Source organism: Meriones unguiculatus, chromosome 8 (genome assembly GCF_030254825.1).
Source record: "Meriones unguiculatus strain TT.TT164.6M chromosome 8, Bangor_MerUng_6.1, whole genome shotgun sequence".
Taxonomy (NCBI): domain Eukaryota; kingdom Metazoa; phylum Chordata; class Mammalia; order Rodentia; family Muridae; genus Meriones; species Meriones unguiculatus.
This window is the reverse complement of record NC_083356.1, coordinates 8832829-8977007: the sequence shown is the minus strand read 5'-3', so window position 1 is coordinate 8977007 and position 144179 is coordinate 8832829. Positions and strand designations below refer to the sequence as shown.

The window sequence follows — 144179 nt, the reverse complement described above, 5'->3', positions numbered from 1 at the left end:
CGGCTACAGCTCCTCGTGTTCCTTCTTCTGAGAGCGCTCTGGTTAGCTCCAGAGACCAGTTTTTAATTGGGTTTATTTTCTTGGTGTTTAGTTTTGGTCTTTTACTTCCCTGTTTATTCCAGACACCATCCTTCTGTCACGTATGTAGCTGGCAAAGATTTTCTTCACTCCGGGGGTTTCCTCTTAATTGATTAAGCTACAGAGCTTTTTTAAAAAAAACAAAAACAAAAAAAAAAACTGGAATTATGATAAATGTCTCCATTTATTCTGTCTTTTCATAAAATTTCCTTTGGACCGGTACTGATGTTTTTGTTTGTATGTATAATTTTCATCGTTATTGTGAATCTGATATTTTAAAACAAATTATTTTGGGGTCTTGGAAGAGAGTCAGTAAAGCAATTTGTTTTGTAGGCAGGAGGCCCCAAGTCTAATCTCTGGAGCTGATGTAAGTGTGAGGATGGTGATGATGCATGCTTAGAATCCCAAATCAGGGGAAGATAAGACAGGGAGGTCCCGGGGGCTTGCTGGTCAAACTGTCTAGCATAATTGGTGAGCACCAGGGCCACACGAGATTCTGTCTAGAAGGAGTAGGTGGCGTTTCAGAGGATGGCATTCAAGGCTGTCCTCTGGTCACCTCACACATGCATACATGTGCACCCATGCACACAAACACGTGTGTGCGCCCCAACACGGGCACATCTCTTCATTAAAAAAGAAACCGTTTTGAATTGTTCCTTCTGGTGAAAGCTGCTTTCACCAGACATTTGCGTGCGTGTTGCCTGCGTGCGTGTTTCGGGTGGGGCACGAGCACCTGTGCCCACCTGGAGGGCAGGGCATAGGTTGGTCATCCTGTTCAACCACTCTCTGCCATCTTTGCTTGACAGATGTTATCTCATGGAGTGTGGAGTTAGGCTGCTGACCAGCCAGTCTCCGTGTTCCAGCCTTTTCCCAGCACGGGAGTTGTAGATGTGCATGTGACCACGCACAGCTTTTGACATGAGCTCTGGGGACATGAACCCAGGTCCTTATATTTGTACAGAAAGTGTTCTTGCCTGCTGAGCCATCTCCCCAGCCCCACGAAAGGCCATTGATTTTTTTTTCTATGCTTTCTTTTTTTAATAAGTCAATCATTTTAGTTTCTAAATCCTATGAATCGTTTCTGGGTGATTCTCCTGGTACGCCTCAGTTTTTAAAGAATGCATTCACAAGTGATATAAGATAACCTGCAAAATGACCATCGTGTCCACATAGACCTCGCTGTTTAAATGCAATAGCTGCATTGGTGTGCATGTACATGGCAGGACTCTGTCCCCATTATTTCCCACTCTCCCCTCGGTACTCATTCATTTTCACCTGCAGCCTTTCATGAGGGTGCCTTCCTTCTTTGCCATAAGCTGGCTTCTGCTCTGCAATGGATATGTAGCCAATATAATCCTCCATTCCAATTGCACGCTTTTACCCTCCGTCAGTGTGAGGGTATCTTCAGATTTGCATACACATTATCCTTCTAGTGTCTGTCTTCCCTCCCCCCTCACCACAACCTGGGCTAGAGTACTGCAAACAAGCTGCCCCTCTCATCCTGTTTGCTGTATCCCCAAGTGTATCCCCAGAATTGCATATTGATAATAAACTTAACGTTCACTGAGCACTTGCTGAGTTCTGGGAGCATGGGCCTATCTAAGACATGTCCTCCATCCCCATCGAATTGCACTTTATGGGGGAATCTGATGGTGAAAAAACAAAATGCTCGTTTTCATGAAAGAGTAATAATATTCCGCTTAACAACTCTGCACTTCTGTACAACTTGTTCATCTTCATGCCCATGATTTATTTCTCCATAGAGTCACCATTTTCCATACTTGCTCGTGGAGATCTGTGTAAGCCATGCCTTCAGCCACACGCTGTTCGCTCTCCAGAGCTTAGCCGAGACTTGCTCAGCAGCACTCGTGTTTACCTCCCCTCTGTACGGGGGTGACTGAATACTATCTTTCAAACCCATCTAGCTGGCTCCCTGAGGCACTTCAAGCGACAACCTTCTACGCCTTCCTTCAGGTCTGCAGCTTCAAAGAAGCAATGGGGAAAGTGGGTGTGTTAATCGAAGATGGCAACAGTTTTGGTCTTGGGTGGCATATCTGCTAAATGAGAGAAGACACACTCATCTGTGGTTTGCTAATTATTAGTGTCTTTTTTCCCCCTTATAGAACAAAGAGGCAAGGAAGACATTTCTTTTAAAGAAAAGCCAAAGAATCATTACAGATCTTTTCCTTTGACATTCCTAAGCATGAACAGGCTAGATGGTGTCATTTTCAGTTCTTGCCCTGACTAGCATTGTTTGAGGGATTTTTCTTTTCTTCCACATTGTGCTGAATCTCTACACTTTTTTCTTTGTTTTCGTGAACACTGCCTCCACACATAAAAATGAACGTTTCTTATCTACTGAAATGTCTCTTACATACCAAATAGCACCTGTCCCCTGAGTTTGCTGCAAAACTAGCCTCCTGGATGCTGAGAGCTGCTCCCAGCGTCCCTCTCTCTGTGAGGATGGAAAAGCACCCTAGGTACCCAGAGACAAAGCATCCACAGACATCGAACTTAGATGTTATCTCTATGTGGCAAACTCCCATCTAGAAAGAAAACTGGGTGTTGCCTTCTGAGATTTGGAGATTTACACCTTTGTTATGGATTTCGTAGCTTTTGTTATAGAATTTCTTTCTATTCGTCTAGCTTAAGGGCCCTGTTATGTACTGAGGAAATGCACAGAAAAATCTCATAAGGAGCTCAAGGAAAGCTCCAAAAATCATTTTTGCAAGTTTTGGAGATTGCCACGGGGATTTATAAAACCCCGAGTGGAGACTTGCTCTCTCTCTGGTCGGGTTAAAACCGGAAGCAACCTGAAGTTTTAATAGCTTACTTAGGACTGAACTGAAAGCTTCTCAGAGCAGATTTCAGACGGAAACACAAATGAAATCTACATGTGTCACTCAGGATTCTAGTGTGTGTTGGTCATGTGTCAGAGGTGACAAAATGCTGGCCCTAGAGCAGAGAGCAGTTGGCCAGCAGCACACCCTGAACCCACTCTTTGGTTTTGTTTTTGCTTTTGGACTGGCTAACTATTTGAGGCCACTTTCTACAGTTGCCAAATATATTTAAAATCAGAATGTAAACATGTAGCCCAGTAAATAGGATGTTTTTTATTAAAAAAAGTTTGCATTTAGTATATGGCAAAGATTAGGAGTATGATGCTCTAAAGCCACCAATTACAGCCACATAGCTCTTTCAGGTTTTGGAATTGACAAGGCTCCAGTGGAATGTTCTATGTCTTGCATGAGGTATAACTAATTTTAAAGTTGTACCTGTGAATTTCTGCTCAGTTGTCTATGTCTTCTGCAAATGCTCTTGAGAGGAGGAAAAGGGAGACACTATGCTATGACTCTGAGCATTTTTAGAGGATGCAGCCGTGAAATGAATAAAGAATAGGATGAAAGTTAAAGGCTACGGTGGGACATATTGAATCCCCATGCACCTGATTTTAAGTGCGATCTTGGTCTTCTGTGCTTTCCAGAGAACCAAATAACTTCCTGATTTGGTGCTTATATTTTATGATTGCCAAATATGCTTTTTCTGTTTTGTTTCCTTAATTAGTTTTGTGCCCAAAGTCAAACACTGAGCTACAATGTTAAATACCTGCTTTGGCTCTGAGACAATTTTATTGATCCGGTGAAACTGTGGTCCCTTCTTGTCCCCACCTCCAGACTTTTTGATAGCTTTGTGTTTTTGAGGCTTTTGCTTTGTTTTGCTTTCGTGAAGTATGGGAAGGGGACTCAGTAATCCTTTAGCCATCAAGAGTAAAATTATGTTAAAAATGAGACAATGTTGCTCCGTGGGACACTGTATTTAATTTATATGCTCTATTTAATATATACACTCTAATTTATACATAGCCAGTCATAGGTTATGGTATTTTAGTTCTGAGGATGTACAAGCACAGAAGTGTAGACTCAGAAAGGCTAAGTAACTTGCCCAAAGTCTTTTAAATGGCAGAGTTGGAGTTTGAACATAGGCACATTGACCATGACGTCATGGTCTTAACTGCTGCATTAAGGAGCTTTCTAATTCTTACCTGTACGGCAGCTACTGTACTGGCAGCATCAAAAACAAGTTGAAGAACTTGAATCAGGTGGTGTGGTGTGCCTTGTCTATCCAGCAGTGATTCCCACCATACAATCTTTCTTCAGATATTGGACCTTTACTAATTTTTGCTTCTTGACTATGGATACAACATGATTATCTGTCTCCAGCTTTTGTCACCATGGCTGCTCTGCCATGATGGACAGTACTCTCAAGCCATGAGCCCAGATAAAGCCTTTATTCCTTACATTATTTTTTTTTGTCAGATATTTGATATGAAGGCAACAAAACAAGTAGCCAATACGGACAGTCAAGTATTTTCAGCATTCTCTGATTCTAGGATGCTAAGCATGATTGAGCTAAACCCAGGCTGGTAATGTTGCCATTTTGCTACTGATTGGTTTAGAAATGGCCTTCTGATATAATTCTTTCAATAAGATATCAAGATAATTTGTGATGGCAAGAGGCTCAGTGGGTAAATGTGCTTTCGATAGTTAAACCTGGGGGGCTGGGCTCAACCCCTGGAGCCCACTGTGGAAGGAAAGAACTTACTCCTGAAAATTATTCTCTGACTTCCACATGCATGCCTGACCCACACTGATAATAAATAAAATAAGGAAAGAGCTATAGAGAAATTTATCTAGTGCGTTTCAGAAAGGCATACTTGTGGAAAAAAAGGCTAAAGAAAATAATGTCTTCTGGCTTCCCCTCTGAGCACTGATGAAGAACCTGAAGGCTCTGCAGCCAGCATGCAGCCACAAAGACAAAGATGAGAGAAAAAGAGATGGCTCATGATGGAAGGCACAGCAAAAATGCTGAATACACTTGGGTGAGGATTGCTAAATTGATCCGTTCTGGAATCACAATACATCGAAACCTCTTATTTATGGAAAAAATAATAATGTGCCCAATTGATGAAGACACTTTGAATTGAGCGCCCCCCTAAAGCATGCCAGTTGGAACATCTGTGTTCCAGACCATGCCCCTACTTCATCCAGAATCTTCCATGTATCTCATTCTCTTGCAGATGCCATCACTCTTTGTGTATATGTGTGTATGTGTTTTATAGTTGGTGTTAGGCCAGAGACTGGCTCGGAGATGTTCTAAACAGATGTTAGAGTTTTCCAAAGAGAGACATTTTGAACAAAATTGGGTAGTTTTGACTTCAAGAACTAAATATTTACAGTTTCTCCAAGCCTCCGAGGCTCTCCAGGAAGGAAATTGTAAGCGAGTGTTCTATCACACAGAGTGGAATGAGGAATGCGTACGAGGACCCCCCGGGGACTATCACACTACACCAAAGCCTACACATCTTTCAACAAGCCCGTGGAGTCCAGTGCACAGTGAGCTGGGAAGGAGTTTGCATTCTTCCAGGGGACATTTCCTCCTCTTGGGATGGCCCACCGCTGATTAATGAGGCTCATCTGCCTCTGTGCTATTCTCATCATCAGGAGATACTTGAAAGAATTGGAGTAGAGTGGACTGCTTTCTCTGCTGAGGTTTCCTGGCCGAGTTCTCTGCTCATCCCGTGTGTAAAGAGACCACTGGTCTGGGAAGCATGCTAAAGCAAATGAGTGGGTGGGTTTTATTGACTGTCATTTGTCTAGTTTTGTAGTATTTGGGATGCTTGTGGCTACAGTCCCTTAGCTGTGACAGGTCATTCATCGGTGTCGGCAGCACCCATGAATGCATGTTGCAAACCAGACCCTTGCACTCATTGTCTACAGAGCTCAGTGACAGGCACTATTTCTTCTTTTGCTCATTTGCCTTTGTTGGGATGTTGCTCTCCGATTCAGTATACAAAACTATATTCACAAATGGGCTCAGACTTGTCTCCAAGACTATCTCAGTTTACTCTAATTGGATGTTAGGGTCTCCTCCTCCTCCTCCTCCTCCTCCTCCTTCCTCCTCCTCCTCCTTCCTCCTCCTCCTCCTCCTCCTCCTCCTCCTCCTCCTCCTCCTCTTCTTCTTCTTGATCTAAGAAACCATATACAGTGTGACAGGTGCCCTTCTCAAGGATCTCAGAGCTACTGCTGTTCCTTTAGGTAAGATACTCAATCATTTAGGGACCCTCTCCGCTAGTTTGTTCTGTCTCAGCACTTAAAGCAGGCCCATCTGCTTCTCGCTGTGTTTTAGAAAGGACAAAGGCTTTCGTACTTTTCATCCCGGGAACTCAGCCCAGGGCCTGGCCTGTAGGAGCAACTGTCTCATAAGCCTTCTTACTTTCTTCTTCTTATGCCTGCTTGAGCCACCGAGAAAGACTGAAAGACAAACAAAGCAAGCAGGTCCTAGCCTACTCTTTCACCTCAGCACTACAAAGAGCTAAGCAGAGTCCCACTGTGTTGGTGTTTTGCATGAATCCAAGGATTCGGAGAGGTGGATGTTCTCCAGGAACTGATTTGTCCTGCACAGGGGCAAGAAGCCAGAGGCATATTTGCAGGAAATTCATGGTGCTCTTGTTTCAGTTCTGGAAGCCAAAGCAAAAGAGTCCCCCTTGTTTCTGTGCCTGGGTTTTGAATTGGCACCTTAACAGGGCATATCCACAGTTGCTAAAAAAATTTTTGGGAAAGCTAGAAAAACACTAACTCTGGAGTTATAATTGTCCGGTTATGGACAAACTGTGTGGAAATTGAAAATTTAATAAGGGAGCTGGCATAGTAAGTGCGATGGAGACTTTCATATAATTGGTCAACACGGAACAGAAATACGTTCAATGTGTTATTTGCAGCTTGACAAGATCAGAATCTTCTTGCTACCGAGCATAACGACGCCATGGCCACATCCATGTGGCTGGCTCATCAGGCCTTCACCACTCATCAGGATTCAGAATGCCACTACACAAAGCAAGGAGGCTTCGTGGGTCGTTGTAAGTAGAATGTTTTTGTTGGAACGTATGATTTTATGTTCTTCGTGTCGTTTCCAGAATACTGTGGGAAGCATATAAAAATATGAAAACACACCACCCTGTGAAGGAAACCAACACAGAGGTGAAGAAAACTGGCTCAGAAGGGGAAAACTTAAGGCTTGCTGTTTGAAAGAGACCTGGAGAGCAATCCTTATTCCCTAAGCATTCACTTTAAAATCTCAATTCCAGTTCAGAGTGAAAATCTAGCTTTGGCATGGCTCCCATTGACACATGTTTAAGGATCCTCATGAAAATGGGATTTTACTGGTCACAGTAACTGCATATTTTAGTTGTCTTCTTTCCACCGCACCATTGCTGGAAAGCACTGCTCCCCTTCTTATGCCTGGGCAAATGGTGACTGATGAATTAAACAGGACTGTAAAGATAAGGTCACCCACAAAGTTTCAAAAGGGCTCTTTCTACTCTCCTCTCCCTTTTCCTTCCTACTTCTGCTTGTAAAACAGCAGTTTCCAGAACGCGCTAGTATGTGCTGTTTGGAGATGCAGGCAAAGGAAGAGATGAAGTGTGAATACAGCCAAAGGAGCAGCTTAGAAGTGTGATAGGCTGTTCCCTGGTGGTAGAGGGCTCACCAAGGGAACATCAGAATCAAAGGCTTGAAGAGCAATCAGGACGGCTACTTTGATTTGTATCCAAGAATGTTACATAATTTTATCTTCTCCTTTAAGTCGCTTCTAATTGAGTTCTCTGTCATCATACCTGTTTTCTATGAATTTGTTAGAGGTTGGGAGACAGTCACAGCTTAAGCAAAGTATACTCAGCTGTGAAGAGGTGGGGTTAGATGGAAACCAAGCAACAAGTAGAATAAGATGAGGTCCCAGAGGCCCTGGGTGTTTATGTCTTTGTTTCTTCCACCATTTTCAAGCTTGTAGAATGCCTTCCCAGATACTTTGACACTCTGTTGAGCTGATAAAAGTGAGAGCATCAATGCCTGGAACAGCGGGATGTGATCTATTGTGTGACCAAAAGATTCATTGCCTGGTTGCAGTCACAGAGAAAAATGGTCCTGACATACTTTGGTGCTCTTTGCACTGTGACCCCCCTCCCTCCCCAGACATATCAGTAGCATTCCCAGGTTATCTGCTGGGAAGTGGAAATATTTTTAGTGAAACAGTCTAGAACAGCTCCTTCAGTGCTAGTGTTCTGGATGCGCATGAGGAGTGGGGCTGGGTCGGGGGATGGGTGAGAGAGGAGGCAGATGGTAACTCGTGCCAGGGGTGCTGCGGAAGCCCATGCTGAATCTGATGAATGGCTGCTTTAGACAGTGAGAAATGGAGTGGATGTGAAGGAAGAGTTAGGCAAAACAAAAATGGTGGAAACTGAAGAATTCCTAAATGGCGGGGGGGGGGGGGAAGGGAGACGTAAATACTTCAGACAGGATTGTTTTCATTTAAAAACAAACATGTCTAGTGTCTAAGGGGTTAATCTTCTGAATTCTTTTTAGTTCAATTATTGATATGATTCATTCTCTTCTAGAAAAACATTTTTAGTTAAAAATTTTGTTTTCCCTCCATATTTCATTTAAAAAAACAGACATAAAACATTGTAATCTATACTCACTATGTATTTGCTGCAAAGCACATGATTAATTAAATCTTGAAGGGTCCGTCACTCCTGGTATTAACTGAGAACAGGACTGATGGACAGCTCAGACCCACAGAGGGAGCCCAGTGTGTGGGGTGAGCAGAGTGCTGTGGTTCTGGAGGTTGACACAGGGAATGTCCTGTTGGTTTGCGCAATCAATAAGCATTTATGTTGATTATATCCAAGTCTTAAATCTCTTTCCCCTCTCTTGGGCAACCAATCAGATTATAAAACTCTGGAAAAAAAATGTCAGTGACCACCAGATGAAAATGTTGCCATGTTCATTCACATGCATGAACTCTCAAAATTGCCTATCCTGTAAACCCAGGGCCATAAATCATTTTTAATTGGCTAAAGCTGGTCCCTAAAGGAGAGTGATCCAAATACAATACCGGCGAATGAATGCATTGTGAAAGACAATTGTGGCACTTCTGATGAATGCTGTTTTTAAAAACTGCCCCTAGATTGTTTCAATTAACTCCACTTGGATTTATGAATAAACATCCATTCCCATGTGGGCTTCCCACCCTGTCTTTGTCTTAGAAAAATCCACCTCAAATCCATCAATCTTCAATGATTTTTCAAATGATATGATTGGTATATGAATGCTTTTTAAATTTCAATTTTTTTTTTTCAAACTCCTACTTACTTATGGTCTTGAGCAAAAGACTTAGAGTCTATTGCCTAAAATATGTGGGGGTAGCTTAACAGTATGAGCTGTTGACACAGAGTGGTGTAATGAGCTAATGAGCTACTTCTGAGCCATTTTGGAACAGTGGTCATGTGGAGGGGCTTGTGTGCCCCCCCCCCCCCGCCCAGCCTCAGGGCTGTTATAGACATTGTAGTGAAGTATTTGTTTAAACCACAGGAGTGAGATGGTTCTAAAGCTTCTCCAAAAGCAAGGTTACTAATGAACCCTGTGATACAATTCCAATTTTACAGCACACTTGTCATTGCTGATAGCATTGCTGAGTGTAATGAAGTCGGATTGGGAGGGGATTCTAGTGGAGAAATTGCCCTCCTGGCTGAGAAAGTAGATACTATTTAAGTATTATTTACCCTGGGTTGGTGATGTGGGAGCAAGCGGTGTGGAGTTTACTGAATGAATGCATTTCAGGCATGTGCTCACACTGCTTAGAGCATCTGGTGATTTCCTGAATGGTATGAGGAAGCATCTACTTTGGGATAAGAGAAGGAAAGGGGGAAATAACGGCTCAAACATTTCAATCTCTCTCAATAGAGAGCTTAAGAGAAGCAGTACTACCCTTCCAAAAAATATAATGTGGTTTTTTCAAATAACAAGTTGCTTGCATTAACTCAGGGAACCATCTTACAAAGGAAATCACTGACTTTTAAAAGCAAATTTCCCCTGAGTACTTTACCCACTTTCTCTTTCCTCTGGGGCTTTGTAAAATGGAAAAAGCCAGCGTATATGTTCTTCCAGGGACCTTGATGTTAAAAACGTGAAATTCCCGTTAAAGACAGAGGGGTGGTGGTATGACATCATTGTGCCTTGGAAAGGAAAAAAAAAAAGAAAAAAGAAAAAAGAAACAAAACAAAACAAAAACCAGGAACTCTAACCTTGTAACTTCGAATTACCTACTCAAAGACTGTTCTCAGCTGTGAAGCATCCTGGGAGGATTATGGCTAGAGTCTCATCCTGTGGGCTGCAGGCAGATCTGGCATCTTTCAGGGAGTCTTTCGGCTTCTCTCTGGCACCCTACAAACCTGGGTGTGCCCCCTGCCACCAGAGTGCCCCTCCCTCTTTCCTCTCTCCTGGTACTTTTCATCAGCCTTGGGAGTCAAGAGCTGTAGGGGTATATCATCTGTCTGGTCCAAACATTAGCTGTCTGTCTTCATCCGACTCCTCTAATTTTTAAGTATTTTTGATGAATTGATTGAAACATTGCAGTCAAGGTTAACAGAAGTTCAAATGAGTTTCTGTCAGTGAAGGGGTTAAACAGACTTTTTTCCCTCCATTTAAACTTAAATTAGCATTCTGGAATGTGAGGAATGTTTTTAAACACACACAAATACAAACACACACACACACACACACAGGCTCTGCTGTATATTATAATACAGGGTAGCTCTTTAAAATGTTAGGTTTCATATCACAGAATACACACACTGGAAATTAAAGAAACCCATTGTTTGAAACTTCAGTGTTTAGATACTTACCTAAACACTCGTTATGGCTGATTGAAAGAGAGCTGGGACCACTAAGGGCCCTGCCTGGGGTGTGAATGTCCGCTCCTTTGTGTGAAAACTTGGATAAGCAAAATTCCCAAGTGTAGGTCTGAAGACTTAGGACCCACATTGCCATTTCTTGGAAGGAAGAAGGAGGAAGAGGAAGGAGGAAGAAGGAGGAAGGAGGAGGAGGAGGAGGAGGACGAGGAGGAAAGGGGGGGAGGAGGAGGAGGAGAGGGGAGGAGGAGGGGGAGGAAGAGGAGAAGGAGGAAGGGGAGGAGGAGGGGGAAGAGGAGGGGGAGGAGGAGGGGGAGGAAGAAGAGGAGGAGGAGGAGGGGGAGGAAGAGAAGGAGGAGGGGGAGGGGGAGGAGGAGAAGGAGAGAAAACAGAACAAAATGAGCTACAAGTTGTTTTTCAGCCTGTCCCTTGTTGAAAAAATGCTTGGTTTCCAGGAGCTGGAATTCCCACGGTGGAAAACTGAGTCTGAGTCCTTGAGAATATGAAGTATATCCCAGGGCTCTTCTAAGAACCTCTGTTGGTTGCTTAGCCTGGCTCTAGGGGAGTAGGTAGTGATTTTTGAACCGAGATGGAGAGAGGATTTTGAGGGAGGCTGTCCAGGGGGTGGGCAAGCTGATAAACAGTAACATAGAGGGTAACATAGAGAGCCCAAGAGGCCTTCCTCCCCCAGATGCCCCAACTCTCCTCACCTGGCTACTCCCCTTTCTCTCTGCTTGTGTGGTTATGCCTCTGTGAACTGTAAAGCTACTCTTTCACCCATACTTACTTCTGAGAAGCCTGCACAGAGGCCTTTGTCGCAGGCAGGTAGGTGGGATAATCAGTTCATCTTCTCTGCGCTCCTCTCCCCCTCCGTCCCTCTCCACCTTCTCTTTATTATTCTTTTCTAGTCTGCCTTGAATTAGAACACTCCACAGGGAAGAAACAGGAGGATTCCGGGATGGCAGCGATCATACACTGTGTCTGCTCAGCAGGACAGCGGTGACTGGACTGTGGGCCCCAAAACACCAGCTAGTGTTTCCCAGGTGAGCAGAGACCCCGCTTGATGGAAACAAGTGGTTTTGACCTCAGGCCACCACGCTAATCCCCAGAAAAGTTCCTGGGTCCATCCCTGCCACCCACCTAATGTCTGGCCACATGCCTATGCGCTGCTCTTACCATCCCAGACCGAACTGTGAGCCCCAAATGACCAGTATCTGGGTCTTCCAGCTGAGAGGAGACTCCATGGTGAGGAAAACAAGCCATCCGACCTCAGGTCACCCAGCTAATCCCCAGTGTCTAGGCACACACCTGCTCACTGCACTGACTGTCCCAGATCAAACTGTGGGCACCACAGTAACAGTTTCTGGGTCTCCCAGTCGAGTGGAGACCCCACAGGGAGGGAAATAAGCCATCCTACAACAAGTCACCTGTCATCAACTTTTCACCTGAAAAGTTCCCAGGTTCCCCAGGCACATGGTCTCCAGCATCTAGCCGTGTGCCCACTGACCCAGACTGAACTGTGGGCCCCTAAACACTAGTGTCTGGGTCTCCCAGTTGAGAGGAGACTCCACACTGAGGGAAATGAGCCAGTTCAACCTCAGACCCCCATGGCTAAACCTCATAAAAGTTCCTGGGTTCCCCCTGTCGCATCTTCTCAGCATATAGCAACATGACTGTGTGCTGTTCTCACTAGCCAGTGAATATCTTCTGAATACCAGTGCACACAGCTCCAGCCTCAGAGCAAGAAAGCCAGTGGTGGGGCAGCTGTCTCCACGACTTCCCTTGGTGAGAGGAGAGCTCCTGGGCTCCTAAGGAGTCCGGTTACTCCACACGATCACACATATGAGGAGGAGTGCCAAGGGTAGTTCCCTGAGAACCACCTGCCAGTCAGAAACCATACCCACCAATCTGAGGAGGGCTCCTACAGGAACACCCAGCTTCCTGCCAAGGCTTTTCCCACTTCCCTCCCTTCCCCCAGTTCCAGGGGACACCAGAAACTACCAGCCAATGCCAGAGACAACCAGATGGCTAAAGGCCAGCATAAAAACATAATCAACAAAAGCCAAAGCAATATGGCATCTCCAGAATCCAGTTGTCCCACAGTAAGCAGTCGTGGATACCCTAACAAGAACATGACCTTAAATCTATGCACAAACCAAGCCATAGAGAAGGTTCTAGAAACAAAACTCCCACACAAAGAGGTTAACTATACCTGAAAAACTATGAGGGTATAAATAACTTCACTATAGCAAAACTACAAATAGATCAGCACACAAACACACTACCAAAACCAATATCACAATAAAAGGAACTAACAGTTACTGGTCACTAATATCTCTCAACATCAATGGACTCAACTCTCCAGTAAAAAGACACAGACTTACAGGATGTGTAAACAAGACTCAACATTCTGCTATATAGAAGAAACATACCTCATCTGCAAAGATAGACATTACCTGAAAGTAAAAGCTTGAAAGAAGGTTTTCCAAGCAAATGGACCCAAGAAGCAAGCTGGAGTAGCCATTCTAATATCTAGTAAAATAGACTTTCAACCAAAATTAACCAAAAGAGATGAGGAAGGACACTTTATACTCATCAAAGAAAAATTTCACCAATATGACATCTCAATTCTGAACATCTATGCCTCAAATACAAGGGCACACACATTTGTAAAAGAAACATTAATAAAGCTTAAACCGCACATTGATCCCCACACATTAATAGTGGGAGACATCAACACCCCACTCTCACCAAAGGACAGTCAATGAGACAGAAACTAAACCGAGAAATAATGACACTAACAGATGTTATGAATCAAATGGACCTAATAGACATCTACAGAACTTTCTACCCAAACAGAAAAGAATTTACCTTCTTCTTAGCACCTCATGGAACCTTCTCCAAAAGTGACCATACAGTAGGTCACAAAGCAAGCCTCAACAGACACAAGAAGGTTGTAATAATACCCTGTATCCTATCAGACCACCACGGACTAAAGCTGGACCTCAACAACAACAGAAATAGCAAAAAAGCCTATACAGGCATGGAAACTGGATAACTCTCTACTTAAGGATAACTGGGTCAGAAAAGAAATAAAGAAAGAAATTAAGGACTTCTTAAAATTCAATGAAAATGAAGGTACAACATACCCAAACTTATGGGATACAATGAAAACAGTGCTAAGAGGAAAGTTCATAGTACTAAGTGCCTTCGTAAAGAGATTGGTGACATCTCACACAAGCAACTTAACAGGATACCTGAAGGCCTTAGGGGTAGGGAGTAGAATAAGCAGACACACCCAAGAGGAGCAGACAGCTGGAAATAATAAAATTCAGGGCTGAAATCAGAAAATTAGAAACAAAGAGAACAATTCAAAGAATCAACAAAACCAAGAGCTTGTTCTTTGAGAAAATCAACAAGATAAACAAACCCTTAGCCAAACTAACTAAAAGACAGAGACACTATCCAAATCAACAAAATCAGAAATGAAAAGGGGGACACTGAGGAAGTCCAAAGAATAATTAGGTCTTAAAAGCCTATATACAATAAAATTTGATAAATCTAAATGAAGTTGATAATTTTCATTATAGATTCTACTTACCAAAGTTTAATCAAGATCAAGTAAACAAAAAATAGTCCTATATCCCCTCAGGAAATAGAAACAGTCATCAAAAGTCTCCCAACCAAAAAAAGCCCAGGGTCAGATGGTTTCAGTGTAGAATTCTACTAGACCTTCAAAGGAGAGTTAAGACCACCACTCTTCAAACTATTCCACAAAATAGAAATGGAAGGAACACTACCAAGCTTATTCTATGAGCTTTGATACCTAAACCACACAAAGACTCAACAAAGAAAGAGAATTTCAGATCAATTTCTCTGACAAATGACAAAAGACAAATGGGTTGAGAAAAAAATTAAAGAAACAATACCCTTTACAAGAGCCACAAAAAACATAAAGTATCTTGGTGTAACTCTAACCAAGTAAGTGAAAGACTTGTATGAAAAAAACTTCAAGTCTTTCAAAAAAGAAATTGAATAGGATATCAGAAGATGGAGAGATCTCCCGTGCTCATAGGTTAGTAGGATCAACATAGTGAGAATGGCCATCTTCCCCAAAGCAACCTACAGAATCAATCAATCCCTATCAAAATACCAACATAATCCTTTACAGACCTTGAAAGAACAATTCTCAACTTCATATGGAAAAACAAAACAAAACAAAAAATCTAGAATAGCTAAAACAATTCTGTACAATAAAAGATCTTCCAGAGGTATCTCCATCCCTGATCTCAAGCTGTACTCTAGAGCAATAGTAATAAAAAACTGCATGGTACTGGCACAAAAATAGACTGGTGAATCATGGAAAGGAATCGAAGACCCAGAAATAAACCCACACACCTACAGACACTTGATTTTTGACAAAGGAGCCAAAACCATACAATGGAAGAAAGCATCTTCAACAAATGGTGCTGGTCTAACTGGATGTCTACATTTAGAAATATGCAAAAAGATCCATATTTATCACCCTGCACTAAACTCTGGTCCAAGTGGATCAAGGACCTCAACAAAAAATCAGAGACACTAAATCTACTAGAAGAACAACTGGGGAAGAGCCTTGAACTCATTGGCACAGGAGACAACATCCTGAACAGAACACCAACAGCACAGGATCTAAGATCAACAATTAACAAATGAGACCTCATGAAACTTAAAGGCTTCTGCAAAGCAAAGACCACTGTCAATAGAACAAAACAACAGCCTACAGACTGGAAAAAGATCTTTACCAACCCTACATCTCACAGAGGGCTAATATTTAAAATACATAAAAAATTCAAGAAATTAAACACCAAAGAATCCAATTAAAAAATGGGGTACAGAGCTAAACAGACAATTCTCAGCAGAGGAATATCGAATGGTGGAGAAATATTTAAGGAAATGCTCAACATCCTTAGTCATCAGGGAAATGCAAATCAAAACAACTGTGAGATTCAGAATGGCTCAGATCAAAAACGCAAGTGACAGCACATGCTGACAAGAATGTGGAGAAGGGAACACTCTTCCATTGCTGGTGGGAGTGCAAACTTGTAAACTACTTTGGAAATTAATCTGGTGCTTTCTCAGTAAATTGGGAATAGCACTACCTTAAGACCCATATACCTGAAAGATGCTCTACCATACAAGGCCATTTGCTCAGATATGTTTATAGAAACTTTATTCATTATAGACAGAATCTGGAAACAGGTTAGATGTTCCTCAACTGAAGAATGGATACAGAAATTGTGGTACATTGACACAATGGAATACTACTCAGCTATTAAAAACAAGGAAATCATGAAATTTACAGGCAAATGAATGGAACTAGAAAAGATCATCTTGAGTGAGGTAACCCAGATGTAGAAAGACACTCACGGTATATATTCATTTATAAGAAAATATTAGCTATATATTACAGGAAAACCATATTACAATCCACAGACCTAAAACAAGCTAAATAACAAGGAGGACTCTAGGGAGGATGATTAATTCTCACTCAAAACGGCAACTAGAATAGGTACTAGAAGCTGCTGAAGAGAGGGAACAGGATGGGAGCCTAAGATAGCTGTCCTTTGAAAGACTCTACCCAGAAGGGGATCAAAGCAGATGCTAAGACTCATAGCCAAACTCTGAGCGGAGGTCTGGGAGTTATATGGAAGAGTGGGGGGACAGAAGGACCAGGAGGGACAGGATCTCCAAGAAGACCAATAAAGCCAACAAATCTGGGCCCAGGGGGTCTGCAGAGACTGTGCTCCAACCAAGGACTATACACTGAGAGGACCTAGACTTCCTGCTCAGATGTAGCTGATAGGCAGCTCAGATTTCATATGGAGACCAGGGTCTGTCTCTGACCTGGATTCTGAAGCTTGCTCTTAGATCACTTCCCTATGGTAGGGCAGCCTAGCTAGGCCACAGAGGAAGAGGATGCAGGCAGTCCTAATGACCCCTAGGCTGGGGTCAGAAGGTAGGGGAGGAGGCCTACCCGTTTCTGAGGACTACAGGAAGGGTATAAGGGGGAAAGGTAGGGAGGAAGGAACCTGGAGGAGATGAGAGAAAAGGTTACAATCAGGATGTAAAGTGAATAAATTATTTTTTAAAAAAGAGAGAAATCAGTTACTTCTACAAACAAACAAAAAAAAAAAACAACAACAAAACAATAACAACAAAAAGAACACTTCACAGATTTCCAGTAATTGTATGTAGCTGCTATGGTAGTTTTCCAGGTTAGACAATACTAGAATGTATTTTTTATGTTTGGATTTTAAAATATCTTAAAAAATATATACTTTTTCTTCCCCTGAAAAATGTCAATAATGATTTTGACCATTGGTCTAAAGAAAATGCCCTTTGAGATAAACATCCTACAATGTGAGGCAATTGCTCAAGGACCTTTCAGAGACCAAGACTGAAAAAAAGTTGACTTTAGTGTAGGGGGTGCTGGGATTCTAGGGGCAAAGTCATACATACATTTGAAATACGGTCTTGTAATCTTCTAGGTAACAACTTTGCCAATGGCTATGATGATTAAGCTTGATTGCCAGAGTGGATAAATGTTTAGGAGATTAATAGATGATATCCCTGGGTATGACAGTGAAGGCAGCTTGAGATGGATTTAAGTAACAGGGAAAGAGCTTCCCTGAACATGGTCATCATCCCCCAGAGGGGTGGACCGGTTGAAGAAAAAGAGGAAGATGCCGGAGACTGCAGCTTGCTCACCCGCTGCTTCCTCACCTCCCTGTTGTGACCTACTGTTCTCCAGTGAGTTCTCCCTGCCTGCATGGACTGAACCCCAGAACCCTGGAGTTGGAGGAATTTCCTCCCTTAAGGTGGTTTGCATAGACTCACCTCACAGAAATGAGAGACTAACACAATAGCTGGCATCATAGTCATCCTAATAGAAGAAGTGCAAGGTCAGACGCCCTCATACCCTTCTTCCTGTTTACCGGTGTGTGAGGAGCTGCCCTCAGAGACACATGTTTATGGGTTTGGAGACTTCTCTTCCTGGACAAGCCTTATATTGAGATGGGGAAGCGTATTGAAGAATGGTGATCTATCTTTCATTCCTGTCCTTATTAAAGAGACTGAGGCGGAGTGTGCAGGGATGAATGTGGAACATCACACAGATAGAGATAACAAAAACTCAGCTCTGCAGTCCTGGCTCCAGGGGAAATGTCACTGTAACCATGGTACATAATAACGATAATAATAGGCCTCTGAATCATTTAACAGTGTAGCCTCACTCCTTTGTTCTTGATATTAGTTCTTTTCTTCCAGTTAAAAATTTAACTGTTTACCAGGCCTTATGGCTTCCACTCGAAACTATAACCTCTGACCAAATCAATTATTGCAGTAAATGTGCAAAGGAAGACTTGATAAGGATTTTGATGCTTATTAGCAAATTGCAGCCCAGCAGGGTTGTTCCCATTCTATATGATCACCCAGTCCTTTCTCCTCTCATATACTTGCCAATAACAGTAGTTTTAACTCACTTTGACAGTTCCAAATGTAAGGAATAGAAGATTAGGTACCCAATCTAATACTTGTTTAGCTTTTGTGTCAACTATTTTTATTCATTCTTTCTTGCTAACAGAGTACTCAGGCCTCCAAGTTTCCCTTTCCTTTGTGCATACATTTGTATTAGTTAGTGCTGTGGTTTCTTACTGCTGTGGTCTTTGGTAAGCTCCTGCATTTTGAATCCTTGGTCCCAACTGGTGAAGCTGTTTGGAAAGTTGCAGAACCGTTAGGAAGGGGAGGCTTGCTGGAGGAAGTGGGTCCTGGGCGTGGCCTTGTGGTTCTAGTTCCCTCTCTAGCTTCCAGTTCACCTTATGCTTCTTGATTGTGGATGCAATGAGTGACCATTTAGCCTCCCACTCCTGCATTCTCCACTTGCTGTCATGTTTTCTATGCCGTGATGGAAAGTATCCTCTTAAAACCTAAGTCAAAATGACTTAAGTAACTCCTTTAAGTTGCTTTGGGGCCGGATTTTTGTTATAACAAGGAGAAAAATAACTACAGAAAAGGAGAGCCTTAGAAATGGTGTCACTGATGTGATAAATCTGGCCATGGGTTCTCAGAACTTTGGAAGTGTTCAGGTGTGGATTGAGAAGCCCTAAAACAAACTTTATGGTTTATGCTCCAAGCTCTGTCCGCTGATCAAATCCATCATTACAATAAATTACAGGAAAACAGAGTTTATCAGGCCATTCTGATGGGAGTGTGGAAGATCATGTGAGCAGTAGAGGCTTGGCCCCTAAGATTCCAGAGAGGAAGGAAGCCTCTCTTAAGGCCTGATCTCGAGGCAACTTGGGTTATATTCTGGAAGAGGCTCTAGCTGCATTCTGCTCCTGTCCTGAGAATGAGAGTGAGGCTGAACTTAAAATTAAGGAGCCAGTTTGTTTGGCAGAGCAAATTACAAGCCAGGACAGCATTCAGCTCCTGTGACAGTTACTGTACACCCAGGTCTACAGGGGGCGAGATCACAAACTGGGGGAAGACCAAGTGAAAATGTGCAGTTTGGTGAGAGAAAACAATGTTATCTTAAAGTAACCAACAAAGTAGGCCCCAAAGCAGCTGTGTTTGTTAGAGATCCACAATGTTCATGAGGAAGCTGGTGCTCTGCTCCAGAAAGGTGTCCGGAGAGCAAGACACACCCACTGAAAATTCCATCTTGTGAAAACACAACTTTGTTTTAATGGAGGAGGCTGAAGCTGAGGACCCCACTGAAGGGACTCGCTGCTCTTTACAGGGTCAACACACAAGCTGAGTCAACTGTGCTCTAAGGGGAGGACCAGCCTATGTTGACAGCACAACACAGCAGCTATGTCCAACGTGGTACTGGCTTGCAGGTGTGAAAAATATAAGAGGTGCGTGCGCGCATGTGTGTGTGAGTGCATGTGTGTGTGGGTACATGCGTGTGTCGCTCCACAGTTCAGCAATCCAGACAAAGTTGGATCTCTTAAAGGAAGCCCTAAGGGACCACTGCATGAGGCTGCGAAGATGAAACCTATGTTTCAGTGGAGACTGCATGATGTTTCAGATGCCAGGACCATGGGTCATCCACCAAGAGAGGCTACAGCGTGGACCGGCGCCAGACCAAACAAGAAGCTATTGGTGTTGCAGAAGCAGAGATGGAGAGTTGAGGCTACAAGTTCTTTTGGAGCTAGATAATTCCATGAGGAGTTCCAGATGCTTGGCATAGAGTTACAGGATGCAGTGTTTTCTCTGAGAAAGATTCAGCCTTGATTTGGTCTGATCTTTTCCATGTCCACATTTCTCCCTTTTAGTATTGAAGTACTGGAATTTTCACTCTGTACCTTGTAAGTAACTTATTTATTTTTTTGCATTATTTTAGGTGGTTTCAGTTAAGAGCCTCGATTCTCAGAAGAGACTTTGGACTTTGAATTAGTGTTGGGGCTTTTAGAGCCTTTTAGAGGCTTCTTAAATTGGAATGAATGTGTTTTGCATTATGAGATGGCCAGGATTGTGTTGCAGTTTGAATGTAAAATCCAAAGTGTGTAGAACCTTTAGAACATAGAGCCATACTACAAGAAGTGGGCCACTGGGAGTAGTGGCCTTCAGATTTTGTACCTTGGCCCCTCTTCCAGTTCACTCTCTGCTTCCTGTTTATCAGATGCATTATAACCAGTTGCTGCTGTATTCTCTACCAGAGGCCATGTCTTCCCTTGCATGTGGACTGTTTTCCTGTGAACTGTAGGTCAAAGTGAGCCCTTCCTCCTTCAGCTGCTTCTCCTTACAGACAATAGACAGAATGGCATATCCATCACGGGGCCAAAGACCCTGACAGAAGCAGCCTACAGTAAGAAGGATATAATATTTTACCTTATCATTTTTATGGCTACAAGATATGGCATTGATTATGGTGGTAACAAAAAAAAAATGCCTATCCGTGGTGACGAAAGAAGGGTGAAATGGCTTGCCCTTTCCCAATCAGGAGTCAGAGACCGGAAGTTAGCATTGGGCTGTTGCCCATAAAGCCCAGCCATAAAGCTGTACAGTGCCAGGGAGGCCTCATGTCCAAAAGGTTTCAACTTCTCAAAACAGTGCCACCAGATAGTGGTCGATTGTTCAAATACTGTCCAAAATGTTGTCTGCAGGCGACACTTCCCATCTGGATTCTTAACATGTTTTGGTCAATAATTCCATTGCTCTTCCTAGCCTACAGTAATGCTTTCAATATTTTAGCTCATTATTTACATGTCTGTTTAAATGGCCAAATGGTAGTAAGTTACAATTAAAAAGCTTAAAACATTCTTTTACAAAAATATCACATGATGAGGCCAATTTTCTGTCACTTATTGGGATTCTTGAAGCTTCCTTTGTATCATTTCATGTAAGTGCTTTGAAAAGTATTCCAACATTTGAGGAGAAAGAATTTCATTTTGCGGAGTATCCAAGTATTTAACCCAGACTTTTTACGTTACCTAAACATCTATATTTTATATTATTTGTTCTTATTGAATTGTCAGAAATAAACCCACTTATAATTACATTCTGATATGTGATTTGCTCTGTATTTAAATATCTGTCACATCAGTATTTAGTTCTATCTCATCTTTGTTCTAAATTACACCTTCCATTGACATAAAATAAATGTCTTCTATTCATTTAATACTTCTGACTTGAACTCTATTCAGTGTAATGTCAATACCAGCAATTCTTTTATTTGAAGATTTTTATGCTATTTTAAACTTGCGTGTTTTTTATGAACAGCAAGCAATTGTGGTTTGTTTTTCTTCTTGTCGGAGGAAGAGGTAAGAAGAGAGGCAAGGAAGAGGGGGAAAGGGAAGAGAGGGGGAAGAAAGGAGGGAAGAGAGAAAAGGTATATTTGTCTTTCTAGAGAATAACTCATTTCCTCTCCTCATGATAAACTGACAGTTGTGGCCTTACTTCTGCCTCTTTGTTTTTTCTTCTTGTTTTTTAGACAGGGTTCCTCTGTGTAGCCTTGGCTGTCCTGGACTAACTTTGTAGACCAGACTGGTCTTGAACTCACAGAGTTCTGCTGGCCTCTGCCTTCTGAAAGCTGGGATTACAGGTGCAGTCCTGGCTCTGCCCCTTCATTCTATCAGCACATGTCACAGTCTCTCCCTTCTCTACTGTGTTGCTGTACTGATTATCTTGTTTCCTTTACTGCTTTAGAAGTTATAAATTCTATTCTTACAAACTAATAGTTACTATTAAGTAAATATCATATTAAGTAAACATCCTATTATCATGTTAAACTATTTTTACATTCCTTCTTTTCTTTCTTTCTTTTTCTTTTCTTTTTTTTTTTTTTTAAGACAAGGTTTCTCTGTGTAGCCTTCGCTGTCCTGGAACTTTCTCTGTTGACCAGGCTGGCCTTGAATTTATAGAGATAACCCTGTCTCTGCTTCCCAAGTTCTGGGAGTAAAAGTGTGTGCTATCACCGCCCAGCTACTTTTACATCAATTATGAAACAGCACTTAAACACCCCTAGTAGCAAAATCAGAAAACATTATGTGTATTTAAAAAAATACTGTCTTGTTAGCTTTTCTTAATATTTGTGGACTTGCTAGATTTTAAAGTACTACTTATCAGGACACAGAAAAGGGAGGTGATAAGGAGATGTGATAGGAGAGTTACGATTGTTTGAAAACATTATAAGGATGAGCACGAAAAATTCCAGGAAGTGGCTAGAACAGAGAGACTGACCTGGATCAATCTAGGCGAGTAAAACTAAAGGACTCAGATCAGATTTCACACTGGCAGGGCTGTACGTATTTTCCTCGAATCTGGATTTGTTTGGGTCGTTTCCTTTCTGTAGTGCTGGGGGACATGCTCGTGGAGCTCTCTTCTCAGCGAGAGGGGCTGGAGACCACGCGGTGGTGTCACTAAAACTCATTTGTGCAGCACTCCAACAAGTTAAGCTGGGGCTCGAGCTGCCTTACACCTGAGCGTCGTGGTATAAGCATCCCTCAGAGGAGAAACCAGATCCACGATCTGGAACCAGGATTCTTATATCATGGTCCCTGAAAGCAGTAGGAGCAACTCAGCTCGTTACCTGTTGGAGAGAAAGAGTTGGAACCACTACAGGCATTAAGCGAAGGGACCCACAGGCTAGGGTTAAGAGTTCAGATTTCATCTGACTGATTGAGAAAGCATGCCCTCTGTCAGGACCAAGCAGCATTCTACAGTTTTGGAAGATCCTAAGATGAATCAATCATACACTTTTCACCTATGTGGTAAAGTTTGGAATGTCCCCTCTTCGGAGGCTTTTGGTATAACTTGGAAGCATTACACTCATGAAGAGTTTCCGTTAAATTCTGTGCATCAGGATTTTAGTTCCACATGGGTTAGTTCTGAGGAACCTACCTTCTAATCAGAGAGTCAGGGTCCTGGGCCATCTGTGGCATGCTTACGTAAGCCTCATAAAGCCCCTTCTTTGTAAAATTGTACGGAAGCCACATTCCACCTTTTCTGATTTTAGCAGCATTTCTTTAATCAATCAGTAAGATCTGTGCTGAAACTATGATGCCATCGACTATTCTTCTGAGAGGTTAGAAAATGATCTAAGAACATGGTTTTGGAGATGAACCAACACTTACCTCATCAGAAGTCCACGCCAGGAGAAGAACCAGGAAATATCAGTTAATTGAAAGTTGTGGGCACATATGAGGCATGAGGAGTTGGGGTGGGTTTTCACAGACCATAGGAAAGTGAGCGAGTTAGAGTATCAACTTTGTAGGAAACTTGACATGTAGTATTGTATAATAATTAATAGCAGAAGAGCGTCAATAATCCCCCGAGGAGTGTTGTATCTGAACTGCAGCAACTATCATGTGATGCCAGGCTTCCCCAAATGCACAGCGACATTTGGAACTGATATTCTCAAAAGAAACAAGCAAACAACTAATCAGTGGACAATACTGAAACCTCAGATCACACTAGTCCCTATTGTATTTGCTACTTTTCTATTGCTGTGACATAACACGGCTTCTAGAAGGACTTATTAGGGCTTCCAGGTCTAGAGAGATAAGAATCCATCACTGTGGTAGGAAGGTGTGGCAAGCAGGCAGTCCTGGCATTGGGGCAGCAAACTAGGACATCCCATCTTGAACGATGAACAGGAAGCAGAAAGAAAGAACAGAAAGTGCTAGAATCTTTACACTCTCAAATTCCACCCCAGTGACATACTTCCTCCAACAAGGCCATGCCTCCCAAACCTCCTCAACAATGCCACCAACTGAGGACCAAGTGTTCAAATAAATGAGACAAAGGGGGACAATTTCACTGAAACCATCACTTCTATAGAGACTATTCTTTTCTCCCTATACCTGTGTCCATGATAAAGTGTGGTTTATAGATTACATGTAGTATGAGATTAAAACACCAACAATGTAGTAGAACAACTTTAGCAATATATTACATCTCTTCCCAGAGGTGACACTACCCATAGTGGGCTGGGCCCTCTCATATCAATCATCAGTCAAGAAAATGCCCCCAAAGACTGGCCAACATGCCAATCTGATGGAGGAAATTCTTCAATTGGGGTTCCTTCTATCCAGGTGACTCTAGTTTGTCAAGTTTACAACAAAACTCATGCTCAGTTTCCAACCTTTAAGTTACAAACCATGCCTTCATCTTGGACCATCTGTATTGTATTGATATCATATGTTTATCTGTGCAATCCAGAAGGATCCAAACTGCATTCTAATTAAGGTGATTATTTTTTTTAAATCAGAATATCTATACCTTGCTTAACAATTGAATCCCCAAGTTGCTTTTGGCCAGTTCTTTATCACAGCCACAGAAAGAAAACTAATATAGAGGTTGTTAATCAATTGACTGGCTTAACCCAGCTTAAAGCAAGAGAAGAAAAAATGGACTCAACAAATGTTTGGAAAGGAAAGAAAGAATGTAATGATTGAGAAGCTGTAGCTGATGAGGAGCGAGGAGGGGACCATTAAATCCTATGTTTTGAAAGAAGATATTTGGATGAATGTAAGCATTAGGAGGGAACATGCTTTTGGATATGCTGAGTTTCACGTGTCCAAGAGGAAATATTAATAAGAATTTGGTCTTTTGCATCTTGAGTTCATGTATGAAGATGAGGCGAGGCATGTGGGTTAGCAGTGGGGAATCAGAACGTTGAAGTCCTAGAGAGGAGGAACAAAAATCTCTCTGGTGATTGCGCTCTTCGCAGCTCATCATCCAGAGCCTGAAATGGAGGAGACCCTCCAGGAGCACTGTGCAGCAGATGAGTAGGTACGTAGTTGCTCCTCCCCAAATCGGAGTTTCTCTCACTCTGTGCTGATGTGATTCGGGGGAGTTAGATGAGCAAAAGAGTAGCATATGTGGCCCACTCAAATTAAGTGACAGTCTCAGTCAGATGGATGGTCTCACTGAAATCAGAGTCCCCAAAAAGAGAAGCCTTTTGATTGTTTTCTGTTTGTGAGTTGTTGAAATAGAGAAAGGTTATCTGGAATCTGGGTTGCACAAATTGCCAAGCCACCATGCCTAGCACTCAACTCTACTGGATTAGGCTAGAACTGGGTAAATGAATGCTTTATCATGTGTCTTTCCACATAAATATATGTCCTCACCCACAGACAAATTTAGAAAACTGTGTGGTTTTAAGGGAAAAGGAGGCTGTTTGTGCAAGAAATGTGTAATTTTCAAAACCCAGGTAACAATCTCTGCTCTTGTAAAAAGCCAACCGGAGCCTTGCCATTTGGAAGCAACCGGTACCTACCAAATAGCAAATAGCATGGGTTCCCAGGCTGAGGCAGTCACAGGTCCTTCCATGGCACCAGCATCCAAGGCATTTTAGCTTTCACTCTCCTTTGTTAATTGTCCATAAGGATGTGTGCTGGGGATAGACCACTCCGCTGTTTTATTTCTCTCTCTCTCTCTTCAAAGTTGCAAACCTTGAAATACCTACAGATATAGATGAATATAAAATGCTACTATGCCCCTACCATCCAGAATCACTCTTTTTTCTATAGGAGGTTGGGAAGAGGCTATCAGTGTTAGTCATGAGCCTTTGTTTTGTTTTGTGAAATGTGAAAGAAATATTTCCCTACAAGAAATACCTACCTTTAAGTTTTTTTTTTTTTTTTTCCTGGAAGCCAGGAAATAATACCTGGTGTGGTTGTAGCACATTGAGGTACTCAGCAACATAAAAAGTCTCTCCTTGATTCCCTTGACAGCCCTAAGTGCCATGCTTTAATATCATAGGCTATTGTTTGATACTGCTGGGTTGAGTGAGAAAAGCATGGTACTTGTTTGATTTCCTTTCTATGCACTCTTTAGATGTTTGCCGCTTCAAATGACCTTTAATGTAAATGTGGTAATACCCTAGTGTTGAGTTTTAAGATCTGTGGTTTTTACTCAGGGCAGGTGCTTGTAGAAACCAAGCAACTAGACAGGAGGCATTGATAGGGAAGGGGAAGAAAGATCTTCAGAGAGTGGACAGTGGAACACAGGTGATATGCACGGGAAAGGGGAAATGGTAAGAGGGATGGAAAGGTAGAGTAGCTGTGGGTGTAGGGACAGGATGATGATTATAGAATGTTTACAAAAGCCACCAGAAAACACACACACACACACACACACACACACACACACACACACACCATATAAAAGGGCTTATTTGGAGTTTCCTACACAGGGAATAGTGCTCCTCCCAGAAACAAAAAGTTGCCAGGTGTGGGATCTTTTCCTGGAGTTGTTGGCCAGTGCAATCCCAGAGACCCACAAAATGATACAAGCAATTGCCATTGCTCCTACTTGTCTACCCAAACTTGATGGTAAGACCCTTTTGCTGAAGGCTGTACATTTCAGTCACTGAGCATGGAGAGATCCAGTTAGTACTGACTAGCAAGCTTCCTCCTTGATGGCTAGACTTGTACCATAAGATGCTATGTAGGCTGACGGGGAGAAAAGTCTTCAAGAATCTTACCCAGCTGTGAAACTCGTGAGCTACAAGGACCAGCGTGGCAAAAGGAAACACATTACCCGTGATGGGGCAGCCCATAGGACCTCTGAGGTGAGTCTACTATTATTTTGCTAAACAGAAAAAGCATTAAGCTGCCTTCTAAATTTATATCGCTATGCCCACAGGGTACAGCAGCTCTCAGACCTCATTACAAAGGTTTTGTGCAGTAGATGGTGATTAAAATACTGAAATTCACAACTAGTCAAAGTGCTGAGTGGACCTGTGGACTGCCCTGCCACACATGGGGCGTCTGTACTAGACTCCCTACCTCCAGTAGTAAGTCTCGGAATATATCTTGCATGAATGAAATTCTGGAGAATTAATAAACCAATTATATTTTTAAAACATGGTCAAATGCAAGAACCATAAATACAATGTTTACAGGAGGAATAAATGGGCTTGGGGATGGGAGTACAGGGCAGAGAAACAATAAAGGCTTTCTGAAAAGCCATGTGGAGGTCTACTACTGCAGAAGCTTTCTAAAATGTGTACATGTATAAAAAAGAGTGTAGATGGAGTCACCGAATAACAGGGGACACAGCTAGAAATTCTATGTTACTACATAAATCTAGTAGTGCCAGGAATGGGTTACATATTTTTGAGTTGTTGGCCAATGGGGTCCCAAACATTGTGGGCTATTGCTGCTGCTATTGGTTATCCTCCACAAATTGATAGTAAGATAGTATTGCTGAAGATACCACATACTTATGTCATAGAATATGGAGAAAGCGAAGTGGCACTCATCTGGAACCTTCATCCCTACTAGTTAGTTTTCATAGTTTTGGAAGTTGCTGTACATTGTGCTGGAGGAGAAAAAGTTATCATTAATTTCCCCCAGCTACAAACCCTACAAGCTACAATAATGATCTACCTTCAAGATTTGATTACTGTTGTGTGTGGTGTGGTTGGCCCTTTAAAGGACCCTATGCCCTTCAGTGTCATATGCCTTTTGGACTTCAGGGAACAGGAGAGGATATAAAAAGCCAGCAGAGGCTGAGAGCTGGGAGAGTAGGATTGGGGAGTAGGCAGGAGTAGGGTCCAGGAGTCAAAAGTGCCGGGTCAGAGAAGACAGTTGGTGCAGGAAGAAGGAAGAGAGAGTAAGGTTAAAGAGAAGAAAAGAGATTGAGCAGAGTGAAAATAAGAGACAGTTGAAAGTGAATTGGTCTAACAGAGTGAGAAGAGAAGAAAGCTGGTGATAGCTGAGCCAGGAGAAGCTGAGCTGGGCCGGAGAAGATATTATTAGAAGACAGTTAGGAGAAGAATCCACAAACAAAGTGGCCTAAAGAAAAGAAAAGAAAGAAAGAATAACCCCCCCCCCCCCAACTAAAAGCTACACTGTTGTAATAGTAGCACTATCTTAAAAAACAAACAAACAAAAAAGATGAGATTTAAGGCCCTCTACATGAGATAGTGCCCTACCTGAAACTGGCAGTCAGGTAAAAAAATCTGAGGCTGGACAGGTGATGGGCCCTAGCTGAAAATTTACTTTTACTATTCTGCTAAATTAACATAATAATAAAATAACTCCTAATGACAAATGGTTATACCCAATGAACCACTTAACTGTCATCATAGAAACTTTTTTGCAATAGATGTTAACTGGTAAATGTGCAGAGAATAATAGAATTTGGATTGTTCGACCCTAAACCGGATGTCTATATCATAACCCTCCCCTCCCAAAGGTTCAGGGATCTAAACAGGAGAAGAGGTAAGAAATATTCTAAGAACCAGATTTGGTGGACGACTTCAAGGAAACAGGGCAGGTATACATATGAACTCGTGGAGACTGTGACAGCATGTTTGAGACTGTCACAGGCTCAAGCCACACAGAATCCTAGCCTGGACAAGAGGAACTGGGCATTAGGTTGCACTTCCAGCCAAGAAGCTATTTGAAATTGGTTGCTGGGAGAGTGAAACTTGATTTTTTTTCTCCAATGGAGTAACAGTGGGTATAGCAACCACATTCCAACACTGGTCCCTTCCCTTCCCTTCCCTCCTCCCTCTCCCCTCTCCTCCCTTCCCTTCCGTTTCCCTTTTCTTCCCTTCCCTCCCCTCCTTCCCTTCCCTTCTCCTTTCTCTTCCCTTCCCTTTCCTCCTTTTCCTTCCTTTTTCTCCCCTCCCTTCTCCTCCTCTCCACTCCCCTCCCTTCCCTTTCCTTTCCTTTCTTCTTTCCTCCTTTTTTCATCTTTTTTTGTATTTTGAGACAGAGTTTTTTCTGTGTAACCACATCAGGTTTTGAATTCACAATCCTTGTGTCTTACCTTCCAGGAGTTTGGATTGTAAGTATTCTCCATCATGCCTGGCTTAATGTTCTTAATACTAGCTGCTCAGCTGACTATGTAATCGTATCTCATTTTAGTTTAAATTTGTATTTATTTGATGAGCGACAAAAGCTAAATGAATATTCATGTAGGTTATTGGCTTCTTGGCATTCTGTCATATGGACTTCTCATTTATACTCAAATTTGTAACCCATTTTTATAATTGGTAATGGAAGCCTTTGTATGTCTGTTTAATAACTTGTGGCATTCACCGGGTTATTGACGCATGTGATTATGCTATCTCCTATAAGCTTTTATTTCCCTCTTCACATGTTCTTTCTTCTTCTCACCCTGCCTCTTCCTTCCTTCCTCCTCTCCTCCTCCTCCTCCCTTCTTTCCTCTTCTCTTTTCCCCTCAACCCCACCCCATCCCTCTCTTCTTTTTGAGAGAGGGTCTCATAATGCAGCCTGGAACTCTTCATGTGGATTGGTCGGGACTCTTTCTTAAGAGCATCCTCTAGAGCTCTTCCCTGTTCACTAGTCTCTTCTGCTCCTGACTTGGTATATACTTACTTCATTGTGCTGTTCTCTTTTCCAGCAGTACCCTAGTTTCTTAGTAAGTAAATGTATGGAACCTTGGTTGTTTATAGCTTAAGCCCTTCCAACCTTGCCACCTGTAAACATTGTTCTGACTGTTCTTGGCCCACTGTGTTTCCTTATAAAATTTGGAATTATATTGTTAATTCATGCAAAACTTTCTCTTGAGAAAAAAATTTAATGAATTTTCATTTATAATCTTTCCCCCCTCCCCCACAGAAATTGCACAAAGTAAACACACCAGAGTTCTCATGCGCTTCTCATCTGTTTTCTCACACAGGTCACCTCCCCCATTCCTACGTGCGTTTATCAGAAGAAGCTGTCAGTGACACGCTGTTACTAACCACACTCCAGACTTTATTTGGGTTCACCAGCGTTCCCATCAGTGGCCTCTCTCGTGACAGCATGCGGCCGATTCCTTCCCAGACTCCTCGGGTCTGGGGCAGGTTCTCATCTGTCTTTGGTTTTCATTATGACTCTGGCAGTCTCAAGTACTGGCCAGCCATCCTGGGGAACAGCCCTAGCCTGGGGTTTTATGCTCTTTATCTTGTCATTAAACTGGGACCTCAGAATTTTGGAAAGAATACAATGGAACTGGAGTGTCTTTCTTGCCACATTGGACCAGGGTTAGGATAGTCACATAAAGTTGAGGGTACCATTAACCCTCTTGACGTGGCAGAAGAGGTATTTGGCAAGCTTTTCCACTGGAAAGCCATTTACTCTTCTCTTGCTTGAGTCCTGTCTGCTCTCACGGGGGAGGGGCAGGTAGCGAGCCCTGCTGTCTATGGGATATAACTTTACACATTAGTTAAAGTTCTGTGAGGAAGATTAATTAAATCAATCATATAGTTACGTCTATGGGGACTCAGATACTTGTATTTTGGATAACAATTCAATATTACTTTAGTATTTAAGTCCCCTGCTTTGACCACAGAGAACATTTTCATTTGCTTTCTTGACACACACCTAAGCTTTTGCTTGTGTAGTGCTGCTAATGTGTGTTCTCTGCCCGGTCTTGGAACAAGACATCTCTCCAGGAAGTCCTTCTTCCTGTTATTGAAGAATGGTGTTGGAACTTGAGGTCTGGCAAGGCACTGGGTATGCGCACTGTTCTGGAGATTTTAGGTCTGCTGGTGGATGGTGCTGGAGATACAGCTCTGCACATAGCACATACAAACACACACATAAGCTTACATATTCATACGGGATGTGTGCGCATCTATACTGAATGCTAACGTTTCTGCAGCTGTTCCCATATTTACCCATTGGTGTATATGGATATATTATACATGTTAAGCTATATAGTTCACATGTAGTGCCTTAGGGTTTCTTATTTTTCACTGACATCCCTTTCTTTTTTTTTAAACTTAATTTAATTTTTTATTTTAATCACAGGTCATTCACTTGTATCCCAGCCATAGCACCCTCTCTCTTTCCCTCCCAACCCCACCCTCCCTCACTCATCTCCTTCCTGCCCCCTTCCAAGTCCACTGATAGGGGAGGTCCTCCTCCCCTTGCATCTGACCCTAGCTTATCAGGTCTCTTCAGGACTGGCTGCAATGTCCTTATCTGTGGCCTAGCAAGGCTGCTCCTCCCTGAGTGAGGTGTCCTAGGAGCAGAAAGACATACACGGTATATATACCCACTTATAGGTGGGTACTAGACCTATAAGATAGGATAAACATACTAAAATCAGTACCCCTAAAGAAGATAAACAAGAAAGAGGACCAGGGGTAAGATGATCAACCCTCGCTTAGAAAGACATCCCTTTTCTGATGCCTGTCACTATTTGTTTGTTCAGTTCCATGTACAAATGCAACAGTTTCAGGACCTTTGACTTATATTTTGTGAAAAAAAATTTACCTACTAGCATAGTGTGCTTATCTCATTACCCCTCTTGTCTACAGGCATAGGTTTTCCCATCAGGTCTCAGCTGTCAACGTCGCGCAGGTCAGCTCTTCTACGCCTAGTCTTCGGGTCACAGTTCACCCTTCACAGCTCTGTGGCTTGTGGCACGTCTGGTCGTGTGCCTCTCACACTTCCCTCTCTCAGTAAGTTCTTGTGTAGTCATCTTGAGCGCTAGGTGGCCTATGGTTTTCATGCTATAATAAATGGTATTGTTTCTAAAGTACCTAGGAATACGCTGTTGGTTTCACGTCAGTATGTAAGGTATTTTTAGGAATACTGATTCTTGCTGGTGGTTTTCGGTGTTTACTTATAGGTTTACAAGGCAGTCTTATAGGTTTATCACTGCAGTCATTAGCCATTTATTTATTTCTGTTGCCTATAATCTATTTGTATGGAATTGACTGGAGCCCCACCCCAGAGCAAGCTGAAGAGGAGTCACCACTCTCTCAAGAGGACGTTTTAAAATATCAAAATATCTGACCCAGTGTTTGCTGCGACTACCCCCAGTTCCCTGAGAGAGTTTTAGTCAGTTGTATTTCCTGAAGTTCTTTTTTTTTTTTTTTCTAAATCCTATCGTCTTTATCTTTCATTATGTTAATACTACAATGTAGATTAATTGGTTTTTGATTGTTAAACTAAGATGCACTTTAGCAATGAGCTTGCCTTGGTCATTCTGCAAACTTACCCCAGGGTTAGATCTGCTGCTGTTCGCTAAGAACCTGCCTGTCCTTCCAGGAAGGCTATTGGAGTGTATCTTATTTTCTTGAATATTTTTGTCTAGTTTTGTCTGTCTTCATAAACTGAGTTGGGAGATGTGTTTTTCTTCTTTATTACTAGAAAGAGCTTGAATAACATCTTTATGATCAATCACCTCTTTATTTAAAAAAAATGGGAGCAGGCATGATGGCTCAGTGGTTAACAGTGCGTAATACTCTTGCAGATGACCAGCATCCAAGTAAGATTGATTTATTTATTTTGTGTGTGGGCACATGTCTTGCTGGAATTAGTTCCCTCCTTTTACCATGTGAATTCTTGGGATCAAACTCAAGTTCTTCAGGCCTGTCTGCAGATGAATTTCCCTGCTGAGCCACCCCCAACCCATCTTTTATTTTATTGTGGTTTGCAATAACATCATCTATACTCAGCAGTACTGCTCTCCCCACTCCATTTGGTGTGTGTCTATTTTGTATTAATTTTTAGCTTACAGACTTTTCCTTTTCCTTTTTTTTTTTTTTTTTCTTTTTTTGTAGCGGGCATAAAAGAGCCTTATGCACAAAGATAAGCACTGGCAAGTCAGGAAAAGTTAAACACACAGCTGATCTCTCCAAAGGGAGAAGGTGTTTGGCTGTTCTCTCAGAACCCTGGAGGAAAAATGTAGTTTACAACCTGGTAATCCCTTGCTACCTTTTGAGCCAGGCTCTGCTTGTATCCCTCAAAATACTATGTTTGTTTATCCCAGACTTTTCCCAAATAAAACCCTGAGCATTACTTCCAGGCCATAAAATTCATCCCTGTGAGAGATGTCATTTGTACTTTACAACAGCCTACGTGGCTCCTATGTTATCTTAGGGCCAGGCCAAACCCTGACTCCCAAAGACATTATGCATACCTCAGTTATTCACTAGACCCTCGCCGTGAGCACTGTTTCTAAGCCAACAGAACCATCTTACGGAAGAAGCCTGCATACTTTGTAAAGCGCCTCAATGTAAACATGTTTTAAGCTTGGCTGCGCTCATAGGACTGAGTTAATTCTTAGCTGAAAACTTTCCCCAAAATTGTGCAATGCTTAAACATGGTAAAAATAAATGAGCCTATGTCAGACTCTTGAAGTCTTGGGCCAGCACGGGTTACATATATCAAACTGAACCAAGTTTTATTCTTGCATCACCCTGATTGTTTCCCACGCCTGTTGAAAAGAAACTCCATAATTTTTCTATTTAGAAGGAACTGGAGGTAAGAGGAGCTTCACAAGACCAACAGAGGCAACTAACCAGGGCCCAGAGGAGCTTGCAGAAACTGAAGCACCAACCAAGGACCATGCATAGACTGGACCTAGGCCAATTACATAGATGTAGCTGATGGGAAGCTCAGGCTTTATGTGGGTTTCCTAGTAAGGGGAGCAGGGGCTGTCTCTGATATAGATTCTGTTACCTGCTTTTTGATCACTTCCCCCTGATGGGGCTGCCTCTCCAAGCCACAGGGGAAGAGGATATACTTAGTCCTCATGCAACTTAATGAGGTGGGGTGGGTTGGTGATGGGGTGGGGGGAGCTTCCCTTCTCTGAGAAACGGGATGAGAGATGGGGAAAGGGAGAGAGGGGCACCAGGAGGAGAGAAGGAAGAGAGCTATGATCAGGAAGTAAAGTGAATTAATAAAAAGTAAACTTTTAAAAAAATTTAAATTTAAAAATTTAAATTTGACATGATTATAATCCTGTACTATATTTTCCTACAGGATTAATAGTAACCCATTTCTCAGTTTCAACACATTGATGCATTATAACTTCTATATTTTTAGTTTGTCTCACCAGCCATTTATTAATTTTACTAGATTTTTCAGTACATTAGCTTTCATTTTTGGTTCTATTATATGTTTGTTCTGTATTTTATAATGTTTGCTTCTGTATTTGCCCCTCAGTTTTTGGCTTGTCTTTCTCTCAGCTCTCAGAATGGATGCTAGGACAGAATGGATGCTTTTCTCAATGAATACAGTAACCAATCATGTTTCCTCTCTACTGTCTTGGCTGCATCCTGAAAACTCTGTCACAGCCTTTTATCAATTAGCCAAGAGCATTTTTTTTCCTACTTTCCATTCTATTTATTCTTTTGATCCATAGGACTTTTGAAAATAAATTTCTTAATTTCCCCATTTGGGTTTTTATAAATAATCTTTCACTTTGATCTTTACTCTCTTCTCCTACAATAGAGAATATTCTTCCTCCTACTCCATTTTTTTTGATGCTTTGCATACAGCACAGTCAGCCTCTGTAGTACTGAACTCACAGGCATACTCCTGTCTTCAAGCTTTTGAGATACATTGAGCTTTTATCTTGGTTTCCACATGTTTGGTTTCCATTTTTTTCTGCATAGTTCCATGAGCAGTTTAAAATGGTGTGAATTCTGCCATTGGTGGGTGCAGTTATTACCTTTCTGAGGAGAAACGAAAGAGGAATAGATGGGGTTGGGGGAGAAAAAGGTGGCGGGGAGGGACTGGAAGGAGAGGAGGGAGGGGGAACTGGTCAGGATGTAAAATAAAATAATTTTTTTTAAAAGATCAGCGTGATTAGATCTACTTGGATTGATCTGCTTCTTCGAATTGTATAATTTAAAACATGTTTTCAAGCTATGTTATTAGGTAAATACAAATTAAAAATTTATATACTTTCATAGTATATGAAGTATATGTTATTATTGAAATTTGTTCACTTTATCCGCTCTACTGTATATTGGTTTAAAACTGAATAGTTTTATATAAACATTAAGGTTGTGCTATTTATACCTGCATACAGCTTTATATAGCCAGAGATAGCATTGAATTTTCTTATATTTTTTAGTATATTGGCCTGTTTCATGAACAGCATAAAGTTTTTTTCAATCTTTAATTCCACTTCATACTATTTTAATAATCATTTATAGATACAATTGCATTTAAATTTGATTTTTCAATCCCAACTTTTTTTTGCATTTTTAAAATTAATTACAGTTTATTCCCTTTGTATCCCACCTGTAGCTTCCTCCTTCTTCCCCTCCAAATTCCACTCTCCCTTCCTCTTCTCTCCCTATTCCCTTCTCCCAGTCCACTGATAGGGGAGGTCCTCCTCCCTTTCCCTCTGACCCTAGCCTATCAGGTCTCATCGGGAGTGGCTGCATTGTCTTCCTCTGTGGCCTGGTAAGGCTGCTCTCCCCCAGGGGGAGGTGATCAAAGAGCAGGCCCAATCCCAACTCTTACATGTTCCTTTAGTTGTAATCATTTTTTCATCTTTTTCGTTAAATTTTATATTACTTATGCCTTCCTGCATTATTAACTTGTTACTATATACTTTAAATCCATAACGTATCATTGCTATTTTGAATAGCGTTCACTTTGAATTACTGATACTTTAACATTTGTACGAGTCTTCATTTCTTCCTTCATTTTTTTTTTTTTTTTTTTTTTACCATTTTCTTGTTCCTTCATGAGGCACTTCATTGCTATTTCATTTAGAGTGGTTTTATTTATCAGAAGATGTCCTTCTGCTACCGTCTCTGTGAAGGAGTCCCTGGGGAATTAAGATCCTGAGTTGATGTTGAGTAATCCGTTGTTTCTTTCACCACAGGAGCTTTTCGTTACTGTGCTCCGGACCAGTTCTCCTGCTAAGGAGTTGGTTCTTAGCTTTACTTCACTCAGTAAGGCCTTACTTCACAGGCCCCATCCTGACCTGTGTTGCCTCGAAATTCTCTGTGTGTCGAGTTTCAGTAGATTTACTGACGGTGCTTTAGGGCTGCTGCTCTCTGAGCTTACACCTCCTGGACTGGGCGGAACTTGTCAGCTTTGCAGCCATTATCTGTTCAGAGTTGCTTGCTCTCTCTCTCTCTCTCTCTCTCTCTCTCTCTGAACTGCAAGGAAATGTCACGTGTCTCCACCTCCCCGGATATGCATCTTTTTGTCTTTGCTCTATTCTGTACATTTTGATCTTTCCATTCACTAACCACGTCTCTGTGTCTTTTTCTCTTGTTGCCATAATCCGTTGCAGTTTCAGTTTCAGATAATGCATTTTTTACTTCTAGAACTGCCATTTAATTCTCTTTTTTTTAAAGATAAATTTTACTATCCATCATCTAATTTTTAACATAATAAGAAACATTTTTTAAAAGTGCATATCTGATATCTCTGTGCTTTTTTATTTTATTCCTGATTTATTTGTGTTGGTTTTGATAGGAGAGCTTTGTTTTCTAAAATAGCAATTGATTTACTTTAGGACATCCAGTATGAACAAGAGCAGACTATGATGAAGGTTCTGAGTGATGCTGTCTATATCCCCAGAGAACATACATTTGCATCTGATTCTTAGAGCCATTGACCTTAACCTACTCAGGAATTGAGCTAATTCAAATTTGTGAATAGCCTTTGTGGGGGATGGTTTTTTACTTCTGTTTATTCTTCTCGTTTTCATGGTATTGGCATGAACCCTCAGCCTGCTGCATACTAGGCCACGTGCAGTGCCACTGACCACAGCACGGAGTCTTACCCACTGTCCCTTGAGGCCTTTTTGTGGTCTGAAACAAAGGCCTGTGTAGTTTAATGTGGACCTTTTTTATTTTCTTCATTTTTTTTTAAAAATATCCGACGTTTTAACTAATTCTTTGAGAATTTTGAATAAACACACAAAATATTTCAGTCATATTCATTCTCCCTTTCTTCCCCCAACTCATGCCAGACCCACTCTCTCCTCCCATTCCCACCCAACTCTGTGTCAACTTTCTTTAATAATGCACAGAGTCCGGTTTGTGCTGCCCGTGCGCTCAGTGGTATGGGTCGTCCACTGGAGCTCAGGCAACTTACCAGAAACTACTGAGTCTCCATCCCCCAGAAGCCCTCAACTATCCAAAGTGCGCAGTTAGGGACAGGAGCTTGTGATCCCCATGGAGTCACGCTGGGATGTAGGTTTTGTGTAGGCAGCCACACATGCTGCCATGTTCAGAAGATGCCTCTGACTCTGTTCCTCCCTGACCTCTGTCTCTTATGACCTTCTCTTTTGTGATGCCCTGTGAGACTTGGGGCCAGGGGAATGTGACATAGCTGTCTGATTCGTGACTGAGCATTCCAGACGCTTATTCTCTTGGCTTTTGACTAGTTGTGCGTTGTTCATGATACGGAGAAACTTCTCTGATGAGGCATGAGAATTGCTTCAATCTGTGGGTATAGAGATTTGATTTCAGAGGGCAGTTGTTACTGTGTTTACTTAGCAGAATATTAGTAGTAGGCTCACCCCTAGGACCTATGAGCTTCCCCGCCAAAGATTATTGGCTGGATTCACAGTGCCAGGAACACATTTCCTTTCATGGAGTGAAGAGTCCCTTGGAGAAAACACCATGTTCATTTGTAAGTGGTTACCAATTAAAGATAACTGCTAGGTTAGGGAAGGGGGCAGGTGTTCGCTCCTCCTTTTACCTCCAGGACCCCATCTGGTATGGACTCTGTGGGTTTCTATGCGCATCAACCCTGCCATCTTGGAGGCCCTTCTTGTCTTGGTGTCCTCCATCCCCTCTGGCTTTTGCACTCTTTCTGCTTCTTCTTCTGAGGGGTTCCCTGGACCCCAAGGGGAGGGATTTGATGGGGACCTCCCATTTAGGGCTGAATGTTCCAAGGTCCCTTGCTCTCTGTATGCTCCCTGGCTGTTGGTCTCTGTATTTGTTCCCATCTGCTGCCAAGAGGAAGCTTCTCTGATGACGCCTGAGCAAGGCACTGATCGGTGAATACAGCAGAACACCATTAGGAGTCCCGGCTGGTTTTGTGTGTCAGCTTGACACAAGCCACAGTCATCAGAGAGAAAGGAGCCTCAGTTGAGGAAAGGCCTACATGAGACCCAGTTGTAAAGCATTTTCTCAATTAGTGATCAATGGGGGAGGGCCCAGCCCATGGTGGGTGGTGCCATCCCTGGGTCCTGGATTCTATAAGAAAGCAGGCTGAGCAAGATATGGGGAGCAAGCCAGTAAGCAGACCCTTCCATGGCCTTTGCATCAGCTCCTGACTCCAGATTCCTACCCTGCTTGAGTTCTTGCACTGATGCTTTTCGGTAATGAACATTGATGAGTAAATGTAAGCAGAATAAACTCTTTCCTCCCCCACTTGCTTTTGGTCACCGTGTTTCATTGCTGCAATGGCAATCCTAACCAAAATAGGAGTCTTTTATTGCTATATTTTAAGAATAGTAGTATTTAGTGTTACTCTAGGTTCCTGGACTATCTATGTTCAAGTTCTTGGTCACCAAAGCAGTGTTGGGTATGGGTTCCGTCTGTGAGGTTGTCCTTAAATCAAATCAGATATTGATTAGTTATTCCCAGAAGCATTGAACTAGCATATCTTGCAGGCAAGACACCATTGTTGATCAAAGGGTTTGTGGCTGGGTTGGTGTTTACATTTATCCATTAGCAGCACGCAGAATGCTTTCCAGTACCAAAGATGCTAGCATGTAGGGAAGAAGGCTCTACGTAGGTATCAGTTTGACTCCTCTATGTTCAGTGAGTTGTGTAGGTATTGTCTTCAGCAATGGAGTCTTGCCATCAATTTGTAAAAAAACCTAAAGTCTTGGTAACAGCCTGTTATGTGGATATTCTCATGGACCTCTTTGGCCAACAACTCAATTAAATGTAATTCTGATATTGAAAGCTTTTATTTGGTGACAAGAGATGACCAGTTGGGCTCTGTCTCCCCCATTATCTGGCAACTTCATTTAGATAATTTTCACATTTGCATATACTTTAGGAAGCTTATACTCTAATAGGTTTGCGTTCTATTCCTCGTATGGCCCTGACTTTTAGCTGTTTTTTCCCTGTATTAACTTGCCTTGTCCTCCTCTTCACACCCCATCAACACTTGGTCCACCCACTCAAGTCCCTCCCCACTCAGCCATAGCTATCTATTCTATTTTCCTTTCCTAGTAAGATCTATGTGCACCCTCTAGTCCCTCACTAAATACTTAAACTCTGTGGTTCTACTTATTGTAGCTTGGTTATCACTGAATTAACAGCTAACATCCACATAAAAGTGCATACATGCCGTATTTGCCTTTCTAGGTCTAGGTTACCAAACTCAGGATGATTTTTCTTTTTTTGGCTCCATCAATTTACCTATGAATTTCATGGTTTTAATTTTAATGACAGAGTAACATTCCATTGTGCAAATGTACTGATTCACCTGTTGAAGGTCATCTAACTTGTTTCCAATTTCAGGCTTTCATGAATAGAGCCGCAATGAACATATTGAGCAAATGTCTCTGTGGTGGGATCAAGGTCCTTTAGAATACACCCAAAGAGCTGGATCTTAGGATTTATCAATTCCCATCTTCCTAAAGAACCACCACACACTATGGCTTTTTTTTTCTTTTCTAACCATGGGAAGATTGATCTTTACCAATGATTGTTCTTCATTAGAAAATGGATTTTTTTTCTTTTTCTTTTCTTTTTTTTATTTTTATTTTTTTGTCTAATTCTTGGCAGTGGTGTTTCAGTGTATGTGTAGGATGCGTTCAATAAATCCCATTATTATTATGAAGACTAAATTAGGTATTATCTGGAAAATCTCTGAACAAACTAGAAAATTCCACTATATCTATGACATTGTGACACACTCGCTCTGACGCCCACAGCACTACGACAGAGTACCACACGGGAATGTCTCAGTCTTGAAAATATGAACTCTCTGGAACGGGCTGCATCAAGCTAGGGAGTGTTCTACTCAGTGTTGAATTTATAATGACTCAAAATAAGGCTCCAATACCTAGGCATCGCAGAGGACACACAAAAATATTTGAAAAAAGTTAATAGCAAAGAGATTTCCAAGGTAGTAGCTACACCTGAGAGAAAGAGAGACACTCTTGACTTGCAGAGCCCAGCAGCGAAAAGAATAAGATGAGTCAAGGGCATGAGAGTGAAGGATGTAGGGGTTGGACAGTGGGGCACAGTGCAGGTGCTACCCTGGGAGAGCATGGCAGAGTACCTGTTGTTATGTATGAGGCTGTAAGTGGGCAAGAAGCTGAATGAGAATTTAAAGTTTCCAAGTGTCCCAAGTGATTAGTACAGTCCTTTCTTGTCCACGGTATAGAGTTTGGCTTGCATATCAGTGCTAATCCTCTCTCTGGACTCACTTGATGTTACTGTGTAGAGAACCATTTGCTATTCCTCAGCTTTCCAGCTGTTAGTGGTAGGCTGGAGGAAGGACGTGAGTGTACAAAGGGGGAAGTGTGAAAATGAACACAAGGAAAGCATGGTAGTGCTGAGGTAGCTGTCAGTCATGATCTCATTTAAAATAGCACAGTGTGCCTTCTGCTTAAATATTGGAGGCATTGCTTTTGTCCCTACTATTACAGTATTGCTTTGTTGCTCTTGAGTCCTTAGGGTCTACTGATAGACGTGACCCATCAAAAGTAGGTCTCCTAAATGTATCTTTTTTTTTTTTTTTGTCCTTGTGCCTCCCGCAAAAATTCTCTCAGGAGTGGTAGGAGACCATACCCCACTCACCCTGTTGTGGACTTCTTGCTGGTCTGGTTCCGAGAGTTCTGTATCAGGAATTATTTCTTTTCTTTTCCCCCTACAATTGCTAGGTATGGCCCCCTGTGACTGTAACCATCTTCTCATCCAATGTAGAACATTGCCTCAGATGGAAAGGGCTAGGACTTAGCGCTCCATTCCTGCCAAGCACTCCATTTTTATACACAGTGTCTTATGTATAAAAAAGATGTTTTTAAGTAAATTCTGCCTATTTAAAGCAGATATTATAAACACCTGCAGTAAGCATTGCACGTTTACCTAAGCTGCCTAGATTCGGTTCAACAGAAAGTGTCAACAAGAAGCCTTACATGTATTATTCAGAAATAGGAAGCCACCTCCATAATCATAAGAGTCACAAGTGCAGATACAAAATGGGGATACAGAAATATGGAGGAAGAGTGAATATGGGAGGTGAGTGGTGGTGGGAGAGCATGTCTGTCACAAAAGGGAGAAAGATGTGCTGGAGTTTTCTAAAGAAACAGGGTTCAAAGGCATTCTATGCAAAGCAGGAACATAACTCCCAAAGAACAAAGTATTGTCCATGAGTGCTGATCTCAGAAGAAGGCACTGAGCATGTCCAGTTACTGCCAGTCTGGACTGTGTCAGTGTTTCATATCTGCTTGGAAAGACTTAAAGAATTGGTAATCAGATGAATGGAAACATAATAGAAACAGGAAATAAAAATGATAGAAATCAAATGTCGGGACTGTTTATCTAGATTGAAATATATCACGGATTTTTCGAGGGGGTTGTGAATAAGTGTGGAAAAAAATACATCATACAGCGGAAGTATAGAATCCAGTGTGAAACGCCACAGTTCAGAATAGCTGTAGGGACATTCATTACGATGTATAAACTTTGTTTCTGGTTAGCTTAGGCACATGATATTTTTATTTGCGAAATTTTTTATAGTAAAGTTTGTAAACGTTTTAAACTCTCCAAAGCTGGACAGTTGAAAATAAATACTTTATAATGACTTCGGTGTGTGTGCCCCAACAACTCCATGTGTGCACAGAAAAGTGAGCTGTGCAGACCTGGCTGCACATGGTCTGTCCACCTGTCCTTCAGCTCTTGGCTTCTTTGCACTGTTTGCTCCCTGCACATGTTTAGTGTTCTCTGTACGTTTATCTTGTTACTAACATTTATTTTCTTAGGCGGATACCTTTCTTTGCATCGTGTAGTTGCATCTTCGTGGCCAGTAGAACTTGAAGTCTAGTGGTTTCACTCTTCACCAAATCCTGTCCTCTAGATAATCTTTTAAATTCTTTTTTAGTATTAATTACAGTTTATTCACTTTGTATTCCAGCTGTAGCTCCCTCCCTCGTTCCCTCCCAATCCCACTCTCCCTCCTTCATCTCCTCCCTGCCCCTGTCTAAGTCCACTGATAGGGGAGGTCCTCCTCCCCTTCCATCTGACTCTAGCTTATCTGGTCTCATCAGGACTGGCTGCACTGTCCTCCTCTATGGCCTGGCAAGGCTGTTCTCCCAGGAAGGGGGGGATGTTAAAGTGCCAGCCACTGAGTTCATATCAGAGACAGTCACTGTTCCCCTTTCTAGGGAACCCACTTGGACACTGAGCTGCCACGGGCTACATCTGAGCAGGGGTTCTAGGTTATCTCCATGAATGGTCCTTGGTTAGAGCATCAGTCTCAGATAAGACCCCTGTACTCAGATACTTTGGTCCTGTTGCTCTCCTTGTGGAGCTCCTGTCTTCTCCAGGTCTTACTATCTCCCCCCCTTTTCATAAGATTTCCTGCACTCTTAAGACATTTATTGAATTTTTTATTCTTTAAATTGGACTTAAGTCACAGTCAACCAGAGGGAAATCATGCCTGGTCTTGTGCGCTACCTGCATACAGGTCACAAGGTTCAGAAAAGGCATTGGATCACCTTGAGCTGGAGTTACAGATGATTTTTAGTTTCCCTGCACTGTGAACTAAACCTGGGTCCTCTGCAAAAGCAGGAAGTGCTCTTACCCGCTAAGCCATCTCTCTAGCTCTGGATCTTATTTTTAAGTTCAGTCTGTGAGATTATTTTTTATTTAATTTTTAAATTGAGAACATAATCATTCAGGGCTGTTATTGAAAGGTGTCTTTTTTTTTGCCGTCAGTTTGTTGTTTTTGTGACATATAGAACTTTCCTAATTCTCATCTGCTTATTTCCTTTTCTAGCATGTTTTTTTTATTTAAATTATTATTTTTTATAATGTAATGACTTTACATCCTGATTGTAGCTTCCTCACACATCTCCTCCTGACCCCATCCTTCTTCCTTCCCTCCCTCTTCCCCTCTCCTCCTTCCCTCTCTTCAACCACTTTCCATGTATATCCTGTTTGCCCTTCTAAATGAGAATTAAGCATCCTCCCTAGGATCCACCTTGTTATTTAGTTTCTTTAGGTCTGTGGATTGTAATATGATTTTCCTCTATTATATGACTAATACTCGCTTATAAGTGAGAATACATCATGCTTGTCTTTCTGATTCTGGGTTACCTCACTCAGGATGATCTTTTCTACTTTCATTCATTTGCCTACAGATTTCATGATTTCCTTGATTTTAATAGCTGAGTAATATTCTGTTGTGTAAATGTACCACAATTTCTATATTTGTTCTTCAGTTGGGGGACATCTAGGTTGTTTCCAGATTCTGGCTATTATAAATAAACCTGCTATGAGCATAGTTGAGCAAATGTCCTTGCAGTATTGTGGAGGATCTTTCAGGTCTATGTCCAGGAGCGGTATAGTAATTTAGGAGTAGCCACGTTGTCTTCATTTTTCATGTTTCATGTGTTTCTTAGCTGGTAACTGTGTGTCTGTTCTTGCTTGTATTTCATTCTTAAGATCATCTATAGTCTTCCAATGAAAGCGTTGGCACTGTTCAAGTGGGACTCGGCTGTAGTCAGTGAGGGTGTCACTTCTTACTCCTTCTTTTCTCCAGGCCTGGTAGATTTTCATAGGATGCCAGACATGGTACAGTTTACATGACTGTGTGCAGAGTATTTTGCATCTTAAAAAAAATATTTTCTATATTTTTGTTTAACGTTTTGAACACAATTGTTTTAATTCTTTTGCAGCATGTTAAGGTTGTTACTCAATTTTTGATTGATAACTATTTCCCTCTTCACTTTACGTCATATTTCCTCCTTTTATGCAATCTAATAATTTTCGATTGGATGCTAAACACTGTAAATTTTATATTTTGAGGTACTAGGTGATTTCATATTCATAGAAAAAATTATGGAGATTATAATTTAATTACATTTTCCCCTTCCCTTTCCTCCCTTTAGATCCTCCCATACAACCCTGCTTCCTCCTTTCTTTTATCCTTCCTTTTTTTCATGCCTGGCTCCTTCTTTCCTTCCTTCCTTCCTCCCTCCCTCCCTCCCTCCCTCCCTCCCTCCCTCCCTCCCTCCCTCCCTCCCTTCCTTCCTTCCTTCCTTCCTTCCTTCCTTCCTTCCTTCCTTCCTTCCTTCCTTCCTGTTTCTCTGTCTTGCTAGAATAGTAAGTTTAAAACTACATCTTTTGTTTTATCAGCATAATGCTCTTTGTTGAAGTACCAGCCAATGACACTGTTTAGTTACCTTTTGTGCTTTCGGTGGTGTTTAGGATGGAACCTCTGTCCTTGTACATGCTAGACAAATGCTCAATCACGAGCTACCTTGCTAACACTGCCCCTGCTTCCCCCTGAGAAAGATTCTTTCTGTATATATGCCCAGGCTTATCTTGAGGTAGCCATTCTCTTGCCTCTGACTCTCAAATATTGGGATTACAGGTATGTACCACTGTGCCTGGCTTTAATATTTGGTATACTAACCCAATTTCACATTGCTTTAGTGTGTTCCAGATTTTAACACAATAAAACAGAAAATACCAATTTGAGTTACATCTTATCATTTGTTATGTGCACACATAGTGAATCTAGTTTTGTTTTTTAAATATTGGAGTACTTTAATAGTTAAAACATTCCTTTTTTCTCTTATATTATATGAAAATATGTAGATGACTGGCTTGGCAAGCTCTGCTCGTTGGTTTGATATTGGTATGAATGGTATGAGGGCAACCAGCTGCATTCTGGTTATACTTAAGTTCTACTCCATAGGAGAAAACACATGTCTGATACGGTACCTGGCCAAGAGCCCACTGGCTAGGGAGACCACAGCTCCTATTACTGTTATTTTGCTAAATGGTCATAGTATCAAATTGCCTTCCAAATACACATTCTCATATCCATAGACCAGGGCAACTCTAAGCTCTCACCAGAGAAACTTCTTTATATAGTGGATGGTAGGTAACATAGAGATTCACAATAGGTCAAAGAGCACAGTCCTAAATGTGACATCTATATCATACTCCCTCCACATAAAATTCAGGAGACACAGTGGAAGAAAGATGGAAAACCTGTTAAGAGCTGAATGTATAAAATGAACTTTTATTGGCCTGGTTCTGTTGTCTCAGAGGATTACTGCCTCCCTCAGCTAATCCAGGCCTAGTCCGGGAAGCTTCTAGTTTCCATATGATCTAACCTAGGCCTAGAATGCTTTCAGCCTCTGAGACTTACTGCTTAATAAGCTCACCCTTTTTGTTTTCACTGAGCTCATAGCTGTCTGGTTCAATTCAGCTCTTCTGGTTCAGACTCCTCTCCCAGCTCACTGATTCAATCTGGTTTCTCTCTCGGCCCCTGAATTGCTCTGATTGGCCTCAAACTAACTCCTGAAATCTGCTCTAATCTCCTGGTTCCTTCTCATTCTCTGGCTCATTCTGTCTTCACCTGAGTTCTTTCTCTTCTGCACCCTGTCTCTTTATTACTGTCTAGGTAAAATTGTCTCTTTTTCTTTCTCATTGCCCCTTAAGTAGCTTCCCTTTCTTCTCTCTTCTCAGAAGAGTTGGGCACATTCTATTCTGTCAAGTCTTTCTCTGATTCATCACTGTTTCTGGCACTCATTTAGACATCACTTTCAAACCTGGGTGCTTCCTTCTACAAACTAACTTTACCTTCATTGTTTTGGATTAAAGGTTGTGTACCATAACTCCTGGACCTAAGTTTATCTTTACCTGAAACTTGCTCTACACCAGGCTGGCCTTGAACTCAGATCTTCTTGCCTCCGTATCCTGGATTTAATGTGTGTTTGTATTCCAGCTGGATCACACAGACCTAGAAGGTTTCTGGATGTGATCTCTTGGCAGAGCAGCCATGTTCTGAATTAACGTTTCTCAACATAAAGGCCAGGAAAGATCTTCTGAAACAGTTTCTTCTGTATATGCAGGGCTGTTTTGTTCATGGGTCTCACAATAGTTGTGGTTGCAACACAAGATCAAAGTAATCAACATTCCAGCTTCGAGAGGAAAGGGAAGCATTCTAAAGGATAGAATGTTTTCTGAATGTATTCAGGTTAAGGTATAGTTCCCCCAGATAAGGAGCTGTCGCCAGTGGATGGCTGCCGGAGGAAGGAGAGTCAGTTTTCTTCAGTGTTGACCCATAGTAGGTCACCCATGCTTCTGTAGATGACTTGTGTGGGTATGAGAAGCATTAATTAAACTCAGTGTGTATACAGGGGAGTGGGAGAGAAAAAAAACATGAAGTTGGGAGGGGAATATGCACGTATGGAGAGTCAGGGAAACGTTAGAATGATGTAACTAGGGGCTATGACCAAAACACATTGTATTCATGTGTGGGATTACCAAAGAATAGAAAATAAATAATATATAATGCCAATTATAAATAAAATTTAAAGATATTAATCAAGGCATCTGTAAGTTTAGAGAAGTTTTGCTTTAAAGTCACCTTATGGGCTGCTGCAGTGTCTCAGTATGTAAAAGCACTAGCCATGAAAGCCAGATTACCTGAGTTTGATCCCTGGACGCTAGAGAGAGGGAGGGAAACCAACTCTTGACAATTGTCCTCTGACCTCCCTCTCTCTCTCTTTCTCTGTCTCTGTCTGTCTGTCTTTCTCTCTCTCTCTCACACACAAAATGAATAAAAATAAAAAATAAAAAGGTTTAAAATCACCCTAAGTACTTTAGTGTCAGTACATGTTAAGTGTATGGTATGTAATGAGTCAATAAATATGTTTTAAATTAGGTAATTCCTTTCTTTTCTATTGAGAGATAGCTGAAGCAAGGAAGTTAATTCTCTAAGTGAATTGGCCCTTGACTGATGAGCCAGTGCATTCATTTATCATCAGTCAATAGCTGACATGTGAGATAAAAGTGATGCAGTATCCGAAAGATGCTTCAGCCTCTCCCATTTTGCTGCGATCTTTTAATTTAATTCACAGTCCCAAGGCAAAAGCTTTCACTTAACAATGATGTTGGGTGAAGAGTAAGAAAAAATTGAAATGCAGAAAGAGATGTAGTGAGCAGGATGTGAGATGCCTGAGAGTAGGTAGAAACTGGAAAATAGACATGGAAGGTAGATGAGAATGTGTGTGAAGACAGTGATCAGTGCTGGAATATGTATATTAAACAAAGTTTGCTGGAGAGAAAGGAAGGCATGTTGCTTGAGAGAGAGGAGAGGAGAGTGGAAGAGAGGAGGAAGACTGGCAGAATCTTGAATTTGGAAGAATTCCAAAATTCTGCTGGAAAGGAGTTAACTTAATCAGTTACAGAGACAGCTCAGTAATTAGGGGCTCTTGCAGAATACCCAGGGCTCAGTTCCCAGCACCCCCATGGTGGTTCACCCCCATCTGTAACTGCAGTTCTGGGGGATCTAAGGCCTGTTCTGGAATCTGTGGACCCAGCAAGCACATGGTACACACAGACACACATGGACAAACATTCACACACAATTAAAAAAAAAAAAGAAATTTAAGCAGGTGAGGACAGTTTTATGAGGAGTTCAGTGAGAAAATTAGCACTTAAAGCTAGAAATATAATACAGTCCCATTCTTTGAACTATTGGACCTGAGCTACTTGCTCAATAGTGGTTCATTCTATATTGATAATGAAGCACATCATTTAAAAAGTACGTTTGCTCATCTAGGATTGGTATGCAGTCACTACAGATGCAAATAACTCTCTACAGCCTTCAAGATGTAGAGTGGTAGATTTCAGGAGTAGTAATCTGCTTAATTACATTGTGAAAAAGTACCTTGTAAACTCTACTCCACTTTTGGACAGCAAGGATCTAAACTCCTCTTCATTCTGAGCCAGTTTTCTCTCAATTACATCCGTCCATTGTAGCTGAGGTTTTCAGAGTGAAACAAAATAAGCCTTATCCATCTGGGGCCCTTGAGGATTGCCATGAGATCCTTGGTCTCATTTAAGTCCTCATAATAAAACACAGTCCTTTCTCCTCTGGATCCAGATTGTCTCTCTAGATGAAGAACCGATTGCTAAGGTCTAGCTTGAGAACAGAGATTAAAAAAGATTAAAAATGTGCTCCGGACCATTGAAATATGAAATATTGATTTTTTTCAGTGCCTGTTATGTGTCTTTATGGCTAACAAATATGACAGGTTAATAGCCTTGAAAGGAGACTTTGAGCAGGTAGAAATGAAATGAAGTAGAAACCAAGAAACCAAATGAACTATTGAGTTCCAAGAAGGAGGAAAAAAAATTGGCAATAGGCTGTTTTGTCCAGGAACATCCAGCCCATTAGAAAAGACAGATGCAATTACATTTTCATTTAAAACACCATTTTAGTTAAATCTCTATTCTCATAACATGTGTTAAACTGTGTTGTGGGGATGATCCTACTGAAAGATGTTTTCTGTGGCCATGTGAGTTCTGGTGTACCATCACCCTTTTGAAGATACAGTCACTTCCATGTACAACATTTATGTCACTCTTCTAATAAATCTCCCTTACCACTGCCTCAGCTAAGCTCTTTTCCATATGGCAAAATTTCTTTTTTTGGACAACAAACTTTTGTGTATAACATAATTCATTAACTATGTAGGGGACATAATTTGGAAAACATTGTCTAAAGTATCAAACCTTGGACCTATCTGTACTTTTAGTTCCAGAGATCTCTGCATGGTGTAGCCATTTTCATGAAAAAAAAAAAAAAAATTGGTTCTTGTGGGAAGTCTGCATGGTGTCTAGTTTTGACCCTGTCTCCTGAGGATTTATAATGAGGGGAGCAGAGCAAGGCCCCAGGAGTAGAAAAAGTTAGCAGGTACACTGTGGGGGGTGGAATCCTGATGAGAAGTTGTGAAGGAGCAGGATACCATTGCACCTAGGAGACAGAAAACACCTTTCCAAGGGTAGTCGGCAATGTATTCAAGGTTAAGGTACATTCCTTACAGTGCACTAACTGGAAGGTAATACCCACAAAGAACTCCAATGCCAGAGCTTAGAATTTAACCGCCGAGGCAACGTATACACCACGAAATAACCAGATAATAATTTAAGACAGGATGTAATTAGTTGCCGAGAGGCCCGGACTATAAATACTCCGGGACGGAGAGAAAGAAGCAACCCCTGAATGGGGCTGGAGAACGCTTTCTATTCTGAGCGTGTCTTACAAAGGGGAGCTTTAACTTGTCTTCATTACCACGTGGCAAGACAACAGCGGTCTCAAGGGGCCTCATGCTCGGCAGACTTACTTAATTGCTGTGTTTCAGACAAGTGTTCCTGACCGGTCTCGGCTGACATCTGCACCGCAGTGCTGCTCGCGGAGTGTCTTCCTGGTGACGCCATCACCGTTCTTCTCGGGGACCAGAGGGCTTTATGTAACATGGAGGTAAATGACGTAATTGGCCTGTAACTCAGGGAGAGCATTCGCAGTGCCTTCAGGAGGCACTTGGGAAAACCAGAAGAGTTGCGACAGGTAGGGTGGACTCTAACGGAGCAGGCTCCTTGCAAGCATCAGAAAGAAAGGAGTTAACAACGGGGAAGGTGGATTTGACTAAGAGAAGAAAGTGGGGTCCAGACAATGCGGAAGCGGGTCCAGAGGATAAGCGAAATGGCAGAGATTAACATATGGAAACCAGACGGCAAGCTAGGATCAGAAGGGAGGTAAATATAGCTGCAGAGAAGGAGGGTGGAAATATTGGATGGGGATTTACTTCCGGCTTTGGAAAAATCCAGGGGAGCCGCTGAAAGGATTCAGCCCTCTCATCTTCAGAAGGGTTATGTGATTTGAAAGTGCTAAAGTTGGCCTCTGTAAAACACTAGCAGCCCTTTCTATGTTATTTTAAAATTCGTTTTCATTCATTAAAGCACAATGGAGCTATCAAGTCCTGCATAAACCAGGCAGAGCTTAACGCCCGCTGCCCAAAGCACCTCATGTCAGTTCTGCTCTTGGAGATGCTGTTTTGCACAGTATGACGTGTCTTGTGCATTTTCCATATAGAAGCAGTGCATCTTGGGACTCACACAATAGTCATTCGGAAATTCACGCACTCTCTGGAGGCTGAGTGGAGCAATGGCGGGGTGTGAACAGAGCCGCTGTCTAATGGGATCTGTGAATTCTGAAAGCTGACCAGCTTGAGAAAATCTGTCACAGGATTTTAAAGGAACGAGACTTCACTCAGAATCAGACAGTCATTCTAACAGGGAAGAAAGAACGTGTGTACAATTTGCAGTGGGATGCTCCATTCTTCCTCACAAAAAATTGTTTACTGCTTTAATATCTAATAGACAGAGGCACAAGGAAAGGAAGAACACGCTTAGCAGACAAGCTTGGCCATCACTAATCTCATACCCTGTGCAACTTTTGCCCATGCTAATGGTTCATATTATTAGCAGTATTTCCACTAATGGATGCCTTTTTAGTCCCTGCTCTTGCTAATTCTCCAAATTAAGGTTCTACTTAAATGTTGTCAAGCTCAATCAGTACCCTCCTTTGAGTGGTATTAGAGTAAATGGATAATGGTCTGTTGGTGATTGACATGCTGTGGTATTAAAAATTACAGATGCTGCTTCAAAACGTTATGGTGGAGAATGTGCCTGAAGTGCGGGAGGGATGTCCAGTGGTGATGATCTGGTCTTCATGCTCCTGTGGGTACGGAATGGAGGAGAAACAGAACACTCTAAACTACTGCAGCTAAAGCCAAGTTAGCACCCGCTGACCACAGCAGTGTTGGACACAAAGAACATTTATATTAACTGCAGGGTGGCCACTGAAATTGTAAGTCCAAATATACAGACACAGCATTTCATCAGCACAATCCAGTACCTTTTTAAATGAAGAGAGAAAAAGAAATTCCTTGGTATAGTTGGAGTCTGGCCTGTCCTCCAAATGCCTGTGTGTTGAAGGCTTAGCCCCAGCTTTAGCTGTTGTGAGATATTATTTAGCTGCTGTGAGTTATTTCACTCATTATGCCCTCCCACACCCAGCACTGTCTCATTACTCATTCTGACTAACCCTGCTCTTAAATCTGTGTTTGTTTCCTATAGTCCATAAAGTGGCTTGACAGTTTCCTTGAATGTATCATTTACTTTTGGATTTACTTTTTAAAAAGTCAACATGTATGTATTTTCAGAAGTTCTGTCAGCTGTCTGGTGTTGTAACGTCTCCCAGTGTTTGGGAAGTCTTCACACTGACCTCTGACTTGAAGGGCAGCTGTGTTTGTGCCGGCATCAAGGATGCTGGTGGTACTGAACACTGTCTTTCTACCTTATCCAGATTTGTTTCCACCTTCTCCAGTCATTCACAAGATCAGCATCTCTCCACACACTAGCGGACTGAGCTCTGGGAGGGAGACTGACAGGAACAGGCTGGAGTGAGGAGAACAAGGGTAGAGTGCATTTTTCCTTCACCCTCTGTGATGGACAGATTGGCTGTCCACTGGCCTCAGAACCACCACCGGGAGCCTATCTCCTCAATTTTCTACAGAGTCTACTGACTTTCTCTTGTTTCTTCAGGATTAGAAGTTACCTGTTTATGGCTGTCCCAACCCTTGCTGTCTCTGCATCCTGCGTGTGCCTTGGTAGCTAAGTCCTTTTATTGGATTCACCTTATGTTATGAAGGCTGAGTATGCCCCTTTTATCTGTCTTGGTTAGAATTCCTTTTTCTCTTAGCATTGTAAAAACCTTTGTCTGTTTTCTTCTGGATTTGATTATTTGTGGTAAGAGGCAGGTTAGTCATACAATAACTGTTTCTCTTTTGGATAGAGTCTTTTCTCTCTGGTTGCTATTAAGATTTTTTTTTTTTTGCATGTGTCTTTGGAATGTTATCATCATGTATATAGGTAGAAGACTGGATTTATGTACGTCCCTTGATGTGGTTATTAAATTGGAGAATTCATATCTTTTATTTGGTGACAACCTCTCCTGAGTCTCAATCTTAAATTTCAAAATTTATGTCTTTTGTCAACCTGAAAACCTTCTAAGTCTGTACCCCTTAAGATATCACCTCCCTTTCATGCTGATGTTTTTGTCCGACTCGTGGAAAACTTCCCCATTTTCTCCTCTAGATGGTCTAAGGGGCTGGCAAGGCAGTTCAGTGGGTATGAGCACTTGCCACATAAGCAGGAGCTTGGTGTCAGCACCTGTGTAAAATGCTAGGCATGTGCTCAAGCTTGTGACCTCAGCACTTTGGGTGATAGAGACAGGTGGATCACTGGGTTTGCTGGCTGCCAGCCTCCCTGCAAGTTCAGTGACAGACCTTGTATCAAAGGAATAAGGTGGAGAGTGAGACTCAGGAAGTTCTTGTCAACTCTCTGGAGAAAGAAATTGAAGAAGATATGAGAAGATGGAAAATCTCCCATGCTCATGCATTAGTAGGCTTAACGTGTCTTACCAAAGGCAATATACCGATTCAGTGCAATCCCCATCAAAATACAAGCACAATTTTTCACAGACCTTGAAAGACCAATTTTCAACTTTGTATGGAAAAACAAAAACCCCAGAATAGCTAGAACAATCCTATACAGTGATAGAACTTCTGGAGGCATCTCCATCCCTGACCTCAAGCTATATTACAAAACAATAGTAGTAACAAACTACATGGTACTGGCACAGAAATAGGCTGGTAAATCAATGGAATCAAATCAAAGACCCAGAAATAAACCCACACACCTATGCACACCTGTTTTTTGACAATGAAGCCAAAACCATACAATGGAAAAAAGCATCTTCAACAAATGGTGCTGATTTAACTGGATGTTTACATGTAGAAAAATGCAAATAGATTTCTATTTATCACCTTGAACAATACTCAAGTCCAAGTGGATCAAAGATCTCAACATAAAACCAAACCAGATACACTAAACTGCTAGAGGAGAAAGTGGGTAAGAGCCTTGAATTCAGTAAATAACTTCATGAACAGAACACCAACATCTCCAGCTCTGAGATCTACAATAAATAAATGGGACTTCTTGAAACTGAGAAGCTTCTGTAAAGCAAAGGACACTGTCATCAGAACAAAATGACAGCTTATGGACTAGAAAAAGATATTCACCAACTCTACATCTGACAAAGGGCTAGTATCTAGAATTTATAAAGAACTCAATAAATTAAAAACCAACAAACCATTTAATCCAATTTAAAAATAGGGTACAGAGCTAAACAGATTATTCTCTGCAGAAGAATATTGAATGGTGGAGAAGCACTTAAAGAAATGTTCAATGTCCTTAGTTATCAGGGAGATGCAAATCAAAATGACTCTGAGATTCCATCTTACACCTGTCAGAACGGTTTAGATCAAAAACTTAAGTGACAACACATGCTAGAGAGGATGTGGAGAAAGGGAAATGCTCCTCCATTGCTGGTGGGAGTGCAAACTTATACAAACACTTTGGAAATAAATCTGGTGCTTTCTTAGAAAACTGGGAATAGCAGTACCTCAAGACCTGGCTATACCATTCCTAGGCATATACCTGAAAGATGTTCCACCATTCCACAAGGACATTTGCTCAACTATGTTCATAGCAGCATTATTCATAAGAGCCAGAAACTGGAAACAACCTAGATGGCTCTCAACCAAAGAATGGATTTTTAAAAACTGTGGTACATTTACACAATGGAATACCAGTCAGCCATTAAAAACAAGGAAATCTTGAAATTTGTAGACAAATGGATGGAACTAGAAAAGATCATCCCGAGTGAAGTAACCCAGAAACAGAAAGACACACATGGCATATACTCACTTATAAGCAGATTTTAGTAATATGGTACAGGATTAAAATACTACAGTGCACAGACCCCAAGAAGTTAAGTCCGATGGACATCTCAGGCTTCATATCAGCCCACTACTTAGGGGAGTGGGGGATATCTCTCACATGGACTATGTTGCCTGCTTTTTGATCAGTTCCCCCTGATGGGCTTTCCCTACCAGGCCGCAGGACAGAAAGATGAACTTATGTGAATAGATGAGGTGGGGGTGTCTGGGTGTGGGGTCTCTCCTATTCTGAAGAATAGGGGAGAGGGACTGTGGGAGGGAGGATATGACTGGGAGGATAGGAGGAAGGAGCCTATGACCTAGATGTAAATTAAATTAATTATAAAAAGAAAAAAAAACCCAAACTTTCATTACACCCCCCAAAGAGATTATAACAACAGAGCACTAAAAATTGCCTATAAACTTGGGAACCATTCTCTTATTAATTTATATGTCTAGCCAAACCACAAAATAAAATAAAATAAAAGCCATTTGCTGCAAAGCACCCAAAAAGGCTATCCCAGACAAACATATCAGAGCAGACCCCAGGAGAAGGAAGAACAGCTTGCCCCTCTGCTGAGCCTCAAAGCTAAGTTACACCATGACCTCTTCCCTCATTGCGGGGAGGAATGATCAGTTTCCTTCATGTGTTTCCGAAGCTACTGTGGTGTAGTCAGGGGCTCTTCATGCCACTGGGCCACAGTCAGTAGTGATGGTGAGAGGGAATGAGATGGAGTTTCACTAGCCTTGTCCTGCTCAAAGCCCTTGAAGCAGTCAGGTATGATGAAGAACCCACACCCACAAGACAAGACTCCCTAGCGTTATAAATGCTAACTCAGTAGCTCAGTCATGTAGGCCTTACCAACTGGTACAAGGCCCTATTGGTGGAGATTCTTTTGGGCTGTTTAGTTTGAAAAATAACTGCCTAAATCTTCCTCCATCGCGCCGGCCACATACTGAGGACTGTGTGACCCGACCCGTAGAGGAACCCCACCTCTCGTGTGTCTCATCTCTGTTGAACTTCCCAGTAACAGAAGGGCTAGTTCACTGGTAGAGACGCCGTTGCTCCTTCACTCAGGAAAGACAGCTTCCTCTGTGCTGCAGCTCTGCGTTTGGCGAGAAGATGGGAGGCTTGGCACGGACGCGACTGGCTACAAAAGTAAACACAGTAAAGTTCCACCACGATTTGCCTCTCTCTCAGCTTGGCACATCGTTTTAGGAGCTGGAATAGAGACTCGTTTGTAAGAGGCTGTGGTCGGGAGGAGGGCATTGGTGCCTCTGGAGGACTCCCGTGTTCCTCCCCCACCCTTTCCACGCACAGTCATGAGCTCCCGTTTTGTTTTTCAAACTCGCCGCAGAAATAGATCTGTACTGACACTCCTACTCGCAAGCTGCCGGTGCTGCAGCCGTGGCTTGGACATTGCCTGAGCCAACCCAGAAACGAGGAAGCTGAAGCAGAATTAAAGGGGCAGCTGTACAAAGCAACCCACTTCCCAGTTGGAAAAGCTGCACCATTCATTATTTCCATCTCTGACACTGCTATAAATCTTTAACATCAATGCTATGCCTGTCACACAGTGATTACCTGCACACATATGGGCTTGCTAAAAAAGGAAACTTTTGTATGACACAGGCATTTTTTTTTGGGGGGGGGGTTGGTTTAAATGAAAGGCTGGGATATGTCTCCTGTGGGTGACTGGGCTCTGGAAGACAGATTGATGGAACTGGGTCACAGCCAGCCATCAGGGTGGGAGGTCGGCATCAAGGATGCCTCATAGGAAGCACCAGGAGGTCTTGGCAGGCCAGTGGGGCTGGGGATCAAGGATGAAAGAATGAAGAGGTAGTTCCAATCATCAGGGGGAACTGGCAAAGGGGCGTCTCTGTGGGCCTGAAGATCACAGTAACCCTTAAGTGAGAGAAGGAAGGTAGGTTGAGACATGGGGGGAAGAGAGAGAGATACAGGGTCTCTGTCCCCGGGGAGAAATACTCATAGTTAAAACTTGTGAGTAGCTGTCAGGAGCCAGGCACTTGGCTGGGTGTGTTCTCTGCATTGGTTCCAGGTTTGTCACTCTGCACTTCTTCTGTTTGCTCATTACTCTTGTATTTCTCATCCAACTTGAGCTCCTTCAGGGAAGGACCTGTGTTAAGCACCATCGATCAGGAATTCAGTAGGGGAAGGAGCATATAGCAAGTGTTTTGCACACACACATCGGCTCAGAGGTTGATCTTTTCATTACACATTGTCGTTAAGGAATATACCAGTGTCTCATACAGGGAGCAAGAGCAGTGTCTGGTTTTGAAGGTTCTTTCTGTTGTTTAATGATAACTGATTAGGATGATGGGCAAGAGCTGTCCAGCTTCTGGAAATGGAGGTCAGCCTGGGGAAGTTATCAAGGAGAGAAGCTTTGATCTTGTCCTGTGGCTGCTGAAAATAGTATGAACATCAGGGCCAATTTGCATGGAATCCTTTAGTTGTTGATATCGCTGTAATCTTACGCTCAGCATTCCACACATCCTGCCTATCTCTGTGTACTGGCTAGTTCTATGTCAACTCATCACACGCTAGGGTTACTGGAGAGGAGAAAGCCTCAACTGAGAAAACACCTCCGTAAGATCAGACTTTAGGAAGGACTGTAGGATAATTCCTTAATTTATTGATGTTGGAGGGTTCAGCCCATGGTGGGTGGAGCCATCCCTGGGCGGGTGGCCCTGGGTTCTGTAAGAAAGCAGGCTGAGCAAGCCATGAGGAGCAAGCCAGTCAGTACCACCCTCCATGGCCTCTGCATCAGTTCCTGCCTTCAGGTTCCTGTCCTGTTTGAGTTCTCATCCTGACACTCTTCAGTGATGAACCATGATGTGGGAGTGTAAGCCAAATAAATTGTCTCCTCCCCAATTGGCTTTGGTCATGGTGTTCCACCATAGAAGCCATATCTCTAACGGAGACACTGTGTGTTCACCTATGGCCTGTCTTGATCATGGAACAGTGAAAACAACGCCGATAACAATCTAGGGCATTAAGTAAAATCTGAAGTGAAGTTAAACAAAGGATTAATTTTTAGTGTAAGCTTGTCATATGTAGCACGTGAAACACATGGAATTAACCACAATTTACCTGGTATCCAAATGAATTTGCATCCTGCATTTTGACTTGCCAATTTTGGCAGTTTCAGATGGAGGTTGGCTGTAAAGGGGCTTCGGAGACCAGGGGGTAGGTCAGGCCATCGCAACGGTCACAAGGTAGGCTACACCAGCTCCCAGCATTCAGTGGTAGTGAGAAGTGATGCAACACAGCAGCCATGATGACCCCTCATCACCTCAGAAATGCTGCTCTTTTCCCATGCATCTCATTGTCAGACTTCTGAGTCGGGGCATGGTTGGCTTGTCCTCCACCATTCATCACGGAGGACCGGGCCCAGAGCAGGTACTTAGGAACCATTTCATAAAGGAATGAACAGGTCTTAAAACATGCCACCTGAAGAGTGGCTGATCTACCTCCTTTGCGTCCAGGTTACATCTGTAAGTCAGGTTTCCACCACTATCACACATGCCCCACGACAATCAGTTCACGGAGAGAAGAGGTTTTCAGGCTCCAGGTCTGGTGGTCCAGCAGACTCATTGCTTTTAGGCCTCTTCTAGGGGAGCCAGATGGCAATGGCAGGGAGTTGTGAGAAGTCAACAATTCTCACCTCATGGCTAAGATGCAAAACAGAGGAAGAGGAAAGGGCTGTGGTCTTACATTCCCTTCAAGAACACACCCACCATGACCTAATACCACCCACTAAGAGTGACTTCCTAAAGCTGCCATTGCTTTTCAAAAGTGCCATGGGCAGGAGATCATGCCTCCGACACAGGGACTCTGGAGAGATGTTTATCCAAACCATAGCAGTTTCTGTGGTCAGGTGTTGTGTATTTAAGGCCTAATCAGATGTGGCTAGAGTAAGAAGGCCCATTGGGGCCATAGTGCAATAGAATAGCCTTTGAGCTGACCTCTGACTTGACTAGTGTGGTTCAGTTATGGGATGTAACTAGAACATTTGGTATGACTGGAACACAGCCTGATAAGCCTGGCCTGCCCAGCGTGGTTTCTGCACACTGATCACCTTAGCAGACAGTGGACTCAACACTCATTACTGTCAACATGACTCATGACCACTGAGAGGTCCCAAGGAATAAAAGAAAAACCTCCTGATAAGTATCACTGCCTCAAATGAACTATTCTGGAAAATATGGACCTTTGGGCATGATACATTTTGTGAATCACAAAGATGCTCCAGAGTCCCCTAGACACGATAGTGTTATCACATAGTACTTTGATGATGTAATCCTACCAGCTCAATACAGATGCACTTCTTTCCTGCAGAATGTTTGCCAGACAGATCCTATGAGAAGTCTGTCACAATCTAATTCCTATGATGTGCTGCTGCGTACGTAATTGGAAAGTTAAAAAAAAAAAAAGGTCTATGTAATTTAATTTTGTATTCTAGCACCCAGCACATTCTCTAGTTTTAGAATGTGTTTGTATCAGTTACAATAGGCTGTGTTTTGCTGCAATTAAGAAAGGGGGGGGAGGGGCTTTCAAATTTTGGCAGCTTATGCAACCAAGTGTTATTTTATTGCTGATGTCTTTTGCCCTCTGTTGGTTGGCATAGGGAGGGTTTCACAGCCTACTCATCGGGGATCTAGGCTGATAGGGCAAGTTTTGAATGGAATGTTGAAACCCTCTTGGTGGACCCACACTTTGGGGCCACAGACTGCAGCTCGAAAGCCCTCAGACAAGCTACTTCTCCCTGTACCTCACTGTCAGAGCAAACCACATAACCAAATTGACCTCCTGAGTGGCGAGGAAATACCGTTCTCCCTTAGGGAAGAAGGGAAAATGTTTTTGAACAAGAATACAGTGCCCAAGTCAAGGCAGATTACACTTAGCATCACTGTTTAATGCTTCAGGCTTCTCTGTCATGAATGTTTGATGGGGTAAGGTGGGGTGGACATGGGTGAGGAAAAGAACACTCTTGTGTACGATGTTTGAAGAGCTCAGCCTCTATGCTCATCTTCCTTTGTTTTCTTATTAGGTACATTGGAAGCCATGGAAGAGGAGAGAAACCTCAGGGTTTCTAGCCTTTTCCTTCCTTATTGGTAAGGATTATCTTCTTATTGGTAAGGATTATCAACCTGTCCCAGGTTGTCAGAGTACAGGGACTGAGATATCTTAGCAGGAGCAACAGGAGCAACCCTCTCATTAGAAACCCTGTGTGTCTCTGAATTCTGACAGGAATCAGTTGAGTTCACTGATTGCCCAGAGTGCCAAGTTCCAGGAGAAGTATGGGGCCATGCAAGCATGAAAGTGTTAAGATTCTTGTCTTCAGGAGTTTTTGCTTTAGCAAACAGAGAATATCTTGGGCAGATCACAGTTATTCTCAGCATTGTCCCCTATCCCAGGCTATCTCAAAGACAACAGCCCTCTCTCACAGAGCAGTACTTAGCCTCTAGTTGAGGAGTTCCTTGCCCCTATGTCTTGCTTCGTGACTTTTAGAAGCCTGGAAATCCTCTAAGCTCTCCAAACATATCTTGTAAAATTCCCAAGATTCTACTGCCAAACACACATTGGAAGCTTCTAGATCTTTGATTCCTGTTGACATGTTACAGCAGTGGTTCTCAACCTTCCTAATGCTCAGACCCTTTAATATAGTTCCTCATGTTGTGGTGACCCCTAACCATAAAATTATTTTTGCTGCTACTTTATAACTGTAATTTTCCTACTAATTTTTTCCTATAAATTGTAATGCAAACATCTGTGTCTTCCAATGGTTTTAGGTGACCCCCGTGAAAGGGTCATTAGACCCTCAAAAAGCTTGCAACCCACAAGTTGAGAACTACTGGTTTAGACTGACCTATGAAAACCTGAAATATAGGGCTGGTTTTACTAAATTTGTTTAAGGTCATGTTTTCACTGATTGAAATATCCTACAACTCACAAAAAGTCGAACCTATATATGAACTGGAATCCTTCGACATAGTTAATGACAAGAACACTGGCATCCCCCCTCTCCCCATGCACTGTGTTTGTGAAGATAACTCTTTAGTTTTCCGTTTATAAGTATCATGCTAAATAAGGTCTCACTAGTGACTGTGCCATTCCTGTTTCACAATAGTATCCATTCTTTAAAAGTCAGATTTCTGAGTCACATTGAGTTATTCACGCAAACAAAATCTGAACCTGGCAAAGGGACCAGCAGGGACTAGCAGGGACACCACCTGTCTCCTCTAAGAAAGAGTTTCTCCAGGAATCATAGCATCACATAGATACTTCACTGGATTAGAAAGAATCCTTTTTGGTGGCCTTCACAAAATTGAGATATACTATTTACAAGCAAATTAAATAGTTTATCAAAAGCACTTGATGTGAACTTTAACTACTTAATGGTTAGAACGAAGCTGGGTGATGAACCTCACAGAGCTCATGGACATTCTCACACTTCTTGGGTCCCTCCTCGGACATCTTACCACTTCCCTAGTAGGTGATATGCCAAGCCTTGTTCACCGGTTCCTCCATCTCTTGGTTCTCGAATGGGACTTTGGCTAAGCATCCGTGCTAAGCTTTGTGTTCTGGGTGAGTGCGTGTTGTAATTATCCCCATGCCTTACTTCCTCCACTGTGGAATAAGTCACTGGAAGACAGGGCTTGCTCATTTGTGCCTCTCTGTCCCTGAAGACCTCATGCTGTTATAAATCTGTGTTCGTTATGCTCCCGATGCTGGTAGAATGAGATGAAATAGAGTTATATTTAAGTTGCTAGAGCTGGAGTTGCAACAAAACCTAAAAACCCCTGCCTTTTGATAGAAAATAAAGTGATGCTGAGAATTTTAAGTACTAGAGATAAGATGGGAGAACACGAACTCCACATACTCGCATTTTTTAGGGGGGTGGTTCATGTATATCTTGTATGATATTAATAGGTGTAATAAAAATGAGTTGACATTGTAGTTGCTGTTTACATGAAGGTGTGTTCTCCTAAAATGTCAGTGGAAAAGACTATGGAATAGGACTTGGCTCCTCTTGTACATTCTTTTCGTTTTGACTAATACAGAGGTCACGTTTAAGACTCCTGTAGGAAGTGAGCTCTAAAGACATTGTCATGCTTTCTTTTTATCACATCTCATGAGCAGGCTTGATATTGTATTACTCCTCACACCTTTATCTGCCCCCTTTATTCAATAAGGGTAGAGGCAGTGACCACGTGGAAATACTGGTAAAGATGAGTACATAAAACCTGAGGCCAATTCACCTTTTGGTGGGGGAGATTAAAGGAACAGATGTCAGGCAATGACACACATGGAGGCACAGTGGCTTGCAAGAATGCTGAGCGTGCCTTGAGTAGACACAGCGACATTTTGTGTAGCGGAGTGTATACTATGCTTGTCTTAAGGGGGTTGTGTAGAGATGTGAGACCTCTTGATATCTGAGGTAGTGTATATATTGTGCTACCAAGTGCCAATACACAAGAAGAATGGGTAAAGAAATGGACATTTGTTAGGGACTTGCCATTCGCTAAGTGTTATGCCATTAACTAATAATAATGAGGAAAGTAAAAAGAATAATTGTTATTAAGCGGTTACCCTAAGCTATTCAATCCTCTTTAGCAAACTTTACAATGTATCCTTCGCATTGTTCGGAGGAATAAAGATGCTCGCCGTGATTAAAGTAACTGATCTTAGGTCTCAAACTGAGATAAATGGCTAAGTATGGCACTCATTAACCTGTTAAAGCAGGTGCTGGCTGCCAGGGTCTCCCAGCACTCCTCAGTTCCTGCCCATTACAAGGTTTTTTTTGGCTGGCATACCCTGCCCCCAACCCTAAGCTCTCCAAGCTTCCTTTCTCCCAGCTTCTCTGGCACCTCCATAACCCAGCCATTTTGGCTACATGGCCATTTTTGCCCTTTTTTGGTTTCCTCATCTTCTGGCCTCTTGGCTCCTGGCTCTCTCCTCTCTCCTCTCTTATCACGTGGTCTATCTCAGTCTGCTGGTCATGCCCATTCTGGAATTTTCCAGATGCTGCTACCTCTGGCTATATTCTCCAACAAACCTTTATCTACAATAAACCTTCTCCTCCACCATGACCTCCTGGCCATGTCTTCCTTTTATTTCTTTTTTCCTTTTAACTTACTGGAAGCCAGTCCCACAGTTGGTTAGTGCTGGAGCCAAGATCCCATCTGGCCTACCCATGCATGGTTTGCTTTCATTGTCAGACCTAAGTCTAGTTAGAGGTAAAAGACACTTTTGAAAAAAAAAAAAAGGTATTATTTTAAATTTCTAGAGAAATTGTGAGGGCATGCCACCTACTTTCCCCTCTTATTACCATTAGTATAGCTTATTTATTATATATAACTGGTAGAGCTGTTCTGCCTGCTCTAGTCAATGAGGTTCATAGTTTGCTCAGTCCTCTGGAGTTGTTGCCTACAGCCTTTTCTCTGCTCCAAGCTTCTGTGGAGGATTCAGTCACCTTGTCTGCCTAGTCTCTTCCTGGCTGTGATGGTTTCTCATGCTTTCCTTATTTTCCATGGCTGTCTTAATTACTTTTCTATTTCTGCGAAGAGATACTTATGGCCAAGGAAACTTATAAAAGAAAGCATTTAATTGGGAACTCACAGTTCAAGAAGGTTAGCAATCATGACAGTGAACACAGCAGCAGCAGGCAGACAGGCAAGGTGCTATAGCAGCAGCTGAAAAATTTACATCCAGATCCACAAACAGGAAGGAGGAAGAGGAGAGAGAAGAAGGAAGGGATGAGGAGAGAGACAGTCACAGAGAGAAATACAGAGAGACACACACAGAACCAGAGAGAGAGACAGAAGGAGAGAGACAGAGAGAGGGAGAGAAAGAGCAGAGAGATTGAAAGAGAAAGAGAGAGAGAGAGAGAGAGTACACTCCAAATTGTGTGGGGTTTTGAAATCTCACACCCCCTTCTTGGCACACCTCCTCCAACCAGGCTGCACCTCCTAATCCTTCCCAAACAGTTTCACCAACTAGAAGGAAGAATTTAAATAGGTGAGCCTACCGAGGGCCGTTCTCATTCAAATCCCAACAGTGGCCTTGGAGTTTTGAGGAATACTGGTAATGAGGTCCATAAATGTTTACCTGCTGTTTTGCTCACAGTCAGCCCCGGCGGTGATAAGCAGTCAGGTGAAATTCTGCTGTCACCACACTATGTCAGTTACACACATCCACATGACTCATGACGAGGGCCTTGGCCTTGCCACTTGGCTGGGGTAGTGTTTCTTAGGCTTCTTCACTTTAAAATCAATGAAAAACTTTTGGTTGCTTTAATGCAGAAGTGTCCCATAGAGATTATTAATAGCTGGTTCTGCAGGAATTGAAAATCATCAAGAAGCCGCTATCCCAGCAGTCATTGCGGGGACTTGTGTGGTCTTTTGTTTCCTTTATTTAGGAGTTTCTTCATGCTCTCCTTTTATTTTTTAACTGGTGAGACTCCAGGCTGAGAACACTCTGTTTTCTGACCTTCATAGTCTCATTTTCCTCTGCTTTTAAACATTTGTCAACAGCCTTCTGAACATCTCTCTCCTTATTTGCTCAAGAAATTGGCATCTTCTTCACTTTCTTCTAGTTTCTTTTTCCGTTGCTGTGCCTCTTGCTCTTCCCTACCATCTTCAGCCCCACCACAGTGCCAGTGAGTACATCAAACAGCTGTCCTGGGTGAATTTAACCCTCTCCAATGTAAGAAAGACTGTGTTCTGTTTTGTAGCTAATGAAGTTGGGGTGAGGGGGAACAGAGAACTTACGGTTTTACAAGGAACAGATCTAGCCTGGAAGCCTGCCCAGGGGCCTGTCTCCTAGGTGATTCTAAATCACATCAAGTTGATAATTGTCATTAAAGATGGCAGGTACCCATTAGCATCCAACTTGAATAAATACTCAGTAAATATTATCCCACATGGATAGGAGAGCCGTAGATACAGTCATTGTGAGGAAACTTTGACGAGAAGTTTGCAAGTCTAGATGGAAAGGTTAAGGATGATCACCATGAAATAAATTACACAGAACCAGAGGGAAACCTGTCTCATGTGTAAACCTTCTGTGGATGCTGGCGAATGTTAGCATTTTTGGGAGTCATGAAAGTTGAAAGTCCTCCTTAATTCCTTGGTTATACAGCTTTGCACTCAAATTCTACTTTAACCTGATTTTTCTTAGTGTGGCCGTGGAATAGTTAAGGCAAAGGAATAGTGAGAGTGAAAGCTAATGGCACCTTGGATGAGGTGGTACTATAGGAGATAAGAGGGAAAAAAAATGTGCTCACAAGATATTGAATGCAAAGGTGGATACAAAGGTGAGGCTGTTGTCAAGAGCGACTTTCATGTGGCATTGTCATTTGAGGCGATATGAAACTCGAGAAGAAAACCACCTTTGGTTGGGGTATTAAATGGAAAAGCATGACCATAGATTTTTTTTTTTTTTTTTTTGGCCAAATACCTGTATGCAAGTAAAGAACACTGTGATATGGTCCAACCTAGTGAGAGTGGAGCATGAGAAGACAAATTTTGATGCCTAAATAATGAATGATTTTTCAAAGAATGAAAAAAATAAAAGTAGCTTCAGAAACAGGCATGCTGTGAAACAAAATCTAGTCCAGAGAGGCGGGGAGACTCTTCAGAAAAGAATTGTGGATGGATAAGTTATAGAGCAGTCATGAATCAATTAGTAAGCCTGTTTTCATAGCAAATAATACCTTAACATGGGGATTATAGGGATTATCACTGTTTGCACAGGCCTCTGTGACACACCTCTCTGGAGCTGAGCTGGGAACTGGCCATGGAAGATCCACACGGGAGCTGTCCTGACTGACTCATTCTACACTGGTCACAGGTGAGGCAGGAAGGAAGTCCTCTGTCTTCCTGTTAGTCCTCAGGGCCCTGCCTCCCAGTACACAGAGCAGGAATAAAGCTGTGGAGAAACTCAGTGGTTTTAAAAACAATCTTTTTTTTTTTTATTATTAAATTGTAGAATTTAGTGTTAGTTAAATGTGATTAAAGGATATCTAGCTACATACATATATATATTTTCCTAATCAGTCATGAAGCATTTCAAAATAAGTAAATAAAATGCACCAAGAAAACCATAAGGAAGTTAATGTTATTTAGAGGAGGTAATGTACATTCCCCAAATATTTGATGCTTAGATGTCTTCCCATGCTACCCTTTGTTAACGTCTAGAAAGCAATAAAATCAAATACAATGCTACAGCAAGCCTCCTACTAATGAGTAATCATCTGTGCTCCTCCAACGGCTGCCACTCATGAAATCTTCCCGTGTCACAAACACATTGCTACACTGGGACAATGTGAAGGTTCACAGCAATTCAAAACTGCTTTCATCTGTTATTTGGAGAGGAAAAGAGTTTACTTTTAATGATTACTATTGTTATTACCATTTCTTATTATTTGTATTTTGTTTTGCTTCGCTTTGCTCTTGGTTTCTCTTTAAACAGAGTCTCTCTTTGCAGCCCAGGTTGTCCTTGAACTCAGGATAGCCTATCTTACTCTCCTAAATACTGAAGTCAAGCATGTATCATTGTACCTATTTGTTGGGATATGTTGTGCACATATTCTTAATGTATCTTGATTAATGTTTGCTAAGTATTATTTAGAGGTCCAGCTTTCAGACTGTCTTTTAGTTTTAAGTGACATTGTTTTGCAGAAAAGCTGGCCAACATTTGATTTTGCTCAAATCCGTTGTCTTGCTGTTCTGTACTCCGAATAGCGAGGTCTGCCATTAGGAGGTGGTAAAAACTCTCCCTCTGAGATTGAAGCTCATTCACATGTTCGGTGCTTCAAAATATCTCCACACTTGAGTGTCACCCTTGCCAGATGTTACAGATGTCACTTGATGGTCTAACTATCGCCTTGGAGTGATAATACATAAGGCAATGCTTTTAAAATAAGGCCCTTTGTTATTCTCTGTAAGACATTTGGGTATGAGGCAGCCAGCTGAGCAAACAGCCTGGTTAGACTCTCCTCAGTGACAGAAGCGTCTTCTAGCGCCATGTTTTGTGGTGACTCACAGTCTTACTACAAACTAACAAGAAGAGAAAGAGGTAGGTATTCACTTTGAAGCTGTGAAGTAGTAAGAAAAAAGTGAAACTTAGGAAAATTGTTAGGGTGTAAACAAAGAAAAACAATCAAAAGATATCTTAAATTCGGGGTGGATGTTACCATAGTCTCATAAGGCAGGAGGAAAAGCAGAAGAAACAAAGTCTTAAAAGCTTCTCTGGCAGGCCTTGCATTGGGCAGACTGTGTGTTTAGAAAACAGTTACTTTCTTCTCTGTCTATGCAGAGACTATGTAGAGACTCTTCACATTTTGCTTCTCTCTACCCCTGGCTCTGTGTGCCTCTCATGCTTACCTCCACGAAGAGTACACTATGGAGTTTTGCTACCTTACACCTACCACAGTTTAGCCGCCATGTTGATGGCAACCTGAGCGTCTGGGCTCTCAGCTCGGGGGCTGCTGGCCTTCTTGAGCACAAACAGACCTTCTTGTTAGACCATTCTTTCCTATGCTCGCAAGAATGGAAAGCCAGCCTAATCTAATCCAATAATGGACACCGATAAAGAAACTTCGTTTTTACCTTCTACACTCCTTCCAAAGCCACGAGTTTGTCAACAGCTTCCCCCAATTGACGGTGCCTTAGTTCATTGTATTGGTCCCACTTCTTAACCCTGCTTGTTAACCCTGCATGTTTAATGCTTAACTGCAAGGCTTTGTCCCTATACGATCTGCAGTGTCACTGTGCGTGACTGCGGTTACTGACCAAAAGCTAGACAACCAGCCAGTCAGACTGTGTCAAGAACGCTTGGGGGAAAAAAACAGCTAAAGAAAAATTACTTGGGTGAAAGATAAAAGTCAAATATGTTATGATTTGATTTGGCTAAGATAATGTGGTATTAAATTATCTGGTCATCCATATTTATAGCCATAAAGTCATTTTTGTGGTGGCTAAATCTAAAAGAAATCTGTAATAAATAGACATTTTAAATAAAATCAGCTGCCTTATAATTTTTATTGGCTTCAATGAGAGGATAACATAAGTAGTATTTTGTTTCTATAATAACACAGTTATTAAAGCAAAACAGGCAAACATTATTATAGTTTTCCTAATTATATAATTGGCATTCTGTAAGCCAGTTTCCTCTCTGATGGTTAAAAAGGAACTGTCTATTTTATAGCAGTCCAGCAATGTCACTTGTATGTTAATAAAGCCAGATTTTTATCATTAATGATTCATTTATCCTTCAATGCTCACACATTTTAATCTGCATTGTTATTACCTGCTGATGGAAGGCAAGAATTTTATTCCCCCCAAAAAACATACAAAATGTCTTATTCTTCAAGTATTTATTATTATTATTATTATTATTATTATTATTATTATTATGCACTTGTTTTCATGCACAACCAGTAGGTGAACATTCCTTGCAGGTCAGAAGGACCCTGGGAAACACAGCATGTTCTTTCTCTAACGATCAGGCAGTTTTCCCTTTCTTCCTTGAGTTGATTTAAAATCCTCACTTGTAGGCCCCTTTCCTTGAATTTGGGGAAATCAGGGACACTCTCAGATTTGTAATCAAGGAGGTGGGATGAGCCATTTATTTAAAGCAGCATTCCTGTGATTTTGTTGTTGTTGTTAGAGTTCGGGGACTAGAGGGGTACATGCTTCAGCCATTGAGAGTACACATTGTTCTTGCAGAGGACACAAGTGAGGTACCCTACACCCTGGTGGATGGTTCAAAACTACTCCTAACCACACTTCCCAGGGCTCTAGTGACCTCTTCTGGCCTCTGGGGCACCTACATTCATGTGCACCTATCCACATTCAGACATAGACAAATGCACATGGTTAAAAATAGAAAAGTAAATCTTCAGAAAGAAGAAACAAAAGGCTGCAGCTTTCTTTGGAGCTTGCTGCATCGGCACAGGGAACTCTGTGACACGGAGAAAGACATTTTTTAAATGTCAGGGTCTCAGTTCTTGCTCTACAAAGCAACGCATCACTGGGGGTTTTCTTTGAGCTCCCCCTAAGTTAGGTAGCTGTGCTAACTGTCTGACTGAGCTGATTTCGGCGTTGTTCACGAGGGCACGTTGGAGCAGATGACAGATGAAACAGCAGCAAAACGGTGAAGCCAGAGAGTGTGTGGGACGCAAGAGGACAGCTCATTATGGCTGGCAGCCCGGCTCTTGTCCCTCCCTCTGCTTCCGATAGCTTTCTCCATGAGGCACCCAGGATGATCTCACGCTAAAGAAAATATGAGTGTGGGTTGAAAAGGAAGGGGGTGCATTTTCCTGGCAGAGAGGGCCAAGCATAGTCCAAAGCTGATTAGATATATGGTTGTTAAAATGACAAAATGTTGGGTCAGAGGAGCAGAGGTTCAGGCAGGGAACAGTGGTTGCTGATTCAACTCTGCTGCAAGATCATTTAAGGCAAGAAAGAAGGAAAGGAAACAACACTTACATTTAGATTCCGTTGTCTCATTTATATGGTCAACATATGTCACGCCCCTAAAACATATGCCTTTCTCAGAAAAGTTGCTCAAAGAATGTTTTTTCTCTTCTAAATTTGTATTCTAAGTACTCTCTCTCAGTCTCTCTCTCTCTCTCTCTCTCTCTCTCTCTCTCTCTCTCTCTGTGTGTGTGTGTGTGTGTGTGTGTGTGTGTGTTGTTTGCACAGTTTTTATGAGATCACCTAAGATCCTATGATAGCCCTAAGATCAGCTGACATCTTGCGCTCATCTCCTGGCCCAGTGTAACTTTGCTACTGTATGTTGTCGTGTTTGCTTTCATTTTATGGTGCTTCAAAGCGAGCAGTCCTTTGAGGATACGGCTTATACCTTATTTATTATGTTTGGCAATAACTAAACCTACTTTTGGCTCAGAGTGGGAGGAGCATGTACTGGCTGCAGGAGATGGGAAGATTTGTGCTTAACCTTAGGGGCTTACAGTTCAATGGGAAATCAGAAAATGTATGTGCTGTCAGCAGTAAACAGTATCAACAGTAAACAAATACCCTCACTGGTGGGACCCAGGGGATGACAAAGGGCCCATGAAAGTTGTCTACAAGCACAGAAGAATGAGAATGTTCAAAAACAGCTGACCTTGTAACCACTGAGCACAAGATTTCCTCACCCCTAGACAAAGCATCTCCTGAGTTTGTTGAATTAGAGGGTTGGTTTCCTTTTCTACAAGGAAATGATGTCTCCCTGGTCTATACAGATGACGTTAGATGTTCATCAAAGGAAGGAAGTAGCTTGACCCCTTTTCCCCCTCTCCACCTACATGTCTTACCTCTAAGCCAAGAAAAAGGAATTCTGAGTGCATCTCCATACTCCATTTCCACAGTTTGTGTTCTAGGACTGTTTCTACATCTCGTCTACATTTCCCACACTGTAATGGATGAAAGCTGTCTTGGTTTTGCCTCTTATCGAGGGATGGGGTTTGCATCTACACCCCTTTCCTTTTAATCAGGCAAGGCCCTGTGACAATTCTATCAATAGAGTATGACCAATTCAAGTCTCAGAGACCAGCATCTTGCACTTTTTGTCTCTTGGAATGCTAGCTGTGGAGGAAACTAGCTGCCATGGAAAAGGCCTGGCTACCCCAAGGCTGCCATGACTAGGAGGAACCCAAGATAGAAGAGCTTGGGAGAGAAGTTCTGTGAAAAGGATAAAATGCATAGAACATCAGAGAACCAAACAGATAAATGAAGGATATTGATTGTATTTGTTCCTTGTCGCCACGACAGAATACCTGAAAAACAACTTAATGAAGAAAGATACACTTTTATCCAAGGTTTTAGAGTTTATTAATATTGGATAAAAGAAGGTATGGTAGAGCTTATCATGTTGGGGACCAGGCCAGGGAACAGAGAAAGATGAATGCCAGCACTCACATGTTTTCTTTTTAGCCTTCATTCCTTTGGGTTCACAGCCTGTGGGATGGTGTCTCCCATGTTCAGTGTGGGCATCCTCAATCCCCATTTCAGTTAATCCTCTTTGGTGATATTTTCACAGAAATACTCAGAGACATGCATTACTAAGCTCTAGGTGATGCTAAATTCCATAAAGATGACAGAGAAGTTTAACTACCACAGAAATGATCTTTAGCCTCAGCTCTTTTAACTAACACCATGTAAACCAGAGATGAGCCACCCATGTGAACCCTTCCTGAATCCCTGACCAACATATCAAGAGTAAAATCAAACAAGCATTTTTAGGCAGTGGGAATTCATGCGACATAGCCCAGAAATGAATATACGAAGCCATGTCTTTCAGGCCTGGCTCACATTTCTTTTTATTTATGGCAGAACCTGCCCTGTTTGGAAGAGAGGCAGCGTTCATCTTTCTCTAACTTCTAAAGCAACGGTTCTCAACCTGTGGTTTGCAACCCCTTTGGGGGGTGGCATATCAGATATCCTGCATATCAAACATTTACATTATGATTCACAACAGTAGCAAAATAAGGTTATAAAGTAGGAATGAAAATAATTTTATGATTGGGGGTCTGTACAACATGAGAAACTGTATTGAAGAGTAGCGACATTAGAAAGGCTGAGAATCGCTACACTAAATCCTCGTGTCCAAAGCAACAAAAGCAGTTGTTTGAACTGACTGTCTCCTGTGGTGGGTGCCTTAGATAGGATTTCTCACAATTTTTCAACATGAACCTATAAAGTAGCTGTTCTCATTATTTCGTTAAGAATGATGAGATTCAGACTTGTCTATGATGAATGGAGGTGGTGAGCTGGGGCCTTGGCGGGGCCCAGGCCTGCTGGGCTGTTGGCACTGTTGGCACAGCAGTGCCCTGTCCACATTCCAGACTTGGTCCACCCAGACTGTGGTGGATTGCTAATGAATCTTGCTCTCATAGCTTACTGTCAAGGCGTAGTTTCTGTTCACGGTGGTATATTCCCCACTGTCTGGCAATGTCTGTTCCAGGTTCATTAAGTATTCATTGAAATACCTTATAGGACAATTTCTAAAAAATCAAATACAAAATTCCATTCACAGAGAATTGCTTTCCATTGATAAACTACTATCCTGTAGAAGAACTTTGAGACCTAGGTTGTGCAGCCCCTACTTCCTCTATTCTGAGAATGCTTGCTATGGCAACCCCTGGGGACTTGGCCACTGCCTGGCCTGTCTGTGCAAGATCTTACAGACAATGCATCACCAGGCTAACAGGAGCTAACTCTGTGATCTGCAGTTGCTTTGAGACAGCACCCTCCTAATAAAAGAGCTGTGTGTAAACAGTGAACTCGTTTACCTCTGCAGAGGACATTCTTCCTGCTTATGCTGCTGAAGCCCTTGGAATGAAGAATGCCAGTGCTGGACCTGACTTAAAAGTAGGCAGATGATAAGCCGCTTAGATAACGCAGCTGACCAGAGATAAGATGTGTCAGGGGTAGACTTTTCAATCTGCTAATGCTTCCATCCATACTGACTGTGGACAAGAATTTTCCCTGGATCCTCTCACTCCTGCTGTTACCAACACTGTATTGACTCTTTTTGACGCCATTGGTCAGACTCCATCACCCCACAGCATTTGCCTATGAGATTCAGTAAAAATAGGATATGTGTGTGTGTGTGTGTGTGTGTATTTTTTCTGAAAACAGTGCAGCCTGACCCCTTACGAAAGCAGAGCTAAAGGAAGTTGAACAAAGCCAAGGAAACGGCAGGCTAGCTTTCAGGCTGTAGAGATAATAAAAAAACACCCTTCTCACCAGAAGGTTTGCATAGACCAATAGCTGCAACGAGGAGGCAATAAAGGAAAGACAAGGTGCTGAGGTGCTGTGGTGTGGATGCCACCTCAGTGTGCAGTTAGAGACACTTGACTCACATGAAGACATGAAATTCGCTTGAACTGGACTTACAGTCTATCGTCTGTGTGGTAGGTCCTGAACCCGTGTCCCCTACAAGAGCCACAAGCTGTCTTAGTCAGTAAGCATGAATTCAACCCCAATGGAGAGATTTTATCATCTTTCTATATCATCCTGTGAGACACCATGGTTTGATATATATATATATATATATATATATATATATATATATATATATATACACTGTTTGGGTCAAGTGGACATGGTTGTGGGCTTTCAGATGTGCATAAACCCTTTGCTGGCCCCCTGAGGGTCTGCACTGTCATCTGTAAGATGCTGACACTGTCCCCAGTCTGAGAAATATGCTAAAGCTGAAGGGAAAATATGGGCGATCCACTGCTAATGTTACATTTCTTTCTGTGCATGTCTGTCATTTTTGTTGGAACCTTCAGCAGAATTAGGTCAGTTATGGTTTCAGTTAGTGGGGAAGCCTTTATGTTGTACACAAATCATACGATGTTTTTAATTATCTCTGCCTTTTAACATTGATGTGAAACCAAATCCTTAACTATGCATGGCTTAGAGGTGTCTCTCTCCCCCTCTCCTGTTTGTTTTGACTTCTTTCTGGCATAAAAATGAAACTTAATCATGCAACAGTGAGACACAATTGTACTTTTTGGCCTTTGTAAGTAGTCTGAAAGTCCCTAGTTAAGAGGGGAAGATGTGGATAATTACTAGCTATACGGTTGTAAATGGAAATTCTTAGGGTAATTAATCTGGGGATCCACTGCTTTTCTGTTGAGGGTTGGAGTGATGCTTATCTTTGAACTTTTGAAATACACAGAGGAGCCCGTGGAAAGCTTGGTGCTTTGCCTTAGGCCAGGAGCTGTAGTTTTCTGACTCTTTAGCCATGTTCAGTTTCCAAGAGGAGGGAGGAAATTGGAAAGGACATCCTAGGGCCCCTGCTTGCTTGGCAGAGGGTCAAAGACCTGGGAAATGGATCATGTGAGAGGGAAGACTCAAGCTAGCTTTTGTTGTCATTTTTGCTTTTTTTTTTTTTTTTTTTTTTTTAATGAGTGTCACAGGGAATGGTGTCATTGAAACAGATTCAAGAAAAAAACCAGTCTTTGCTGACCTTTAAAGCAGGTTTGAGCCTCCTTGGCCTCTGTTTCCACATTCTAGGGGAAGGCTGTCAAGTCTTCAGCTCAGCAAACAGACAGGAGACCTTCAGTGCCACACTCTGCAGTCCATGGATGGGGAAGATTTCGCTTTTGTTTTCGTAAAAGGTAGTGTGGTGGAAGGTTCTTGGAAGTCTCGGGCTGAGAAGAGCTTCATGGAAAGGAAATAGTCATTTTTTTCTTAGAAAATTACTCACTTTTTCCCCCCTTTACCAACATATTTATTGAACATTTTTTAGATACTAAAACTATTGTAAATTGTAAAGCTTAGGCAAGTAAAAAAATTATAAAACATAGTTTTTGTCCCCCAAGGAGGCTATAATATGGTTAAGGAGGTATGCTTATTATTATATAGACTACTTATTATATAGGCTACTGGAAATGCATAGCAATGGACTGAATTGTCTCCAAAAAAAAAAAAAAAAAAAAAAAGAGAGTATCTAAGCCCTACCCTGTTAAGCCTGTGAAGGCAAACCTGTTTAGAAGTAAGATTTTTACAGAGGTAACTAAAGTAAATACCCTTTGATGAGTTCACCCTGGACTCAGTAGAGGCCCTAACCCACTGGTTACATCCTTTTAGAAGAGAAAGAAGGGAAATTTGAGACACAGAGGCATAGAGAAAGAAGGCCATGTGATAGAGGGGTCAGACACTGGAGCTCCACCCCAAACCAAAGAATGCTAAAGTTATTAGTATTAGCATTAGCTATTAATATTCATTGGTTTGGGGTATAGACTAATAAGAAGCTAGGATTAATCAGGTTTGGTTGCACCCACATATAACCCCAACACTCAGCTGGCTGAGGAAGGAAGACTTCAGGTTAGATGCTAGTTCAGGCTGCACAGGGAGACTTTGCCTCAAACTGGGAAGAGGGCAAACCATAGGAAGAATCTAGAACTCAGCCAAGGAAGAATCCAGGGCTGGCAGAAAAAGCTGACCTCACTGGCCCCTTGATTTCTGACAACTGGCATGTAGGTCTGCAAACACACAAAATTCTGCTGTTTTAAGCCAGCTGGGTTATGAAACAAGTGTTCTGTGCATGAAGCCCTGCATAGGATGAAGCCAAAAGCAGCTTGTCTACAGATCAGAGCAGTATTGGAGGTGGCACCGTGGAAGTAGAATCACGATGAGAACCACGCTGCTGTTCTGGGTGGGAAGGACACTGCCGGTAAAACAGCCCAGCAGATCTACAGTTGAGAAAACCCTCACCAAAACAGGAACCAAAGGGGCAGCTCACTGTCGGCAAGCTCCCCTCAACCTTACTTGTGTTTTGATGTGTTTCTTCATGGGAGAACAGTGGCAAGACTATGACGAATTGCAAAGGCCTGTGACCCCTGGAGCAGATTGACCTCTGTTTCACATCAGAGGGGGTTTGAGAGTCATTCCTAGGGCAAATGGATTCCAGCATAAACTTCAACACCGGATGGCAAGAAGAAGATTTTGAATTTCCAAGGTAACTTTGAAGAGGATTTTTGAGAAGAGGAAACTCGGTTGCCTCGATGAGTGTTGTACTGTTGTGGGCAGGTTCAGCAGCAGTTGTGACCTTAGATACTAGTGAAGGATACCAGTCTCTAGACCTAAGGACCACACTAAACCCTGTGGCTTTGGGGATGGAAAAGTAAGACGTGTTCAAGAAGCCTCCCTGAGATCAACGTGACAGCACCGAGGATGGTGCCTTTTTTGGCTTGGAAGGATAGAAAGATGAGGACTGGTTGATTTAGACCAGAAGTTCTCAACCTGTGGGTAGCAACCCCTCTGGGGTCTAACGACCCTTTCAGAGAAGTTACCCAACAGCATTGAAAAACAAGGATATTTACACTACAATTCATAACAGTAGCAAAATTACAGTTATGAAGTAGCAATGAAATAATTGTATGACTGGGTATCACCACAACATGAGGAACTGTATTGAAGGACCAGAGCATTAGGAAGGTTAAAGTCACTGACTTAGACAATAGCTAGTGTAAGGAAATCTGTGGAAATAAATTCTTAGTTTCGCTTTGGACACACTCCGTTTGACTGACTGTAGGGAATCCTGGAAGAGGTACTCAGCTTCCCATAGAAGACAAGAGTCCTAGGAATTATCACCCGCTATTGATCTGATAGTATTGCAAGACGTTGTATAACTCAGGAAAACTATCCAAGCTGTGCAAAGTTGGCTAAGAACAAAGTTTTACAGGAACACTCCATTATGGGATTAAGGAGCGCAGGAGTCAGTGAAGCTGGAGAGACTGGCTGTGTGGGAGGGGAGTGGAAAATGAGAGCTGTCCTGAAAACTAAGGAAGAGCCTGTTAATTCCTGTGGCTGCTATAATAAATCACCATAAACTTGGTGGCTTAAAATAGCACAAATGTATTCTCTCGAAGCACTGCATGTACAGATCCCACATTGAGCTTTCAGCAGAACAGCATTACCTTCTAGAGCTCAGGGACAGCCCTCTCGTGTCTCATGGAGCTTCTGATGCCTCTGTAGGTTCATGGCAATACCACTCTTATCCCTGCCTCCTTCTTTGCAAACCTTTCCTTTTGTATCTTGGATATAAGAAGTCTCAAGCCAAGGTCAATCAGGACACATATTTTCCTTATAAAAACAGAAGTCACTAGGCTCATCAGCTACACTAAATCTAGGATGCCTTCACTTTGACCTTGGTAGTTATAACATTTACAAGTACCAGAGGTTAAGATATGAACATACCCCTTTGTGGAATACAGTTCATGCCACAATAGTAGGTCAGACACCAGGGAAATGGCTGGATGCAAAACTGGGCTTGTCAATCAAAAAGGAAACTATGAAAAACTCTGATCAGGAAAATTTCAGATAGTGCCTGCTGGAAACTAAGAGTTCAGGCAACACATGGAAAAATTATTATTTTTCAAGTTAGTTTTTTTGGCTCATAACTTGGGAGGCTTGAGGGAATGAATGTGGCTTAGCGTTCCAGGAAGAAGACAACTCCAGAGCACTGGGAGTTAGATCAATGAGCCTACAACAGAGTTAGCCAATGACCAGAAAGATTAATTTGTTCAAGATTATACAGTTGCAGTTTGGCCTGAAAGACAACATTTCCAGTTTCCAGAGCACCACTCATATATGTATGTGTGTATATACCTAGTTCAAAACATACAAAAAAGGTAAAACTCATTCATAATCCCATAGCTTCAAAAAATGACCAGTCAGAGGCCTATGGAAGTTATCGGTTACATTTTGTTCTGGATAGATAAAATAATCATTCCTGTTTGCCTGAACTTGGGAAGTTTGCTACAATGTGGGATTTTTGTGATGAAACTGAGAATTTACTGGGAAAACTAGTTGCTACAAAAACTGGTTGCTTAAAACCAACAAGATCCGTGGCCTGGGAACAGTTATTGCATGTTAGAGGCCTCACTTGGCCACTTAGATCAAGGCAAGGAGAAAGATCTAGAGGTACAGAGAAGGACAAAAATGGTGTCTTAGTCACTGTTCTATTGCTGTGGAGAGACACCACAACCATAGCAACTCTTATAAAAGAAAACATTCAATTGGAGGCTTGTTTACAGTTTCAGAGGTTTAGTACATTATCGTCATGGTTGGAAGCATGCTGGTATGCAGGCAGACACAGGGCTGGAGAAGTAGCTGAGAGCTAACGTCCACCACCAGTGACACACTTCCCCCAACAAAGCCATACCTACTTATCCTTCTAATCCCTTCAAAGAGTTCCACACCCTGGCGACTAGTTATTCAAACATATGAGCCCATGGGGACCATTCTAACAAATTACCACCAATGGGGATATGGAGTTAAGGAGTAAGAACTACATTGTTTCTTCCCAACCTCCAGCTAGCTAGTTGAATGAGATCTTGGGAATGTCATTCATTGTGGGTATTCCCCAGGACACAGAAAAATGGAGACCACAAGACACATCTCTTTATGGGCCTGGCTTTGGATTGAGTGCTTTAAATTTCTTATTACATTAAGCCAAAGAACCATATCTCTGTTACCTTCCCTCCCTCCCTCCCTCCTTCCACTCCTTTCTCCGTCTTTTCTTCCCTCCCCTAGAATTGAACCTAGAGTCTTGAATTGGAGGCAAGCATTTGCTACTGAGTTATAGCTCTAGCTCCCATGAAACTTTTGTCCTGAGACAGAGTTTTACTAAGCTGCCCAGGCTGTCCTTGAACTCACTTTGTAGTACAGGTGAATATCTTGCCTTCATAGGTGAAAGTTCTGGCATGTGCCACCAGGCCATGCTTTTAGAACCTCTTCACATAGCATGTAGAATCAAGGAGCCCTAGGCTGGGAAAATTTATCTATTCATCTTTTAGAAATCAGACCTGTATTAATTGACTTCTGAGTCCATTCTTCTCTGCATGTTGGGAATATAAAATCAGAAACCCCAGTTTCAGCTTTCAGGGAAGACACAGTCTAGGGCACTGGCTCTCAACCTCCTTATGCTGTGACCCTTTAATACAGTTCATATTGTGGTGACTCCCAACCATAAAAGAATTTTGTTGCTACTTCATAATTGTAATTTTGCTACTATTATGAATCGTGTCAATATCTAACATGCAGTATATCTGATATGTGACCCCCTAAGGGGTCACAACCCACAGCTTATGAACCATTGGTCTAGAGAATACGAAGTCTAATACCATTAACTTATCATCTAGGACAGAATTCATTCAAGTCTATTGTGTGCGGGAATATTTCTAGAGCTGGTCATGAATTAATCAATGGAAAGACAAAAAAAAAAATGGAGCATACATTATATTTCAGCGTTGAGAGTAAGAAATCTATAACTAAATGTGTTAGTGTTCTTCTGGGTAAGAGGTGTTTGGGAGATTAAAATAGCAGTTGCTTGGGCCTACAGTACTTCCTGTAATTTATCAGCAGGGCTAGAATTGTTGACCTATAATTCAGAGGCTGTTCTGAATTCCATTTCTGTATCATCCCAATTAATTCTTGAAGTAGACTATTTCCAGCTTTCTGACAAATGGAAAGATGGCTTAGAAACCCAGTAACCTCCTCTGAGAGTCTGGCCTGTGTGGAGTCACGAAGCCTGGCTTTCCAGAAACTACTGCGTTTCTCTCACTTTCTTTGCTTTCATTTCCACAGCTGTTATTTCTGATCTTGCTAATTCTCCCCTCTTCTTCTCACTCACTCCTTTCCTTCTCCCCCTTCCCTTCTTCCTCCATATGTGAGCCCACCATTTATACTGCAGATGATAAGAGGAGACACTTCAGCAGACAATCTTACAAGGCCTGAGCTGAACATGGGTCTTTTTCCCATATTCTCTGCCCTCCTTCCCTTCCACCCTGGGAGGAATCAGCCTGAAAGCGGCTTTGCACCTGATGACGCTCTCAAAAGGGGCACTCCAGTGAGTGGTGGTGGCTTTCTGTGGAGCCCACTGGGCTGCAGTTCCCCCCTGGGCTTTCATGCCCTGTCTGGCTGACCTAGGCACACCCATGCAGCATGCACATGAGCCAGCTCGGGTTGAAGGACCGTCTCTGACAGCCCAGTGTAAAACTCAAACCAAACAACAGCAGCCAAATCTACCCTAACCTGGCTCTTGTCACCATTATTTGTTTAGTTTTCCCAACTGCTTGTGGCTGGCTTCTTCCAAACTGTCTTGGTTAGTTTTTGTCAACTTGACACACACCAGAATTACCTAGGAAAAGGGAACCTTGATTGAGGAATTACTCACATCAGATTAACCTGTGGGCATGTCGTTTGGCAGTTTCTTGATGTTTGATCCGTGGGATGGTCCAGCCTCTGGGGGCATGTGCCACCTCTGGGCAGGGTGGGCCAGGGCTTTCTAAGGTTGCTGAATATGAGCCTGGAAGCAAGCCAGGGAGCAGCACTCCTCTGCTTCAATTCCTGCCTTCGGGTTTCTGCCTGAGGTCATAAACTACAAGCTGTAAGATGAAATAAACCCTTCCCTCCCCAAGTTGCTTTAGCTCATGATGTTTATCACTGCAACAGAAAGCAAACTAGAAGACTTTACTGAAATGCCTCTTTCAGGTAGCCAAGAAATTTAGCCATTTAATCCCAGTTATATTCCCTTCATGAAGTAGGAACCTAATAGTGAGTCTGTATGTTCGTGGGGCACAACATGAGGTTTGCCTCACGGTTGTATCGTGTAACCTTTGCGCAGAAGAAAGTTTGAACGTACTCACTTTCAAAAAACAATAAGGGTTTAAGTTGTAAGGTGATAGATCTCTTAATTAGCCTTATTTAATCTTCATGAAATTAATATTTCTGTTGGTATTGCCCCTTTTCTTGGAAACAAGGTCATCGTATGTTGTCCAGTGTGCCTCAGACTCTTGATCCTAACTGTGTCTTCTAAGGAGTAGAACTACTACGACAGTTAGCTCAAATGAGTATTTAATTGTTCATAAGTCACTTGAAGTATTTGGGATCAAATGAGCTTGGCTATCAGGACTGCATATAAGCCTAGGCAGAGAGCAATATTTTCATAATTAAAAGGATTTTGTCTTTTGAACAAGAATTTCAAATTTTGAGAACACCCAATTCGCAAGGATACAAAATTCAGAAAAATATAAAATGTGGTCAGTGGTATGCACAAACAGGTGAAAAATCATTTTTAGTTTCTCTCTTCTGGGAAGATCATCTCAGTTTGATCAAAAGCCATTTTCTCACAAAAGCTCACAAAATAGCATCCAAATTTCCGCTTTGGAACCATACGGTCACCATCGTTACTTATAGTACCCTAGTATACTCACACCTACGTTCTTAAAGCTAAAGGTTATCGAAAATATCTAGGGTTACTTTTGCATGCTTTCACACCCCTCTTACACAATTTAAACATTATCCAGATATTTATAATTTAATAACAAAACCCTCAAAATTAGGGAAAATGTAGATTTGAAAAGAAGCAGAATATAGACACCTGGGTTGCAAAGTTATCGGTTACTATAGTTGAGTACCAAAGGTACTCAAAATTTTAGGCAGTCAAATGAAAAGGTCACGTTCCTTTTTGGTGCTCACAAAACAAACAAACAAACAAGCAAAAAACAGAAAACAAAAAATCCCATTTACTCTGGTGTAGATACTGTTAGGAGTGGTTTGCACAGGCGTGTGTGAGTGCACGCATGTGGGTCGGTGCAATTTGTCTCTTCCTCCCACCAAATCAAACAGTTCTAATTTGCTGATGAAGGGAAGGAAGCAGTGACAGGGTAAGAGGTTTTCCAGAAAACATCAATGACAAGCTGCAGAGCTGAGTTCCGAGCCAGGAGGTCTGAGCCAGGTTTGGAGGCTTTAAGCTTTTGCGAGAGCTCACTCGTTTCTGAGAGAATGTTTTTCCAAGTGCTCTGCCCTATGATCTTCCAATGTGGAGCACTTCCCCAAGAATCCTGAAAGAAGCGACAGGCCAAACTCTTAACGTTGTGTTGAAAGTTAAAGACTTACCGTAAAAATGTGGCCTAGCAGGTGCAATTCCTTAGAAAACCAGTCTGCGAACGCCACAGGTGTGATCTTACTCTTACCTGTGTCTAAGGCGGTGTTAACTGTTTCTATGTTAGCAAAATACATCATTTGATTCTTATGTGTAATATAAAATATAAGGCACGTGTGTCTGTCCGGGCACACACACATGTATGTTATAATCTAGTGTAAGGGTTGAAGAGAGGAGGAAGAATTGGCTCTTCACAGGAACACACCAACACAGGAATATAAACAGCCAGGGTCTGGGCAGCTGATTTGGTGTTAAGGACTGAGAAGCTTTGGTGTTGGCGGCTAGCCGGCACGTTAGCCTAAAGATAGGGGTAAATATTATCCTAATTTGGTTGCCGTTGCTGCAGGAAACATTTCTACCTTAAAACAACTTGGGAAAAAAAGGGTTTATTTCTCCTTAGGCTTTTAGATCACAATCTACCTTCAAGGGAAGTCAGGGCAGGAACTCAAATATCAGCTGAAGTAGAAACAAAGAAGGAATGCTGCTTACTGATTTGCTTTCGAGCTCACAGGAGGGAATCCTCTGTTGGCAGCACAAGCCCACCTGCCTATGGTTGGCACTGCCCACAGTGGGCTGCAACTTCCCATAGTTAGCAACCAGGAAAACGCTCTTCATAGATCTACACAGGTCAATACGATGGAGCTGATTGCTCAGCCAGGTTCCCTCTTCACAAGCCTGTCTGGTTGACAATCAAGATTAGCCAACACAAGTGCAGAGGTCTTAACAACGCATATTATGCTTAACAACTTAATATTATGCTGAAAAGTCTTTGAACCATGACAAATGTTCAAACTCAAGCAATTTTGTCTATGGGATTTGTTAGGACTATAATGGAAATCACCAAATGCAGAGAAACACACATTTTGACTAATATACACCTTTGAATCAATCAAGAGAAGGCGATTTAGAAACCATTCTCTTCACACTTGCTTAGACTAAAGGTGGCTTGCAAACATATCAGCAATTGTCATAATCTCTCAAACTTTGAAAAACTGATCACTGACGTTTTTGTCTACTTGGGGTCCATTGCCTGATCTCTAGTCTGATTATACATCCAAGTCAAAATAATATGGATTGGATTGATGAGTTTTGTGTGATCATTTCCGTCCTGGGCAGTCTTGTCCTTGCTCCATGCACACCCAAGTTGGCAACGTATCTCTACACCTAGACAGTGGGAGACCCAGGACATTTAAATCTTTGGCAAAGGGGCTGTCATCACACAGGCTGGCTATGGCAAGGAGTATTTAATCTAAAAAATAATACAAGGCACTTGCAAGGACATTGCTGTGTTTCACTTTGTAATGGGTTGGTTCTTTTGGCTTTGGTTTTTGGGCTATATTTAAATATGGGAAGATCTTGTAGGTGGGTACATATTCTATGTAAAGAAAATTGTTTGGTGATGCTATGTGAAATTTTTATTTTTGTCAGTCAGGTATGTGGCAATTCACAGGCTCTTCAGCTGTAAACACTATGCCATAAATGACTCCATGGAAGCGTTTCAACAGAATTTAACCCACTCAGATCAAGTCTTAGAATAACAGCTGCTGTTCTTGCTTTGGCAGCACATATACTAAAAGTGGAACGATACAGAGAAGATTAGCATGACCCCTGTGCAGGAATGACATGTAAATTCGTGAAGCATTCTGTATTTTTGCTAACATCCAGAATATATTTAAAAACTTGAGAAATTAATCACCCACAAACCAAATAACCCAATTGGAGTAGAACTAAACAGAGAATTCTCAACAGAGGTATCAAATGGCTAGGAAACACTTAAAGAAATGCTCAGTGTCCTTAGTTATCAAATGAAAATGACCTTTAGATTCCATCTTACACCCATCAGAATGGCTATAATCAAAAACTCAAGTAACGACACATGCTGGTGAGGTTGTGAAGAAAGGAGAGCACTCCTCCATTGCTGGTGGGAATGCAAACTTGTACAACCACTTTGAAAATCAATCTGATATTTCCTCAGAAAATTTGGCACAGTTCTAATTCAAGACCCAGCTATATCACTCCTGGGCATACACCCAAAAGATGCTCCACCATACAACAATGACATTTGCTCAACTATGTTCATAGTAGCTTTATTCATAATAGCCAGAAACTGGAAACAACCTAGACGTCTCTCAACCAAAGAATGGATAAAGAAACTGTGGTATATCTACACAATGGAATACTATTCAGCTATTTTTAAAAAAGAATATCATGAAATTTGCAGGCAAATGAATGGATCTGGAAAAGATAATCCTGAGTGAGGTAACCTAGACTCAGAAAAACACACATGGTATATACTTACTCATAAGCAAATATTAACTATACAATACAGGATAACCATACTATAATCCACAGACCTAAGGAAGCTAAGTAACAAGGAGGACCCTAGGGAGGATGTTTAATTCTCACTCAGCAGGGGAAATAGAATAGACACTGGAAGTGGTTGAAGAGAGGGAACAGGATGGGGGTGGAGGGGCTTCCATAGATGTTCTCTGAAAGACTCCACCCAGCAGAGGATTGAAGCAGATGCTGAGACTCACAGCCAAACTTTGTGCAGAGCACAGGGAGTCTTATGGAAGAGAATGGAGGAATAGAAGGACCTGGAGAGGACAGGAGCACCAAGAAGACCAATGAAGCCAACAAATCTGGGCCCAGGGAGGCCTGCAGACTAATGCACCAACTAAAAACTATGGGTGGAGAGGACCCAGGCCTCCTGCTCAGATGTAGCAGATAGCTCAGTCTCCATGTATAGGTAAGGGGACCAAGGGCCATCTCTGACATGCCTGCTCCTTGATCACCTCCCCTAAATGAGGTGGCATTGCCAGACCACAGGGGAAGAGGATGCAGGCAGTCCTGAAGAGACTTGATAGTCTGGGGTCAGTTGGTAAGGGAAGATGGTTCTTCATCTCTGAGTACTAGTGGATGGGAATAGGGAGGAAGAGGAAAGGAGAGAGTGACTGAGAGGAGATGAGGGAGGGAGGTACAATTGGGGTTTCAAACGAACAAATTAATTAAAAAAAATACTTTGAAAACATTTTTAAAAAAGAATTTCAACCATGGGGTGGGGGGTGGGAGAACCTAACAGCCACTGGTTCCCTGGCTCAGAAGCAGGTGTGAGACCACCTAGAAAGGTACCAGCTCAGAAAGCTGCCTGCCAACCCTGGCAACAGCTTTCCCTGAAGTGCCAAATAAGGCCACAGAGAGAGTTCCAAGCTCAAGAGAGATTTGTTGAATCCCTTAACTTTTCAAAAACGCTTGAGTTGGTATCAGAGAAGTTAAAAAAAAATTAACAAAACATTAAATAAACAACTGTCCAAACCAAAGTATTTGGGCCTGAGCATCATGCCCAGGCCCTACTTCAGGACACTGGCATTTTTCTGCTTTGTGTTACCCAGCTATGAAAATCTCTGGTGATGGACAGAAGAAAAATCTCCTGCTTGAGCCGTTCATTGTAGGAGAGCATTTGCATTGTTTCTGTAAGAAAGAACATGTCTGGTTGGCCTGCTCTTTGATCACCTCCCTCTGAGAGGAGAGCAGCCTTACCAGGCTACAGAGGAAGACAATGCAGCCACTCCTGATGAGACCTGATAGACTAGGATCAGAAGGAAGGAGAAGAGGACCTCCCCTATCAATGGACTTGGGGAGGGGAATGCATGGAGAAGGGGGAGGGAAGGTGGGATTGGGAGGGGAGGAGGGAGAGACTTATGGGGGGATACAAAGTGAATAAAGTGTAATTAATAAAAATTAAAAAAAGAAAGAAAGAACATGTAATGTTTAACTGTATGTGTACGTGCTCTCGGGAGGGCTGCTGCAGAGTGAGAAACGGAGAGGACCCTCAGACGTGGAGGGGACGATCAGGGAGGTCCAAGTTTTATTATCTGAGAACTGCAGAGGCCTGCCAAAGGGGAAATGGGCTCCACCCTACTTGCTCCAGTGAAAGCTACAAAATCAGAGGACAAGTGGAGAAATAATTAGGAAACCCTTGCCCACGTAAAACAGCCTGAGTGCTCTGCTGTCCCTCATGAGGGGGCCCACTCGTTCAGTTCTGAGAGGCCAGCAGCATCAAGTTTGCGCTCTGGGAAAGACATTAGATGCAACCTCGTAAAAACTCCTGAGGAACTGGCTCAAATTTGCTTAAACTCAGATCTTTGGGAAAAAAAAATTTTTTTTTTTTTTTCATTTTAAACCACTGCTTGCAGTCATGATGCAGCTAAGAGTTCTGGTTAATTTTATGCTTTATTAAAATAAGGTTTTATTCTGCAGCTGAGTACAGGCCAGGAGAAGTATGGGAGAAAGGAGCAAGCTGGCTCATGGTGCTGCAGTGAGCCCTAGGTAGACGGTAAAAGGGCAGTCGCTTGCCTCTGTGGGTTTCATCTTGATTTAAAGGGCATCTGGTACTAAGATGGGCAAATACGCCCTGAGAAAGAATGTGCAGCCACAGCCACGGTAGCATTAGAATCTGTATTATCTGGTTTCAGAGTTTTGAGTTTTTTGGTTTGTTGTTGTTGTTTGTTCGTTTTTGTTTGTTTTTCTGGAGCATATTTTCCATGATATTGATATCTGTGAATAAAATGTTTGTTACCATGGTGGCAACAATTACACTGATTAAAATGGAATCCCATTACAGTTACTCTTTGGAGATGCTGGATCCTCTGAAAAAGAGGATGAATCAAGCCAGCCTGAGCTATTCTTAGTCTAGCCCTGGCTCCTATACTCAGACTGTGTGGGACCAGGTATGAGAAAGATTGTTGCAATTAAAAGGTAGAAATCTGAAGAGATATTCCAAGATCATTTTCTATAGGAAAGACTGTGGAATGATCCAGAAAACAAACAAACAAACCAACCAAAAAAAGTCTCCCCTGTACAATTAGCTGGAGAGACGTACGGCTTAATGCTTTATGTTAGTGAACTCTCATTGTTACAACAGTTTCAGGTTCACAGAAAAACAAGTCAATGACAGATGGAGATTTCTCCATATCCCACACATACTCATCACCCTGTTATCCACATCCTTCAGCAGCTGTGTGTGGTAGTGCACAGGTAAGATAAAAGCAGCATCCTGGAGGTGACGGCAACAAAAATCTTGAGTTCAAGGTCAACCTGGGCTAACTTGTGCCTCTAAACGAGTGAATTAATGGCCTCATGAGGCCAGGGTGTGGTTCAATGGTGGGCTACTTCCCCTACCATGAAAGAGGTGCTAGGCTTTGTCAGGGCAACACAGATAAAGACACATCCCCACAGTCTCTCAAAGCATAATTTTAAGGGCTTCAAGTCAGGGTAAGCCGGGGTTTTTGCATTTGTGCAGAAAATAATTACTGGGTAAGCCAGTATGAAGAAGAGTTGTGGTTGTTGTGTTTTAAAAGGTAGGCTCTTAGAGAAAGAGTAAGCTATGTCCACGAGCCTGGTGTGGGCTTCTCAAGGAAGTCAAGGTTTATTAAGTCACCTTCTTTATGTAGGCTTTAAACATAGGAGTTACAGAGAGACACTGAGAGAAAAAGCAGGATCTACCCAAGCACGTGTGCGTGTGTTTCCTCTGGAAGAGTCATGATTAAGTGTCTCAGCAGTAGACACAGATAGTATCTTGATGGCTCCAAGGTTACTTCCTGGAGATCACTAAGAAGCTTTTCCTTCTTTTTGATAAGTGAGATTATGGCATGCTCTGGAGATTCCTTGGAAGGAATGACAACCCGATAAGGAAAAACCAGGAGGCCCTAGGATTGTGCAAGGGGCTTAAGACATGGCTTTTACTGGAAATGGGGTTTCTGTTGAGAGGCCTTGAAAATTGCAGCTGTGTAGCCAGGAAAGGCCATAAACAGATGTTAACTATGCTGAAACTCTTGATCCTCGGGTGCTGAGAAGCTTCAACCACATCTATGGGATCTGGGTTCTTTGCTCTTTTTATGCCCAGTCATTTTCACCGTATGTCCATCCTGCCTCAGTCTTAGTCTCTAAGGGGAAAAACAAAACACAAACAAACAAAACAAAGAAGGAGGGAAGGAAGTAAACCCGCCATTGGAGTGCTCAGTTAAGGTATTGAGCACGTTGTGTGTTTCAAGAAATACACAAATGTATGAAAAATGACACTGTGTTCATGATTCTTGTCCCCCCTAAATTCTCTGTGCTTCATGTAGCTACCCCCTCACCTCCAATCCCCCCCTGGGCACTGACCTCACTCTCTTGCCTTTACCTAGAATGTCATCCAGGTGGGCCTGCACAGGATGCATCTCTGTGATTGGTTTCTTTCACTTAGCACCATGCTTGGTCTTCCCATGTCTCATCTCCAAGCTTGAGCATTTGTTTCCTGGCTGAGTAATGTCTGGGTGCAGGTACTGAATTTCAGCTGATGAGTTTCTGCTGAAGGGAATTTTAAAAAAATGGCTTGCACAGTGTGGTGCAGAAAATCCTCTGAACACAGCACTGTCCTCACTAGTGAAAGTTGGTGAGCAACCTGCCACTGTTCCTCATGGAAGATCTGTGTAGAATTTTCTCTTATGGGATATTTTCTCCATTTGGGGAGTTTTCTCATTGTCACAGAAAATCTCGTTTGACAGAATTCTCTAAATGTTGGACTCTATTTGTTAATGAAGACAGACAGATCTTCCGTGTTGAAACACAGGACTGGATTTTTGAGTGGAGCAAGAACATCCCATTTGTAAAACATTTCCATGAATCAAGACCATGCACAAGGAGCTGGCATTTCTTGCTACAGCGTTGCTTTGGAGGTCTGAGTTCTGTTTGGCCTGAAAGGATCACTCTGTGCTGATAAGTTTTAACTTGTTTTTCTTGGTCAACTTATATAAGACCCCTTTATCTCCTTTAGACTTGAGATTGAGAGAGGAAGGAAATTTCAAAAAGGCAAAGCAGGCAATGAAGCAATCCTTAAAAGTGGTGGGAGGAAATGCTGGGAGCATTTAAAGAATTTATTACACAGCCATGGCCTGTAACAAAGGAGATTAAGGAGCCAATTGCTGCCTTGCCAACCCTGTTGGGTTTAGGAACATCACCTTTAAATGTTCCTAGCGGAATGCTCACTGTCACCAGGAGCCACATGAGCTGCGCTGTTCCTTAGTGATGTGTTGTTAGCATTTAGTGAAGCCCTGACTCCGGGGGAGCAGGAGCTGTTGACTCAGCCCAGTAAACATTTGACTCATCTTGACAGAGCTGTTTCCATGATGAAGGGCACCACCTGTCAGAGGGAGAGCCAAGGATTGATGTTGGGTCCTTAAAGTACCAACACCAGTGAATTCCAAATTTCTCAAATTATCTGCCAACTTTAAAATGTCAGAGTGGGCACAGCCTTGTCCTGCAGCATTAACTTTGGTGGGGACATCTCTTCCGGATGTTTGCCCAGCTGGTACCCTTCACAGTGTCTGTTAGTATGGCATCCCTGGGTTTAAGTGGAAGAAGACTATTCGAGTATGTGTGTATGTTTGTATGTGTGTTTGCCTGTATGGACCTAACTGTGGGAATTACAGTTGGTCACCATGTCTCCCTGCTTTGACATAAGTTCTGGGGACCTAAGCTCAGGTCCTCAGGCTTTTGTGGCAAGCACTTTATCCACTGAGCCATCTCCTCAGCCCCTGAATGTTCTGTTTTAAAGTGATTTCTATTAGGAATTGTAACCAAGGCATGTGGAAATTCCTAGAATAGATCCTATCAAAATATTATCTTTATTAACATGGATGGAGCCAGGGGTGATCTGTCAGTCATATAAAATTAAGTTCTTATGCAGGCACTGAGTTAGGCAGTGAGGCTATATCAATAAAAGACTCAGTATCCAGACTTGGGACACAGATAGTTGACTAGGACAGGCAGGCATGCGAGCACACTGTGACAGGACTGTCCAACGCAGTCAATGACACAAATAAGTACCTTCCTGTGTGGCTGTTTGAACATTACCTGCACTCCTGCCCATAGCATGCCACCCGTTGTTCTGTGAGGAAACCAAATAAGTTAATTTGTTTCTCAGTGTAAACTCGCGGAGCCTTGCCTCTGTTTGTCATTGGGACCAGAAGAGGAGGGGTAGACGTTCAAATCTCCTCATGGAAGGAAATTTAGCAATAGCTACTCTCTTCAGTAAGTGATGCTTAGTTCCATTTTAAAGACGAACAAACAGCTAGGGACCATCCAAGCAAAGTACGGTGACAAACAGCTGGAGCTTTCAGAGCCGGAATTTGAATCTGGCTGATTTCAATACCTATGTTCATCACCACTACTGGATGCTGCTGTGGGTGGTATTTTGTTTTGTTTTGTTTTTTTCTTAATTTTCTTTTGTTTGTTTTTTTTGAGACACTGTTTTTCTGGTAGCCCTGGCCGTCTCTGAACTTACTATGTAGACCAAGCTTCCTTCATTTGCCTCCCAATGCTGGGATTAAAGGTGTGTGCCACCATGCCTAGCTACTACTAACCTATATTAACATATTTTTTTCATGATCTATTTCTAAAGCATTTTTGACTTAGCTAATATTTGTTCAATTTCCCAAGGAGTTGGAAAAAAACTAACCAAGGAATATAGCTTATGTCCCGCTAACCTCTTTTCTTCTGATTTACAATACGAGACTCCATACATGGGAAATTTTCATAGTCTAGGTTGGTTTAGGATCATTTACCTACTTATATAAAGATGACAAACCTTCGGAAACACCCACATTTGGCAACTTTCATGTGAGGAATCTGAGAATAGTACATGGATATTTGAGAGACTGTGGAGTAGGTGATCTAGATGCCGGTTAGATTCTAGATGTGTGTCTTTAGGTAAATAACCCCACCTTTCTGGTTCAGTAACAAGGCGAATAAAAAGACACAGATATAACTATCGTCTCGAAACACCACTTCAAAACTGCCTGCTTGGCTATCTTTGGTAGATGGGATTGTAGGATTTCCAGATACCAGACAATGTTACATTGGTATTTTGTTTCCAAATAACTTTGTGTATTTTGACATACATTTAAATACACAATTTTATCAATTTGACACATGCATGCCATGAAACACCACTACAATCAAGATAATAATGTGTCTATCACCCTCGGAACTTCCCTTATTCCCCCTTCTACTGTATTGGCAGACAAAAGACTTGTTTTTGCCAAAAGACTGTAGTTTGCATTTTCCAAAGATTTATATAAATGAAGTAAGACAGTATGCATTCTTCTTCGTACCTGGATTGTTTCACTCGGAAGAATTATTTTGAGAGTCATCCACATTGTACTACCTTTTAGCTGCTGGGTGATATAACGTTTTATGGATAAACCATTTATACATACGTTCACTGCTGGGCATTTAGGATGTTTCCAGTTTTGTGTGACTATAGAGCTGCAGTAAACATCAACACAGGAGTCTTTCTAGGAGCATGTGTTTTCTTTTCCCTGTTGGGTAAAGGCCTAGGAGTGGAATGAATAGGTATGTTTGACTTCCTGTGCAACCTCCAACTCCTATTCCAAAGTGATTACATAATTTATAGTTCTCTTGGCGGTTTGCGAGAGTGACAGTTTGTGTACACCCTTCCCAGAACTTGCTTTTGCTAGTCTCACTAACTTGAGTCACTCTCTGCTAGATGGGTAGTAGTATCCAATTATGGTTTTGTATTTCTCTAATGACCAACGATGTAGACTGTCTTTCCTGAGATTATTCATCAAGATTAAAAGCTTTTAATTTCAGTGAAACTTGTGTCAGTATTTTTTTTTTGAGAAAATGCTTTGATGATACATATGTAACCCATATATTTACTGTGATTAAGCTTCCCTGTAAATACTGTTTCAGTGGACTCTCAAAAACTCTGGCACATTACATTGTGCTCATTTTCATTAATTTAAAAGTGTGCTCTGATTTCTTCTGTTACCCATAAGTTATTTATAGGTGACTTCCTTACATTTCTAAGACATTATCGACATTCCTGTGTAATTTCTGGCTATTGATTTCTTATTTAACTACCACTGTGGTCTGATAATATATTTTGTTTGAATTAAAACCTCCTGAATTTATGAAGGCTGTCTTTTTTTTTCCTTTTTATTCTGTTTTTCTTTATTATTATTATTATTAATTACACTTTATTCACTTTGTATCCCCCCATAAGCCCCTCCCTCCTCCCCTCCCAATCCCACCCTCCCTCTCCCTTCTTCACAAATGCCCCTCTCCAAGTCCACTGATAGGGGAGGTCCCCCTTTCCTTCCTTCTGATCTTAGTCTATTAGATCACATCAGGAGTGGCTGCATTGTCATCTTCTGTGGCCTGGTAAGGCTGCTCCCCCCTCACAGGGAGGTGATCAAAGAGCAGGCCAATCAGATTATGTCAGAGGCAGTCCCTCTTCCCATTACTATGTAACCCACTTGGACACTGAACTGTTACGTGCTACATCTGTGCAGGGGTTCTAGGTTATCTCCATGAATAGTCCTTGGTTGGAGTATGAGTCTCTGGGAAGACCCCTGTGTTCAAATTTTCTGGTTCTGTTGCTCTCCTTGTGTGGTTCCCGTCCTCTCCAGCTCTTACTATTTCCCACTTCTTACATAAGATTCCATGCACTCTGCCCAACAGTTGGCCATAAGTCTCAGCGTCTGCTTTGATAGTCTGTGGCAGAAGCTTTCAGAGGCCCTCTGTGGCAGGTTCCTAGGTTGTTTCCTGTTTTCTTCTTCTTCTGATGTCCAACCTCTTTGCCTTTCAGGATGGGAATTGAGTGTTTTAGTCAGGGTCCTCTCTCTTGCTTAGTTTCTTTAGATGTACAGTTTTTAGTAGGTTTATAATATGTTATATGTCTACATGAGTGAGTATATGCCATGTGTGTCTTTTTGCTTCTGGGACAGCTCACTCAGGATGATCCTTATGAAGGCTGTCTTATGGGCTAGAAGATGATATAGCTTGTACAATGATCCTAGGCAATTGAAAAAAAAATGTGTATTCTGCTGTTATTGTGTAGAATGTTCTGCATAAGTCAGTTGTGTCAAATTTCACAATGGAATTCAGTCTTGTCTACCATCACTGGTTTTCTGTCTACTTATTTTATCTCCTATGGAAAGACACATAGTGAAGTCACTCTGCTCACCTGTCTGTCTGTCCTTCCTTGTATTCTTTCCAGCTTTTGCTTCACCTGAAGCCCTTTTACCAGGGCATAAAGTTTACTTTCCACGTGATGAATTGATTAATTTGTTGTTGTCATTACAATTTTTGCTTTGGAATTTACTTTCTTTGATATTAGCACAACCGCTCTAACCTTTTTTCATTTGTGTCAGCACATTTCATTCTTACCCTTTCTGTGTTTTATGTTTAAAGTGCATTTCTTGTTGTCATGTTGGTATAATGTTCTTTTAAAATGTATAGGCCTTACCCTTGTTAATTCAAATGCTGATTTCCCCACCCCCAACTCTCTGGTTTCAATCTGGATATTGCATTGTGATACTCACTATATGCATCCTGTCTCAACTCTTGTGTAAACAGGACAAAATAAAGCAACTAGATACAATGTTGTGCAATGGAAGGAGCCAGAGGACAGGAAAGAGGGGAGGAGCTAGAGAGCAGGAAAGGATGGGAGGAGAAGGGGCGGGGAGAGCAAGGAGAGCAGAGCTGGAGGAGAGATCTTGGAGGACGTGGAGCATGAACCAGACCTAAGATTTCACAAAAAGCAAGTACAATGTGGGAAATCTAAATGTTAGGAAACTGAGGGCTTGGAGATTTAGGAGGGAGTAAATATTGGCCAGCATTGTGTTCTAGGTTAACTAAAAACCCAGTTTCTGTGTGGTGATTTGGTTATACAGCTGCTGAGGATTAACAGCAGCATTACCAGAAGATAAACCCGTAGTAAATATTAATAGTCACTTACAACATTGTCACATGAAATTATTCTTGTTTTTAAAATCTAATTTGATGGTCTCCTATCTTTGATTGGGAAAATTTAGATCACTTATTTTTAATGTAATTGTTGATATGATAGGCATAAATACATATATTTTCATTATTTGATGTAATAGAAGTTTTGGTTTCTTTAAAAACTCAGTTATGTTATGTAAATATGTTTTTGCCTTAATCCCAGGTGTGGGATTTTAGTTTGGGCTTTAGTTTTTCCATAGTTGATAATTGCCTTCTGTGGGGCGTGTTCTCTACCAGCTGGTAAAGGCCTGCCTCGTACAGCCCAGAAAGGGGTGTGGTCTAGGACTCTGAGCCCAAAAAGAAAAAGGGCATCAGTTTAGAGAGACCAGAGATGGAAGGTATGGAGAGATGGACAGGGATGGATGGAGTGGTGGATTAGAGGAGGCATTTCAGCACAGTGGATTGGACGAAACTGATTGCTGTGCTTGCTGATGATGGAGATTGGTATAGCCCCAAATGAATCCACTGACCCTAAACAACCAGGAGAAGTAAAGGAGTCTGTGCCCCCTCTCCCCACCTCTCTCTTACCTAGGGTTCAAACGTTGGTGGAAGTGAGGTAGAGGCTTAAACACCCCAAATAAAAGAGTTTAAAAATGAGTGCAACAATTTGTCTTTTCCATTATTTGTCTTTTTGACCTCTTTTCTGCCATTTTATAAATAAATTATTTCCAAAGATGTATTTTATCTGATTTTTTTTAATCTATGGTTGACAGCCTACATAACAATTGTAGAACAACAATTCTCTAAATATCAGTATGCTTATTCAGGGCTAGTAATCATTGTAGTTCGAATACAGGAGACACAGTGAATTCTGTGCACACTGGAGAATGCTGATGAAGCTGGATATTTTCAAAGGCAAAATGAAGAGAACTACATGAATCAGCTTAGTGGTCAGTAAAATAGGTGGGCTCAACCCACATTGAAAAGGTGACTGTTGGACAGACAACTTTGTAGAAGCACATTCCATGTCAAGTTGCATTGGCTGTTTTCTCCTTTGTTGCTGGACGACAGATTCACAGAATTCTAATTCTCATTTATATTATTTCTATAAGAAATAAACCTAATATTCTTAGCATAACACAAAGGAACTTATTCTAAGTATCACCTGTCTCAACTTTGTGTAAACATGTGAAAATAAAGCAACCAGCCACAATGTTGAGCAAGGGAAAGGGAAGCAGGAAGAGGCAGAGGACAGGAAGGTGGGAGGCAGAGGAGGAGAGAGGGCAGAGAGCTGGGAGAACAAGGCTGGAGGTGAGGTCCTTGAACGACGTGGAGAATGAACCGGACCTAAGATTTCACTAAAAGCAAGTATAATGTGGGAAATCTAAATGTTAGGAAACTATGAGGGCTTGTAGATTTAGGTTGGAGTAACTATTGCCCAGCATTGTGTTCTAGGTTAATTAAATAAATCATAGTCTCTGTGTGGTGATTTGGTTATACAGTTGTTTAGGATTAACAGCAGCTTTAATAAAAGATAAACCAATAGTAAATATTAATCGTCATCAACAACACATGTGGGACGCTGGACTCTTTGAATAAAGAAAGCATGCAATTGGCTTATCTATTGGTTTATGGAGTCCAAAGTCCAGAGGATCCTGGAAATTGCTATCCTCCTGTTAGCAGGAAGATGTAAGCCAAGCCTCAAGACAATGGTGGAGGTAAACATTAAGTCAAGACAGCCTTAATTTACTGGCATCATGGTCCATTCTACCTCTGTTCTACAGGAACTGAAGTGTGTGTAGGTGAACCTTTTTAGATCCAAGAGATCTATTAGCTCTCAAAATGATCCAAAGTAAGAGTACTGCAAATAATGGAGGTGATAAGAAATTGAATATCTAATTCTAAGGCTCTGCTAATATAACACCCTCTTATCTGCCCTGTAGAATCCTATCACATTTTCAAATTTCCTTTTACAAATAGTAAAAGAAAGGAGCCCTTTGCACAAAGTAGCTAACTTATGAAATGTTTTTGAAAAATATTACTTAGTTCCAGAGGCTACTGGCAGTACTAAGGTTTAGTTTTGGTCTAGAGATTTGGAACTTGCATCAGCAAAAAAATTTATAAGCATGTTTACTTATTAATTTAATTTTTAAAATCTATTTGTGTTCAGCGTGATTTTGTTTTAACTTTTAGTTGTTTGCTTTTTGCTCTGTGCTGACACGTTTCTGCCACCAATAGATGCCTTTGCAAACAGAATGGCATTTATTTAATCTGTTTAAATAAATTAGTATTCATCTTTAAGCAGGGACAAATGCAAAGTCACCATGTGACAGATAATTCATAATTTTTTTTTAAAGCAACAACTTGCTGTTTTTCTTCCTAGCTCGTCAGCCGTCTGGCAGTGTGTTTTCCCGCAATGAATCAGAATCCACATGCTGGACCGTTTGCACCATCTGTTACAGGAGTGTCACGGGGGAGACGACTCTAGACACCTGGTGTGATGACGTGGAAATGTCAGCTCCAGGGTAAACACTGGCTCCAATAACAAAAGACCAAGAGGGAAAGTCAGGGGAGAAGAGGCTGCTGGTAGCCCCAAGAGTGATACACCTATTTCTGAACCTGGGGAAATGTATGCATGCCTGTATGTATATATGAAAGTATGTCCACATGCATGATTGTAAGCATGCCTGCAGATATGTTTGGAAGCATGCATGCATGTACATATGGGGACATGTCTGCAGGCATATTTGGGAATATGCCTGCATGTATGAATGGAAGTATGCTTGTATGTATGTATAGATGTATGTGTATATGGAAGTTTGCCTAAATTTAAGTTTGGGAGATTGCCTGAATATATGTTTGTTTGTACTCTTGCATATATGTAAATAAGTATGCTTGTACATGTGCATGGAAGTATGCTCGTATGTGTGTGTAGATGTATTCTTGTAGGTATGGAAATACGCCTGGATGTATTACATATATCTGCATGTATGTACAGAAGTATGCCTGTTTAAAAGTATGCTTGCTAGTATGCTTGCATGCATACGTAGAAGTATGTGTACATCCATGTATGGAAGTATGAGCACATGTGTATTTCTGCAAGTATGATTACGTGTGTTTTAACTTTAGCATCAGTGATTTCTCGGAATCTTAATGATAGATGTGATGTGGTCTAGTTCTTAGGAAATGTAAAGGACCAAGAGGTAGCAGGTTCTGGTAAGGGCAGAATTTGGTAAAGGCAATTTTCGTAATTTAGAAAATGTGCCTCTACTTATGGTTTCTCTGAGTGAGTTGGAGTGGGATTTTCAGGGGCATCCTTTGGGAACAAATAGAGCTTTAAACATAGGCTCAGAAAACTCTTAGCTTTCTATGTCACTCAATCATTTTGGACTCTTTTTCATTACAGAACTATTAGTGAAAGAACTGCTTGGTATCCACGGCCAACCTCGATTTTTAAAGCAACTGAAACACCCAAGTAGTTGCAGCCAGCCTGGGAGCGTTTACTGGCATTTGACTAGCCGGCACACGTGTGTATGATGAACAAGGACTTGTGAGCTGTCTCACTGTTGTGGACTCTTGAAGCTTGTTTCCGGTCACAGCAATATAAGAAGAGCTTTCTATTCTTTGTTGTCTTATCCAGCTTAAAGGTGCACACACATAGACCCTTCCCTTCTCACTGATGGTCTGCAGGATGTAAAGATCCTCATATGTATCACACTTAATTCTGTGTTTGAACTGAAAGCTGTACAGCCATTAGTGAAGCCAGTTTTCAAGCCCAGATTCTCCAGGCCCCAAGGATCAGGCGTCTTACTCCAATACATGGTAAGGTCATCTCTTTGCTCATTAGTTCCAACCAGCTCCAACACTGACAGTTTGGCCCAGAGACCTTCTGGAGTGGAGATGTAGTTAGATGACCTTGCATCATCTCAAAGGCCCAGATGCCATTCAGGCATTTCTAACCTCACAAGGGAGTAAGCTTGTAAGGAGCATAAATGTAGATCATTTTCTTCTTGCTGCTGTGCAGAGTTAATTTTGGCATGCATCTAAAATTGTCATCTCCACGTTCTCCATCTTTGCTGGCATCTCTCTTAATGGAGAATCTGTCTTCCTGTCACTGTCTTAGCTCAGGCTCTTGCAGTTTTCACGTGGAGTTTTGCAGCCTCCAAACAGGGCTTTTCTGGCCTTCTACACTGTGGCCAGCAGGCCAGTTAGGGTGTAGGCGGCCAGCTCTGCTACCTCCCAGGAACCCTGAACTCCCTGCTATTTTCTGAATGGAAAATATGTGAGACAGTTTTGTGCTCTTGGATGTGTTTCTCTTCCAATTAGGTCCCTGGGCAAATCTCTCCTGGGACCCCTCTCAAAGGCCTCCATTTCCACAAAGTTTTCTCTGATTGTTGGAAGCTTTTCCTCTTCATTTCATTTCTTTTACTTCCATCGTGCTAAGTGTTGTTTATTAGTTACCTGTTGTACTGTGGGTACTTCAGAGGCAGGGCCCGAATAACTTTCATCGCTGCACCCAGAACCTTAGCATGCTGCTTGCACTGGGCGGGGGAGGGTTACTTAATGAAAATATTTTTGAGTTTACTGCTCCCGAGTGCCTTCCGAAACTTCCAGGAAGCAGTGTGTTTTGGAGAAGTATTTTATGATCTGCGGTATGCCTTTGGGGTAGGGTGGGGAGGAACTAAAAGGAATTCGACAAATAGCTTACTTTGTCAGCATAATTAATGCCTTGGAAATGGCACAGTCCCTTAGCTTTCATCCTCACTGGAGTCAAAGCTTAATTGCCATATACCTGTGCATGGTTCTAGTCTCTAACTGTGGTTCAGAAACCTTGGATGGGGTCATAAACAGGACTCCGATATTAGACGTGGCCATTTTTGCAAAGCTCCCAGAATCTCAAATCCATCCCTTCATTCCCTCCAACAAAGACAACTAGAACCTAGATGCCCAAACAAGCACTAGCACAGAGCCATCCTCGGCCACATTACTGCCATCAGCCAGCTCTCCCTTATCAACAGAGTGTGTGTTTTCTCCCTCCAATTTTACAGCTCTTTTTCTCCCCTCCCTGGCTCCATCTTTCCCCCAGATAGCTGAGGGTCACTCTGGTTCGTTTTATCTCATCCCTTCATCTGTTATTAGGACACAGACTGATGAGTTTCCCGAAAGGCAAATCTGTGGGCGATTCGAGCTAACGCACCCTTGTCTTCAGAGAAGGGGAGGGTTCCCAGACCTTTGAGCTGTAGTACCTGCTTCCTCCACTGCAGGGGCGTGGACTGCTGGCCTTGTTTGTGCTTTAGTGTAGGTGGGTTACTTCCATTGTCCTTAAATGGATTTTTTCTCCTCTGCTTCCGTATTTTGAAGCTCCTGTTCCTCTCTCTAGAACTTCCTTCCCACTTCCTCTTCCCACCATTCTCTCTTTTACAAGAATGTCTTTATCCTCCAAGCCGGGTTGACATCCTCGAAAGTCACAGCTGCATGGGATCCCAGGATGAGCTACCCTGTTTATCTCCCTCAGTACGCTGACGTCTACTGGGGCCAGACTAGATTTTATTAATTATGCTCCTCCCGCGTGTAACACTGTCTAGACAGAGAACGTGCCGCAGAAGAAGCTGTCCACCTACTGACTACACAGAGATAGTCATTGCCTAGACACCCACGCCATGAGGCAACCTGTGAGTACTGAGATCTGCTCAGGCAAAACTCTTCACAACCAGGACAATCTTGACATTTGTTTCAACCCAGTTACTTAGAGCATTTAAAAAACCTCCAGCCACTTCCACTCAGATCTTTATCTAACATTTATGAAGGTGAAAGAGTCAGGTCTAATTAGGAGTGGAGAGGAGTAAGGGTGTATAGTTCTACCCTATAATACAAATGAAGGGCACATTGTCCTGGGCCCTGCCAATTAACATACCGGTAAAGGAGCTGTGGAGCCAGGAGGGGTCCATTCCTCACCTCCAGCCAGAAACAAACTATGAACTAAAAACAAAAGACATCATTTCAGCAGAAAGTGTTTTGACCTTGAATAATAGAAAATCCTCAGAAACTTTGTGTGGATAGAAAAATAGTGTTTACCTTCTTGCCCTCTGGTAATTGTTGAGGGCAAAATTTGCATATGGTTTCCAGTCCACACAGAGCTGACTTCACTCAAAAGGCATCGAAAGTCAGCCATCGTCCTGGGTCCTTGACCTCTATGCCCAGTTTCAGATCTAGGTGCTGGTGTACTTCGTGCAACATTTTTGGACACATGAGTGAGACTATTTAGAAAAGAAGAACACATGCACACACAGACAGAAACAAACAAACACAAACAAGTTTCATCTTCTGAAAGCTCTGAGCTTGGAGCGGTGAGAAGGGACAACGGGTCAAACAGCTTCTGATCACAAGAAGCTACACAACGCTGTCCAGAGCTCCACGTGCGCCCCTCCCCCCCCGCCCTGCTCTTTCTCACACATTTGTGTGCTGACAAGTGAATCCAGCTACTTGACATAAACTGTACCTACAGTAATGTTTGAGAGAAAAGTCCATCTCTAAAAATGTGGAGAAAATATTTATAATCCCAGACTGTTTCGAAGTTTTAATGGTTGCTGAAAGGGAAGACTATGGGAGCAGTTTTTAGTGAAGCCTTGACATTCTGTGTGAGGATGGTGACCCGGCAGTTTGCGGTTTGCAGTTGCTGTTGTTATTGTCATTATTTGTGTGTGCTTCTCTCTGTGTGTACGTATGTAGTTATTGCTGCTTCATATTATCAGCCCCTGGTTCATTCCTCCAATGCTTCTTGATAATGTACGATCCACTATGTCCAATAACTCCTGTGTGTAAGGTCTTGCCCATGATGGAAGTGGTCTTAGCCTCGTAAAGAGATAAAAGTACATATATAATCCAAAGTGACCAGCAGGGCAGGTGAAATGAGTAAGATTGGGGGAAGTGATGAGATTTGGGGGAGGACATCCTGGTTAGAGGAAAGGGAACGGGTAAAACAGAGAAAAGTAAGGGTGCATGGGATGTCAGGGTAAAGAGGGGTGTTTAGAAGGGAAAGAGACAAAAACGTATGGAGAGAGAATGACAGTAGCCTTCTAGCCGTGAGAGCTCGCCTGCTCGAAGGTGACCTGAGTTCTGCGTGTTCTGTGAAATGTGTGTGGCATTTTCAGCCATAGGGTCTTACCGTTTAGTTCTAGTGGGCAACCAGGGGCAATGGCAATAGCCCGTATTGTTTCAGAGGTCTTACGGACACCTCTGGCCAACAGCTCGAGGGAAGGTATTCCACGATTTGCACTGGGTTTTTTATTTGGCAACAAATGGCTTCTGGGACGAGTTTAATCTCCTGTTTAGGATAATCCCAATTAAACTCATATCTATACATTATATATGAAGCTTATAAAATGTTTGGTTACACATGCTTTTGCAAGCATCCTTAGACTTTGTGACCTTGCCGTTACCCCCTCATCTGCCCCCCTTCTCACCCATGTCTCTACTCACACCCACTTCCTAACCTCCCCCATTTTTATTTACATGCTGCTTATTATTTATCCAATCCTCTCTGAAGTGTACATTACATGATGGTAGAAGTGCTCTTCTGTCCACCAGGATGGCATACAGTACATGGCGAGGCCACGCAGGTTCTCAGTGAGGACATGGCTAGAATGTCAAAGCTCTAGAGGTTCTGGGGATGTGCTTGCTGACAAATACCTTGTTCTAAGGGACAGCATATCTGAGCAGTCAGGGTGACAGCTGGCCGGCTGTTGCTTCCTCACTGTTTGGAACCCGGTTCGGGGCAGGAGGTTGAGAGAAGGACAGGTTAGAGGCCACAGTTGCTTCCTGAGGCAGGGTAGGGAATTACAGGTGACCCAGTCGTAAGACATGAGACAGGGTTGGTTCTCCAGAGACAGCCCCTCATCCCCAGAGTAGTCAGCTCACTGGGGTCCCCAGTGTGAGGACAGTGCATGCGGCAGTGTGATGGATAAGCAGACCGTTGGGAGACATGGTCCTTTGTCCTAAGAAAGCAGAAAACAAACGACCAACAAAAAACAGAGAATCCACTCGGTTGTGGCCCTAAAATTTTCTGAGAGAAACTTACTTCTGTTATGGGATAGTAAAATGCCCTTCTGCTTTTTTCTTAGGTTCTCCAATGCAGATCACGACAAAAAAGTGGCCTCCAGCAGTAGCTGGTGAGATTCTGATATTCAGAATCTCTGTGTGCAGTAACTTCCTTCTTGGGCAGTTTCTCACCTGTGTACCTTTTCACCTTTATAATGAGGAGGAGACTATGAAGAAATCTTTCTTGTAGGAGGACTCACCTAGAAACGTATTGTCAGCAAGTGCTGCCTGGAGCTTGGGCAGGGCCACCTACAAGCTATCTTGACCCACGGTACCTACTACACTTACCCCTCACCAAAGAGGCAGGTCTCAGGAGTGCTACACAGAGGCTGGGTCTGGCCGAGGTCACAGTCAGTACGGGCATAATTTCTCTTTTCACTTTCGAAGCTGCTTGCTTCTTTTTAGTTTTTAAGTCCAGTCTTATTAGGCAAAGGTTCTCGGGCCTCTTGGGAACAGCTTCAGGACACTGAAGGCAAAGGTGGTGGAGAGGGGATGGAGGTGAGGATGAGGAGAGGAACACACATTGCCTTCATTATGGTGGCTTGGCATCTTCTGTGGCCTTTCAAGGCTAACATCCAGAAAGAGCATAAAATAAGGAAAAAAAAAGAGTGAAAAATCTTAAAAATTAAAAAGGGACAGTGGATTAAGAGGGGCTTAAACTTTAAAAAGAGGGCATAGGGTAAGCTACAAATGAAGGTTAAGAGTTTAGAAATACAATAAGGACGAGATTCAAAAATGGAAGAGAAAATAGTGTAAACCACTTCGATAAAAGGTTAAAATGTGAGCAAACCTATAATTGGGTAGGCTGAGAGGATAAAGCCTAACTCCCACGAGATGAAAACCCAAAAATAGGCCATTCCTTAGGATTAAGGGTGTGGATTAGAGAGTTAGATCTGAAAAGACAGGTGAAGGATGGCAAAAATTAACTTATAGCTGTAGGACTAAAGTAGATTAAGTGAACCTTCACTTTAAAAATTATGCAAGAGAGAAACAAGAGACCATTTAGAAGAGAGTGTGTGGCTGGGATGTTGGGACCCTTGGCATGCCTGCGGGAGAGGGGGGATGGAGGCTCAGTTGTCTTGAGCCTTCAGCATGCAGGGATGAGGATTCTGGGGAAGACGATTATATCCTAGACCCCAAGACATGCCTGGCCCTGGAGTACAAAGGGAAGTACCTTCTGTCTCCAGTTAAAAACAGTACCTATAACAAACAGTTCACGTTGGCTCCCCTGTTGTCACAGCCACCTGACCTTCAGGATCTGCGTCTTTGCCTTGGCTGCTGCTCCACATTGGTTTGCCAGATTAATCCAAAGGTGTCGTTTTGGTCACGTGATTCTCTGGTATAAAATCTTCTGTGCTTATCATTACAAAGACCAAACTCTTAAAAGGCTTAACAGAATCTTACTCCATTGTGCTTTTTCAGATAAGCTGGAGATCTTCTGTTTGCATCTAAATTGGGAGTGGTCTGTTGTGTTAACATTGGGTTTCTCCCTCTCTCTTCCCCTTACCCCCATACCCCAGGTACCAAGGGATTAACCCAAAGCAGGGCATTTCATTATGAGATTCAGACTTCTCAGACAAAAAGGGGAATTCCTAATTCCATTTAGGAAAACTCAAAGTAATTTGATATTGATTTTGTTTCAGTTTTTCATTCTCAGAGAAAATGAGAAAGCAAGAGAGTGAAAGAGCCTGCTGTGGGGAGAGAGAGAAAGAACTCACATTCCTGTGCCTCTGGCAGAAGTTGGGTTTTAAAGGGTGAATTCTAGCTCTTCTTTGACCTGGTACCCAGACTGACATTCTTTTCTGAGTCTTTCAAAATATCTCTTGAGTATTTCTTAGCTCTAAAAAGGAAGAAAGTTCAGCTTCTTTAAGTGTTTGAAGAGGGGGGAGGAAAAAAATTAAGATTTGGGGAGGAAAACTAACCATTTTAAGATTATCCCAGTGAGTTCTCTGCCAAAATGCCAGATGCTACTGTGAAAAAAAAAAATCTTCCACAATTTGCTGTCTGGGAACAGTGCCTGCCTCTTTAACGGGGCTAAGGAGAACTCTGGAGTGAGGCAAATGGCAGCCGGCTCTGGTGAACAGTGTCCTTACCGAGGAAGCCCTTCTAGCAGTGAAGGCCACAATGACTACGGCATCCATTCTCTCCAAAGCTCTGTTTTGATTTTTGTTTTTTGTCAGAAAACAGCAGCTTGCTTTCCAGCAGCTATACTGTTAATGATGGTGACGCCCTACTGTGTTAATGGCTGTGACTGCCCTACTATGCTACCAGGAACACGGCTTCCCGTGTTCACCGCAAACCTTGTTTCTCATCGCGGAAGTCTTGTAGAACCGGAGGTAAGCTTTATACTCTGTCTTCTTTACTGACCGTTGCTTTCTTCTTTCTTTCTTTATTTTTTAGGTGAACTTGGCTATCAAAAGCTGTTCACAAACCAAACCCATGTGGCACTGGCCATAACCTGATGTAGACCTTTCCCCCTCCTCTTAGGGGACAAAAAGCAGGCTACAGAAGAAACCCAAGATTCCCCAAAGAGGGGTATTTGAAATCCCCTGCCTTCACTTTTTTCAAGTTACCTCAGTCTCAGACTGAGATCTGGATGATTCAATAATTCATCTTTTTATTTTTTTGAATTTTTCTTTAATGGACTGAATATATGTGTTCCATCCAAATCCATTTGTTAAAGCCCTATCCTCCTACGATGGCTATATTTAGACTAACAAAGTATTTAAGAGAGGTCCTAAGGCCTGGGGCTCTGAGCTGGGGTTGATGGCCTTGTAAGAAGAGAATGAGAGAACTTCTGCGCATGCTCCGTGGAAAGGCCCAGTGGCGGCGCAGAGGGAATGCATTTGTCCGCCTGTCAAGTAGAGATCTGTCCTCAGCAAAGGAAGTGACTGCAGCTTTACGTCTGAATTCCCCAGTCTCCAGAACTGTTATCAAATAATTTCTGTTGCTTGAGACACTCAGTCTATGGAATTTTGTACTACAGCTCAAGATAATAAAATAAACAAGATAATAAAAAGGTAAGAAATTGATTCCAAAAAGGTTAGAGATACAGGTGGCAGTCCGCTCTGCTTTGTTCAGAGATGGAATCTCCCAACCCAGGAAGAGCGCCTGGCTCATGGCAGATCCTCCACTTTTATTTTGCTGTGTGTGTGAGTGAGTGACCCACATGCCTGAGCTCCCCCTGCGCACTGACACTGCTTGCTGACATGGATGCAGGCACGTCCACGCCCCTTTCTCACTATCTGCGCCTGCTTCTCACTTCACAGGCTGCTTCTCACTGTCCAGGCTCCCCTCACCGTCCATGCCGGCTTCTCAGAGTCCACACTCGCTTCTCGGTATTGTTCTGTGGTGCTTGGGGTACTCCTTTCTGATTGTTCTGGGCATTCTGGGCAGTCTCAACCTAAAGGCCGTCTTGAATGTTTTGTTGTTGTTGCTCATGTTTTCTTTTGCTGAACTCAAGATCTTTTTTAGGTTTCACGGTGTTCCCATTAATACTGTTCCCCACCCCCAAGCTTCAGCTAAGTGCATTACGTGGCATTTGGTTGTCACATTCCTCTAGGCTCTTTTGTTCTGTGACTATTTCCAGTCTTTCCTTGACTAGCCAACTGCCAACTGCCCTGTGTTACGTCCCCCAGTATAAGTTTGCCTGGTTTTGTTCTCATAATTAGATGGGAACTGTGCAGGTAGGAATCCCTCTGAAGGAAAAACCAATCTTTATTACTTGATTAAAAAAAAAAAGTACATGGAATCCATATGATAAAGTGAAGTTATTTGGGGCAAATACATCATGTACCCGTGATACTCTGGTCTGAATGTATGTGTCCTACCAAAGCACTTTGGTTAAACCTGACTCTCAACATGAACACATTAATGAATGGGTCTTAGAGGTAATTAAGTCTTGAGAAAACCCTACTAATGAAATTAATCTGACCCCAGCACAAACCCTTCTCAAGATCCTGCCATACTCCCATCCCTCAATTAAAAAAAAAAAAAAGTTCCAGGAAACTCTGCTGCTCTGCTGTTCTTTCCTTTCCACATGTGAAGACTGAATTCCAGAATGTTCCATGTGTGAGCCAGATGGGAGCCCTCATCACTCACATCATTTGCTGATGATCCTAGAACTCCTTAGCATCAAGAACCATGAGAAATAACTTTCTGCTTTGCAGTTCCCCAGTCTAAAGTAATTTACTCTAAAAGTCCATATGGTCTAGGACATTCTGATTGGACATTAAAAACCTCAAACGTAATCTCCCTGAATTCATTAATGAAAATTTATCTTTCTCTGATATGATATAGGAAGTAAGGTTATGTCTTTTGTATGTATGTGGGATCACACACAGTGAATGTTATTTCTATAGCCTTATTTCATTTTTTTAATTTTAAAAATTTTTTATTAATTACAGTTTATTAATTACAGATATAGCTCCTCCCCCACCCCCTCCCAATCTTACCCTCCTCTCTTCTTCTCCTATGCCCCTCCCCCAGTTTGATGATAGGGGAAGTCCTCCTCCCTTTTCATCTGACCCTAGTCTATCAGGTCTTATCAGGACTGTCTTCTTTGTCTTCCTTTGTGGACTGGCAAGGCTGCTCCCCCCTGAGTCTACTCCCCCCTCAGGTGGAGGTCATCATAGAGCCAGCCCATGAGTTCATGTCAGAGATGGTCTCTGCTCTTATTATTGGGGAACCCTCTTGGACACTGAGCTGCCATGGCTATTTCTGTGCAGGAGTTCTAAGTTATCTCCATGCATGGTCCTTGTTTGGAGTATCAGTCTCAGAAAAGACCCCTGTGCCTAAAATCTGTACACCTACGGAAGCTAATCAAGAAGGAGGACCCTGGGTAAAACGCTCAATCTTCATTCAGAAAGACAAATGAGACAGTCATTGGATGAGGGAACAGAACAGGAGCCTACCACAGAGGGCCTCTGAAAGACTCCACCCAGCAGGTATTAAAACATATGCTGAGATTCATAGCCAAACTTTGGGCAGAGTGCAGGGAATCTTATGAAAGAGGGGGAGACAGAAAGACCTGGAGGGAACAGGAGCTCCACAAGGAGAGCAACAGAACCAAAAAATGTGAGCCCAGGGGTCTTTTCTGAGACTGATACTATTTTCTTTTTATCCAAAGAGCCATAATGAAGTATCCTGGATAAACTAATTAGAAGGGTTTCTCTCTCTCTCTCTCTCTCTCTCTCTCTCTGTTTTTTTTTTTTTGTTTTTTGTTTTTTTGGTTCTTTTAGAGATCCAAATAGAAACTCTGATAGAAGGAAATTCATCTCAGTCTAGCCCCCAGTATTAGCACATTTGCCACTGTAGAAAATGTAATTTATTTAATGTTCCACCATCCATACCACTCTCAAGTATGATGCCATCAACACATTCATCTGAGGACATTTGAGGCCTCAGGAACTGTGTTTTGGCAAGTAACTCAGAGGGCAATGAGAAAGCAATAGTGGGTTCTCCTCTCAATATGGTCTCAGTGATGTGCTCCTAAGTAATGGGAACGGCAGAGCAAGGACCACGTGCAGATGAGCAAAGGCAGAGATGCACAGACTGAGTCAGACCTCACCACTGTGAGAAGACTGGGGCTTCCTTCCCGCTACCTGACTCTTGTGGGAATATATGGATGGGAATTTATCCAAAGTTCACTCAGGCCAGGATGAGAAAGTAGCCTGTAGGAAGTAGACCTCCTGTCCAGAAGACGTAATTGCCTTGGCCAGAGCATGGTACATGAATGGACACATCACCCAACAAGGTCTTTAATTGTTTGGCTTCACTCATGAATCAAGCCCATTGTCTTACTTGAACTTTTGAAATTTTATTGGTTGTTCAAATTTTGCTCTCTGTCTTGGGATGTGATTTAATGCACCCAGTTGCACCATAGTGCGAAATGCTTATGATTCAGAAAGTGAGAGGTAAATGTGGATAGTTTCTGGATTAGACCTGAATGTTGACTCAAAAATACTCTTAATTTTTTTTTGTTGTTGTTGCAGTGCTAGAGATTGAGCCAGTGGCCTCAAACAAAGTATAATTTTATAGAGAGAAGTAATAATTTCATTTTCTAATTCAGTAGCTCTTTTTGGATGCCTATGATATGGAAATCACTAGAGTTGCAAAGACAAAAAGGGACAAAGGAAAAATAAGAAGTGGCCTTGCTGTCATGCACTATACTGCCAATGACAGAATATATTCATAGTCGAATGCAGACTGGTAGGTAGGTTAAAACATAACAGTAAAATTTTCTGAAGCTATTTATACTTTTAGAGTAAACAGAGTCTGTAAGTGGGTGAGCAGGGGCAAAGATGGCCTGGTTGGAATGCCTTCTGCTGTTTCACCTTTGGGTGTTTATAAGCCGAACAGATAAAACTACTCAGCACTTGCTCTTGGGATTTTGTTAAGGGATATGATCTAGAAGTCAACCTTAGATGCCTGCCTTGGCAGCTCCAAACACTGCACCCACATTCCTTGGCAGAAAGAGTTCTCCCAAGAATTCTGAATTTTTAGCCTCTGAATGTTCTTGGTAGAATGTCATCTGACAACCCACCCATCGCTCCCTTTTTGTTCCTTTAGCGTTTTACCACGGTTAATCTTCCCAACACACATCATTACTTTCAGAGTGTTTGATGATGTAAGCAGTATTGCGAAGCTTGCAGAGGAAAACACATGTGGCTTTTAGCATCGCTAACTGGCCTTTTATAGTCTACACATGTCGTGGAAGACTTTGTTTTAGAAATCATTGCAACAATCTCTCATTCTCTTCCCTTCGGTGGCACGTGTCTCCGGCTCTCCACACTCCTTCTTTTACTTTATATTTTGAATATAAGAAGTTTGGGATTTTGAACATTTTTATCTTATTCTCATATATCCTCAGTAACATGTTTAAAACAGTTGTTTGTATGTGTGTGTGTGTGATGTTGAAAGTCCTTTCAAGAAGCGTAGTTTACTCAAGCTAGAAAATTCCTCTAAGAACCTAGTGGAGGTAGAATAAATAAACATGGCTTTACCTCATTCTTTTCAGCTCTGTCTCCTGCTCCAGCTGTGAAACACGCCTAGCAATAAGTGGATGAATCACTGGCATGATGCAGAAACATGTGACGGTTCTCTTCCATTCCTTCGGCAGCACCATTCTCTCTCCACCGCCCAGCATTCTGTGTCTCCCCGTAAGCAGCTCACATGGTCGGGCCCTCCTGTACTCCTGAGTCTGGGATATTTTGTTAAGGGTGCGAGGCGATTACCTAGAAGGGGCAGCTAAGATGGAGTGGGTCGGTGGTCCTCCTAAAGGTCTATGGCTTTCCTGTCTGCACTTTCAGCTCTCCATTCTTAGCTGTAGCCCAAACATCCTAGCAAACGGAAAATTCCACACCACCTCCTGTTTTAAGTAGCCTTTATTACTCTACATTGTTATGACTATTTTATTAGTAGTTGTTAATTTCTTACTGGGCTTGATGATAATGTACAAATGCCAGTGTTTGCTACCACACAGATGACACGCAATGGTTTTTACATATTTAAATCATTTAATGCTCACGAGAAACCTGTGAGAGGGAAACTCTGAGAAGCCCCATTGTACTTTGCGCTGTGAATTACCCAAGGTCGTTCAGATAGCACCTAGGCCCAGGCCTCAAATCCATGCTCTAAACCTCCTTGCTACATCCCATTGAACAGAAATAGCCCACTGTTCCTACACTGCTACGGGCATCTGGGTACTTTAGCAAGACAGATCTTAGTCTTAAAGTAGCTTAGATGTTATGACATGGCTTTGCCATAAACTAAGCTTTTTGCTCAGAAAGGCAAATTCGAGTCCCAAAAGCAAAACGAACTCTCCCCCTCCCCAAGAAAAGCATTTGTAAAATAATCTCATAATTGTTTTTTTTAATATTTATTTATTATTTATTCAGTATGCTGCCCACATGTGTGCCTGCAGGCCAGAAGAAGGCACCAGATCTCATTATAGATGATTATGAGCCACCATGTGGTTGCTGGGAATGGAACTCAGGACCTTTGGAAGAAGAGCCAGAGTCCGTAACCTCTGCGCCATCTCTCCCACTCCCTCATCTCATAATGATCTTGTTAGTTTTTGTCATAGCTACCTGTGGTCCAGAGGTCATGAATTGGATACACATTAACACCTCTCTATATTTACTTTATGAATCAGTAATTTTTATTTTCGTTTTAGAAGTAGATTCTAGGACCAAAGAAGGGGTGTGTGGGGAAATATGCAATTATTTTCTTTTTTAAAGATATGTATTTAACTAAAACAACACAAGAGATAATTCATTGAGCCCTTTCTATTATTTTTTTTTTAACTCATGTCTGTTGCTTGTTAGGTGAGCAGAAGAGAGAGTGAGGCACCCTTTTCCTTAAACACCTCCCCGTGTTTGTATCAAGCCCAGCAAAATTTTTTTTTCAATTGCAATAATTTTATCAATTCCTTGATAATTTCATACAATGTATCTTGAGCATATTCACTCTCCCAATACTTTTCTACCTTCCCACCTTTGAGGCTTCTCTGTCTCTGTTTTCTCTCCCCCCCCCTCATCTCTCTCTTTCTCTATCTCCTCCTCCTTTCCACATGTAGTCCAGTTTGTGTTTCCCAACTAGTCTTGGGGTTGCGGCTTGCCCTGGTGTGAGGTCAGCCTAGGTAGGGCTGACTCTTCCCAGTGGCTATCAAACAGTAGTTCCTCAGCTAGTGGCAGGATTACATATCCATTTTCCTGGCCACCATGCTGAGACTTTCTCCAGCTGGAGCTTGAGGAGTTCTTTGGCATGCTGTCCCAGTAACTGCTTGTGATTTGGATGTGATGTCCCCTGTTGTGTTGGAAAACACTGTTGTCTTGATGTTAAGAACCTCCTGTAACTCTTAATAGTGTTTCCACCTCCACGTCTGCAAAGATTCTTTGGGGTGAGGGGTATGATATGACTGTCTGATTTAGAAGGTCCCAATGTCTTTTGTTCGTTCTCTGTATGTTGACCAGGTCGGGGGGTGGGGGGGTGTCTCTGTGTTAGCTGTGGAAACTTCGTTTTTAAGTGTCTCTATTTGCCATTTATTTTTATTAGGACCTGTGATGACCACGTGAACAAGGCAAACAGATTCATGGGAAAATGGAGCTTTAAAATCTGGTGGCTTTATAGACAAGCAGGCAGGAAATTTAAATCCAATCAGACAAAATGAAAGAGCTGGCTTTATCTCTTCTAGTCACAGATTACCTAACTATTCAGAGACTTTCCTGAAAAAGCCACATCATTAAATTAAAAAGAAGTCCACTCTACAGATGGAAGAACTGTTGTTCTTTAGTGATGATGCCTTGATTTGGGACATCCTGTGTAATAAAAAACATTGATGGGGAAAAGCTGTAGTGCTAACACCCCCAAAGTATTTAATTGAAGAAGATGGCAGCACACTGAAACAGCACTAAATGAAATGCAGAAGAAAAGGATGGCTGAATGGAGAAACTAGGAAATTGGTTCAGTTTAACGAGCACTTCCTTCTGAAAAGCACTTTCCTTTCTGGAAAGATGGACCCCGTGTCTGTGGCTTGCCTCGGTTCATTCTCCATGATAATGATGACCTTGCCAGATCCTGATTCTTTTTCTTCCAGGTTTTTTTTTTTCTTTGCAAAGAATCTAGCAACCCCCTCTTTGTTCTGCTTTAGAAACATCTGTTGCAAATATAATGTTGAGTTTATTTGAAGCTAACAGCTGCCCAGTAGCAATTCAAAGAAACAGCCTAGGTGAAGTTGTTCTAAAATTCCTTCCTAAAAGGGCCAGTTTCACATACTGTACCCTTAATTGCATTGAAATTATGTGTGGTCAGAGCTTGAGGGATGGAAACAGTTCTAACTGGTTAGCAAGATGGACCAGTATTTTGTGTCTGATGATACCCCTGACGTATTTAGTCCAAATATTTAAATATTTAAGTCTTCATAAAAGGGACAAGAAAGTCACAGTTTGGACTTGAGGCCAACTGGCTCTTGGCTAGGGCTTATCAAGTAAAGAGGCGCTGTCCAGACACTGCAAGCTCAATTTACACCTCCCTACAGCTCACACTAAAATAAATTTGAATAACATAGCAGTCTTGAGTCTTTTAGTAGGGATGCTTTTCAAAATTGAGCCAACAACAAGCTACTCCTAAATCAACCACTAAAAGAAAAACCACTAACACCAGACAGACCTTGTACAACCTGGAACCTTTGAGGCCTAGCCCAGAAATGCGAGCTAATTCAACAAGGAACATTTATGAAATGCTAGCGAGGCTCCTCTGACAACATTAAAAAAAAAAAAAAAAAAGTCTTTAACCTTGAATTTTCAGAAGGTTCAAACAGGACTAAAGCTCATATATCTAAGTTTTGCATAGAGTCCACTGTGAGCCTTTAATAGTTTTAAACTTATATATACCCACAGCCGGACAACAGCTACAGGAGACATGGAGGGCTGCTGACCGCAAGTTGTTAGTGGAAGAGCTGTAGGTGAACATGTAAAGCCCCGGTACAGAGGGATACATCTAAAGTCACTCTACAAAAGGAAGGAAGGGCTAAAGGAAATTCAGGCCTTCCTAACTCAAAACCCCCTTTCCCCACCACACATGGATCTCAGCTTTTGGTGTCTGCATGAGAACGTAATAAGAAAGAAGACACAGAAGGCCGAGCTCAGGGTGGTGATTGTTGAACAATGTGCTGGTCCTGTCCCCATCACCCCATATCCTAAAGGTGGCTTCCTTTCTACCTCCTCCTCTTCTCTTTCTTCCTTTCTCTTCTCTACCTTTAATTTCATCTGCTCTCCATATTGATTAGTCCCTGTCTTAGTTACTACTCTACTTCTCTGAAGAGACACCGTGACTAAGGCAACTTATACATGAAAGCATTTAATTACATGCTTGCTTACAGTTTTAGAGGGTGAATCCATGACCATCATGGCAAGAAGCATAGCAACAAGCCAACAGGCATGGCTTTGGAGCAGTAGCTGAGAGCTTACCTCTTGAGGTAACCTTAAGACACACAGACACACACACACACGCACACACACACACTGTATACAACAAAGCAGATCATCCTCAGGAAGGGAAATGATATACCCAAGCTCACTTGCAAGTGATTCATGACAATTACACTGTCTTCTCTTCCCAATCTTCCCCAGGGACCAAAATAGTCATATTTGCTCTTCTTGCTTCTCTTTTCTTTTTTTCTCTTCCTCTTTGTTTGTTTCTTTATTTCTATCTTTTCTCTGCTTCTCTCTCCCCTTCTTGTCCTATCAGAGGAGAGGCCAGGCCCCTCTCATCAATGTCTATGTCCCCCTGGTGCTGACCTCAAGGTTAACTGCAAAGGCTCAACCCCTCCCCCAAGCCTCCAGAGCTGGTATATCATTCCAGTATGTGGCTGGCTGGAATTTAGGGCAGCAACTCAGCAAAACAAAGTTATTGAATAAATGACATGATTAGTTGTGTGTTCAAGATACTAAGATAGATTTCATAATGAACACTGCATCAGAGTAGAGGGAATGCAGATGGAAATGGGACCAAGGGATGGGGTAGTGAGAGCCTGTCTAGAAAAGGCACCCAGATCTACCGGAAGGTGAGTAAAAGGCTCTAGGGGGCTGTTTTGAGCTCTTGCAGTTAACCTTGAGGTCAGCACTAGGGGAACATAGACATTGAATAGAGGGGACAGGACAAGAAGGGGAGGGAATCAGAGAAAGGACAGAAATAAACAAACAAAGAGGAGTCAAAAGAAAAAAAAAGAAAAAGAAAAGAGAAGCAAGAAGAGTAAATACGACTATTTTGGGGCCTGAGGAAGATTGGGAAGAGAAGACAGTGTAATTGTCATGAATCGCTTGCAAGTGAGCTTGGGTATATGATACTTTCGTTCATGACATATAATACAACTTATTTTCTACTCTAATTGCTTTGCTGGGCTTGGGCTGTTTTTACCTCTATTTGCTAAGCAAGGCTACAGGGGAGGGCAAGCAGGATTTGGCCACAGAACCAGGCTGAGAGTTTTAGAAGAGAATCTGAGATGTTGGATGAGGACCAGAGGAAACCATTTGGACAGACTCTTTCTGAGTTTTTCTATGGCTGGACATTCTGAGCCAATTATGTCACAGGTCATTATGACTTGAAAAATGTCACATTGACTCTGTGTAAAGTACAGGTTTTCTTTTCTTTCTGGCGTTTGGTTGAAGGCATTGTAATTTTGTGTGCTGGGTATAAAGACAGCTTAAAAAAAACACAAAAGTAAGCAATCACTTTAATACATAGTGGCATTCTTTTAAAAATCTCCCAATATTGTGTCATTTTATCAAAGCTGCCATTTATGAGGAGGAGGAGATCATTCTTTGAGTTACTACCTCCTAAAAGAAGAGGACAGATGAAATTACTTCAAAAGGGGTTGGCTGAAAAATCCTCTCCTAACTTTGGCTGAATTCTTGATTTGTCAAAATGTTTTTCAAAAGACATATGTGGGCTCCATCAGTCCAGGGCCTTTCCACTTTGCATGTATAAGTATTTGCCTCTTTAATGAGACTGTGTTTGCTTTACCATTAATACTGTGTATAATGTAAGAACAGATTGTTAATCTCAAGCTTTCAGCTAAAACAGTGCTTAGGTAGCACGATCAGGTCAGGGCTCTAAAGACGATTTGCATAGGGGGTGCTGGCAACATAGGAGGCAGCTTAACATCATTCTTTAAAAGAGCTTAAATGTGGATCCTGAAGTCTGTTTCCTCATACTGCCCATGCCCTTCATTAGCTCAGCTGTGTTGCAGGAGTTAGTTTGGTTTTCTGTATTCATCCCAAAAGGTGAGTTGAGGTCTTCATGAGATAGGCTTATTAGAAGAGAAGAATAAATTACATCCCCTCATCAGGGGGCTGGGCTCTCACCTCTGCCTCAAATTCAGCTTCTTGCTTAGCAGCTGAATACCAGCCATATTTCTTTAAGTCCTGCAGTACACCAAGCATTTCCTGCTTCAGGGTTTGGCTGTACATAGCTTTTTTTCTCTGAAACACTCACTCTCACCACCAAACATAGCTCATCTCTGAGGATGCATTGCAAATGTCCTTTGCCAGTGTGGCTTAAGTTCACTTTTCCTGATCGTGAAGTGTAAATAACTTCCTTTTGATGTATTCTTGCCCCACCTCTGTCAATGGCTACAGATGAAACTGAGGCCTTACATACACCAGTCAAATACTGGACCATGGAGATATATTCCCAGCCCTCTACTGCAATCAAACACAATTTTAGTCATAATGGATTGTGTGGAATCCTGAAATTAAGGTTGAAATCTGGCATTTCCAGATGGACTCCCTTTCTCAGCTGGGTTCCCTCTCCCCCAATCTGGAGAATCCCAGATCTTCTAAGGAGTATCACATAGTCCTCAGAAGGATTACAAGCCTAACCCTTTCTTGATATAAAAATCAATCAATCAATCAAACAAACAAACAAACAAACAAACAATGAAGCAAGCACCTGGGATTCCTGGAAACACCCAGCTTATGCTAATGAATATCTTGGTGTCTTGGCTTTCAGCCAATGACTTTTAACTGTACCTGGAGTTCTTCCCCTACCCATAGGATAATTAAGTACTGTGTCCCCCTCTTATGATAGGAATGTTACTGTATGTAAATCAAGTATCCCTGGTACCCCTAGGCCTAGAAAATCAAACACATTCACCTTTAACCCCCCCCACAGTCTAAGGTTTATGACTCCCCATTTCTCACGAAATAAAGGGGGCTAGCATCATCTATTTTACCTCAGCTGGCTGAGACTCATCATTTATTCCGGGAAAGGATAAGTTTCTCTTCTCCCTAAAGAATTCGTCACTGGATCCCTAAGGCTTGGCCAGGCAGCCATGCCACTGCAGTTTTCTGCCATTCACTGGTGCGTCAGCCCAGATGGCTTCCTACAGTCCTTCCAGCACTGTTCTGCCCACCACAGTGCCCTCTGTGGGAGCAATCAGCTGCCTGTTCCTGAAGCAGCTAATTTTTTTTTTTTCCACTCAGACAAAAATCAGGCTTTCAACTCTGCCTCTTTACATTTTGGAGCTCCAAGAGACCTTCCATTCCTAGCTGCTCATGAAGCAGCAACCCACTCATCCTTCTGGAATTTCATTGCCACCTGGCTTGGGTTCAGCAGCTCTGAGCTCCTTTGACATCTGACCCCAGTGACCGTTCACCCTTTCCTGTTGGGAATGTGCATGTCTGTTTTCCTCCTGGCTTCTGAGGTGGGGAAAGCAGAGGGACAGCCTTGTCCCTGGACAGCACAGGCTCCCTCTGCACACAAATGACAGTATCAACATGGAACGACAGTATCATTTGATACTCTGCCATAATCACACAATATGGACCTTTCTCAGTAGGGAAATTAGGAGGTAGAGAATTAAATATTTTTCACTTATCATCATAAGCTCACTTAGCATGAAGCCTGTCACATGGAATGAATATTCAAAAGTTAGTGAGGAAATTAATTAGTGGGAATGTGGTCTTGTATATAAGACATAAACACCATGCCTGAATTATCATACATGTTCTAAGACTGTGGATGCATCGTTTCTAAGAGCAGGGTATCAGATTTGAATTGGGGTATGGGAGTGTGTTCAAAGTAGCATATAAGTGTTTATGTTTGAAATTACTTTTTTTTTCCCTATCACCCAGATATCCAGGTATCCTGGTTTTACAGAGCCAAGTTTTTATACTTCTCTGTTTTTGAAATATAAGAATTTTAAAGAAAAATTATTAGTCATTTTACTTTTGTAGTTTTGAGAAGATGCTTTAAGAGCCATTTGTGTGTGTGTTTGTATGTTGGGGGATTATGGGCACATACACTCAGATACCTGTGGAGGTGCCAAAAGAGGACATCAGATCGTCTGGACCTGGAGTTGCATGCACTTGTGAGTTCCAGATGTGGGTGCTGGGAACCAAACTCTGATCCTCTACAAGAGCAACAATTGCTCTTATTACTATTATTATTATTTCACGGTATGTGTGTGTAAGAGAGAGAGAGAGAGAGAGAGAGAGAGAGAAAGAGAGAGAAAGAGAGACAGAGAGAGACAGCAGGTGTCAAGAAGGCTAGAGGAGTCAGATACCATGAAGCTGTAGTTACAGGTGATTCTGAGCTAACAGACATGGGCTTGGAATTGGACTTGTGTCCTCCAGAGGAGTAGTATGTGCTCTTTGCTGCAGAGCCATCTCTTCAATCTCCAAGCTGAATGTGTGTATGCACACATACATACATACACACACAACAGACAACATACATACATACATACACACAGACAGACAACACACACAACACAGTATCACCCTGGGCAGTGGTGAGAAGAAGTATTATTTTGCTTTTGTAGAGGAATGCAGAACACATGGCAAAGTTAGGTCAGGTTCTGTGACACGACAGAATAAGAAGCAAAGGGCAGCCATGCCACCTTTGAGCCAGCAGGTTGAGGGAAGGTTTCTGAACTCCAGTGAGGTACGTGTGTGGTACACACAGGCTGCATCTGGAGCTTTCTGCCCAAGCAGGCCATGCAGAAAAGGGAGTGGTGTGCATCCCAGATGCTGGGTTCCCCAAGCGTCACCCACTCGTAGGTCAGCTGACACAGTCATAGGAGACTTCTACCATGAGCGCAGCAACTGAAATGACCTCTGGTAGTAGAATACCAACAGGCTCAAGGTCTTAATTTAGGGACATCTGCCCAAAATACACCAAAGACTATATTCAAATGCTTATTTATGGGATTTTATAGAGACCCATCATTCTACCATGTATGCTGCTATTTCAAGGTTGCCAGTCTAAGCTCATTTACAAAGCTTAGAAAAACCAAAGATCTGAAAGTGTTTCACATCTGTTTTCCTTAAAATAAATGGATGGCAGGAGGATTAGTTCTTCCTTTGAGTTAGTCATCAGGGTCTACAGCAGGGAGAAAAATGGTTCTGATTTCTGCAGAAGGAAAGCAAAAATCCATTCTCTCTTTTTCTCTGCACCTTCAATTAAATTAAAATTCTCAGAAAAGGCACAGGCCCTGTCCATCAAGCTCCTCAGTTCCAACTGGTGCAACTTAAGCACGTGATACCATCTCATCAGAACCCTGGGTGGGATCCAGTGCCGTTCCTAAAATGAGGAAGGCTGATTTCTCCTGCCTTGCAGGCCGGTCTCCCACAGTGAGGACCTGACTCTTCTGAGCCAGTGTTTATTTGTTGATTGTGAAAAGCCAAGTCAGAAACCAAGTTCTGAGAATATAACGACAGCACAACAATACCTTCAAGCCACAAGGGGTCCAATCCAGCGGGAGGGAGAAGGTCCAGTGGCATGTTGCAACACACCAGTCTCACACTAAACAAGCCTTTTGTGGAAGTACAGGAGAGACAGGCTCCCGGCCATGTATTTCTGCATAATACACTTAAGGAAAAGCATTGCTCTGTTACTGTGGGAGAAACAACAAAAAAGAGAGATCCTTCCCTCTACAAATCCAGCACACTCTGTGTGAGGAGAACGCGGTGGTGAATTACCCAAATCTGCTACAGGTTCTTAAAGATTTTGTCTGCACATGTACACATACGTGGTGTGCACACATGTATGTGTGTGTGTGCTCGTGTGCGTATGAGTACATGTATGTACATAGGCAGGCTCTATGCTTGTGGAGGACTGAAGCTGATATTGACTGTCTCTCTAGATGACTGTCCCGTTTATTTTCTGAGGCAGGGTCTCTCTCTCTCACGAACCTAGCACTTGACAATTCTGGCTAGTCTAGATATCCAGTTTAATCCAGAGAGCTTATATCCCTGCCTCCCAACACAGGTGGCTACTGTCCTGCTGAGGTTTCTGTCACGTGAGTAAATGTCATGATGGAGAACAATTTGGGGACTAAAGGGTTTGATCCACCTCACAGGTTCCAGCCCATCGCTGGGAGAAGTCAGGGCAGGAACTCAAGACAGGAACCGAGATGGAGGCCATGGCAAGACACTGCTTACTGGTGTCCTTCTCGTGGCTTGCTCAGTTGTATAGGAAATACAGCTCAGGACCAGCTACCTAAGGATGGCACCACCTACAATAAGCTGGACCCTCCCCCTTCAATCATTAAATAAGGAAATGCCCTGTAGACCAATGTGATCATTCAATCACACGGAGGCACTTTCTCAACTGAGGTTCTCTTCTGAGATGAGTCTAGAGAATTTGATCACACAGCCTCGTCTGCTTGGGTTTGGAAATCAAGCCGGCACACATCCTCATCTGCTTGTTGTTGTTGTTGCTGTTGTTTTAATGGGCTCCAGGGGTCTTAAATTTGGCCCTCATGCTTAGGCATCTTTACCTGCTAAGTCATCTCCCCAGCCCTATACACTCACCCATGCCCATCCCCTACATGTTCTATATATTTTTGCGTACGTCTTATTCTGTTTGAAGAAATTTAACACATAGCTGAACATTCTGTCTTAACTACCCTGATAGTTTTGTCTGTTTACTAAAAATATTAGCCCATACTTATCTGTCACCATAGTCAACATATGTTAATTCATTTCCACATATATATAACACATCTGTTATATATCCCATATATAGCATATACCATATATAACAGACACATGCTATATAGAATCTATGCTATATTTAACACGTATATGTTATGTGTAGCTGTGACATAATCTGTGTTCTGGGAGAGCTGGTTTTTCAAGCATCGTGGCAGACTAAAGAGCCTAAGACTCCACCCTACTCTTAAAAACGCTCAGTCAAACATCTTCATAAAACATTATATTGGAGCCAGGCGCTATGGCGCACACCTTTAATCCCAGCACTAGGGGAGGTAGATGCAGGAGGATCTATATGAGTTCGAAGCCAGCCTGGTCTACAAAGTGAGTCCAGAACAGCCAAGAATCACACAGAGAAACCCGGTCTCAAAAGGAAAAGGTGGTGTTGGGATTGAACCCAGGGCCTCATACAAGTACGTGGTAGTTTTTTACTCCTGAGCCACACCCACCTCTTAAAGGATGAACTGACAGAGTGAAAGGGAATCCTAAAAGTCCAAAGTGGCCCTTAAAACTCTCCACAGATAAATTTTAATGGTGTGTTTGAGGAAAGAAGCAACTGTGAGCACTCATCAATAAAAACAAAACCAAAGAAGCACAACATAGCCCGACACATTTAAGAACAAAAACATTAGCTTCGGATTCACAAACATGTTAGGTATTTGTAATAATCTTTCGGTTAATACAGCTAACATGTTTAAAGAAATAAAAAACACTTGAAGTGTGAATATAATGTAGGACAAGGGACCTTAAACAGTGAATGAACTTAAAATACTCATTGAAATTATAGATATAAATATTATAATGATTAAAATAAAAAGTACAGTGAGCAGCAGTCACTTAGACAAAGCTGAAGAGAGAATTAGTGAACAAGAAGTATTAATGATCAGGAAAATATCTGAAGAAATGTAGAATGCAGCAAGAAAAAAGAGCTAATATAGTATGAAAGAGAAATAAAAAAACCAGGACAATTTTAGAGGCTGTGTAGCCCTTGCCTAACTGAACGTCTAGGTGAAGAGCAGAGATAATTTAGAGAGGCAGTGTTTAAAGATTATGTCTGAATTCTCAGAAGCAGGAAGTTCAAAATGTTCCAAGCAAGTTGAATTAAAATCAGTGTAAAAGCAACACTTTCTATTCTAAAGTTTAATGCCAAAGATTTCTCATCTCCCACCCCCTTCCCAACAGATTGATAGGAAGCAGTAGCAGCAGCAGCAGCATTAGCAGCAAAATTCCAGGTTGTCTATTAGGTATTTGTCGGAGAATAATGGTTAAATTGACAAACAACTTCTCTCGGACAACAGTGTTATCAAAAACAATCTGACTAATCTATTGTTCTGTTCCCAGAAAAATTGTCTTTAAAGTTAGAACATAACACAATTTCTTTTTAGGCAAATAACACCGATGTATTTTCATCAACAGCACTCCAAAATATGCAAGAACAGATAAACGAGAGCCATTTGTATAAACAGTAACAACAATGTCTAATTTCATGGGTGTAATAATGATATAACCAAAATATTCTGGCAAACATATTTTATTAGTTTTATTTAGCATTTATTAAATTAAATGCACATGTTAACATTTCTAGGTTAATGATTAAAATAATAAGGGGGAATTTATACTTCTATAATATGCACGTGACTAGCTTTAGAGTTTTTGATTAAATACATATGTTTGTTAGATAAAATACATATGCTAGAAGAAACAGAAAACACAGAAAATTTAGAAAGTACAGAATAAGAAAGTAGAAATGAATCAAAATACGTTGACTATGGTAACAAAAATGTATGGGCTAATATTTTTTAACTAATAGACAAAATTGTCAAACTAGCTAAGACAGGAAGTTCAGATATGTGTTGAATTCCTTAAAAGAGAATAAGAGACACATATAAATATATTGAGGTTGTAATTCCCAGGGAAATGCAAATAATGACACCACTAACACATGCTATGGATCCCAAGCCGTGGAAGCTGGTGCTTGGTCAGGATGCTGAGATGCAGCAAACCGTTAGCCCTCAGTGAATATGAATGCCTTATCCATTGGACCCATCACTTGGTATCCAGTGGGTTCCATTCTTCCGCACAGTGCGGTGGAGAAACAGGTTTGTGTGGCTGGGTGCACGCGTTGGACCATTCAGAGCAAAGCTGTGACAGCCCAGAGTAGAGGCAGTCCAAACGTTCCTCAATGAACCAGGGGTGAGTGGTATGTAGCGTGTTCACGGGAGGAAGCGTTATAGCAGAACAGCCAGGAAAAAGAATGAAAGTGAGCGAGTGTGGGGAAGAAGTTGTTCCGACTCACGCAGGTTAGGTCCAGAGTATTTGGGGGTGAAAAATACTGAGAAGTGTGTTAGATGTGCTGGAAAAGTGAGCCGGTCTCAGAAGCAAATCTGAGAGTGGTGTCATAGTCAGCAGATCCTGAGAGACTTTCAAAGCGGCCCTGGGCCACCCTGCTTGGCAAATGTCAGGGAGAAGGTGAGAAAATGCAGGTATCTGGTGATCTTTTCAGGCTCTGGGTAGTGAAGAGAACGTGGAGGAGGAAAATGGCTCCCTCTAGCATTAGCTACGGACTCGTGTTTCTTGACAGCTTTGTGGAGAATACCTAAACCCAGTTTCAGAAATAATTACCTAAACCCGTCCACACAGCTCTCCCCAATGGGTACCTTCTGTAGTTCTAGTTTGTGCAAGGGGAAGTGAGGCTCACGGAATGACACAGATAAGTGGTGAAGCCAGGACTCACTCAGAGGCAGACTGACTGGATGTCAATTGATCTGTTAGAGCCAGCTTTGCCTCTTGCCATGGAACAGGCTTGTCACCTTGGTTGAACAGTGGGGCAAAGAGGTGAAGTGCGTTGCTCTCTCCAAGGGAAAGAAGGCATGCCCAATGAGACTCAGTTGTGCAGGGCTGTGCTGTCCCTATGGTCTCTGCAAACAGACGAAGTTTGAATCAGTTTCAGTCAGACTGAAGTCTGACGCCATTAGCCGTGTGACAGGCAACATCATCGAGTCTCCGGGTCTCGATTCTTCACTCCATAAAAGCAGAGGGTGTGGTGTGGATCAGAAGATCAACCGGCAGGTGAAAGTATGACTACGCAAAACCAAACCATTCAGGAAGCTAGCCTGGGGAAGTCAAAAGAGAATGGACCCTGAAGTGAGAAAGGTAAGGGAGCGGGGTGAGGATGAGGTTGGACCAAGAAGAGCAAACTGTGGAAAAGTGAACAACAAACCCACAGAGTGGAGGAAAAATAAGGATTACTTTAAAAAGCTTGATTTGCACAGAATCATCTTGGCAGCCTTTCTCCCTTCCAGGCATCAGAATCTTGTCCTCTTCCTGGTTCAAGGCAGCCATCTTTCTTATGAGAAATTATACCTGAAGTTAGGTAGAAAGGAGGGTAGAGAGCCCACTACATGTGAATATTCTCAACTGATTTCTGCTCAAAATGACCAAGAAGTCTAAATGGCATATAGGGTCACGCATTGTGAGCTCTTCAATGGAGTGTAGAGGCAGCCTGGGACCATTCCATGTTTGGGGCTCTTTCTCCTGTAGTGATACCTCTGTGGACTCAGGGTAGACCGAGACAAATCACTTCATTTCTAAACTCACTGATGCCTCTTTATATGTAAAGATGGAACCGCTTATACTCATGGAGCCTGGAACCATGCTATTTAAATCGAAATACCGAAATTTCCACTGACCAACACTGTAACAGGAAACCGACCTTTCTGGGTCTCAGTTTTTCCTATATGTAAAAAGAGCAGAAAGGGGGTTGTTGATAGTTTCAATGAATACCGTTTTGGGGACTGTGATGAACGCTTAGGAAAGGTAAGAGCTGCTGTTAATATGAAAATGGAGAAGAATAACTTCATTTACTGATGGATAGCTGTTTTTTCCTGATCCTCTTCTAATTGCATTGCCTAGCTCTTCTTTTAGTCTAGCATGTGTGGTTTTGGGCTTTGGTTAGAAATGGGAGGCTGGGGAGAGCTTTGCTCAGGAGAGGGTAAGTGTACCTTCCGTCCGTGTTCACAACTAAGAAACAAGCAGCCAGGCAGTGCAAGGGCACGCTCTGCACCCCTCCACACACACTTTCCTTCCCTCCTTTCCTCCCTCCCTTCCTCCCTCCCCTCTAACCGAAAATCCATGTCTCCCAGCTCCTATGATACCCTTACAGAGAAAACTTGTACTGTTACATTTATCGTTTGCTTTTTTGTTTCGTTTTGTTTTGGTGAGAGTTTTAACATTTATGAGAATCTGTGTAGTTTTTAACCTAATGATTGTTTCTGTAACATCCATCATTCCGACAGAGATAATAGCACCAGAGTAGAATGAAGAATGAATAATTTAACAGGAAAAATTAGATTCTCAGTAGAATCTTCAAAGAGATTTTCTGAATTAAAGGTGAGGCAGTCCGTTTGCTGTAAACGAAATTAACCATTTATTGTTCGTCCAGAGCCCCTTGTAAAGCAGTTTGTATCTTAGATGAATGAAATGAAATTGATTTACAGGTGACCTGGAAACGCTAAGGCGTCTATACAAGAAAATTTGCTCTCGATACTATAAAGAGTCCTTTGAATGGGTAGTTATTGCAACAACCCTCCTCTCTGGATATCCAGTGTGGCCTCCTTGTAGCCTTTAGAAACAGCCTTTAACTGTGCAGGACCTGAAGTCCCAGGGTTTTCAGAAGCCACGTGGTCCAGTAGTCTAGTCTTTTGGAGAACCAAGTGCTTTGGTTCCTCCCACTGACTGTAGAAGCTGCTTCCTGAGTCAGTGCTGGTTTCAAAAACAGTTTTTATACAATGACCATGTCTGAAGTGCATGCTAAAGGAAAATCAGACAGGAAAAGCCATTAAAAGATACCAGGGTAGCCAAACTCTGTGGGGGGCGGGAAGGGAAGACATAGCCCCCAGTGAGATGCAATTAACTAAAGAGGGAAGACAACATGCAGTTTCATCAGCCACTGTCATTTTTACATAGGATTCTCTCCCTGAACTAGAAACCCGGACAGTGGTGGCCAGGTATGGGTTTACATAAGAAAATATGTTCTACCTGACAGCTAGAAGGTTAGAAGGACACGAGGGAAGAGATCTATCTTTATTATAAAATATAAATTAATTATGGCTCAGAAATGAAGATTATCTTCCACCAGAAAGGGGGAGAAAAGAAGCAAAAGTCTCTAAAGTGTATTTGCACACATATGGACATGGTGTTCACACATATGAACACCTCTATAGTTGCTTATTCACACACAGACACACACACTCTCTCTCACCCACACAAACACATAAACACACACATGTGAGAGAGAGAGAGAGAGGTGCCGTGGCCACACACTCATATTCACCACCTCACCCCGAGTATGACAAAGACGGTGCAGTGTGCCCCTGAGGAGAAACAGGTATGTTTTCACCTCGGGCTCCGACCACGTAGGGTTCGTGCTTAAGCAGCACCCTTCTTAACAGATTTTAGACTTGGCACCTCCAAATCTCATCTATTTTAAGAACCGAATTCAATGACCTGCCCACCCAGCTCTTATGTGACAAGAGTTTCAGATGCATACAGCAGGCACACAGCTGCAGAAGGCCAGCAGGCCCCATGGGAGGGAGGGGCCCTGCAGCAAACCAGATGCTGCCTCGAAGCTTTTATTTTCAAATGCTACTTAGCCATCATCTGTCCATCTACTTGCCCATGCTCTAACTTATCTTTGCCACAGTGAAATGTACAAAGGCACGGAATGTTTGTTTCCATATACTTTGCTCTTTTTTTTTTTTTTTTCTTATTTCTTTCCAATTAGACTTTTAGAATTTACAACCCAGAATACTGGCTCTACTCAATGTGGTCGTGGCTTGGTTCTTCCTCACAATTACCAGCTACTCCAGAGGGCTGGGGTCAGAGGTTTGATTAAATAAATTACAGGTTCGGGTCCCCTCCAATAAACCATGTCAGGCTTTAGGCAACCATGAACAATGCTCCCTGTTTTAACCCATAATGGGCAGTTGAGTTCAGTAAACGCCCTAATCAGTGCAGCATAAATATTTATGGGAGACTTTTTCCAATTAAGGTAGAGCCTTGTTTAGATGCTATCAAGTTAGGGAGGGCTTTTCCAACAAGAAAAGGACTGTTAAAAGACATCAGGAAATGGTTAAACTCCAGAAGGCTAAAAGGTCAGTGAGGCCTCTGTGTGCAAAGCCTTCATTCACAGCCACAGCAACTATGCATGCTAACTCCTACCTCTTTAAAAGGAGATTAAAATCACCCTTTGTACCTATAGAAAAATATTACTTTATTCATATGAAATATTTATGTTGAAAAACAAGAATGCGGGGCAGTGACTTAACCAGACTTGGTGTTATCCAAATGTTTACAAGGAGCTGTCATGAGCTTTTGCTTATTTGCTGGGTCTAGCTATGCAGGGGGGGGGGGCACCGGGGAGGGGACCCAGTGATGTCTATAGTGGGTTTTGTCGGCATGGACTCCAAGCATTCCTGTTGCTCATACATTTAGAAAGAGGTGGAAATATGGATGTGTAAAAATTCAGAATGCTTCCTACCCCCAAAACCAAAATTCTCTCAGAGCAGCGCTCTCAGTGGTGGCTGACGGATCTAGCAAATTCTACACGTGCGTGCCTGCCTCATGGCATTGTATCCTAAAGGCAAATATAAAAAACCGAAAAGGAAAAGTGGAAAGTATACTCCCTGTAGAATGTAAAGATCTAGTCGTTTTGCCTGAAGAGCTCACTGAGTTCACAGCAGAAGGAACGCAGTAATCACAGCAATGGGTCCTGAGATGCTCTGGAAACCTTATCATCTGACTGCGATTGTCTTAAAAAAAAAAGGGATAAAGTATTAATGACAAAGGTTAGTTAGCAACAATCATAGTAGTCAGCCATGGTGTAACATAGAGCGTATACCACACACGAAGGGAAAGGTTGCTTTTCTGGGACAGTAGACTGAAGCCCAAACGAAGCGTCATCTTTTCCAGGACACAGACGCAGCAAAAACAGAACACCTGAAAAGACAGGAGACTCCAAAATGATACCCTTGCCACCTCACACAATCACGCTGAAAGACAGCGGAGCCTCTATCCACCTCCAATCTCCAACCCCCTCTTTGACATGAAATCCTTAAGGATCTAAGAAAAAACGGCTCGAGGGGTGGGCCATGAGAGCTCAGCATCGAGCAGCAAGGCCTAGTTTAAACCTGTTCCCTCCTCCCCTGGCCCCCAGTAGTGGACTGACTAAACCAGTTCCTTAGAAGGATGGCAGCAGAGCAGGAGCGTTCTCAGACGCATCCCCTGGACCGGGAAGAACTTACTCAGAGACTTTGAGAGGGAGCTTTGAAAGGACGGACACAGGCTCTGCAGAGAGGACCCTGGGGCCAGGGAAGAAGCGGGGTGGGCTGTCTGTCTTCTCAACACTTGCCCCACTGGAGTTGGCTGGGGCAAGGAAAGTGAACTTTAAAAGATTCCTAACACCTATTACTCCTGTCTGTCTTAGGCCCCTGTTTGTTTTTTTTTTTAATTTTTTATTATCATTTATTAAATTTATTTACTTTGTATCCTGGCTGTGGCCCCTCCCTTGTTTCCTCCCGGTCCCATCCTCCCTCCCTCTTCTCCCCCTGTATCCCTCCCCTAGTCCGCTGATAGGGGAGGTCCTCCTCCCCTACTATCTGACCCTAGCCTATCAGGTCTCATCAGGGCTGGCTGCATCATCTTCCTCTGTGGCCTGACAAGGCTGCACCCCCCAGGGGGAGGTGATCAGAGAGCCTGTCACTGAGTTCATGCCCGAGAAAGCCCCTGCTCCCCTTACGAGGGACCCCACTTGGATATAGACCCTGGTTTTAAATTAGTGTGTGTTCTCAAATTTCAGCTACCTCTTTGCATCTTCAGCTTCTTGATGTTAGTTGTTCCAGAAGAGCGGAACCACACTGGTGGCTGGAGGAATGGCCCCCTCCTTCAGACTTGACCCCTTTAAACCTCATGAATAGGATAGAAGCCAGTTGCCCAAATCTGAGCAGATTCTGGCTCTGCTTGGACCCCTTCACTGTTCTAAAAGTGTGTAGTTAGTTTGAGTTTCTGCTTAACTGAGGTGATGCTGTACAGTCTGGAAGTCAGGAGTCAGATCCCTGTCACCTCCCTCCCCCTAACACGCTAATTCTCCTAACTTTTGGAGAGGGCATGCTTTCTATGCTGTGTCTGGCGGGGGGGGGGGGGGGGGGGGGGCGAGGAGCAGCAGCCGGGAGGAAGTGGTGTTCAGAGGCTTTGCTTTTTAAGTTGTGTCTCTGCCAGGCCTGGAGTCTTGATATTTGGGCAAATTTGCTTTGGTTTTCTGATTTTCCATTTAGAAGTGTTTTAATGATTACCATGATGATGCTGACGAGTGTTTTAGGAAAATGCCATATAACAGGTGGAAAGCTCACTACTAATTAAGACAAGGAAGTTAAGCGTCTGATATCCCATATACACTTAAGAAAAAAAAAAAGCACCACAGACAATTTAAAGGGCTTTGGTGGAAGTGCTGGCTGTTATGATGATCACAGTGGGGCTATGGTAGAGGCGGTTTCCTTTCTCTGGCTAATGCATATCTCAGGTTTGACCAGCTAAAGCACTCTGTAATACTTCCTTTCCCTGACATAACATCTTCAAGCCTGAGTACTTACTTAGGAACTTTTCAAAGAAGGTATTTTTTCATTATAAAAGTGTAATCTGTCATTTAAAAAGGCCACAGGTTACAGGCATAGGTGGGATGGCCTTTAGATTTAGCCGCCAGCATGTAGCAATTACTTCTCCAGTTGCTCAAGTAAGAACGATAGAGAGTCGTTGCTGGGTTCACCTTGGGTTTGTACTTTGCCACCCATACATTAGAGATGCAGTTATTCTTGGCGGAACTACCGGCATCGGAATTAATCTGTTTATTATGTATTTCATTGCAGGTACAATAGCCATGACCTGCTAGCACAAAGTTAACCACTAAACCCCGAACAAACAGCCAGACCCCAAACAATACGCAAAGCAACAATACCAGAATCTGGGAGATATGAGAAGTTGACTATTCACATGTGAAGAAGTAAGCCTGCCTAGGCTAGCACTGAGCCAGGGCAATGCATTCTTTCAATGTGGACGCCAGTGTGCAGTAAACTGAATCAGCCAGCAAGACGGTTTCAAGCAATCTGTTTACGCCCACCATCCAGATCAAGTCTTTATAAAACTCAGGGGCATCGCTTATTGCAATTTTGAAAATAAGCAGTGCTTGGCACGACCAGAGAAAGCAGGACCGGACTAGAGAAACTTAAGCTAGAGACAGTAGTTTGGTATGCCCTTTCTCGGTTTGCTGTGTTCTTTTTGTAGCTCTTGTGGGAACTGCCGTCTATGACGGAAGGCTGAACTTGTTTGCTGTTAACAAAAGTTTGTGCTATGCTAATAGAGTGGTACAGAAGGAAGAATGGTTTCGTACAGTCAGGTGAGCCGAGTGCAAATTTTAGGGCACCCTTGAACCTCTTAGAGTTTGATGAAAAGGCTTAACATCTTCCAAGATTCAAACTTCTAGCTTTTCAGTTGCTTCTTGTTTTATTCCATGGATGTTTTAATCCATGGGTGGATTTGCTTATCTTTTACTTATCTTTAGTCGAATTGAGTGGCAGCTACAGTTAAAAACACACATCCTGCAGGAGCATTATAAAGAAAGAGCAACCCCAATTTCGGTAACATGCTCAACTACCAAAATTCTACCAAAATATGCTTCAGCTTTACCTGCTTTTGTTTGCAGCATAGTATTTTTTTTTTTTAAGCTACGCCTGTAGTACACTGCTGTATTTGAACCCACTATATTCCGAGGAGGCCCAGTCATCATTAAAGGCCTCCTCCTCAAAGAAGTGCCTTTGGGCGGTGAAGTCTTACGTATTGAGGTGGGTCCCAGCTCCTTCTTAAGCCTCTTTCTGGTTTTTGTTTACCACGAGATGAATGGTTCAGTCCATCAGGAGCTTCTGCTCTGATGAACTACCCTTTTACAGACCCAAATCAACAGGGCCTCACAGCCCTAGGGTAGAATCTCCAGAGCAGCGGTTCTCAACCTTCTTAACGCTGTGACCCTTTTCCTCATGTTGTGGTGACCCCCCCCCCAACATAAAGTTATTCTCTTGCTATTTCATAGCTGGAATTTTGCTACTCTTATGAATCATAATATAAACACCTGTGTTTTCCAACAGTCTTGGGTGGGTCGTGACCCACAGGTTGAGAACTGCTACTCTAAAGCATGACTCCAAACAAACCTTTTCTTCTCATAAGTTGGTTACTTCAGGCATTTCTTGTGGTGACGGGACGCCGATTAACAGTTGGAATATGATGACCACACCGTAGTTCAGAAGTTTTAAAATCCCTCCGCCAGCGTGAGATGATTGGTGGTGTTAGGCTCAAGCAGAGCCGATGTCTACCTGGTTCGCCCGTCTCTTTCCATAGAAGGCAAAGCTGCACGTTTCTGCTCTAAGCACATGGCATGTAAAGGGTGTTTGCAAAGCCCTAACCTCTAGATGAGCTGTCAAGTTTTAAGGGGGATAGCCCGATGGCTTAAGGAAATTTTTAAAATTTTGCATCCAGTGTATGGCACCAAGCAGTGAGTTGCAATCATTTAAAAAAGGGGAAGGAGTGGAGGCTCAGGACTCATTTTAGACTTTTGACACGCTTATAACTCCCACACATTGGCACTATGGGTAACTACAGTATAGAGGACTTGGATATACTTCAAATATGTCACTGCTGAGGAATGCATGGCTAGAAGTTTCTTCCTGAAGTGACTCTCTTCCCCTCTGTTGTCACCTCTACAGTCATCGCTCCAAGGAGCATAGTCTACCCAGAGTTCCCTTGCTCCCTGTTCGTCTGTATGAGAAGCCCTGACTGGACAGCTGGACTCCTTGCCAAAGACCTTTCCAAGGCCTCCATCACTCAGTTCACTGAACACCTGCTGACAGTTTCTTAAGTGGCTCAGCACTTTCCCGGCCACGCTAGAGCACTGATGACAGTTTTCAAGGGGGTATGAAAAATATGCCAGCCTTGAAGTGGTTTGCACCAGTGTTCACAGTTGATAAATTGGCTGCCATTCTGATGCTACGGTAGAGCACAAAGGGGAATTTAGGAGTGGACTTTGACCGTGGCAATACCTGGCCCATGCTGATCCTACACCCGTCACCGGATTTCGGTGTCTGCCACCATGTGCTTTTCTCCATCTCCTCTGTGGTAGGAAAAAGAGGCCACCGGAAGGATGCGGGCTACAGTCTAGAGGGAAGTATATCTGAGAAATGGCTTTTAGATTCTGAACCTGACCGCTCACAGAGTTTATGGACCTTCCTTATGTTGAGGGCTTTTAAAACAAAAACCGGAAGTGCTGCCTGCTGTCCGGGGACCAGTTTACCGAATGCTAAAGAAACACAAGTGATCTCTTGGTGATTGCTTCATGAATCTGGTTCTTCACTGTCCCCGCTTTCAGATGACTGACATGTGTGCGAATGTGGGTGATACTGTGAAGTTTAAAATATATAATGCTATATTTGGATATAATCTTGCCTGATTGCATCTCTACAGCCTGGATTCCCCATGAGTATGGTGGAGTGGTTTGGATTAATTTTGAAAACTGTACATGCCCAGTGCTGCTTACCTGGAGGACACTGGGCTAGAGAGGAGCTGGAATGTGATTGGCAGGTGTTCTCTCAATTCCTTCTGCTTAGGCCAGTGTTCTTGGGATTTCATCCTTCAGGGTCACCTGGCAACCTTATAAAAAAGTCGTTATACAGGTCCAACTGTATCCCTGAGTCATCAGCATGGGCTTGGGATGCAAGGCTGAAATCAAGGCTATTTTATCAGATCAGTCAGTAGAGTTGCATTTTTTTTTCTTGTAAATGTTTCTCAATCCTAGGAAAGTCCATAAGTGGACTTTAATTCAATAATTAGCTTAAGCATGAGCTCTACAATCTACAGTGGAGCTGATGAAATCTGGTTTATCTAACTTGCGGACTGCTGTGTGAATTAACCCAGGAGGGGGCGTATTGACTCAGCTGCCAAGCTCTTACCCAGTTTCTGCATTGTGCTCTCTGTGGTTAATTTACCTTGAGAAAGGCTGAAATGGGGTGCAGACTTTCCAAGAATGAAGGCTGTCACCACAGTCATCTAGACTGGCAGGGTGCTATTTAAGGGATGGAGAAGAGTCCACCTACCCCACCCTGGCAATATACCCAAGGGAGGCTAGGTCAGCATACCTCCCATCCATGTTTAAGGTGGCACTATAGCCAAGACAGGAAGTGATCATACATGCTCAGCAGATGAAAGATAATGTTTTACTCATCCAAAAAAGAAAACAAACAAACAAACAAACATTTTGTGTCATATGTATGAAAATGCATAGGATTATAGATCAGTATATTAAGCAAAATAAGCTAAACATGGAAAGATAAATGCTGCATGTTTTCTCTCAAGGTAGAACACAGGGTTTTACACATACATCACGTACCACACACACACACACACACACACACACACACACACACACTCACACACTAACCAGGAAGGTGGAAGAGAGATGACCCAGGAGAGAAGGCTAGAAGCAGGGGAAGGAGGCCAGAGCATGGTGGGTATAGTCAAGGTACATCATGTACTTGACTAAAAATGTCATTCTGAAACCCATCACGTTGAGCAGACAGTGATAAAAAGAATACGATTCTGAAAGATGTGAGAAAACACAGGGCTGAAAAATCGCTCTGTTCAAACCAGGATTAGATGGAGAAGGGGTCTCCTCACGTGTGGATGGCCTGTTGGAATGGGAGATCAGCTTCATTCTCATCTCCAGCCTTCTCTAATAATGATTTCCAAGCCAAACTGACATGAGGTTGAAATTTTTGTTTCAGAAAGTGTAGGTGTATGGACTACTCAGTCACAAAACCAAACAAAAACAAACAAAAACTTCCCGTAAGACTGGAAACCGGCAGTAAAGGAGCCTCCTTTCAGAGTGACAGTCGTCGGTCAGGAGTGGATCATTGGCCTTGAACTTGAGATGCAGGAGTGAGTGGTAGGTGTTTTGTAGGAACTGGGCAGTGAGTAACTGAAGCCGGTTTTCTAAATGGCGGAGACAAAGCTACTTGGAAGGTATAGATGGGACAGGAGGATGCGGAATCTGGTGTGTAAACCTCATTCCTGAAAGATGAGCTACAGAGGAGAGAAATGGTTGAAGAAAAAGAATACGTAGGCGGAGTCGGGGCTGCTGGGCTTCCCTCCCACAGATGCCAGCGCCCTAAGCGAAGGGGCTGCTTCACGGTGTGTCTCAGTACCAGCAGGGACTTCTCCGGTTTGTTTTACTTTGATTTTGATTTTTAAGATGTGTTTTATTCATTTTCTCAGAGTTTCATTTGTGTTGTCTATTTCAGTCATATTCACCTCGGACTTCCACTCTGCTATTCTTCTGGCCTACCTTGAGTCCCTCTCCAAACTTCATTTCCTCCTTCCTTTGCTTTTTGTTGTTTTAATTGCTCATTGAATCTAATTAGTCCATTTTAAATGCACGTGTTCTCTGTAGACCAGCCTAGACTGGCCTAGAGCGGCCTAGACCGGCCTCAAATTCAGTCATCCTGCCTCATCCACCAGTGTCAGAATTATAGGCATATGCTAGCTACTACACTTAGCTAGCGAGAAACATAATGAATGATAAATAACTCAAAAGTATATGGTCACATTCCTATATGTGCTTTATGAGGAAAAATATTCCATGAGAGGTCTTAGAATAGGGACTAGTAGGTTTTAGAGAAACTTTTTGGATGCTAAGATGAAACTGGGAAAACAACAAAACAAAACAAAACAAAAAAACCCAACCCAACGACCAGACACTTTTGCAGAATACCACGTGAGGAGATCAGAAAGCAAAATATTAATGTGGAAAAATTTTGTGGCTGGGGGTCGGTCACCACATCATGGGGAACTGTGTTAAAGGGTCGCAAGAGGAGGAAGGCAGAGAACCACTTCTCTAGAACATTCTTGGAATACCCAATTGTTTTTCTCTAATTCTGCCATCCAATGACCTGAGGGGGAGAGCCTTGTCATATAGGGACCAGCTCAGTTCATGCCCCGAAGCTCAGTGGCCCGGCGAAGAATGGGATCTGTGTGAACATAAATGTCAGGAGGAACTCAACAATCATGGCTTACAAGCAATAATCTGATTTAGAGAATTATTAAATTAGGTCCTCAATGGCAAGTGGCATTTAAACAGTTCTGTTCAAGGGACACAGCCTGGGTGCTCTTAAGAGGTGGTGGCGGTGGGCGAAAGGCGTTTGTTTCTGCCCTGGCAGGCTCATGATTGATGGAGCTGCTTGTGCAGGCCCGGTAACCAACTTACTGTTACGGGGGCTCTGAGGCTTGTCGCGGGGCTGTGCAAACAAATGAGAGACCTCACGTGGGAATGGCAGTAAGTGGAAGGGTCTCGGTGGAAAACATCGTTTGTGAAATAAGCCTTTCAGCCCCAAATTTAGCTACCGAGAGTGTAAAAACAAAGGTCTTTGCAAGAGAGACAGTGAGCAAAGCATGATGGATAATCTCGGCCATGCACATAATTGCTTCCAGGTGGCTAGCCACTTTATTACTCTGGGGGCCGTGCTACCACCCTGACAATGTTTTCTTTCTCAAACACGGTGAGTCCTCAGAAGGCTGGTGCCAGCGGCTGCTGTTACCTATAACACTCTAGGTCCACGCCCTTTCTGCTCAGTCTCTAGACAACTGCCACATCAGGGAGGTTTAATCCAGCGAGCATCTAAAACACGGTGTAGGGAAATCCCGGGAAAAGTCAGGCCAGCTCTGAAAGTTTGATTTCTCCATCTGGGTAAAGTTGTCAAATGCTAATGCTGCTGGAATCTTTTTTTCAAAGGCAGTTGTCTTTGTTTGTTTGTTTTAACTCCTCTATATGAAAGGTTTTTTTTTTTTTGCTTTTTATTTATTTATTTTTGTATGACATTTATATTCTTTTTATTTAACCAATTGAATTTCTAGTGGTATTTTCAAAGATTCACAATTTAGTATTTAGTGATTTCATTCTAATGCAGAGAAAAAACATTCTGTGTTCTTCAATGTATTTTAACAGCTAGAAATAGGAGATGGGATAGTTTTCTTACTACATGCTTTTCTAGGCTAGAAAAATAATTGCAAAGGCAATACATAAATAAATTAAAAAAAATCACATTTACACACATTCCACGTCTCAAAAGTATATCCCTAGAGTAAGCAAAACAAGCTCTTATGTCCTTTAAACTCCTTCATATAGGCAAATTTGTGAGTTATTGATAGCTCAAGAGCCATCTTTAAAATTTGCTATAATAATAAGAAAACCTTGTAAATGAAAGTAAACCTGGAGGACATTGTATCCAGTCACAGTGCCTTTCTCCACCGAGTCTCTAGGCCACACGGAAAAGGAACAGATGTTTGTGTGTAAGTTGGATTTCGCTAAGCATCGTGCTCTACGTGACAGTTATATTAAGGTAACTAACGTGGTCATCTTTTATGGAGCATTCGAGTTAAAGCCCCTTTAAAAGAAACACGTAAATACTTAAGGATATGTATGGCATCATTTACACTCCCACAAGAATATCTTCATGGTCCTACTTTAAATTCAAAAGAAAAAATAAAGTGGATTTGCTACAACATACACACACACACACACACACACACACAAACCCAATAAGAACAAAAAGCTTCAGACTATGAGAGTGGTTTCATGTTAATTAAAATTACCCTGTTGTTTTAAACAAACGATCATCCCCATCTCTAGGAAGGACCTTCTGTCCTATATGCAGGCTGCACCTGAGAGATGAAGGCCTGCCCTGGGTTCGGGAAGACGCTGGGTTTCAAAGCACCTCAGGTTGGACCATCAATCATCCGCGCTTTTCATGTGTATTTAGGTGCCTGTTTTCTTCTTGATCTTATTTAATGTATTTGCAATTCAGGAATGCACTCAACATGAAAACTTAGACGCACTGATACAACTAAACCAATTTTTACACATAAATGTCTAAATAGAAGCCAGTCCCCATGGATGCGCTGGAGCATTGCTTTTGACCTCACTGAGGTCCAGATGCATTTATCTCAGGCAGAGGACAATGCAGAGGCAAGGTAACTGGTTATTAAAATTAAAAAAAAAAAAAGAATGGCATGAGAATTGCAATGAATTTTAATAAACATCTTTCTAAAATTTAAGTTCGTTTCTTCCATCAGAATGCAAATGTACATGCGTGTGGGCACAGAGTGCCTCTCCCTCTTATTAAAGAGATAACAATAACCTTCCATTGTTAAGTGCGGCAAGCCAAAGGTTTTTTTTTTTATTCCCCATAAAGCAATTTCCATAAAGCATTTCATATATTTTTTTTGCAATTGCAACAATTTTAATGCTTAGTCTAGATTTATGTTATAATTTCTGCGACCGGAGCAGTGGGCCTCGACTATGGAACAGTGGGTGCAGGGCTGCTTGGTAGACGCCTGGCTGCTCCTGTGCCTTTTGCCTTCTGCTGACGGCATGCTCTGGCTGTGAAGGGCTCGCCTCTTGTGCAGCTAGAGAAGTGATTGATTTTGTTTGTCTTGGACCTCCTACCTCTTCTCATATGTCTTGTGATTGAAAGACCCCCCTCACCCCAATACCCTGTGCCTTCCTATGAGGCCCCCGGACACTCTTAACTATAGACACACACCTTCAGCATACATGGATTTGTAGTGTAAACTCAGCTTAGCTTTGCTCTGGAAATCCGGCCTGAGGAGATAAAAGTGGAAAGTGAAAAAGGAGGAATTGAAACCTGGGGTTGGGGTGAAGACAAAAACCCTCTTCTTCATCTAGGGTCATGGACAGATTTTCAGCAAAGACCCTCATCATACCATCATCCAAAACCAGGTACCAGAATATTAGACAGAAGCAAGCTCTATTTTGCATCATAGGAGTGCCTCTCTGAGAGGAGGGCTGGCCCCACCCTCTGGAAGCTTGAGAGGTGTTGCAAGTCACATGACATTTGGTCTGGTGCCAGAAAAGGAACACAATGAGAATGAATGTGCCAAGGCAGCGGAGGCACATGTAAAGTAATGGCTCTGCTTTCCGGAGTCAAATCCTAAGGCTAGACCAGCTCAGGAGACGAACACCCCATGGCCACTGGTTCATCCAGAAAATGACAGTTGGGCTTGAGTCTCCTGATTCTTTCTTTGAGAAGACATAGGAGTGTCCTAGTGTGGATGTGCTGCTGGCAGGAGGAGCCTCTGTCGAAGGTGGGGCTATGCCTTGCCTTCCTCTCTGGACACAGGCTTGGAGTTTTCTGCTCTGTGATAATATTCCTCAGCCTCACCTCTCCAAACCTGTGCTGTCTCACTTGACTAGGTCAGACATCATTTCCTAAGATTCTCTCTCTTCACCTCACTGAGTCCCTTTGCAGTCCATGTAATGCTCACTGACTGTAATGGCATGTTTCCCTGCTATTGTCGGGGGTGTGGATTCACTCTCCTCCTTGTCCTAAACTTAGAGAAACCCACGTGTGCTGTGCAGAGTGATATATGCTGTCTGTATCGCACTTCCTTTATTTCTGGTTACCACTTTCTAACCTAGCATTTCATCCTTATGCTAAGAGTAAAGAAGGATAGGCCCAGTGAGTTCTAGGGTCTTGGTCAGATCTTGAGGTTGGACAGTGATGGAGAGGAGGCTCATATTCTGGTCAAAGAGTCACTGGAAAACTCATCAATTTCCCTCCATGCCAAGTTGACTTTCTTAGTTTCGAGATTGGAATTGATTTTTATCCATCCCATAGACTGTCAAAATTTTTTTAAAGCATCTACCTTTTGTCATTGTGAACACTGTACTTTGAAGTGGCTGGTGATGGCGTTAAAGAAAGAGACAGCTGATTCCATGTCGCTTTAACATCATAGGATCAAGCGATAGGGGAAAATGAACACGGACAAATGATCTAGATCACAAAAGCTTTTACATTTATTCCTGTTTAAATCTGAGATATTCCTCAAATGCAGTGTCCTAAAGGCTTTGTTGCAAAACTGTGGTATTATTCTGAAATAATGGAACCTTTTGGAAGTGGGGCTTAGTGGAAGGCAGTGAAGTCATGCCCTTGGGTAGTGGGGCCCTTGCTTCACTCTGGCTCCCCCCCCCATCCATGAGTGGGGCAGCTTTCTCCTTATCTCTACTGCTTGCCACGCTTTTCTTCTTTATAGGCCTTAAACTGTGCAGTGAGATCTTAATTACACATCAAATTAATCCTCCCCCTCCGACAAGCTTATGTCCAGTGTGTTGTCACAGTGATTGAAAGCTGGTTAACTAACATGTTACCATTTCACTTTTTTTTATCATTAAAGAGATTTAGGGAATAATTAGTTCATTAAAATCCCAATTACAAAGAAGAGATGGCCTTGTTATTATTTTTTCTTCTGTAACAGGTTAGCACATGTTGATCTGTAGGCTGTCTTGAGAGCAGAAAGCAATCATACGTCATGTGGAGTTAATTCAATCACTTAGGAATTCTGCAGTGGTTCTTTCTGCTTCTTTGTAAAAAGTAAAAAAAAAAAAATCAATACAATTGAAGATTTCATACAATACAGTTTGATTATTTCTTCTTGCTTATTGTTACTAGGTCAGCCCCATCGCCCAATTTTATGTATTTTTAAAAATAATCCATTGAGTCCAATTTGTGTTGCCCACGTGCTTCTGGGTGTGAAGCCATCTACTGGAATGTGGTCAGCTTACCAAGGTCCACTTCTTCAAGAGGACTGACTCTCTCCCAGCAGGCAGCAAACGGCAATTACTCACCTGCTAGGGGTGAGACTTTTTTTGGACCACCACTGCCCTCCACACTGAGATTTTCTCTGGCTTGATCTTGTACTGGTTTTGTACATAGTGTTGTAACTGCCTTGAGTTCATATGTGCAGCTGAGCACTTGGTTCCAGCAAACACCATTTTTGATGTAATTATTTATTGCCTTTGGCTCTCACAATCCCCCCACCCCTGCCCTTCCATGATGATCTCTGAGCCTTGAAAGGAGGGGCATGATATAGATGTCCCATTTAGGGATGGACATTCTACAATACCCTAGTCTCTACATGTTGATGACTTTTGGGTCTGTATTAATCAGTGTATTAATCTGCTTCAAAAGGAAACTTTTCTGATGAGGGCTGAGAGATGTGCTAATCTCTGGGTATAGTAATAAGTTCATTATGAGGTGGTTTAATGTCAGGCCTTTTTAGCAGAACAACATCACGAGGCTATCTTCTAGGGCAGTAGTTCTCAACCTATGGGTCATGACCTCTCTGGTAGTCACATATCAGATATCCTGCATATCAGATATTTACACTAAAATTCACAACAGTAGCAAAATCCCAGTTATGAAGTAGCAACAACATAATTTTATGGTTGGGGTCACTACAACATGATGAACTGTATTAAACGGTCACAATATTAGTAAGGATGAAAACTACTGCTCTCAGGCCTGTGACCTATCTCCCTACAAATTCTTGGCCCCAATAATGGTGCCCAAGCATGAATTACACAGTGTGGAGCGGCCCTTAATAAAGCTAATTAGAAAGCAATTGTTCACTCTCTTAGCATTCATGCTTCTGTTGCACTATTGGGCATATCTTGCTAGGTCTATTGTTACTGTAGCTCTCAGGGTTCGCAGATGAGTAAGACTGATGAATAATTTTTTTTTCCTCCACTTGTGTTTATGTCACCTTGCAGCACTGTGAAACCTAGCTCATAGAGATGAAGCTTCTAGGTCATATATATATATATATATATATATATATATATATAAAGGTCTATATATAATAAGATATATATATGTCTATATATAATAAGGTATATATATACTTTTTTAAGAGGCTTATGTAGCATGAGGTTTCCATATGACTTTATCAAGGTTCTTTAGTGTTAGTTTTATTTCCTATACTTCTTGCCCTTCCATCCCCACTCCTACTTAATACTTCCTGTTTCATTATTCCCCACTCCCTTCATTACATCTTCATTCTATCTCCCCTCTCTTGAAAGCCCCTATCCCACCACCATGGCTCCTTTCCTGGTTGCTGTGAGTATTCCTAATTAAACACATATCTAAAGATTCAAACCTAGCATCCACATATGAAAGAAAACATGGTATTTGTCTTTCTGACCCGTGTGACCTTAATCAAAATGATTATTTCTAATGCCATCCATTTACCTTCAAATTTTATTTTATTTTTCTTAATAGCTGAATAATATCCCATCACGTAAAATCACCACATTTTCAATATCCATTCATCTACTGATGGACAGCTAGCCTGTTTCCATTTCCTGGATATTGTGAACAGAATAGCAATGAATTTTAGCACCCAATTAAAAATTAGGACATGAAACTAAACTGAGCTTTCTAAAAAAATAAAAGATAGAAATGAAAAAGGGAAAAAAGACAGAGAGATATGTGGCTAAAAATATTCAACCTCTTTAGCTTGCAGAAAAATGACAATTAAAACAACTTTGAGATTTCATGTTACTCTGGTCAGAATGATGATGATTAAAAAAAAAAAAGACATTGAAATGTGCAGTGCAAAGGGTTACACCTATTTACTGTTGATGGGAATGCAAACTGGTGCAGCCACTCTGGAAATCTCTATGGAAGTTCCTCAAAAAGCTGGAAATAGATGTACCATATGATCTTACTATTCCAATCTTGGGAATGTAGCCAAAGGAATGTCCCACCCATAATGACATCCCTATATTCTACCAAAGAGATACATGCTCACCCATGCTCACTCGCTGCGGTAGCTCACTTTAAGGGAGCCTGAGCCAAGTTAAATGAAAAGCCCCTCAAACAGAGGGCAGGGAATGGAGCTCGGCAGGAGGGCTCTTGCTCCGAATTCCCAGCTCTGAAGAATCATCTGCGGACAAACAAGCAACTCCTGACATAATGACGTCTTCAGGAGATGTGCAAGGAGGCAGCAGGAGGGCGCCTGGTGTTCGGTCCTGGTTTCAGAGATCCTTGGTGTAAACCAGTGGAGGAGCCAGGCAGCTTTGGCAACTTTGGAAGGAGGACAGTTTAAAAGGAACACAAAAGTCAAGTGCATTAGCTGAAGGGCAGAAATAAGGTCTTCTTGCACACTCCCAGTTCTTATTGGCCAGAAATAGGATTGGCAAATCTGCAACTCTAGCACCGGAGATGTTGAAGCAGGAGGGTTATGAGTTCAAGGCTAGCCTTCTGTACATAATGAATTTCAGGTCTACCTGTGCTACATGGCAAGACCTTGTCACAAAACAGCCAAACAGCTAAAGCAAACAAAGCCAAAACATATTGCTTTTCTGAGTGAAAGAACATCAAAAGCTGCCAAGGAACTAAACCTCTGCCAAAATGCAAATTGTGTAATAGGTTAATGAATAAGGAATTTGCAAGAGACCCATTATTTGTGAACATTGGTGAGGCAATTTCAGAATCACCCTGCATTTATGGAGGAGGGATTTGGAGGCTGATGGACACATTTCCCATAGTAGGAACTGAAATGTAGGTTAAGATTCTATACCTGTCCTACCACTGGCTAGGTAATCAGTTCTCAACCTATGAGTCGGGACCCTCTTGGGGGTCAAACAACCCTTTCACAGGGTTTGCCTAAGACCACCGGAAAACACAGATATTTACATTATGGTTCATAGCAGTTGCAAAATTACAGTTATGAAGCAACAACAACAAAGATAATTTTATCATTGAGGGGTTCACCGAGACACGAGGAACCATATTAGAGGGTCACAGCATTAGGAAAGTTGAGAACCTCTGGCCTAGCTATTTCTACTTGAGACAATACATATTTTTCTTTTTTTTCTATTTGTGCTGACCTTCACGCCAGGGAGATAAAGTGACATTTTCAGGTACAGGCAAGGATCATTCAGTTTGTCGGGTTTCAGTTATCATAGTGTCAATTCCTAAATAAGTTCCAATAGCCAAGAGTCACTATACTTCCCTTAGATCTTTTGCATCAGACAGGGACTGAGAATGTCCCAGGAGAGGCTATTTTCAAATTTAGTTTACAAACAAAAGGAAGTGTAGAAGGAGAGAGTTTGAGGGTAAAAAAAATATATATATTATTCAATTCAGTCCTGATTTTAGCTGCCGCCTAGCTTACCATCTCTAGCTTGATGGTGCATTCCTCAGACTGCTGACGTTTGAGTTTCAGTTTGAGCTTACAGGTTTTTTTTTTCTTTCTTTCAATAAAAAAACCTCATTTCCTTAAAAGGAACAAGAAGCCCCGTTTTTGTCCCTCACAGAGGAATTTGTTCAGGAAACACTGCGGTAACAGGGTTAGTTATTTGAGGCACACTCCTGCTGTGTGCAGCATCCTTGAATAAATTGCATTGGAGGCTGCAGAGACTGTTTACTCAAAATAGATATAAGAGCTTCTGCCGCTCTGGAAAATGCAAAGCATCAGGGCTCGCTGCATGGCACCAAGTGCTGCATAATTCCTAGAAGCCTCAGCTTTTCCGTCCTGAGATGTGATGCAAACGTTTGTGGTGGAAAAGACGTTCTAAAGTAGCACCTTAAAACACTGCCGATTGCACATGCATCTGTGTTTACTAATTAATCCTTAAGTGAACCTGAGAAGAAAATACGTATTTTAAGACATGAGAAGTGGGATCATTAAGTTCAGACTGGGGTCTGACCCTGATTCTCAGTTGATGTAAGGGTTCTTGCTTCGAAAGGAGTGACAGTTATTCAGAGGGAGGGGCGAGGGAGGAGCAGCCTATAATGGAGACACAATTCTCGTGGCTTATAAGGCATAAAGCTGCAGCCAGGAAGTACCTTGTGGCAGTGTCCCAGGCCAGTTCAGGGGACGTTACCCAGTTGCCCTCAGAAACGGAGTCTTTGAAAAGATTTCCTTTGACATTGTTGCTTGAGTAAGTATGATAATGGATGTCCAAGGCCAGGGGACCAGATGGCCTCAGAACTGTTCTCCCTGCAACTTTAGTTCACAGGGGTCATGAAAATCACTTATCTGTTGATAAACACAGCCCAGATGGGCAGCCTAAGTTATGAGAGAAACAAGTCAAGGGCATAAGTACAAGCCTGATCTCAGTATAGTGTTGAGTTAGGTGTGGCAAGAGAGAAGGCTGAAAACAGAAAACTCAAGGTCAGAATTAGGGGGAAAAGGAATGGGATCCTAGGACCAATGCCTGAGAAGCCATAGTTCATTTCATCTTTGTTTCCTGAGGAGCTGACTTTGCACTGTCTATAATGCAATAGTAGACATTGGGGCTTGCAGAAAGCCTTTGCACAGAAGACCTCCAGTTCCTGCAAATACTGACTGCCAAGATGTTTCAAAGCCCGGTGCCCTGTGACACCTTGCTTTACGGGGAGATTTTGGAGAAATGAATTAATGATGAGGTTAATCGGCAACGTGGGTACCCTGAACACTGAGTCATCGGTTGTAGACGTAAGCAAGCTTAGATGAGAACATGGGGAAGTTAGATGGGAACGTGGACCTTACTATACACTTGTCCAAGTACCAATGGCCACGAGGCATCAATAGATGCATCTGTGAGATTTTCAGGTGAGTGTACTTTACGAGAATAAAGCACAATCTCCTGCTCAAGGCACCATGCAAAGTCTCCTTCCCTCCCTGCCCCCTTCCCTCTCAGTAAGACGGTAGTGCTCATTCGTGGCTCTGTACCCCTGTGACCACCTAATCCCAATCAGTCAATTATGTTTCTACCTCGTTAATGTAACATTTTCAACACCCGAACCGTCTTTAACCCATAGCGATCGACGCGGGATTACGTGGATGCGGTTGTTGATGTAGAGCCAGAGATGTGGCGCTGACCTCAGGAAGAAAACCAGAGTGACAAACAGATCGGGAGCATTTGAACAAAGCTGAGTGGAGGCTGTAAAACTGACCTGGGGGGCGAGCAAGGGCTGAAATTGCGATGATGATGGAGACATGAAGAAGAAGAGGCAGAGAGAGTTATCACAAGTGTGAAAACAGGTGCAGTGCCATCTTGAAACCAAAAGATAACCTGGAGAATCTGAGGAATTTCTAGTTTCTCGGGATGGTAAAGGGTATAAGCTGAGGTTAAGGCGCTGTGGACAGAGAGGAGGAAGGGGAAGAGGAACCATGGCCATTAGGCAGCGGGGTAGATGGCTGGCACAGGTGGTTTGGACACTAAGGGCAAAGGTCATGCCCTGATGGGTGCTACGGATTAAAAGTTAAAAAAAAAAGTCTCACTAGTTGATTGATGAATAAAATTAATGGAGAGAAAGAGAGAGGGAGGAAAGGTCACTGGGATCATTAGATATTAATCTTGTTTCTTTCAGTGAGGCCTGGAGAAGTTCGGTGATTAAAGAGACGTCTGTTGGTCTTTTCTGTGTGGAATGACTGACTGACTGCCTGAACTGTTTCTTGCCAAGTCTTGAATTAAACTTCTGCAACTGTGCGCAGTGGTGCACACCTGTAATCCCAGCACTTGGGGAGGCAGAGGCAGGTGGATCTCTGAGTTCGAGGCCAGCCTGGCCTACAAAGCTAGTCCAGAACAGCCAGAGCTACACTGGGAAACCCTGTCTCTAAAAACAAAACAAATAAACAAACAAAAACGTTTGGAGCAAGTTTTTTTTTTTTTTTTTCTTGACTCTGTCTCACTGTTGATTGGCTGGAGCATTCTCTGCGGGTGCCTACTCTACCAGTTTGAAACACTGCTCTGTAAAATTGGATCCAAATTATAAAAACTTCCTGTTGAAGCTTTGGCCATGGTCTTGTAGTTCTTGTGAATGATGAAGACCTGATTAGTTCAATGTAGGTTTCAGACTCCATTGCTGCTTGTTGTTGGGTAAGGTTGCTATGGAAAGTGGAAGCCAATGCCAACATGATACAAATATAAACTATAAACATGTAAAATGTAAATCACACACACATGATCTGACACACCCTTCATCACAATAAAACTGAAGCCAACGGCACCTCACAAAAGTAAGGTTTTTGTTTTGTTTTGTGTGTTTTGTTTTCTTCCCCTTTGCTGGCAGAGGTTGTGGAAGACATTTTGTAATGCAAGGTTCAATTTTCACTTTATTACAAGTCCACAATTAAAAGTGGCCTACATAAAGGAGTCCCAGTGTGGCTTGCCACTGCTTCCTGTGGTCAAATCTGAGGCTCCGGAGAATCGAACGCAACCTGGCTCAAAATTTCAGCAGCATATTGTTGCTTAGTTCTTTTATTTGTTTTTTAGCCTGTATGGGCCTTTGCAATTTGTTCTCTTATTTGGACTACATAAACAGCATCAGAGTTTTTTTTTTTTTTTTCCTTTTCATTTAAACAAACAATGACTTGGAACTAAGAAGAAAATTAGTAACAGGTGAAAGTTTATTTTTAATGATGTTGAGATCAAATTCCTATTTAACTCACAGAACAAACTCCTCTCATGTCTCTTTAATGTTTCAGAATTATTTATAAATTAAACTCGCACAACCTCTAAACATACTCAGAATAGAAAAACCACCTCTTTATTCTATATTGTGAACAGAATGCAAAGGACATTGCTTTGTTCTGATTTTTACCCTTTGCAGTTTGTTTTGTAAAACATCTTGAATTGTGAAAGCATTCTTAGAGCTGTCTTTGAGCATTTTTGTTCTGTACTTCTATGTAAATCAAAGCTCAGTGCTTGGAACTATGTTTCTTTTAAAATCCACGCTAATGTTTGCTTTTACTAGAAATGTTTTACAAGTGTATATGTATTTGTTCATGTTATATTTCATTGTGTTAACATTATGTCTTTTTAGGTTTTCTTCTGTTCCCCTTCCATTACCTTAATGTATAGAGTTTATAGTATCCAATGTAATAAGAGAAAGCTACCTGGCAGCTCCTCTTTCTTTGTCTGCCCATGTAGACTTTTGTAAACAAGGGCACATCCCCATGTGTTTCTGCTATTTAATATGTTTATGTTTCTATTATTAATCTCTACGAAAATAACATTGAACGACTTCGTTAAAGCTTTATGAAATAGTTGGGTTACAAAAGCTCAGTACCAAGACAGTTTTCAGTCAGGAAGTGTTGGAGCTGAGAGAAGAGGGCTTACAAAGTGTGTGTGTGTGTGTGGGGCGACTCCATGACTGTTGATTCTCCCCTGTGGAGGAAGCATTTTCCCTGTGTGGTGACATTCTGAGGAGTGTACCTCTTTGAGGGCAGATGTTCAGGAAGGCTAGAAGAGGGCTTCAGATGCCCTGGCAGCATTACGGGGTGTCGTGAGCCACGTAACATGGGTTCTGGGAACTGAACTTGGGTCGTTTGCAGCACACTCGTAATCACCGGAGCCATTTCTAGCCCTCAACGTTTTACTTTCTTTGCTGCCAGGAGATCTTTGTCTCTCCTTTTGAGGGCTTGACTGGCAACCCTCAACACTACCGGCTACTCTCTCCAGACCAAGTTC

General features: G+C 42.3%; 1 long non-coding RNA gene and 1 other non-coding gene across 3 annotated transcripts; both read left to right on the top strand.

Annotated features, from left to right (window-relative positions):
• Window positions 1-49101: 49101 nt before the first annotated feature.
• Window positions 49102-114008, top strand: LOC132655761 (uncharacterized). Of its 2 annotated transcripts, none has more exons than XR_009593581.1 (7): window positions 49102-49524; window positions 50699-50913; window positions 94561-94702; window positions 95584-95999; window positions 102675-103294; window positions 107293-107434; window positions 109332-114008. It is a non-coding gene; the product is annotated as an uncharacterized LOC132655761 (long non-coding RNA). The 2 variants fall into 2 exon arrangements; XR_009593582.1 differs by lacking the exon at window positions 49102-49524 and adding an exon at window positions 49533-49799.
• On the top strand, window positions 81935-82037 carry LOC132656178 (U6 spliceosomal RNA). The gene has a single exon (XR_009594101.1). It is a non-coding gene; the product is annotated as a U6 spliceosomal RNA (small nuclear RNA).
• Window positions 114009-144179: the final 30171 nt, after the last annotated feature.